Source organism: Bicyclus anynana, chromosome 6, assembly GCF_947172395.1.
Source record: "Bicyclus anynana chromosome 6, ilBicAnyn1.1, whole genome shotgun sequence".
NCBI lineage: Eukaryota > Metazoa > Arthropoda > Insecta > Lepidoptera > Nymphalidae > Bicyclus > Bicyclus anynana.
In genome coordinates, this window is record NC_069088.1 from 16,578,092 (window position 1) to 16,688,094 (window position 110,003).

Genomic DNA, 110,003 nt, shown 5'->3' on the forward strand with positions numbered 1-110,003 from the left:
AGGCGGGCTATGCTCGGAGTTTCTCTGTGTGTTCGAATCAGAAATTAGGAGATCCGCAGAAAATAGCTCAACGAGTCGCGAAGGGCAATGGGTGGGGCACATAGTCCGAAGAGTCGATGGACGTTGGGGTCCCAAGATGCTGGAATGACAACCCCGCACTAGAAAACGCAGTGTTTATTTATTTATTTATTTGTAATCAACAGCGTTACAGTACATGATGGTTGGTTGACCCTCCGCCATATGGACTGACGACATCAAGCGAGTCGCAGGGATTCGGCGCTGAATGCAAATGTGTAAAATCTATTTTTTGCATGGTACTATATCTCTGCAAAAAATACATTTTACACACAAAATAGACACTAACGTAGGTAGTATTAGATAGAGACTTCGTAGAGATGATAAACTGTTGGCACGTACGTGGTACCTTGAAGATTTTCGAATGTGAACGAAGATTAGGCAGGCTGCTACTTTCATAATCTGTAAAAACTCCTAATAATAATGTCTGCACGTGCTCCACATTTAAAACGAATATTATCTAACAGTCTAAGAACGTTACTTACAAACGTTTCATAACTGGGGCATGTAGTATGACCTGACTGATGTTTCGCAGGTTTATCTTTCTAGAAAATTGGTAAAAGCAATATTTTTACACGCGCACAATGATTTACTTCGACATACAAACAAAGAGCCTGCTCATTACTACCGAACGCTGTCCAATTGCTAAACTTGAGCTGAAAGCATATGCGTCAACGTGAACGCAACTCGTTTTACGCCTGTATACTTATAAAGCCGGCGGCCAGGTCGACGTGAGCCCTTTCAGGCGAGTTACAGCGTGTGGACATTGGGTTAGTGCTTCGGTGGTGCGGCTCAGGGTAAAGTGGTGGTGTAAATATCACGGCAACACACGCCAGGTGGACGGAGAGTGTCGCGAGAGCAAAAGTGACCGCAGTCGCTATTCGCGCACCGACCGTTCCTCGCGTACGGGGCCGCAGCAACGCACGCTCGACGTACGCACCTTCCCGCCGCATTTCAAACTTGCGTTCGAAAACCGATCAAATAATTTATCGCGATGCAATGGCTGTGCAACGGAGCGTGAAACGCCGAATTTCAGAGACACTTTGTACGACAGTGTTGCGTCGCGATCGTTGACATTCGGTCGAACTGAAAATCGGTTTTCGAACGCAAGTTTGGAAAATGCCGTTTCCCGGCGGGTGCGTGTGACGTGTTTTTGTAAACTGTTAGTGACACAGGTGTTTCTACATAGTGCAAGGAACGATGGTGAATTTCACTTGAAAAAAAAAACCAGTGCATGTTTGTTGTTTTTTCTGAATTACACTCGAACATTACAAAGGTAAGTTTCAGAGCGTGGAGTGGTTTTGCATAATTTTATTTGTAAGCACTAAGTAGCCTCTAGCTATTACTCAATAAGAGTTAAAATCGTATCTTACGCTTTCTAAATTGCCGACCATGAGTGTGCCCACAGTCACGACTAAGTAACTGATTTAATTTTGTTGCAAGATAAAATTATAACAAGCGTCGATATTTCCGCTCCTTTTCCATAAAGTTTAGCGGCAAAAACTTACTACGATCTGGGTATATGTTTCAATTATTTGTAGGAAAGAAAATACAATTTTCCAAGAGAACATCTCAATATCTATATCTAGCAGTTTTCGAAAGTTTCTATCTCAAGAAAAATTCAATTATTTATGCAAGTAAGCATTCGTAAGCAAAAATAACTTGTTAGTTTTTTGATTCAGCTACGTTAATCGCAATTTCTAAGAAGCATTACTTAGTCGAGTCTACAAAAGAAATCAATAACAAAATAGCAATCGATTTCAATATTATGAAAAACATTTTAACTTTGAAAAAAGTTCCGCGTGGACAGACTGAGCAATTAACTCGCCGTCCTCGCTTTATTAAATGCGCCATGTTTATTGAAATACTTAGCTAATAAACTAACAGGTAAAAATATTTTCCTATATAAAAAAATACTCTGTTCAACTCATGACTTAAATAATCTGGATATTCTTTGCTTGTACTCGTATGTAGGCTCGATCTCCTACATCTAATTACTTTGATGTCACCAACTGACAAAACAATTTAACATTAACAGTATATTTTTAGCAGTGTCAGACCACCCACTTTATAGGAGTCGGGATATGAAATTTAGACCTACCACGCACCCCCAATGCGGGTTGATAGGCTTAGGGTGTTAAGTTTAACGACCACTATCAGATGTTAATGATAATTACCAGGATGGACGGCATAACGTACTCTTCGAGGCACGGGGGTTGAAAAATTAACATTCTCAAAACTCCGGGCTAAGAATTTTTACTGAAACTGAAGCAGTAGGTTTTCATAGACCGATCAGGACTCGAACCCAGGATCTAAAGCCACGTAGGTCCGACGAGGCAGATACTCAGTCAAAAGACAGAGGAATTACGAGTTAATAATATCATCAAAGTTACTTAATTTTCGTTTTGTTTTCTTAAAACATCTATTTTAAATGTTTTCTTTTATTTACTTTTAATAAAGATATTCATAATATTTCTGCTTTATTGTTTATAAAATTTACTCAAATAAAACTAGGTAATCTTTAATAGTTTCTTGCCCAGGATTAAAACATAATAAATATCTTTTTCTTAACATATATATGTGCGTAAATATTACCAGTTTTATAAATGTAGAGATTTATTTTAATAATTTAAGACTGATAAGTTTGAAGGCAATTAAATGACGTTTAAAGTGTATAAACACTTTCGTTTATACGCCATTATTATACTCGGGCCTACAGCCGCGACCACGTTTGCTACATCCGGTTCCAGATGACTGAAAACTGGTCAAAAAACTAGAGCGATAAAGTGGGGAAAAGTTACTAAACAAACTTGATATCGCATTAAATTGCAACAGCAATTTTTACGCCGCATTTTCTGTTTCGATAGTTCGTTACTAATGGACCTAAACTGATGAGTGAATTAATCTCTATTTAATTTATAGGAATTACTAATAAATATATTTTTTTAATGTCGATAAAAATATTTTTTTTGAACACTATTATAGACAGTGTTACTTAATTTGTCAAAGCGTATGTCTAAAATATTGTTAAATATCGTTAAGAAAAAAAAAAATATTAATAATAATTTTTTAATGAAATATAATTTATTATTAATCATTTTAGTTATAATATTTATCTTAAATCTGTGTACATTTTAGTACATAGGGTTTTCAGAAAAAATATCTACTGGTGTCAATAATGGAAACTATTTTTTCGGTGTTGATTTTAATTCAAAATTTTACTAAGTTTTTTTTTAGCTTTTACTGTGAAGACGTTTCTTTTTTAAACAGTCATGCGTTCTAGAAAAAGAAATGTTGGTTGAAAAATTCTAACAATACTTATTATAATATTTTTATTAAATTATAACAATAATAATTATATTTCAGTATTTATAATTAGTCTCTAGAAATCCTTATTCCAATGTTATATTTTTTGTACTTTCATAAAATTACATGAAAGCTTATCTCAAGAAAATATAAAACGTGTAATGTGTAAAATTGTGATGTTGCAAGTGATGTTATGAATTATATCACATGAACATCGCTTTAAAATGATGAAAGCGGTGATTTTCATCGCTCTCTTGTGGTAATCTTTCCACTTGTTTTATTTAACTACTCCATATTTATGTTTGACGGGTAGAGAATCTGATCAAATTGTTACCTATAATTTTATTTTTTTTGAGATTGCGCACGTAGTATGTGCCGAAGTATTTTGCCATAAGGTAGATTTCGGTCGTAGACGTATCGCCAAGCATTTAGCGTTCTGTAGAAACTCATCAGGGGCAATCGTTTGAATAAAGAGTCAATGTTCTTTTAGTAATAATAAAACAATTCACTTAACATCTATTTCTAGGACAAAAAAGGAAATACTCTATGTAGGTAGGTTTCAAAATGCTGACGAACTAACTATATATAACAAGAAACGCACAACAGACTTTTACCGGATATGACAATGATTCCATTTTTATTAACTAAGTTACATGAGTTATGGGCATTTAAATAAGCTATAGTTTTACAAGTAAACATACTCAACATTTTAAGAAAAAAATATCATGTGTCTCAAACGGTGATGGAAAACATCGTGAGGAAACCTGCATACCAGTGAATTTTCTTTATTCTCTGCATGTGTGAAGTTTGCCAATCCGCATTGGGCCAGCCTGGTGGACTATTGGCCTAACCCCTCTCATTATGAGAGGATACTAGAGCTCAGCAGTGAGCCAAATATGGGTTGATAACGAATAACGAACGAAATACTCAATATTATTTGTTTTAAGACGAATGAAAAGTCTGATTTTAGACACAGTTCTATAAATAATGATAACGTAAATGGATTCTTAAAGACCTGAAGACAATAGCTGAATAGTTGATGAACTAAAAAAGTTGTTGTTTTGCTTTGCTGCAGCTGGAGGAACCCATCGCATTTTTCACAGTTAAAATAACAAAACGGTTATTTGTTTTTGCGAAAGAAATCTTCATTCAAATTTGAATAAAAATTTGCCGGTAAGTTAAAGTTAAACGGACTTGAATTGAAACAAATTATTACTGTTACATTTTAACCTTGTTTCTACATTTGTCTGATTGCGTCTATTATTTGCTCATTTAAAGTTTTTAACGTTCTATAATGTAGAATGAAATATTAGGAGCTTTACAGACGTAGTCACTAGATTTATAGAACTTTATATTCACTCGCTGAAACTTAAATCAAAATGTATGAAAAATTATACATGTAGGTACCTGATACCTAATTGATTAAATTATTATGAATATTGGCACCAACTAGATTCCAGATCGTGTATCGTTGGTATCGATACTACAAACGTCGACTTTTTTTTTAAAAGAATATTTGCCATATCTTTTAAATATGACCAATATTCCCATTCCCCTCCAACTAATTGGGAAAGACTATATTAGGAGTGGGTACGACAATAAAAGTGTTTTGTTATTGCTTATAAAATAAGTATGTGTATGTAGCGCCACAGTTATAATGTGCTTTTGTAAATAAATTTCTGCTCTTGAAAATAATACAACATTATCGCAAGTTGTACCTATTATTTATTTTTGCACATGATTGATTTTTTTTCTCTCATTTATTTATTACTTCTTTTTTTTTAATTTTTAACAATATAAGTATAAAATACAAAACATTATTAAAAATTTATAAAAAAAATTCACCCTCCCGCTGTGGGACATTTGAGTGCCCAAGCAACCGGTGGTCAGGGCTCCAGAGTGAGGAACCTCCTCACAATACGCGCCGTCTCAAGAATCACTGCCTTTTGTATCCGACTCTTGATCCAACAGTTAAGCGAAAGCTTCTTAAGGTGTTGGTCGAAGCTTTTCGCTATAAGACCATTGACTGAAACAACTATCGGAACAATAATAGTTGACTCAACATTCCACATGGCGGTAATCTCGTGAGCAAGGTCCAAGTATTTTGATACTTTTTCCTTTTCGGCTTTAACCAGATTATCGTCATGTGGAACTGTAATATCAACAATTATTGCACGACGCGCTGACCGATCGACTAGCACTATATCAGGTCTATTGGCTACAATATACCTGTCAGTGATAATCGTTCGGTCCTAGTAGAGCAATGCACTGCTATTTTCAAGAACTGACTTTTTGCACATGATTGATTATTATTATAACGTTGATTTATTGGTTATTTTAATAACCATATTTATTTCAATATACTAAAAACACAAAACATTTCCGCAATTCATTTTGATAAAATTATACTAAGGATATACACCAGGTATAAGACTGTTTCAAAAGACCTCCAAAAAGTCTATTTACCTGCGTCTTGAAACAGTGATCTTTATAATCAGTCAAACTTGACGTTTCATAAGTGCTTGTAAGCTAAGTGAATGCACACTTATAAGTCAATGATTGAATCGAATAATGTATTGCATTCAATTGTATTCTATAATATATTTTTTATTTATTGATTTTTATTTTAATATACAGAATGGCGTCGTTAATAATTAGAATATAATATATTTATTTTCCTTGAAGATATCTATCAAAATATTATTAACAGTACATAAATACTACCCTTTGTCCTTCAACCAAACGAAAAGTCTGTACTAGGTAGGTGGTGTGAGTAATAAGTACAATTGCTGGGGATCGAACCAGCTTCTCATAATTCTCCGACCCTTTTTCCATAGTAGACCATTCTTTTAAGTAATTTTTTCAACAACAAATAAAATATTACCTAACAAAACAAGACTGTTTGGAGTGCTCACGATTTTCCTATTACTTCGCGTATGAACCGAAGACCATACATTATGTATGCACACAAAATAGACTTAACTTTTAAAGTTCTAATGGACTTCAATACCAACTTAGTAGAAACGATATTTGTATCTTGAATATTATATATGCACAGGAGCCTACTCCGGATATTTTTGTGTTTATATAATAGCAATAATAATAAGTTGACTTTTTATCGCGATACATACATAGTAATTATTAGAGAGAGAAATAGAAAGGCTTCGTACACCGATTTACCAATTTTTTTGTGCTACGTTAAGAACTGCTTTTAACAAAACAACTAGTTAAACCTAGTCCTTGTCCTTTTACAAACTACAAGGTCGATTCTTCAAGAAAAATAGTTTTAGTCCACCAAACCAAAACTTAAAATGTCATCCGAAAACACCAATATATTTTCGTTAATTTATTGAAACTCCTGCCTTTTAAGGATTTCATTGTCAATAAGTGTTTAATTAAATAAATGTTATCTCTTTTAATGACTTCATTGGTACCTATTATAGGCTTTGACATTATATTTAAGGCAAAGCAATTAATAATTCGTTTTTACGTTTCCTTTTTCATGTAGGTATTAATATTGGTTGTAATATATTAAAATTATAGGAACAACAACAACAACTTGTTAAAACTGCACTTTCAACTGATCAAAAATTAAGATTTTATAATGTAAAGTTTATAAATAAATGTACAAATTAAGTATACATTTAGTATGTTAATTACTTAAAACAGAATGTCATGTATCAGTTTTCATCTTAATACACAACATTTATTAAATATAGAGACATAATCAATACATTTATCATCAGACGATGGACGTCCACTGCTGGACATAGGCCTCTTGCATGGACTGCAAAACACGGTCTCGAGCCGCCAGCATCCAGCTGCTCCCGGCAACCCGATTGATGTCCTCGGTCCATCTAGGGGGGGGGGGGGGGGAGTCGACCAACATTGTGCTTTCCAGTGTGGGGTCGCTATCCCAGCACTTGGGACATTCATTCCATTAGCTCTTCGAACTTTGTGTCCTATTGCGACTTTAGCAAGGCGACTCGTTGAGTTGTGTCAGATACTTTGGTTCGTCTGCGGATCTCCTCATTTCTGATTCGATCACGCAGAGAAATTCCAAGCATAGCTCGCTTCATCGCCCGCTGAGTGACTTTGATCCTTCTAATAAGGTCTATAGTTAGCTCGAATTTATCTAATACTCTATAATAACAACCCACTGCTTGAAGTGCAGCAGTAGCTCAGATCTTCCATTGAAGGTTATTAAATATTAAGTACGTAAAAATCATGATTTTAAATTTCATGACTATTTTAATACTAGTAAAAAGAATTGCTTTTTTCAAGTTTGAAGTTCAAGCCAAATACAGCCGTTGACACGCCGGAATGCAATAGAAAGCGAATTCACGTCACACTGAACATTTTTATTCACTGCATAATATTACGATCTGTTATATAATTCATTCTAATAATCGCTATTTTACTATAACTATTCGTTATAAATTAAAATACGAAATAGATTTACGATAGATATTTGAATAATTCGTATAAAAATTCTATTCAGATTTTCGTTCAAGAAAAATAACAAAATAAAATTGTGTAACATGGTCTAATTACATTTATTAAGTAAAAATATAATCCTTTTAAAAACATCAACAGTTTAGGAGCCGTTACCGTAAGGTCTAAGGTTCGATTATCATTAACGACTGATAGTCAACAAGAAACAAAAGTTACCACTTTCTGACAAACTACATTATTGGGTCCAAGTCCAAGCACCTAAAACCCTCCCTTATTGAAGAGAAGAGGAGCCCTGTAGACTTTAGGTGTACTAAGCATTCAACCGTAAAAATGGGTCAATAATGTTGATTAATGATGAAAAATATTTTTTTTATGTATGAAACACTAAAAATAACCTTGCCTTATCTCAGCTGAAATGTGTGATGACGTGGTATTCCAAAATTAAAAAAAATCTATATTTTATTATTTTCTACTAAAAAGTCGAATAATGAACTTTCAAGAGATTTTCCTTCGACGTCACTCAACTCTTGTGTTGTGTATGCAGTCCAAAAATGGCGTCCAAACTAAAGAAAGTCCTAAACTGTTCGAGAAACCAGTGAAAGTATCTGTGTCCTTGTAGGGGCGGTAAAGGAATCCCAGCCTTATAATTATGTATATAGTGTTTATTTTTCTGTAACATAATATATTTAATATGCATTATAAAAATAATGTTGCTTTATATACAGCGCTTTTTATTTTGTGCACGTATATAATAAGTGAAAACTGTATATAAACTGAATGTTTGAAAAACTCTTGAAAATATAATTCAAATTATGCATACAAGCATTCATAAGTCAAATGTGTCTGTCTTCTGTTTGTACAACTCTATTACCAATTCGGGAAGTAGATTGTAGAAAGAAGAACTAGCAAGAAATTCTGTAGTAAATATTATTTAAAATTCTAAATTTGACTAATTGTGCAAATGATAGCAGAACTTCTTTTATTAGCAGGTCTAGTTACTTCAACTTGATATGAAAATCGTTTTTAACACTATGAGTTATATATTGCCAGGTCCGAAATTGCAGCAGTATTTACCCTACTAACGGTTCTGAATTCTTTTATTTAATCGCTTGTTTTTATTTGACCTACACACGCGATAACGCAAGACTTAATGCATAGAGTTTATAGAGCGCGTTGAAGTCTTTTCCACAGCGCTACCTTACAATGTCTAGATTATAAATTACTATGTAGGATTTTAGGAAATTTAAATTTATATTAATACGTATAGTATAATTTGCATATTACTTAAGGTTTTCAAAATTAATTTTTGTTTTCTCTGGATAAAAAAAAATCACATTACAGAATCCATTTATGGAATATATAAGATCTTATTTATTCTCTTTTATTTTTCGTCAGTTATTTAGTATCGAGGTTATGATAGAGTGATTTGTTTTGTTATGTAATCAAATTATAATGACAAAGCTTTATTTTTCCGTTATTGGGTAATAAAATATTCATTATGTATTCATGTGACTGAGGTGTTAGCGGGAAATATACATTATTCTACATTATCTCCGATATACCCCATCTTACCCGCGGAAATAAGAACTACAAGTGTAAAACCGCGAGCGTCTGCTAGTTAGTAAATAATATAAAAATAAGTATCTAATGTGCGTTAGTGTGATTTGCAGCCAAGTTCTATTGAGTCGAGTTTTTTACTATATTATCAAAAAACTGTCTTTTCTTGTCTTACGCTTTTCACAAGTGGCCTTAACCTTTATTTGTGAGTGTTTTGTATAGTTGTCTAAACTAAACAAATATCGCATTGTAAATATGGAGGGGGTTTTAATTTAGATACCGATGTGGGTCAAGTACCATTTAGAAAGTGGACCGTTAATACATGTTTCTGGTTTTTGTCTTACGGGAAGTACGAAATCAACCCTTCGGAAATTCGACAGGATGTGTCCTACTTGATCGTCAGGTTATTTTAATATGCCACAATGCTCCCTTTTTGAAAGGAGGCCATTTCGTGATTACAACCACACGATGTTCAAAAGTGGGATGGTGGGTAAAATAATTGCATTGTTGCAGAAATGGGGCTTTAACTACATATATATACACTTTACTTCTCAACTGTGTACTGCTACTGAGAGTTTTTTGGAAGGAAGATAACTCAATATTTATAGCCTAACTAAAACCGAGGATCTCTTGATCTAAACCCTCATATGCTACTTAATCAATGAGACTTGTCATAATTGTACGAGTAACAATATACTAAACTAGCGGATCCCCGCGATATCGTCCGTTCTTAGACCTCCTTATTCCGGCTCTCTCGCAAAATCTGTTCCTAGCGGATGTCTATTAACTATGAACTACCCCTCTGCTAAATTTTGCATTTATATATTACTAACTGACGCCGCGCGGTTTCACCCGCGTGGTTCATATTCCCCTAGGAATACGGGGATAATATATAGCATATAGCCTATCATGATAAATGGACTATCTAACACTGAAAGTATTGTTCGAATCGGACCAGTAGTTCCTGAGATTAGCACGTTCAAGCAAACAAACAAACTCTTCAGCTTTATAATATTAGTATAGATGATTACAATTCTAGGTTTCCTAGCAATTTTACACGTTGGTTACATAGGGACTATTTTTCTTAATCAAACCTCTAAAATATGGGAAAGATATGAATTAAGATGGTGATGTAGGTCAAGTATATACATTGCGTTGACAATATCGTTTAGAAAGTGGACCATTATAACCTGTTCTGATCTGGATAGCTGAAATCGCGCCGGTCTAGATATTAGATAGTGCTATCGAATTATAACACTGGGAAAGCGTGCTATAAACTGTAATCATAATCGCTTACTGTGGAATTATAAGACCGGATGTTATTACACTATATTGTAAATACATCTTGATTTTCCAGCTGTTAATTACGTCGTTGATCTATCGATTGTCACTTATTGAACTTGTATCCGAATGCTGCAGATCACTAAAAAAAACTTACCTCTTCTCGAAATATGTTGCTATTTAAAATTATTCGTAATATACCAAAAAGGTCCGGCTAATATCTCATATGGTCGATATATGTTCGTTTTACTAGCAGCCATTCGTAGTTTCAATCGCGTAGTTCCCGTTGGAATATGGAGATTAAATATAGCCTATATTACTGGCATAAAATGTAGCTGTTAGAAAACCGTTTAGTGGCTTAGGTGTGTAAGCAAGATAAACGAACACACTAACACGATTAATCAGGTCACATAGATTAAGAAGATCTAACTACGAAATGCTAATTACTTTTTATTGAATGAGATTTTCATCAGTATTCTTATGACTACCATCTAAATTGAAATGTAAAATTGAGTATAGTAATGTGTAATGTACGTTAGACAACATTCAGGAATGGAATCTATAATGGATTATGGATTCTATAATGTCATCTAAGTTACTCATAAAATAAGATCATAAGATACATTAGCAGAAATATAACATCATATATTCGCGCTGTTGCGTCGATTACGTCGGAATTACGAGCGAAAGTGTCATTGATACGTCGGAGCGAAGCGGTCAGACTCAGAGCAGAGAAAGTAATCTACGAATTCCTCGGACCTTGCTGCGATATTTTACCAGTAACAGCCCCTACGCACTTGCGTAGTATTCGTCGAATGACGTCATGTCTAGTATTTATTACTAACTTAGTATTTTTAAATTACCTACTACTAAACTAATACTAAAATAGTCCAACGGGTGATCGAACCCAGAACATCTTTAGTTTAGTTACCCAGATTAGTTAGTAGTTGTGTGATTATTATGCATCAGAGGATTGGTTTAGGAACGCGAAGAGGACAAGTAGATATACAAATATATTTTCTTGGGAAATGACCAAAAGATCAAAACAGGTTCTTATAAATAAATCTCCATAAAAAAAGGCAAAATCACCTCGTAGAGGCTTAAAGAATCATTAATATTCATAGGACATACCCTAGGTCTCAACTAATAATCACATTTTGTAAAACTTTTTTTCTAACCCAAATGTTTCAAATCTAAACACAAAACAATACGAGTACCTATACAAATGCGACAGGTAAATATATATTAGGCGACAGTAGACCTAATATGATATACATAAAGATAACTTAATTCCATTGTAATATTTTATCTCAAAGATTACATTACATTGTAATCCTCTTAAACTAGTAAAACTAAAAAAGTAGCTGTCACAATAAAAGTATTCAACGTGAAAAGAAAATTATGTAATTGTCGGATACTGACTAAAGAATAGCTCTTATTTTGTTGACCGTAAGAAGCCTGAACAGTGAAAGTATAAACACTTTGAATTCTTTAACAGTTGTGATAAAAAATATGGCCTTTTGGCTGGACAGTGCAGTGTCTTCTTTCGTAATGCTTTGGATAAATTTATCTGCGTAGTATTATGTGTTTAAAAATTTTATTTATATAAAAAAAGTTTTTTTTTTATATACAGAGAATATCTAAATTTTCAAGTAAGTTTAAAAACGTTAGTCTACATTACTTAAATTTTGTTTACGTAGGTACTCGTACTGATAAGTACGATCTGAAATGTGTATGAAAGTCTGGATGTAAAAAAAAATAGAGCACTCTGTTCAAAAAATTAATGCCTTAAATTTAATTTAAATTTTAGTTTATTTTGTAAATGGTAAAGTGTTGAGAGACATGTAAAGCAGTGAGTAGGTACGTCAGCTTTATCGTGACCAAATTAATAAAAAACAATGACCAATTAAAAAGAAAACTTATTTAGAGATTTCATAGAATACTTACTCGTAAGTCAAGTAAACAACTGATTCGGAAGTTATTTCTACTTTTATAGAAGGAACATTTCTTGTCTTACAAATCAAGACAAGATGGACCTTGTAATAAAAGTTCACACGCATCTGTTAACATAACACAGAGTACATAACACCGAATTGATTGTATAACAATTACCATGTCGTTGCTTATTCCGTCCGCTTGACCTTAGCACGTGGACGCTAAACGCTTTCAAATAACTAACAATAGTCTTAGGGTTCTGTAGTCAATAAGGAAAAGCTTGGGCTATAAAAAATCCTCCAGATAATAGATCGCGTACTTTAGGAAGTTTTTTTTTTTAAATAGTAATGTTGACGAAACAAATAGATGACACAAGTTAAAAAAATAGAACAACACTTCACAGAGGATACAATAACACTCTGTAATGATATGTCCTCCGCCAGTAATTTAGGAATATGTTTTAAGCTTCATATGTATGTAATTTTACTGGTAACCATATCCTTGATCAAATCACGGCTACAATGAAGCTTGCAATAATGATTTGCAGTGTCTATTTATTATTTTGTGGTAGGTACAATGCGATCGATTCAAATACAAAGCAAACAAATATTCGTATTATTGCCCGATAACCACAATTAATCCCGTATAAGGTTATACCTTACAGTTAATTTCCTCGTCTTAAAAGTCGGCACTCCTACTTTATTGCGTATTTTCATTAAACCAATGCTATACGTTAAAATACCTGCAGACCTGAGGATATAAAAAAGCAAAATGAAAAATTATAAAAAAAAGTCATGATGGAAATTGTTTATTATTGAATTTGTTAAACTATATTATGCTAAATGAAGTTAAGCGTGAAACTCTAACTACTGAGAGCTTTAGCAACAATAGCGATAGTTATCAACGTGCGAAAAATAGCACAACGCCCATCGCGAAAGTAAATATAAGCTTACTATTTTTGCCTTAAAATAAACTTACTAGTGTATCGTCTTTTTTTTAACGTGGGGAAATCCTCATGGATACCTTTTCGCCATGGAGAGGCAAGAAGGTTATGTCGGACTTCAACTGACTAAAATCTTACTTTGTTCAGACTCGCCGCTTGATAACTGAGCCACGGGAACATGTCGTTAACTACCGCAACCCAGCCAGTACTTGTGTTTCGTCTGCCTGAACTACCTACACGTGTTTCAAGCATACTCTGAGAAGTATTGCTCTATTACAGGTGATGGTTTTCTAGTTATCATCGGGTGAACCATTTGTTTGTTTCTTTAATGATGTTAACCCTTTCCTCAATAGTTGATTTGTGAAATCAAAAATATTTTTTCAAACCCGATTAGTAGTTTTACAGCACGGTAAACATTACATTTATACAATACAGCTCGGTATTAAGTTTAAAACTAAATAATACTTTATATTATTTAAATTATTAAGCACATTATGTATTAAAATGCAATATTAAGTCCCCAAGCCACGGCCAGCGGTCGGTAAACATGTTCAGAGCGAAAGTGAAGGTTATAATAAGAAAAAAAGTGTTCCTTATGCAAAAGAGTCGAATAAAACTGTATTCGTAGCAGCGGTAAAAGTCATTTCCGTTATTCTTACTACGCGACAGGCCTGTTTATATGGTTTTCGTATGATGCAGCCAAATTTTGCCACTAAATGAGTATTTTTCAAAATTTTTGCTTATAGGAGAAGGGTTGTTTAAGGTTATGCGGAACTTTATCTTTAGAGGCTGACCAGGATTTTTTTTCGTAAGTAATGCAAAAATAATATTTTGTATTTTAACATTGTATCAAAGATAGTTATCTACTATGTAGTTTCTAAAACCAAGGTGGGTTTCGTTAGGGTCTTCTTTTATTTATGCAAACCTCATGTCTATACACGTATCAACAATGTTATCTTGCGGGCTATAATTCTTTGTTGGCTAATGGAATATATTCTAACACAATGCAACAGGAAGAGATACAATTGCCGCGCGATAATCGCCCGTATTGACCTCAGAGTGGAATTAACACTCCATTTATTGTTCAACAATCAAACTCAGATCCTATTCAATGTGTAGATACTATGTAAATGTAATGTAAACTAGGAATGCCCAAGCCTACTTCGATTTGTATAAATATATAGTGTAACTTGAAAACTTTGGTTTAGGCAGCAGTCTCAGATCTACGACTTTTTTTCAAAAAAGGCATAAACTTGATTAGTGGCACTTATAAACTTTTACAATATATAAAATATGTATAACTCACAAAAAGATAGCTTGTCTATTAAGATTGACGCCTCTTTGCCGTAAAGTAAGCCTCGTAAGCTGTCCCGAAGTTTCTTACATGTTACATTTTTAATAATGTTTCATATTATGGAAAAAAAATTCTCTCCAGGCTTGAAGTTTGACCTGGACACTCTCTTCATGAAGTTTATTTTAGAGGTGGACTCTTATGCGTTTATTTTTTTTAGTTTTGGATGAACACTAAAACCAGGGATTATTAATATTTCCCTTGCCCCTCGATCTAAACAAAAAAATCCATGCCAGAAGTGGGCACTTGGGTGGGGGATCAAATCTCCCGCCCTTGGTGTTAGATCCATAAACTGTAAAACTATTGAAGTTTCAACTGTTTACCTAAGAGTAACTATTTAATATAATGATAGTGTTTATAAATTTACACAAAGTTACGAAACGAAAAGTGTAACATCTATCCGTTTGTTTTCTAATTTCATAAGAACGTTACAAGTTTCCTGTCTCGAAGATTTATAACATCAAGGCAAGATCGAATAGGCATCTTCAAGGCAAACATGTTCCATATTAGATCGACATCAACACTTTCTATCAAGTGCGACAGTGATTACGTGATTAGGTATTAATCATAAAAAGCTATATTGCTATTTTAAGTCCGCCTGCCGGTGGTGAATGTTGATAATTCTCCACAACACAGCTATAATTAGGTACCACTGGTTACTAGCGCTTTTAAGTAAACATTATGTGTAATTTATCATATAACCTTCATTATAATGTGGTTTTTATACTCATACATAGTTTAATATCATAAATGTATTGGAGTGTAGGTGTTCTAGCCTTTGACAACTCTGTCAACGTCACATCGATTCGGAAAGAGCATGTACCCATGAGATAGCCCAGTGGATATGACCTCTGCCTCCGATTCCGGAGGGTGTGGGTTCAAATCCGGTTCGGGGCATGCACCTCCAACTTTTCAGTTGTGTGCATTTTAAGAAATTAAATATCACGTGTCTCAATCGGTGAAGGAAAACATCGTGAGGAAACCATACCAGAGAATTATCTTCATTCTCTGCGTGTGTGAAGTCTGCCAATCCGCATTGGGCCAGCGTGGTGGACTATTGGCCTAACCCCTCTCATTCTGAGAGGAGACTCGAGCTCAGCAGTGAGCCGAATATGGGTTGATGACGATGTACCCATGAGACACGTTGATTCTCTTTCTACAAACGCTAACGCTTCGAAAATTAAAACATGTATGGGAATAACATTTGCTATCGACAGGTCAAGTGATCAAGTTGTTGATCAGATCAGTCATTTCCAGTTTTTGAAGCGTAAGCGTTTGTAGAAATAGAATCGACGTGCCACATGGCTGCAGTTCCAGGTGTCGGCCTGGTTACGGTTAGGTGACGACGGGCTCACTATTCGCCGTCGCTCACGTCTTTTCACGTCCAAGAGCTGGTGGACATATTTGGGTTGGTATTTGAGGCAAGTTGAAAACTTGTCCTTTACTATATGTTTATGTCCTCTTCGACCTTTTCCATTAGACATTCGTAATGAGTCCTTAGAGCAAAGAGTGCATTTTTGAATCTATTAAGTGGAAGACACTGACACAGTCACAGGCAGAATAACACTAAAATATTTATTAAAATAATAATTCTACAACTCAACACCTGATTGAATTTGCAAATTCACAAATCAACCCGAAATAGGAATCAAAACTTGAACTTCCGCTAGAATCAACCGTCAAAGTAGGTTAATGATTTAATGATATGAAATAATTTCAAGCAATATTAATTATTACAAACCGTTTTGATTTTATAAGATAAATACTAAAGCAATTTTAACCAACGTTTAAGATACAAAGTCATTTAGCTCAAGGGTAGATACCGCGCTAACCTTAATGCCTCACTAACTGCACCTTGTTATAACAAACCCAAGAGAAGTAACCCATTACTAGACTCAAGTGCGCATAACATAGATAAGAAATGCTATGATTACCGATATGTTCTATCATTAAGTTATTGTTGTAGAGGATTTGCATAATTGCCGAATTCATGATCAATGTCAGTCATTGATGTTCACTTAACGGATAAAGAAGATTTTAATTATAAGGCAATTTTCAAACTACTACTGAAACAGTTTATAATCAAGGTGTTTGAACAGAAATAAATAAGAACTTAAGATTATTATGTAATTTATTAGTTTATGATTAGATACAGAACAAAAAACCATTATGCTTTATTTTTTTTCATGTGCGCCATACTAAATAATTAATAATGTCTCTGTAAATGTTTTAGTTAACTCAAAATAAAATATTTAATATCTAGCTTACCTGCGTGTTCCGTCAACTATTGCATATAAAAAAAAATAACAGGGTTGTAACGCTTACATTGGTTCGGGTGAGCTTTGAAGTTCGAATAAAATATAAACTTTGTGCAATTCTGGATAATTTTATCTAAACATAGAACAGTCAATATTCATGATTTGTGGGCTCTTTAGTAATAGATTAAAAAATACATTTTTCCCTAAAAAAAAATTGTCAGGGTTCGCTTACATTGGTTTGGGTGAACTTTGTAGTTCGAATAAAATATACATTTTGTGCAATTCTGGATAATTTTATCTATACATAGAACAATCAATATTCATGATTTTGTGGGCTCTTTGGAAATAGATTAAAAAATACAATTTTCCCTAGTGCTAAATGTGCTTTTTTCACTCTCGTATCCCACGATGACGGATGTTTTAAAGAATAGAAGTAAAAAATAAGGTACAGAAAATCGGAAATTCTACGCGAACAAAATCGCTGGCATCCTCTAGTCTTCGTTACCTTAAATGTATATTGAAAGGAACATTTGTAAATAATACGTGGATGTGAAAGATTGTTAAAATATTGACTATGCATGCTGAAGCTAATGTAATGCGGTTATTACGAACGTCCGCCGCCTTGGCAGTAATTGTTGAATCTGTTATTAAATTTCTGCGCTATTGTAGATCCTTCCTATCACATCCGCGCGGATGTTGTTACTGTTGTACTTCATGTAATGATAGTTTTAATACATCAATCAATTTATATAAGAAAACTGAAGTGCGGTCAAAATTCAATTCAAATGATGATCGGCTCAACACTCTCATGGGAACGGAGCAGTCGCTCCAGGTGCCAAATCCTAGAGGGCGCCTGAATGGTAAAGAACGTTATCACTCCAGAGACCAGAGTATGGTCGAGACCTGCACTCAGAATTGGTATTATTAGGAGCAAACAGGAGAGGCGTCATAATTGGATCTCGCTCGATTCTAAAATTTACTTCGGTTCGGCGCTCCTCTCCTGACTGAGATTTGGCAAATTTGTTGCAATTATCTATTCTGTGTACTATGAACAAACTAATTTGAATCTTATGTAGTTCTTTCCTCACTATTTTAGATTTATTTTAGTCCTACTAATACGACAGGTACAATATCGATATTTATCGCAGGGCAAGCAAAACTGGATGAAATACAAGCTTTGCTGTAATAGAAATACCAATTACAAATTACATTTTTATGAAGTAATTGAAATACTAATACAAAATACGTACGTATTTCAATTACGTATCTTAATTGAAAGTATTTCCAATACTGCCCAACCCTGCCTACACGCTGACGCTCTGGTACATGGATCAGTTTGAAGACACCATATTTCATATTCTAACAGAATGGAATGTTAGTCATTACATCAAAACATACAACAATACATTCCATACATTGTATTTATGTTTCCCAAATTCAAACAAAAGATTCCCACAGTTAACAACACGATCCGCAGTGTCAATCATTGAGACGAGATGACTGTCGTTCGTCGCAGATCAGCGATTAGGTCCAAGGCGGCGTGTGTCGACAATAAACGCGAATCATTAATTTCGGTGTCAACGTCTTCGACGCTCGCATGTACGGAACCCGGCCAAGGTGTGTGGTGGCATTTATCTACAATCATAGGGTATACGGTGTATCATTTTTATACCCACAACAGTACGTCCTATGGAGAGGGTGTATGTTTTTGACGGCCTCCGTGACGCAGTGCTATGCGCGATGAATATACAAGACGGAGGTCCGACGGACGGTTGGATCCTGGCTTATTTGGTCCAGGTCTGGCTGGTGGGGTACTTCGGCCGTGGTTAGTTACCACCCGGCAAGGACGTTCCGCGAAGCGATTTAGCGTTCCGGTACAATGTCGTGTGGAAATCAAAAGGGGTGCGGATTTTCATCCTACTTCTTACAAGTTACCCCGCTTCCATTTTAGATTGAATCATTACTTACTATTTTTCTCAAATTTGTATAGAATAAAAAAATATATGAGTTTGGAGTGAGAAGATTATACTTATCTTGAAATCGCAGAACTTTACATGCATTTCTTAAGAATCGAAGATTTTATATTGTGAATGCAATGTTTATGGTTTAAAACAGATTAAGAGTGATCTGAAATCGTGTGTAATGTACCTACAAACATTTGGAGATATTTCTAATAAAGCATAATTGGCCATGTTTGTAAATATTTATACAGTTATTTCGACACATATTTTGAATTTTGGCAATGTTATTAAGCAAATTATGCGTGATGAATATGTTAAATAAAAATAAGAAAAAGCGATATATACAAATATACGTGTAATAAATACATATACCTAAATCATATTCAACAATATAACAACAGAGTACGCAAATTGCAATCATTAATGCAAAAACAATTGCCGTAACTCGTAATTAAGTAGTTACAATGACAGAAGGAGGATTGTCCCGCGAACGATCTTCGCATCGCGTGTCTGTGTGTCACGATCCCGCTTCTGAATCGCTTGTGTAATGTTCACGGACAATTAACTGGTAGATATGTTTTTTGAACGCTCCAAGATTGGGGAGTTGGTATTCTAGTAGTAGAGCTTTTTGTGACAGAGCTCATCTCAGGAAGTACTACACACACTTATTTCTGCCACCAAGCAGTACTCTGAATGATTATGATTATGTCCTAAAACACGGCCTCATCTTATAAAGCAACATGTTTGATATCGACAATACAATTTAACATTAAATACTTAATTCAATCAGTCACGAAAAAACTTCGTTGAAATGAATTTAATGAAAATGAAAAATTATAAAATTAAGTAGTTACAATAGGCTACCTTATCAAGAAGCAATCTCTCCCAGGTAAATTTAAAGTTTCTTTTCCAATATCAACGTGTATCAATACATCATACATACGAGTATAAAAATAAATTTGAATGGAACTTTTACTGGAAGATAAAGTAGCGTATAGAACTACATAGTATTACTATTTATCTACATTTTATCAAGAAAAAATACATGGTTTTCGCGAGATTTGTGAAAAACAGAATTTCACGTGAACGAAGTCACGGGCGTCCATTAGTCATCAATATAAATATTTGTAAATCGTGCGAATTCCACCACCAAATAATTTTCGTAAAGCTTCCGTCACAGCTTTAGTGACAAATAAATTAAAAAAACTAAATAAACTAAAAAAAAATTTCGAAAAACTAGGATTTCCGTCACAGCTTTAGTGATAAATAAATAGGTAAAAAAAATTTCAATGTTTGGTTTCACCTAAAATGAATATTGTTCGATTGTTATCTCACATTTCGTAACTTTATTAGCATTTACTCTTAATAACTACATTCAGTACGAGACATTAATTTCGTAACGCATTGTTCAGCTTTCTTTACTTTCGTCCACAGTTTACCCACATTAATATTAGGCAACTTATGTAACAAATAAAGTATTGTATGGGCGTGGGTAAAAAAATTCAATGTCTCGCCGCTTGAGAGGTATTAGATGTTTGTTGTTATACGGTATTGTTTCAATCTTGGACTCTTCGGGCGTCTTCTTCTGAAAATCTCCGAATGTCATTAATTTAGCTAATATCACGACTTTTATGCCAGAAATTCTTTCAATAATAATAGAAAAATGCCGATATCTTCAGATAGTCTTATCGAATGTTATGAATAAACCGCAATAGAATCTGCTTTTCCAGAAATAACGACGCTGCAGATAGACAAACAGATACACCGACAGACATATCACACTTATAACACCTCTCATTTTAACAGTAAGTTACGAGTAAGATGGTTATCCTGCAACCAAAGTAAAACTTTGCCGTAGTTCCATTCCACAAGGAGGCGACAAAGTTAAAAGCTAATAAACTATAACATTTGATGGCGTCGAGAGATTGTGAAACACACTTTCTCTAGTTTACCAGGTTCTCGATGACGTATTTAATGTGACTCAGACGGGCTTTTAAAATATATTTTGTTTATAATAAACATTAAACAATATTTTAGGCGATAGTTTTTCCCTATTAATTCGCAATTATAACTCTTTCAGCGTCAAACTGCATGCCAGCTGTAACAGAAAACATCAAAGCACTATGAATATTAAAAATAATTAAGCGCAAATAGTATCTAAGTAATAATTTTTATAATTAATTGAATTATTAATAAAAATTTTACTCAATTAATCAGACAAGCCTATAAGAAAATTAAACGAATTTTACCAAAAAATCAATGCGGCAATTACAATCAATTCAGTGCGGCTTGCACTGAAAATAATACAAATTATTACGACAAATTGCATCAAGTGAAAATTGTTATTACATGATTAATATCATCGTTCCGATTGTATATAATTAAAGAAACAATAACGAAGTGTTTTGTTACGGCGGTAAACAACTAATTACAAGACGTGTCATTACAACACAACGTCGAAGTTAAAAAAGTATACTTCCATCAAATAGACCGCGGTTTCACCCGCCTAAGGATAAAGTATAATAGGGTACTTAAAAATAACGTGATTTCTATTGGTAAAACAATTTTTGAAACAATGTCCACTTATTCGCAACATTCGTACATGATACGCTGCGGGTAGATAGACATACATAGTATAAACCCTGGTGCACTTGAATTTTAAGTTTTCGCCCAATGATTATCACCATAACCTAATAATATTATTACCTGACGTTTCGAAAGTGTTTGTAGGTAACTAAGCCTAATTGAAATGACTGAATGAATTTTGACTTTCACTTTATATTTTCTTAACTTGGACTTTATGTCGTCATGATAATTGTAATCAGTTGTTTACAACGAAGTTATTTATTTATTTAGAGCTGCGAACGCGAATGACGGAATAAACACTCGTTGACCTCCAAAAAAATCCCCAAAGGAAATGCGGATATATACATCCATTAAACTAGTTACGCTTGTATAAATATATTAAATAAATACAATTATCCAAAAATAAACTGTTGAAATTGAGGTGAAATTTATTACCCGATTAATGTAATTCTATTTCACTTGACGCAACATTATCGAAGGAATAAGGACGATGCGTTGCGTCAAAAACAATGAAGCGCATTACATCAAGTGCGTCACCGCTCTACATGGCATCGGGGCTGCATGCGCCATGCGCCGGTCAGCGGCCGCGCGAAAGTGATGCAAGTGATGCATGCATTCACGCGTGCACGTCGCGTGCCTGACTTTTATCTGCGTTTTTGTGCATACTGCCGTGATTAGGAGACAGTCATGTAATTAATGTTTTATTCATTAGTACATACATTAAATCTGATTTACGACTAGTTAATTAAATGACAGTTTGGATGTTTTTATAACTGTCACTTGCAAGTAATTTGTTGTAAGATTTTAGCTATTCGTCGTAATTTTACCGGGTAAAATGCATACCAAATTACATATGATTATTTTTAAAAAGTGTATTGAGCTATTTGACTAATTTTATGATTCAGTAAAAAAGATAAGCTATTTCTGTACGCTTATCTCTGTAATAGTTTTATGTAAATATCGCGATTTAGCTTTTAGAAAAAATTATAAAAAACGAGGCACAGGGGCAATGAAGCACCACCAATTTCTCCATTCCAGTCTGCTTCTGAAAATATCTTCGAAGAATTAAATTGTATTTCATATTTTGAATCAGGACTCGAATCTGGGATTTCGCGAGCTATATCAAGAACTTGAGTGATTTGAGATTCTAGGACCTCACGAGTGGTAGACGTAGCGTACTGATGGTATTTATAAATAAGTTAAGTTTCTAATAGAGAAACACAAGAAATGAGACAATCACACTAATTTTCTTCTTTTACAGTGTAAGTGTAAATTGTTGTTATTGTAAAATTGTTGTTATTGTAAAATTGTTGTTAGTGTTAAAATTGTTTCCTCAATCGCACCGATCCACATGTCATAATACAACTATTATTCAACTATGAATGACAGATGTAACGTAATTTTATCACTTTACCGGAGACGAAACGAAAGTTCGTTTCGTATATTTTGATAGTGAAAGTTAACCAATGGGACGAGTTACCGGCTGATTTATTAATACGAGTCGAATGTAAAATAGAGGCTCTAACTGTTTACGCATTATTAACTGGTAGCCGTTAATTAAACAATTATAATTAGTTAGACATTTTTTTTTATTTTTGATTTGTGAACGTATAAAAAAATAGAAGCAGCAGTATGTTAAGGTTAACAATGTTTCTACAGTTTACAATCTCGCGAGATAGATTATAATCTAACAGTATTTACAAATAGTCTAACTTTCAAAAGTGCTTGTAAACCTAGCCTATTTGAAGTAAATTATATAATGATTTATTCATTTTGCTATTATCCGCGAAAAGCTCACGAACCCAAGCGACAGCGTCACCCAGGTCACGTGCATTTTTAAAACGTTGTAGAGTCAACATATTTTTTTTTTATTTTTTTTTTATTCTTTACAAGTTAGCCCTTGACTACAATCTCACCTGATGGTATGTGATGATGCAGTCGTCTAAGATGGTAGCGGGCTAACTTGTTAGGAGGAGGATGGAAATCCACACCCCTTTCGGTTTCTACACGACATTGTACCGGGACGCTAAATCGCTTGACGATACGTCTTTGCCGGTAGGGTGGTAACTAGCCACGGCCGTAGCCTCCCACCAGCCAGACCTGGACCAATTAAGAAAATCTCAATCTGCCCAGCCGGGGATCGAACCCAGGACCTCCGTTTTGTAAATCCACCGCGCATACCACTGCGCCACGGAGGTCGTCGTCGTCTCCTGAGGATGTCGGGGTGAAACGTACGTAGAGAGTATTTTGTCGGACCTGGGTGACGTTGTCGCATGGGTTCGTCGACTTTTCGCGGATGATAGCAAAATAAATAAATCATTATATCATCATGATGAACTTCCGCAAAGTAACGCCTGCTTCTATCCAATATTTAAAGTAAAAGCAAGTTTTTAAAAAGAGCAACTATTGAGTTTCTTGCCGGTTTCTTCTCAGCAGAATCTGCCTTCCGAACCGGTGGTAGAATCTTTACAAATAGTCAACTGACGTATCAAAAGTGCTTGTATACTGTGAATTTTTGATTTTTTTTTGATTTAACTAATTTAGATTTTTTTTTGGTTGCAGTGAGCGAGGATGCGAGGCGTGTGGTGGAGCGCGTTGGCGCTGCTGCTACTGGCAGTGGCCACGGACGCCATCAGAGCTGCACAGGTAAGCCTTTATAACTCAGTAGTAGAACCATCGTCAGACTTATCGATCATCATCGTCAGACTTGTCGATCATCATCGTCAGACTTATCGATCATCATCGTCAGACTTATCGATCATCATTGTCAGACTTATCGATCATCATCGTCAGACTTATCGATCATCATCGTCAGACTTATCGATCATCATCGTCAGAATTATCAATCATCATCGATAACTTATTGATTTATTTATTTACTAGCGGACGCCCGCAACGTCCTCCGCGTCTTGTCCAATTTTTCACAAATCGGGAACCATGGATTCTTCTGGTATGTGTTTTGGTATCGTGTTAGTAACTTTAAAGCGCTTGATAAAACACAGTATTTTAAAATCATAGAAAGACGGTTAATTTTATTTATATGTATTGTTAGGTTTCCGTAGAATTATATGTCTACTAAATAACTGTTATATGTACTTTCAATTCTAAAAGTGTTATTTTTGATTCTTATTTAATAAAAAGATGGTCAATTGATGTCGACCAATCAGTGAGCACGAACAATCGCAGACGTCGACCAATCACGGCCGACCAACTGTAGGAAAAGGTCGGTAGGGGGGTACGACGACTGCGGTCGAGTCGGGCATTCAGTCTTGAGATTTTGCAGTGATTACTAAAAAGTGTTACTAAGTTAAGATAAGTGAATAAATAGTAAATTTGTTATTGTGCACTACGACGTTTTACTTCCACACTGGCCTGAACCTTACAGTTCAGAAGTGGGATAATCAAGAAAATTTACATTTTCTTGCTACGTCCACGCGCTCGGAAAAACGTAAGTACTTGCATTCTAACTTAAAAATAAAAGCATTGTCTACCTAAGCAAAATAATAAACTAAGTGTAACTCGAAGGTAATAAATCCAATACAATTTACTAACGCATGAAAAATAAGGCTTTCAAAAGAGGAAATTTATAGTCAATTCAATGTTAGATGTGGTCAACAATGAACGATTAGTTAAACCAATTATACTTAAATATCGTCTAAATACGTACAATGTCGAGTTGTCTGTTCAGAAAGTGTAAAAACTATAGATATACATACGTATATAATGGAAGTAAAGACAAGATTGTGCATGTGTTCAGTCAGTGTTGTAGCCTATTATTCGGATCACCTTTTGCGGTGATTTTGTAGGGTCAATAGTATAAAATTATCATTGAATGAATCACAAAAATAAATTCAACTCGATTTGGTGTTAATATGAGATTCTTTTTTTTTATTATTTATATTTATATATTTTAATTCTTCTGGATACTTTAGTTTTTTTTTTTATATACACTTTTTTTTTATTTTTTATTTATTGGATATTTTTTTTTGTTTACATTTTTAAAATCTAAGAAAGATTACCACGTGTTAAAAAAAAAAAATATATTACTAACCGTATTTATTCAAACTTATAGATAATCGAAAATAGGTATCAGAACTTTTAAAATAGTACGAATTTTTTATTTTTATATATATAAAATTCTAAGCTGGGTTCTTGAAAGTTTCAGATAATGGAAAATGATACCGAGTATACCCAAGGTAAAGGGCCTAAAAGAAAAAAAAAACTCCAGGTGGGGAGTTAAGGCAAAGGACAGAATCCCTAGGTGGAGGGATGATGTCAAGGAAGGATACCCTAGGTGATATATGCAATGGGTGAGACCCCAGGTGGGGGGGTCTCATCTAAAGAGGGGTGAGGCTCCAGGTGGGGAGTCTCATCTAAGGAGGGGTGAGGCCTCAGGTGGGGGGTCTCATCTAAGGAGGGGTGAGGCTCCAGGTGGGGAGTCTCATCTAAGGAGGGGTGAGGCCCCAGGTGGGGGGTCTCATCTAAGGAGGTTGTGAGGCTCCAGGTGGGGAGTCTCACCTAACGAGGGGTGAGGCCCCAGGTGGGGGGTCTCATCTAAGGAACTCAATCCCAGGTGGGGGGTTGAGGTTACAGTTTAGAAAAGAACCGGAACATGTAAATGGAGGAGGAAATATGTCTGATATGGATGGTTGTACAGGAGAGTCAAGGAAAGAATCTAGTAGAAGGAACAGAAAATCACGGTCAAAGCGACGTCACGCTGAAACTGAAAACAATGAAACAAGCGATTCTTCGAGTTCAGTCGGCAAGTCGCCGCCTCCAAAAAGGTCGAAAACGTTAAGACGTAAGGATGAATATATGATGGATAAATTTTTAGCTATTTTAGAAAAAGTTAAGAGTTCGGATAAACCTAAAATAACGTTTAATACGAATGTGGTACCGGAGTTCGACCCTTGGTCTAACGACCAATCTATTTTAACTTGGATCAATAAAGTGGAGGAGTGTGCCGAAATATATGGTTGGGAATAAAGAAAATCGAACGAAAATCATACACTACTCATTGCCTAAATTAACCGTCGTAGCCAGAACATGGTATCAGGGTTTAACTTCGATACTACATACGTGGCTGGAATGGAAAAAGAAATTAATAGAATCTTTCCCATGTAAAGAGGATTATGCCGAACTCTTAACCGAAATGTTGTCTAAAAGGGTAAAATATGGTGAGTCATTAGAACATTAATACTACGCAAAGGTCAATTTGCTAAATAGGTGCAAAATATCCAGAAAACAGGCAACATGTCTGTTACATGGTGTAGAGGATCGAGCTATAAAAGTAGGCGCACAAGCAGCTCAATGTCGGGAACCAGAACAGGTACTTAAATATTTTAAAACTGTTAATTTAGGTATATGCAGGGATCTTGACAATATGCGGAAAGGTAGATACGCAGTCAACACAAATAAAGCAGATTCTTCTAAATCAGGTAATTATTTTAATCAGTTAATTCGGTGTTCATCATCGGGTAAATGCCATAATTGCGACGAGGTAGGTCACCGCAGCTTTAAGTGCGAAAAACCTCCCTCCAGGTGCACGGCGTGCAATCGATTCGGTCACCTTACTTCGAACTGTTACAAGAACGTGGGAAGATCTACAATTGAGACTAAGACTACGGCTACTTCGGGTAACGATCTTAATCACAAGCAGATCTCAGAAGTAATGACTGAAGATGTTGGAATTAATAAATATGTCATGGACATCACTGTCAACGGATTAACGGCCATTCCTTCACTGAAAGACCAGACATCTTGATAATTAAAACCCCAGAGGAAATTAAATTTCAAAGGATCGTCCCAAATATGCGCGCAGTGCAAATTTCCACTGGTTATCCTATGCTAGATTGTGTAGTATATTTAAAAGAGGACCATAAATAAAATACTATTGGAAGCTAAAATTAAGTATGCCATCGTTTACATGGACGATATATTATTGATCAAATCAAAGAACTTGGAAGGTTTACAGAGACTGGAAGCAGTATTACAGGTACTAAAGCAAGGTGAGTTAACTTTAAAGCTTAGTAAGTGACATTTCTTTCTTGATACTATAGACTTCCTGGGATTTGGCCTGGTAGTAGAAAAATAGAAGCTGTCGACAATTTCTCGGACTTTCAGGTTTTTTTAGACGCTTTATTAAAGGATATGCAATCCTTACTGCACTATTAACAGATTTGTTGCAGAAAAATGTAGCATGGTCGTGGAACAATGATGCTCAACAAGCATTCGAAAAAGTCAAAGAGTTGCTAACAGTTCGACCTATTCTTGCGCTGTGTGACCCCAAGGCAGATGTAGAACTACACACAGATGCATGTAAGGTAGGTCTAGCAGGTACATTGCTTCAACGGAACTCCAATAGTGTATTGCAACCTGTGTCGTACTTTAGCCGAAAGACGACAAGCGACGAACGTAAGCTACACTCTTATGAGTTGGAGACGTTAGCGGTTATCGCCTCGTTAAACAGGTTCAGGGTGTATCTTATAGGAATACCTTTTAAAATTTACACGGACTGTAACGCGCTTAGAACAACGTTAACCAAAAGGGACTTGATACCCCGGATATCTCGCTGGTGGATCCAGCTACAGGAGTACGACTGCACTATAGAATATCGTCCCGGAACTCGCATGATGCACGCAGACGCCCTTAGCAGAAACCCGATAAATAACACAGTGAGTGAAGAGCATGTTCTAGATGTCTTAGCAATCGAAAAATCGAACTATGATTGGATATCAACGGTGCCGTCTGCTGATGATCCATCTATTGAAAAAGCCACGGATGTTTACAAAAATTATAAACTCAAACGACAGAGTTTATCGTATAGTAGGAGAAGAGATAAAATGGTTACCTCGAGGCGTGAGATGGCAGGTTTTGAAGATGAATCATGTTGATGACCTAGGTCATTGGGGGTTCAAGAAAACTTTGCACCGCATTAAAGAACATTTTTGGTTCCCAAAAATGCGCAGGTTCGTAAAAAAATATGTCGCCTCCTGTTTAGAGTACGCCCATCATAAAGCTCCTGGTGGTAAACACGAAGGGATGTATATATAAAAAGTAACCAAACCTTTTCATACTGTGCATGCAGATCATTTGGGACCCTTCATCAGAAGTAAGAAAGGGAACTGCTACTTGCTAGTAATTATCGATGGCTTCACAAAATACGTTATCATTAATGCAGTCAAAAATACTAAATCTATCACTTCAATACGGGTGATGAAGCAATATATAAGTTATTTTGGAGTTCAGTCACGTTTAATTACAGATAGGGGAACGGGCTTTACCAGCAAAACATTCCAAGACTTCGTTAAATCATACGGCATTAATCATATTAAAAATGCTGTTGCGACTCCTAGAGCAAACGGTCAAGTCGAAAGGTTTAACAGGACAATTTTAGACGCGCTAGCTACATGCAGTCATGGCGAATACGAGAAGTTCTGGGATGATCATGTTGAAGATATACAGGTACAACTAAAAACAAAACTATACAAAAGAACCCCTCTGAATTATTATCTGGCTTTAATGTAACCAGCAAGACAGAAGGTAAGTTACGTAATTTAATTAGCGATACAATTAATAGGATTCCGGTAGAAGAATTAGATGTGATTAGGAAAGAGACACGAGAGAAAATAAGAGCAACAGGTAAGAGACGCAGTTAACTACTATAAACATAGAAAGGCGGCAACACAATATAAAGAAGGTGATTTAGTTAGAGTGGCAAGGCAAGTACCTCACAAAAACTGGTATCAAAATATCAAGGTCCCTACCGCGTGGTAGAAATAACGACAGATTTCTGATTGAAGACACACCTTTGACACAAAAACATGGCCGGAAATACGAATCCGTGGTGTCTGTTGATAAAATCCAGCCATGAATGAATTACAGTAGAAATTATGAATCTGAATCTGAATCTAATACTGAAAAAGAAGATTAATGTAAATGTCTGGTTGTGTCTTCGAACAGAAATTACTTAATATTATAAACCATTATACATTATGTTAAACTTAACAAGTGTAATTATAAGTATTTATTTTTCTCGTTAATTTTATTTGCTTATTCATTTTTGATACTTATAAAAGATTTATTAAGAAATGTATTTATTCACTTAATTAATATTTTTTTAGTAGCTATATTATTCATTAATTAGGACTTATAAGATGATAAATGTAATTTCAAAACTTTATTCTACGGATGCATTAATTTTATTCACTAAGTTTCATTTCTTTATTGTTAAAAATCACCTATGAATGAAATAAAAAAATAAATTAAAAAAAAAATGTTATATGTACACTTTATTTTTTAACTTAAGTGTAACTTACAAATAAGTTTAGTGATTATATTGAAATTAATGTATTAAAAACAAGCGAAGGGACTCGCTTAGGGTAGGATGGCCGAGCTGTTAGGTTTCCGTAGAATTATATGTCTACTAAATAACTGTTATATGTACTTTCAATTCTAAAAGTGTTATTTTTGATTCTTATTTAATAAAAAGATGGTCAATTGATGTCGACCAATCAGTGAGCACGAACAATCGCAGACGTCGACCAATCACGGCCGACCAACTGTAGGAAAAGGTCGGTAGGGGGGTACGACGACTGCGGTCGAGTCGGGCATTCAGTCTTGAGATTTTGCAGTGATTACTAAAAAGTGTTACTAAGTTAAGATAAGTGAATAAATAGTAAATTTGTTATTGTGCACTACGACGTTTTACTTCCACACTGGCCTGAACCTTACAGTATACTTTATTTGTACACGTTATACAAGGAAACAAACAAAAAAAAAATATTATACAAAATGGCCATTTTGTATCCGAGCCCTTCCAGGCAACTTTAAGTTGATCGATCGATCGAGTTGTCAATGGAAGCTGCTGTAGACTTATTTTGTAGATTAAGTGTTTATGAATAAAAGTTTACCATAAATACATATAACTATTAGATATTCTTAATAAAAAAACAGTAGGTATTCGCAATAAAATAGTTAGTCCATAGTTTAGTTATAACTACTCAAAATATACGACCAAATCTCCTCTATAGTCAAAAATAATTAAAAAAAATTGTTAATTGAAATATCACAACAATACGACCAAATCTACAGATTACTCAAAAATAATCGATTGTTAATTAAAATAAGCAAGCAAACAATCGTATAATTGGCTCGCACTAAGCACAGTTAGCATTAAGCGACTCGAATCGTATCAACCAGTATTGCTTAAGTAAACGGTTCACTTTCTAAGAGTCCAGCGGCCGGCGACAACGTAACGCTACGTAACGCTGGACCACTTCACTGCACTTCACTCGGACACGCTACCGTTTTGCTTTCATTGATTATTCTTTTACTATCAATTCTGTTTAGATAGTAGCGGTTGTATGGTACAATATTGTTCTTTTTTTTTAATAAATAAAGGCGCATTTTCAATGGTCATACTGCTGAGTTTGTTGCTGGTTTGCCACTTTACATTTTAGTTAAATTTTACGTTTCAAAGGTGCTTGTAAACTATAGCTTGGCCGCCAAGGAACGGGCCGGTGGGCGTGTAGCGATGAATGAAAATTTATTAAATAAAATATATTTTTTTCTAAATATGACTAGTGTTTCGTTCTCCTCCAATCAGTTATGCGGGGATCGGCGTTGAGTCCGGTACATTAATCATGCAGCTTTTGACACTTTTGAAGTTGTTTTGGGTACTCATAAGTTTTATGCGAGCTGTATATGCTCTATGACACTTGCAGGCTATTTCGAACTCTATTTTGCTACCATTTTATATGCTACTATTATGTATAAACATTTTACATTCGCCACAGAACAGATTCGGTGTATTTGGTATTATTCAAACTAAGCTCTAGTGCAGGCTAAATGATTTGCAAATTCCGTCCACAATACTTCCAACCATTAATTTTATCTCAATCTTTGCCAGCTCCAGACTTTCATTTTTCAAGGACACTTTATAATTTCATTGTGACTAAGATAATCTATTATCAATTGATTAAAAATTGTGGTTATGCAAATAAATTATTAGCTTTCTATATACCGTAGCTATTGAGGTTACTGGTAAATGCTGATTTTGAAATTATAAAAATAGAAACATTGTAGGTAAAGGTATTTATCTAATTTTAAAATTCCTTATCCTAAGATCTACCGCGTGATAAATCTTTGAGACGTTTGAATGCATATAATTAAAGTACATGATGAAACTAGTGGTTCATTTGATAAATTTCATGCTTGTTTAGTCAATTTATCTATTTCTTAACATTATTCAAGCAGCCCGCGCCTTGTTTTATGGTTATGTAGGTTTTGGCAATAAATTTAAAGTCGACGACCTTTGTTCTTTATTATACCTCTGAGAATATGTATGCTCATGATCATAATAATCGGTTAAGTAGTAGGGCATGACCAGTGGCGTCCATAAGGTTGTCGATCAGGGTATAACTAGTAATAAAATTAAGCAAACTGGAAAACTCTATATTTAATAAGCACTAAGAAGACATATCTTAGGGTATGCAATGATTTAATGCATATATGAAGTGACAGCGTAACAAACACAGGACATTGAATAATTTCTATTTCTAAGGTAACAAACAAGCAAAGAAACTTAGTTTGGTATTTACTAGTATAATATTAGTCCGAATTTATACAAAAAATATATTCGTAATTCCTTATGCAATATTTTCATTAACTGAATATATGTTCAGTTAAAGGAACTGTTTATATAAAAGCTAAGGTCAACGACCTTTTATCTCAGTAAATAATAATACACACGAGTATCACTGTACACCGGATGCACTTTCCCGTGTTGTCGTTTACCGGCGCAGCGTTGACTGGTAATTCTATTTTTACCGGGAAAATAGTAAAAATAACTCGACCGACTGGAAAATGACAGCAAGTCATTCGTAAGACTTGGTTAGTACCTAATGTAAATTGTTTTACCCGCCATCTTCAACACCTTGTTAATGTGTTATGCAATAAATGTTTCACATCTAAACCATATTAAAATCCGCACAGTAGATCTTAGCATATTTCTTAATATTGTACTTAGTAGGGCTACTTCTTGATATGAAAAAAATAAGATTTAACGATAAAGAAAATGCTATGCAGTTGCTTAGCATTTTCTTTAACGATCGAGTTCGATTAAACTGTTTTTTGAACTGTGTAGGCTACGCCAATGTGAGACTCGCTAACTGATCAGAATACCCATTAAAACCCAGAGGAGCCAGCTTGCTCCTATTTGGGATACAAGCAGTTTCACATCCCGAATGCCTTGATAGATAGAACAATATGCGAGTAAATTTTAATTAAAATATTTATAATCACATATAAGTTATCAGTTTAATTAGCACCAAGGTAACACGCACATACCAGTAAAATAACACGTTATTATATGACTACAATAAAATGTACAACACACTGTATCTAAATAAGAGATCGAAATATAATAAAACATCAACACTTAACATTGTTCATATTATATAATTCTATTGTATACAACCGTCCAATTATAAGATTATCATTGAGTGTAATTACATTAAATAATTTTGTGATTGTTTACTGGATATCGAGTAGAAATATTTAAACTAATGTGATTTATTTCATAGAATTTACTGAATATATTATTTAGGTATAGTTATATCTTAATTATAAATAGTGTTAAGAAGTAAAAGTCAAAAAAAGTCAAAATTCATTTATTTCAAATAGGCTTAGTTTACAAGCTCTTTCGAAACGTCAGGTAATAATTAAACTTTAGATAATGGTGATAATAATTATTCGAAAACTTAAAATTAAAGTTACGAGGGTTCCAAACGCGCCTTGGTCTGAGAAGAGCGCACAACAAACTCAACCAGGTTTATCCTTTTTTAGTTTATCACCATTATACAATAGGTATATAAGTAGCCTGTCATGTAATACATTTCATTTCCAAGCAATTTTGTCATTTACGTAATCATTGACACTATAATATTACTTTTCTATAAGCTTACGTTTAATATAAACTTTGAACTTATTGAGAGACATGCCAGTGATTTCATGTGGCAGTTTATTATAAAAACATAGTAGGTGTTACAATCAATTTAAATATAATTATTCCATTCTAATTCCTTTATTCTAAGAAGGCTTAGTTAATAAGCATAGTACAACAATAATTACTCGATGATTACCTATACATATTATAAAGAAGAAAGATTTGATTGTTTGTATGTTTGTTTGCTCCCTGAACCAATTTTAAAAAATTCTTAAGGCTATATTTTATCCCCGTATTTCTACTGGAACGAGAACCACGTGGGTGAAACCACGTGGTGTGTGTTAGTTATTACTACTTCTACTTCGCAGCGTTCTTGTCATTAAGAAATCCATCGATCGTATAGTAATATATGAATGAATTTTCTTAACATCTAAATCGGTCTTAAGGTACTTTAGAGTGTCGGGCCTATATCACGTTTGTGATTTATGTGCAACATGCTATTATCGAAAGTGCGGTAAATATAACGCATGTGTGAAATATTTAGCGTTTGATAAGTCAACGACGTTTGGTTGTAAAACGGAGAGGGTGAAATAAATGTAACATGATAAAACAGTAGATAAACGATCGTAGACTATGGTAATAATTAAGTAAGTGTGTAAATAAATGCTAGTAATTAAAGTAAAGTAAGTAAGTGCTAGTAACTAAGTAGCAATTAAAGTAAAGTTTTTACTAGACGATGGGAGATCGCGGGTTTGTACTATAACAGAATAGAGACCGGTCGTGGAGTTAGCAAAATAATTATTATATGAGAATGAAAGGTTAAGTAAACAATATAATTGACACATCCAACTACTTTTGTCTGGAAGCAGGTTTGGCCATTTTATTATCAGGTGAGAAACCAGCGCCAATGCACAATACAGCTACACTTCGAAACACTCGTTAAGAATACATCTTTTTTTTTTTTAATTCTTTACAAGTTAGCCCTTGACTACAATCTCACCTGATGGTAAGTGAAGTGAAGTCTAAGATAGGTTAGATAGGATAGAGAAGATAGGATAAGGAAGCGGGCTAACTTGTTAGGAGGAGGATGACAATCCTCACCCCTTTCGATTTCTACACGGCATCGTACCGGAACGGTAAATCGCTTGGCGATACGTATTTGCCGGTAGGGTGGTAACTAGCCACGGCCGAAGCCTCCCACCAGCCAGATCTGAACAAATTAAGAAAATCTTAAGCTGCCCAGCCGGGGATCGAACCCAGGACCTCCGTCTTTTAAGTCCACCGCGCATACCACTGCTTCACGGAGGCCGTCATCCTACAATATGCAGGCTTACTCCTATCAAGATATTTTTCTTTTCATTGTGATATTTTCATCGGCAACCACACGTTTCAGACCGACATAGTGACAATAATTGGCTACAGAAATAAACATTTTCCAAATGAGGTCTGACACTTATAGTTCCACCTACCACTATTATTATTTTCTGTCTCATTTTATTATGTTCTGTCTCTTTGACGACCTCCGTGGCGCAGTGGTACGCGTGGTGGATTTACAAGACGGAGGTCCTGGGTCCGATCCCCGGCTGGGCAGATTGAGATTTTCTTAATTGGTCCAGGTCTGGCTGGTGGGAGGCTTCGACCGTGGCTAGTTAGTTAGTACCCTACCAGCAAAGACGTACCGCCGAGCAATTTAGCGCTCCGGTACGATGTCGTGTAGAAACCGAAAAGGGGTGTGGATTTTCACCCTCCTCCTAACAAGTTAGCCTGGTTCCATCTTAGACTGCATCATCCCTTACCATCAGGTGAGACTGTAGTCAAGGGCTAATTTTTAAAGAATAAAAAAAAAATCCAAAACTACCAAAAACAGATTTCCACAGTCTTCATTTGGTAGCATGAATATTGTAATTGATTTTTAAAATGATAGATTAAAGCGATACTCATCACTATAATAGCGATAAATCGCATCTACAAGCGATTATTTCTATTCTCACGTTTCGTCTTGAATAATACCTGTAATGTGTTATATCATTGTTCTTAGTTGCAAATGGGCAAGCTTCTAAGCGTCGCGCTATATTGTAACTATTCGTATGTTGTTGTAAAAGTTTAAAGTATCGTCGTTTTGTAATTAGACTAGAATAGTTTATTGTAAAATTAACATTGTAGTGTAAGCGTTTTACTTAACTAGAGTATTATTTATAACTTTGCAAGTGTTAGGTACCGTAGTACGGTAGATATAAAATTACTTGAAAATTTTAATATTGACGTGGTTATACTTGTTATCATGACATTGAAGATTTCAGTTACTTAGCTGTGACAGTATTTATCAGAAACTAAATAGATTTTTGACTTTTCAGAGGAAGAGCATATAAAAATGAAATAAAAGATTTAAAAAAAAAATAACAGCTAGATAAAATCTCGCTTTGACCAAATTTGTTTTATTATTTCCTTATTTCTATGAATGCTTAAATATAGAAAAACTTCAATATATGTATTTAGAGGATAGACAGATAGATTTTTTCTTTAATTTAATATTATTAAATTAAATTTAATATTATTCCTCAGAGCAATTTCTTTCAAGTAACAGTACACAGTTTAAGATATAATTTTACATAATTCATATAAAAAAATATATCAATTCGTGTTTATAAATCCTTAAAAGTAAATCGTATATCAGTTTTACAGTAACAAACTGGTAGACCGATTTACAACCGACAATTTGCTATTCGCTGATTGCATCTTGAATCTTCGTGGCAATTTGTGCCTTCATTCAGACACGTTTTCACATATATATTAGTAACGTGAAATATTTCTGACAAGTTTTACTGTCTGAAATGGTAAATGGTAATTTATTTTAAAGGTTGTATTCGGACATTTTTGATATATGTAATACAGTCATGACAAATTTAATATATTTTACTAGATATTTAAACAAGCATAAAATACTCAAAACGACTTTATTAAAAAGATTTGTCGGATTTGGATGTTTCATTTCAATTAATGCGTAAGGTTGATAGTGTTAGCTGCTAGGTCAATCATAAATGAAGTAACTATATCTAGCTCATAAGAATTCAAAGGTAAACTTGTTGTATGATATATTATGATTTGTACGGACGTAACACAACATTGTATTCAGTTTAATTTAAATCTACTTTATAAAAATAGGAGCTGCAAATGCAAGATCAAGTTTTTTATTCAATATCTTTTGACAGTGACGATATTCTAATAAGCCTTTTTTGTGTTGGTACATTTTAACATCCATATATCGTCTATTATAATATAACTATCTTACCCGGTCAAGTATCGCTTTGACTAATGTGCGTTTCTTCCCTACTCCCACCATACCCTTACTCTACCCCTACCCTACTCTACACCTACCCTACCCTAGCCTATGACACTCTCCATCCTTTCAACTATGTCCACTTAAAAAATCACGTAAATTAGTCGCTCCGTTTTGCCGTGAAAGACGGACAAACAAACAGACACACACACTTTCACTTTTATAATATTGGTAGGTATAGACACAGAAAACATATGTTGGTATGGATAAGTACCTAATTTATCATGCAAATAATACCTAGAGCTCCTTCATGGTAAAAGTTATCAATCTTAGATTGCATCGCCACCATCAGGTGAGATCGTAGTTAAAGAGTAACTTTTCAATCAATAAAAAATGCACAAAGGTAAACTCATAAACTAAGCCTTATGCATGTACCCTCAACAAGTAACTCTATTTACATTGTATGGACTAGCGCTTGGATGCAGTCAAGCTTGATGGTAAGCAATTATGTTTTGGTGTTTATGTTTGTTTAAGTTTATGATGGATCGCGCTTAAAAAATTAAAAATTCATTTATTTCAATCTGGCTTACGGCCGTTTTCAATAACCTACCCAAGAATACGGATAGCTATCCTCGATTACCAGTAACAGTTAAACTATCTTTACATAGTCAAACTATCTGTCAGTAGGTTATTGAAAAGCAGATGAGATAGATTTTCTTAACTTTAGTACGCTAAATAGTTAGTAGCAAGCATTTTTCAATGCATTGCAAGTCAAGTTATGATATATAATTAAATTAAAATTAATGGTGGTAATTATAGTCGAAAACTTAAAAGTAAAGTTAAGAGGGTTCCAAAGCGGTCTGAGAAGAGCCCACAACAAACTCAGCCAAAGTTTACCTACCTACTAGCCTTTCCAAGTGACACACAATTATTTTTTCCGAAATGTACGTGCCTAGTGGAAAAAAACTGTAAACATTTCGTGAAAATTACCGGTTTTTCATATTCCTTCCAAGACCGTCTGCTATCTTTCCGCTCCGTTTAAGCGAAGTTATTACGTGGTTATTAATAATAATTAGTTAACGATATGTTTAATGCTTCAGATCTAAATTGTAGGCCGCACGGGGAAAACTCGACCTACATACTTATGTTTTAATCTAGTATAGTGAACGAAATTTATAATTTAATATTTAAGTCACGTAAACATAAACGTTCGATTGAAATTAAACATTTAAGTTTAATAAATATTGTCACAGTTTTTTCGTTCAACTAAGAAAATTTTTAGTTATAAAAATCAAGATTTGAAGTCTCGTTGGTTTTTGGTAGAGCTCTTTGAAGGAGATCCCCTTAATTACTACTATAGTGGTAGTAATTCTCCGGGTTTAATTCGTTTTGTTTCGTTTGCTTTATCATCGTCATCATATCAGCCGATGGAGGTCCACTGCAGGAAATAGGCCCTCTGTAAGGACTTCAAAACATTAGGATCCTGCGCCGTGTGAATGACTGCTCCTGCGACTCGTTTGATGTCGTCAGTCCACCTGGTGGGGGGTCGACCAACACTACGCTTTCTAATGCGGTGCGGGGAGCACCATTTTAGTACCTTGGAACACCAACGTCTATGGACTCTTCGAACTATGTGCCCATTTCCACTTCAGCTTCGCGACTTTTGTTTGATTACTGGCACATACGAGTATCGATATATACGAGGGCTCAAAGGCTCAAAGGCGAGGTGTTACTCGAGTTGATAATTATGGGAGTTAACACAAGTTGGGCGATATGCTTGATCCATAATTCTGAGGAATTAATTAAGATAATGATGATTATGTTAACGGAATATTATAAAATAAGTCATTATGTCGGGTACAAGGAAACATCTCAAACCGCGGCGCATTGCGTAAGTTTAATTAGAAAGTAAATTAATTATTATATACCGTTGTGTCCGGTAGAGCTCATTAAAGGCAAAAAAATCATTTATTTTCTTTTCATGAATATTGTTATATTACTTTACTCAAAAATATATTATTTTACAGTTAAAAAATTTTCAGTCAAATAGCAGTATAGCGGAGATTGTCACACTTCTGAGTTGTTATCATTACTATTTGCTATCACTGGGTCCTGTAAACCAAACCAATTATAATGGATCGATATTTAGCAATTGAAAACACTCTTCAATTATGTCCAAAATTTAATCTAATGAAGATTTTCAATCGAAAAGCTAACTTTGTGAACCTATTTGGATCTTCCTTTTAAGATCTCTACGTGCATATAAAGATGAATAAATGGTACAATAACGAACGATTTAATTTCCGTATGACTAGTATGGAGATAGTATTTTATGGGACATACATGTTTACAATTTTAATATTAACAAATAATATAACACAGATATAGAATGTCTAGAACTTTCTATATATGCTTGGCACTAAGTTAATATTTTTTTTTTAGAACAACGTATAGGTTTGTATAAAATATACCCTTACATCCTCAAATCATTAAAAAAATAAATCAACTACTGAAACAATTGGATGGCTCCAGTGCCACAGCTGATCCAGATATAATGGATCAATGAAAACCAACTTATAGGACGTCATTTCATTGACTTTTAAATAAAAAAATATTAATGAACACCCAAAAAAATGTAGGAGAAGGCGGTTAACTAGTAAATCTGACATTGACCAGTTGTTCTCAACCTAGATGTTTCGAGTAAAAACGTAAATAGTGCCGGTGTGCAATCGAATTCGTTCCGGCTGTTATAGAATCGTGTCGATATGAAATATTGGTGATATAACAAGCGATAGATATTAATTTTAATCGTTTTTAAAATCTGAACTGTTTATGATAAATGTTTGCAGTAAACAGTTTGTGATACCATATTATTATTTATTAGATTTATTTTCTGTTAGCAAGCTTTTGCCGTTTCATCCTACATAATGTTAGCATACATAAATAAATCCATACGACTTTTTGGGTCGGCTAAGCTACACTAAACTAATGAAATAGACGACTAATTACTAACCCCTCTAATTCTAGGAGGAGACCCGAGCTCAGCACTGAGTAGCAACCAAATATGGGTTGATAATGAACTAATTACTATCACTGTATAATAATGTATATTGCTAATATATTGCAAAATTAATAGTTTCTTTCAAATTTAAGTTTCTTTTCTATTATTCACCGGTAGATTTGCTACAGATATGACAGTATTGTTCTGTCAGATCAGATATTAGTGCAATATATCAAGGTCAACACTAGAGCTGGCGAAGGAAATAAGATTTGACAATGCAACTTTACAACAATGGTTTAACGTGATATATTAAATATGAAATATTGCTTGCTGAACGAAGGTAATTAACAAGTCTTTATTATCAACCTATTAAATTATACATCAAATGAATCGTGAAATGTCATCTACCTACTGTATGATATCCACCAGTAGGCACCGGATAACTTTTGTTTTTGGTTACGATTTCACATCCTAAACTTTCAATACACTTAGCATGGAAGCTTATACGTAGCTTCGACATAGGCTACCTTAACAACATAATAGGAACAACTACTACATCAGGTTTCTTGAAAGAAAGAAAAATGAAACACCGTCATTCATTGTATGACAAAAGCTATACCTAATCATGCAATCGAAGCCGCGTAGAAAATCTAGTTATATGTGAAAAATCATATTTATAGAACAGAGCTAATTTCTATGAACTCGCCGGATAATCGCCTTTAAATAATATTTTAATCAACAGCCACGTTATTAAACTTTCTTGAATTTATGATTAGTAAGTTACAAGTACCTACAGCTAAGTTCACTAACCAGTATTGGAGCGGAGTTATTAATCTAATCCAACTAACTGGTGCCTATTTTCCATGCATAGGCTTTCATTTCTGCACGTACTAAGATCCGTTAACCTCGGCTCATAGATGTCTGTCAGAATTTTAATAAACTTGCTGCAATCGTTGGCAAGGAACGCCTGCAATTCTGTAACACTTGGCAATACGCAACAGTAATATATAAAAGCAATCACATAAGTATGTGATATAATAACTATAATGTCTTTTTCAAGCAGGCTTCGCTCACGGTAGCTAAAGATTAGACATCTATTCATTATATATGATGGATATATCACAGAAATATATGTGTGTGCGAAACCAGAGGTGATCTCAGAGTCCATTTTCGCTTTCAAAGTCAACAGTTTCCCTCAGGAACAAAACGTCTTAAAATGCAACTAATGAAAAGAAAAAAAAACCCAGATCAAGAGCCTCCTCCAACAATTACCTCTAATGTACCTATAAGTGTGCCAACATAATCTATAATCCAGCTCCAGGCTTTAAGAAAATTCCATCTCCATTTCGTATAATGTCAACTAATATACATCAAAGTTAGTGAATTAGCCATTCAACTGACTCATTTGTCCAAATATAAAATTGTTTATACATAACCAGCTATGAACCAAAACTAATGGTAAAATATAAGCTTTTTTTCTTTCAGAGTTTACTTTTTAAAGCTGCAAATGTTTAAATTAATTGTGTCCGAACTATTTAAATTCAAAAAAAAAGTCCTGTCTGCCACTTGTCTTATGAAAGACTATTCTTTGAAGTTAGAAGTGTCCACGCGGGAGAAGTCTCGGACATCTGCTCACTAACAATGTAATTCGTGACGTTGTAAGAAAATTCCCCAGGGGATCGTTTACACGCTGAGTGTCGAATTTAAACTCTATGATTCGACACTCAGCGGGTGAATGGTCCCCTAGAGGTACCAATGTGAATGAATTCCACTGTTAATCTGAAAAAAGATTTAGGTCGATGATGAAGCAACTAATAACTAAAAACAAGGTATTTTAGTAGGAAAGATGATTGTGTGATTATTTTGTGATTTATCTCATTGACAAGTTCTTTAGATACTCGTACCAATTACAAATTGCAATATTAATTTTGACATCCATTACTCAATGTACGGTTTGTAAACAGGGGATTGTAACTTCTATTTTCGTTTCTATAGAGTATATTTTGCATTGTCAACGCATATCGAACATCTGCTAATCTCGAAGCACTTGAAATTGAATACTCACTATCACTTGGACTGGAGTGAATTGCGTAAATGCCAAGTGAATGCACTTCCACATTCACAGACATAATCTGTACCGGTTAGATATTGAGGGCTGATTGGACTATATTAGGATATTATGAATTCAGTTTTATTTAAATTTATTGAAACCTATTGATTATAACTATTAGAACCAGTGCCATACACCTATTATAACTATAAAAGGCTAGAAGTTATTGTTATTTAAATAGTAGAAAAAAAATAACTTAACCCTAATCCTAATAGAAAAAAATCAACACTAGGTATTATTACTTACTTTAGTTTTTAAGTAAGAGTTGGTTTTAAAAAAAATTTCACACAACGTTTTGAGGTGTTTAGCATAAAAAAAATATGCGCAAGTGAATCCGGCAAGGTCGTGAGTAAGCGCAGCAAAGGCAACTTTTCTCACAGTTAGCTCATTAGACTATCACGACTCAGAGATTGCATATAAACGGCTACTTCAGAGACATAGTGGTCACTTTAAAATACTAGTAGATTGCGACTTTGTTAACATGTTACGGTGCTGAATTATCCATTAAACGCACGTACTCAGCTTTGCTGTGCTGTTAATATCTGAAAAGCTCTCAGCTTTTTTACAATCATTTACGATGAGGGAAATTTCAATGCGTGTATCATATCATATAGTGTCCTCATCGTTATTTTCATCAGTCTATGTTTCATTGCACGTACTTGTATCTCCTGCAATAGCGTATAACAGAGAGAGGTCTCTTAAATACGCTATTGGAGTTTAAACCCACCACGCTGCTTAATGTAGCTGAGCTATGTTTTTTTTCTTTCAAGTAGTCGGGGAAGATTGTGCTACGAGTGGGTACGACAATAGACCGACGGAGCGGGGATCGAACCGCCACCCCTCAGTGATGAGTCCGCAACAGCTCTCACCGTTAAGCTATCGAGGTTTTTTAATGTTTGACAGTGATTTTCACTATCAGATAATACTGATCGATGCGTCCACTTAAGTGCTATTCGAGGTACTGAGATGTAATAGCCACTACCCAACTGCGGACTGCTACTAAAAAAATCATATCCAATCCAGGACATGAACCGAGGACCTTACTATTTATAGACACGGGCCTCCCGAATGGCCCTCTAAGTCGAGGCCTGAGTCTCATAGGAGACACCCTTAGAGAGCCGTTCCGTCCACTGTTTTTATTTCAGCCTTCGTGCACAGGCGATGCTACTACGCTCGCCCACCCCCCCACCAGTGACGTCGTATTAGTTCCACAGGGAGCTAAACGGCATTTACTCAACAGGAAAAAAAAAAAATATCAATGAAGCAGTTGACATGGCCTAATCGTTGTACAAACTTCAAGTACAACATTGCCACGAAATAAGTTGTGGTTATATGAATAAATCACCCGTATCCATGCTACGCGCGTAGACGAGTTACGAATACGATTACGATATACATCATAATGCCGCAGTATGGATGCATCTCACCACGGGCAGACCGCATACAATCACACATCTTTTGACACTTGCTTGCGAAATAATGCTTTTAAATATCGCAATATTGCGTCTATCTTCGACGTAATAAGCCGCATTAAGTACTTAAGTAATATCACGCCAAAAAGCTTTACACGTTAAACGTTTTCATACGTAAATGACTGAATAAGACTATTGGAATAGAATTGACTTTATTAATAATAGAGCAACACTACAATGCAACAAGCGCATCTTCAAACTTTAACTTAGAAGTAGATACAGTTGAATGTGAATCCTTAAAATATTTTACAACTAGCGGTCGCCCGTGTCTTAGTCCACAAGAAAATCGGTGTAAATTGTCATTGTACGTAACCCTTTATTATCTATTCTATCATAAAAAAGCTATCCTTAAATTTTAAAATATTGAAAGTTTTCGTAGATATGTAAAAGATTGTCTTCTTGTATATCACGAAAGGATGAGCTATGTAGCGTTTTCATGAAAACGATTAATTGTCCCCAATATTGAAAACGGCGGAAAAAAGTACTCTTAATATGAATGATTCAGATTGTAATGAAAGTAAATACTCCGACGTAATATCACGTGAGTTTTAGCCGTGTTTCATAATCAATTAAAGTAAATACATACTGTAACACCGAAACTCATTAATACATTAGCAAAAACTGACCTCTACAAGTATCCAGTTAGATACAGGTTGAACGTTCGTTGAGATGTTTCATAACAGATAAGACCTCGAGGTCAAAGGTGCTTAGTCGACTTGCCGATCTGACAGTTAGTGCTACCACGTTGCTAAAAGCTTTTATTACTGATATGATTTAATATCTAGACGAAACAAAGGACTATTAATTGTTATGTAGATTATCGGATCAATTTTGAGGTTGTACCCTATATATATATAAAGTATAATGTCTTATAGCAATATTTTAAAATTTATCAGAGCGACCTTGAAAAGGCTACTTCATGGCTGTTAATTTGGGATATAAAAGTGTGTATGTTTTTCAAGTTATGGCATATTAGGTAGACCAATTATTTCTGAATAAATAATGCGGGCTACAGACCTGCAGTTTAACTGAGCACTTCTAACTAAAACTGTACAGTTCAAACTGTAAAGTCGAACTGTTAAAACGTCCATGTATAGGCAAAACTTGAGAACTGTGAATAATATTGATTGAAACTACGATTAGATAAAACTGTATAGTTAAAGTTAAAGTAGCCCAAGTAACATAACTTAAATTTGCATATTTTCAAAAAATGTTATTTAATCAAAAGAAGTCATGTATTAGTAGATATTAGTAGAATGTAGATATTTGAAACAAACGGATATGCATGAATTGACATGATACGTTAATTAAATAGATCCTTTCATGCGTGTCGCATTGTTTCGGGTTTGTTCAACCGAAATGTCGCGTGTCATATGAACGCATTCAATATCGATATGCGACTTATATGCGATATTCTAAATTGACCATTTTAACAATGCGTGTATGATTTAAATTCCAGTATTGAAAGCAAAATGCTATGTTGTTGGTATAGCATAGCATAGCAAATATTATATTGGCTTAAGTTGTCAATAATTCACTTAAAAACACAAATAGTTTTATGTATTGCTACAAGGGACCCGTCCTACAAAGTGATGTAGCAAGTTAAACCTCTTTTGGCCTTTGACATTGCAAATATAAAGTGGCTAAACGAAGGTACAATACCGTCTATTGGTACGGGATATCTAGAAATTAGTTCCAGCAGCATACCTCAGACGAATTATACAAAGACCTGACTCGCTAGACGTTACCCCTCTGTCAGAGTATAAGATCAATGATCTAGCGCAGTTGCAGGAGATTTATTCTCTGGATCTACTAAACTGATTTTCAAAATTCTTTTATCAATACTACTACTTATTCACCGGGAAACAAAGAGCATTCCCACGCAAAAGGTAAGTAACCTGGTGAAACTGCCGGGCGCCTAATAGTCTTTCGTGAACAAGGATAACAAACTGATATCTACTACCTGATACGTCATACGGCAAATGGTTTTTGCTCAGCTCGCAAGACATTAAGGAGCACATTCAACAAAGTGCTACCCAGTGTTAACCTACTTATTTATTATATTATGTATGGGAAAGCGCAGTGTTGGTTGACTCCCCACTAGGACATCAATCAGGTTGCAGGGAGCCGCTGGCTGCTGGCGGCTCGAGACCGTTGTGTTTGGATGCCCACGCAAGAGGCCTATGTCCAGCAGTGGACGTCCATTGGCTGGTAATGAATGATGAAAATGAATTTCTCATTCCCGTGGCCAAACGAAGATAAAATATGTATAGCTAATGTTCATCAGAGATAATCTAAGTTTCTAATAGTGAAAGTATTTTTCAAATCGGTCCAGTAATTTCAGAACCCATTTAGTTCAAACAATCAAACAGTTACATTTTTCCCCTTTATAATATTAGTATAGTTGATACAAATACAGTACTAACATTTGATTGCTTTACATATTATGGTTACGCTCTATTTACGTTAACGAATGTTAAATTATTTTCCAATTTTGGCAATAGCATTGTTTGAGAGAGTTCTATTATTTCAGTCAAACAATAAGGTAAATTGTGTAATATTCATTCTACTTTCAGTATAACAGGACAACGATACCCTTTCAAACCAAACCTCAACGACTTCTTGGCAGCAGAAATATGCATTGTGGTAGTACCTCCCAGTCGAGCTTTGTCACAATGAGTTATGTCTTGAAGTTAGCAGTAGTACTAATAATCATAATAATCAGCTCATTTTTAATGACCTAGTGCAGGCTTCTCACCTCACTTCTTGAATACACAACTGGACATTGTAAATAATATTAAAAATCTGCAGTAGGTAATACGTACTTAATCCCGTCCAACCTTGGTTAGTTCTAAAGGTCAGAAACGGCAATTGCTTTGGATATTTACGTAAAAACAAGTAATCTATTAATAATTACAAAGCCGGCAAAGTACGAGTTGGATCACGCGCAGAGAAGGTATCCGTAGTTACTCTTCACTATAGTAGATGGAAGAGCCGTGATAGCCCAGTGGATATGACCTCTGCCTCCGATTCCGGAGGGTGTGGGTTCGAATCCGGTCCGGGGCATGCACCTCCAACTTTTCAGTTGTGTGCATTTTAAGAAATTAAATATCACGTGTCTCAATCGGTGAAGGAAAACATCGTGAGGAAACCTGCATACCAGAGAATTACCTTAATTCTCTGCGTGTGTGAAGTCTGCCAATCCGCATTGGGCCAGCGTGGTGGACTATTGGCCTAACCCCTCTCATTCTGAGAGGAGACTCGAGCTCAGCAGTGAGCCGAATATGGGTTGATGACGATAGTAGATGTAATTTATTTAGATCACTGTTAATATTTAATAACTTATATACATAAGTGATTTCCTTTTTTTATATAAATCCTGAATAGTTTTAATTCATCCTATCTAAAATAACTGTAACATAGTAGGAACGAATGAGATGTGAAGGTAACAAATTAGATCCCTTCAATTCATAAATTGCAAATTCAAATGCAACAAGCAGTAAACATTTTAAACAAAAAATATTAATAAAACTGAATAAATGTGAAAAATAATTAATTATCTCAGTGACAGACAGACCGTACTTAAAGAACTTATAAGGTTTTTGATTGATTTTATAAGGAACTCTAAAACCTCAGATTAGATTAAACTCTGATAGTAGGTAATAGATTGTCAGAGTTACTACCTACTTATTACAGTGTAGCGTACTTATTTAATTAATAAGTAACTTGTACTAATCGTTTCATAAGTATTAAATTTCTGAATTTATTTGCAGGTAGGTATATGCATTGTAATTTAACTGATGGATGTAAATGAAATTAAAATAAAGGAAATTAAATACTTACATTATATTTTACATACATCTGTATCTTTAATTGCTTGTTCTGCAAAAATAAATAAAACCAAAACAAGGGAAATCCAATACTTTATCATATAATTTATATCGTTGTTTGTTACTTTAACAAAACTATTCAAGGCGACGGTTTTTCTTAAAACATCCGTTATTAGTACTTAATTACTGTTGTAAAAAGTGATAATATAGTTTCTCAAAAAAATACTTATTTAAGTACCAAACTCTTGTATATCTTAAACTCTTAACTACGTTCATTTAAAATTAAAATATGCCTACCGTATGACCATAGAAAGGTGTTGACACTGTTTTTATAGACTTTTGCTCAAGGTCGTTTTAGTTGCAATCGCACAATACTATAAAGTGTACCTATTAAGAAACATAATAGGTACTGTTTTAGGAGACTACAAGTAAGTCCTATCTTAGCCCACCAACACTCATTAGATTAGTATAGCGGGTATAAGCTTTCGATACTATTTGCCTTATAGCAGGACTCGTGTACTTCATAGGACTCAAAATTTCACGAGGCAAAGTCAAACCAATTATATTTTAGATCCGGATTTGTTTCCTTCTAAAATTGATTTAGTCATTTTTGAATGTACAAATAACTTATTACAATTACTTTGACAACAATAGTACGTACGCTGTCAGAACAATATAAATATTAACTGATTTCGTACATTTTTATTGTTACAAGTCGATCTTTTGTTTTGATGTCAATTTGTTAATGGCTTTTAGCTGCTACTTTGGTTCAGTTACTCTATTTGGCATTGTAATATAGTCGTGGGTTCAAGTAATGGTTTGAGTTATAAAATACTCATCTGTGTTTCAGCTTCATAATCAGATCAACTCCAAAATTTATTACATTTTAGTGCTTTAAAATACTTAATGCAAAAATTATCGATTTTTGAAAGTTTCTGTTGATTTCTCCAGGATCCTAGATTCTGATATGAAAACAATAGGACAATCACAGGAGTATACCTTTTCAAATAAAAAAAGAATTACACAATTCAGAATAATATTCTTCAAAATATATATAAATGTCAGCCATGGGAATTTAAGCTGCATAACACTTTCTTTAGTAACCTTTCTCACCTGGTACCTGTCCAGGTGTCACAGAGCAAGTCTCCACAATGATGCAGATGTTCAAAGCACGTGAGACCCTACTGAAAACCCGAGGTTGTGAAAATAAGCTGTCAGGTCGCTTTGGGATCTTGATCTATTGCAAACGTTATAACACTATGTCCGCTAACCAGCAATAAGGCAGCTAAGCTCTAAAATCCTCTTTCCAAGTTGGCTTGGCCAGGCCATGTAGTAGCCATTCTGTCATTCCTATGTACAAGTAAAGTCCTCCTTAATGAAGTGCAAAACGAAGCCAGTAAATGTGATTTAGGCCTTTCGAAACCCCAATATTATATTGTACCGAGCAAACGTTGATCAGATTAGGAAAAGGACCTTGAGGGCGCGGACCGGACACCGGCAGCCCGCTCACAATCAATACCTTTTTTAATGACGTCTGTCAAACAAAAACACTTGAGTAGGTCCAAGATATAGACATTTCTATGTGAATTTAAATTAAACACGTTTAGATCTTTGCTGTATTTAGTTTTAACTAGCAAGAAATATAATTACTACTACTACTACTATTATTATGTTCAAATAGAAGCACAAAGTAATTATATTTTGGGTTTTATGTGGTATAGTACGTTTAGTAGGTAGTGTGTGCATCCCCAGCTGGATGTATAAGGCAGCGCCACACCTCTCTATTGTTTGCCTTTAATATGCCTTTAGTAGAGCTTTAGTATGTCTTAGCCTACATACCCCGTCAAATCCAACCTCTGACAACAACTTATTTGCAAACCTCAGTGTTCGGTCCTAATAAGAAGCGCTCCGTATGCGGCGCGATTCTCACGTCTCTGAACAGCAAACGGCAGTAGCCACGCGGCATACTATACAAGTCATATACGCAGTGACTAACACACGATCAATTATAGTCGTGGGTGCTACAGAAACGTGAGACTAATTGATCGTTTGTGGCTAGCATAACACTCGAACGTTAGCAAATATTGCTTTATAATTGGGTTTTCTGAATTACTGCCAATAGCCAAGTACTAATTCATTTACTTCCTAGTTAGTTGAACCGGTTGTATAGTACAGAGGATACTTGATATAAAAACACAGTGGGCGAAATCTAAGGTGACAACATCTTGAGTTATGACTTCCGTTATGCCTTATTTCGGATTTCATTTAATTACCCATGTTTATCTTATGAATTTGTGTTATGGGCTATAAATTATTTCTATAAAATGTTGTACAATTATTTTAAAATTAGTAAGGAAATCGCAACGTTTATTACGCTAATATGCCAAATCACTGTTCTATAAATAATATCAAATTATTTTATTCCGACTTAGGTTAATAAAATACAGTACATAATGCGTTAGTCTGTATTTAGTAATTCACTGCATTCTTTTCCTAACTAAAATTCTACAGGTTAGACGGTCAATTGGTTTGTGTGTCTGTGTATTTATTACACTTTTTACAAAATCGATTATTATAAATTTTTTTATACAGAAAAGAATACCATTCAGAAAATATCTGTTATGATTTCGATCATCAGGATTCCATCCATTGATTGTCAAATTAATTTTACTTTGAACAAAAATATGAATTTAGATTTGAATGTTATCAAAATAATTTATTTAATTTCTTTTTTCTTTTCTTTCAGGTAACTATTCGCAGTTAATTTGTAATTTTTGGATAATGGTTTGTTGAAGTTTTTATTTTTAATTATGAATGTAAAGTGTCAATACTCAATTAGGAAAACGAAAATTAAAGATTATTTAGTCAAATCCCTAAAAGATCATTTTAATAACTAACGTATAATATTGAATCGTCAGTTAAAGTTCACTTGCTTCAAAGTTATAAATTAAATTGATTTAACAATTAAATTTGCCACTACAGCATGCTAGCATTAAATTAAGTCACAATAATGGTTTGAAAAGATAATAATATCTGATAAGTTTTATATTCAATAACCGCCAGTTGAATTATTATGACACTTCTAAAATAAGTATTTATAATAACCACGATTTATTGGACAAGAAATATACTCTCCATATTAGATATTTTTAAAGAATATAACAATACAAATAAAGCATTTTAAAGTTACTTAATTAATACAATAAATTAAATTCATTATGCATTATTCCAAGCGTAGGGAAATCATTGTTTTACTGAGTTCTTAAGTCAGTGACCGAAATTCCACATAATCCTCTGACCGTATCAAGTAATCTATGAATTTCTCTGCGCACACAATGCAGGCATAGTCACGGTATGTGATCATGTCACAGTGCTAAAATCGCTCTCGGATACAATGGACTAAAAGTCTGCTGTAGCTAGACCTACTTATTTAATGAAGGCTGATAATAATTTATAAGCCTATGCTTCCACTACTTATAGGTAAATTATGGAGTTTGGAACGCGGTGGCTTTGAAAGGTTTTAGGACACAGACCATCAACCATTTAAGTTTATACCGTATATTTTTATCGGTATATTAATCTGTTCGAGATAATATGACGTCAGTCACTTAGCCTTAGGGGAACTAGTAGAAAATGCCGTTAAATTTTAAACTTTTAAGGGGTCTCTAGCGAAGGGTTGCCACGATACTAAGACTCGGGCTACTGGAGACATAATTCCTCATCATATTCCGTAGAAAATACCAAAAACTTAGTTTTATACTAGCAAAATTAAGGATTCAGATCCTTCGAAACCTGCTATCTTCCAAAGCCTCCATAAATCGCTACAAAGCGATAAGGCTGTCTTTTGTATATTTTTATATATTTCTGTTCTATGGATTATATTCTTTATTGTGGTGTATAAATGGTTTTAAATAAATAAATCCAAGCTCTGTTTAGCTACCGTTCTTGCCTATGGTAAGAGAACAGGCTGACAAACAAATAATCTCCATAAAAAGAGATAGGTCTGGCACCGCCGGCTCTTGTTCCACAAAGGCGCATGCTATGTTCTGAAAATGTCAAATCTTAATTGGTATTTCAATTTGTAACGACCGGTGAGGAATGACGATGTTATTTATAATGTGGGCGACAAAAACTTGCCTCACTTGATTGACTTCTCCTATACTCCTTATTTATAAACATGGATTAAGATTTAAGCATCAATTTACTTCACAGTAAAGTGAACTTTAAGTAGTAGTAATTATGCGTTATGCTCTGGTTTTTATATGCGGTATCGTACCGGAACGTTAAATTACTTGGTTGTACATAGTTTTGGTAGAGTAATGTGCCCTACACATAAACTAGACCCTACTCCTATACACCTAGACATAAAATAAATTTAGAAAATGTAATCCAAATTGGCTGGCATTAGGAATCAAACCTAGTACATCGTAGTTATAAAGCAACAGTTATCAACAGAGAGCTCGTTAAAACAGTATTATAAATAGTACTATAGATAACTAAATTTTCCAATTGCGTAGTGGTTATCCGCGTAAAATCCACCTTCATGCCATTACTTACTTCAAGTTTAGTAAGTACGTTTTACGAAAGATCAATCGGGTAAATCAAGAGAGTTGGGTAAGATTAACTTTGGAAATAATATACCAAATACTTAGTAATGTAATTTAAACGATGAGCAGTTGACTCCAAAACATCTCTAGAATTTAATTTTGAACATGCTGTTTTGTTGCATGCACCTTTTATAAACTTATATTTTATGGACTATATGAATAATGACCAGTACTTACGCGAATCGATATCGTCAAATTTATGAAAATTTTACATAATATGTTATGAATGTTAAAAAAATATTTCACCCGGTAGAGGAGATTAAAAATTATTATAAAATAGTATTTACCGCTGTAAAATTTCATTAGTAAGTAAATTTAAGTCGCTCGAAAAGCAACCTATTAAAAAATAACAAACACAAACGATTTTAAGACGGTCACAGATTTACAGGCCTATTAATTAAATCAACTGATGAAATGATAACGAAATCCTCAGCAGTTATGTTCATTATCAACCCATATTTGGCTCACTGCTGGGCTCGAGTCTAAGAATGAGAGGGATTAGGCAAATAGTCCACCACGCTGGCCTAATGCGGATTCGCGGATCTCACACACGCAGAGAATTAAGAAAAATCTCTGGTTTGCAGATTTCCTCGCGACGTTTTTCTTTCACCGTTTGAGACACGTGATATTTATTTCTTAAAATGCACACAACATAAAGAATCGGAGGCAGAGGTCATATCCACTGGGCTATCACGGTTCAGTCATATTTACAGTCAGTCATATTTACTATTAATAAATTATAATCAAAGGATGATGTAAATAGAGAATCTTGCTGAATAATAAATTATAATCAAACAATGATGTAAATAGTGATCCATAACAAATTAGTACAAAATAAACAGGCTTTACCGTTTGCGATAGACGCAATCGGTTCCTGGTTTTACATGCACCGTTCTACTCTAGTGACTGACGCGGACGTATGATGACAGAAAATGATCTCGTTCCTTTGAACGCGCTTAGGAAGTGACATGAATAGCAATACAATATCTTGTTCGAAGTAGGTTCAGTGTATGCAGTCGTTTTGTGATTTATTACAATACTCAAACTACAGCGTAAGATATTTGACGTGACAACGTCTTATAATTCGATGGTTCCGGATGCACAATCGAAAAAAGATGACGGGCGTCGTTCCCTCACTCTAGGGTTGCCAACTTTTTTTTACAATAAATAAAGTATATTCTGATCTATGAAGATTATTAAACAGTATTTTAGAAAAACGATCATTTTCTTTTGAAAAATGCAACCATTCTGTCAGTATTTTCTTATGACGTTGTAACGTTCTAAACCGTAAACCGACTTTACAGACACCCGATTTTTTGCATAAAAGTGTTTTAATCTAAGTTTAAATTTACTTGTCTACAATATTTCATGATGTTTACTTACTCTGGAAATTCGTAACCCTCCTTCGGTAGTCAAGTAGCTTCGCTTTTGAACAACAAAAACTTGTAAGACAGGACATAAGGTAATAAAAAAATAATTACTCAATTAAAAAATATATAAAAAAATAAAAAGGACTAAACACGTCACTTGGGACTGTCCAAGGCGGGCTTTATGTCATTTTTTTATTGTATCTTGAGCAACTGTTACTAAATGCCAGCTCAATGTATGACATATAACGTACATAATGAACTTCTTTTTATTATTTTTTTGATGCTGGGTAAACCACTTGTATTGTAATATATTTTATAATAAGTGGCGATGAAGGAAACAGGTGTTTTAACTGGTGCAATGTGGAGCAGTTGGAAGCCATATGTAGAGGATTACTGAGAAAACCTTAAATATATTCTACACTAGCTGACGCCGCGCGGTTTCTCCTGCGTGTTTTCCGTTCCCTTAATACGGAGATAATATATAGCTTATAGTCTTCTCTATAAATGGGCTTAAGCTTTACAACATTAGTATAGATATATTTCTAATTTTTATTTTCTCGCGATTTTTCTAAAAAAACTAAGCTGATTATTATGAGTAGGGCACTCTGAACTTGAAGGCAGTTTAAGGCATTTTAACTTGAAATAAATTATTATTTAATAGTATTTTAATAGTACCAAGCTAACACACTGTTAAATTTTCATCGGTTAAAGGATAAAGCAATTTAAATAAAGCAAGCAATAATTTGTAAATGTCATACGTGTGACATATAAAGTTCTTCAGATTCACTGTAAAGATTAAACCGATTCGCCTCACTTTTCCTGTTAGCATAAAAACTAGTACAAGGTGGTCTAGACCACAGTCGTATACAATGGAAAGGCCTATCGACTTGTATACCGCTGTATGGTAAATCCATTAAATTCCCATCAATCATTAACAGGCTAATTGAATGGCATGCCATGAATAAATACCATGTTTATTTCTACTACAAAATTAACAGCAACGGATTTACGATTTTTTGAACCAGAAAAAACTAAAACTAAAACTCACAATTATACCATCATCAAAATTAAGAGCCTATTTAATTTAGGCGTTTATTACACAGCATTCATTAGGCTCACTACCAGGCCTTTATCTATGGGGGATGAAAGTATATGGATGTTGGTCTAACATTCATATGCTCTCATCCCTCACCCTGCTCCAAAGTGTGCTAAAAAGTAAAGCACGTTAAACGGCGTCCAAATATCCGCATCGTACGTATCGGACGTATCATATCAAACGGATTTTTAAATTTTACGGTAGATACAATCCGTTCGATTCGATCCGTACGAAGCAGATCAGTGGACACAGTTGTATGACTTTCCATATATAGTATTACAGAGGCAAAAATCGTCCCCCAGCCCAGTGACCGACTCTGGACAAGCGTAGTGGGTTTAAGCTTCAAATCCAGTCTTCTATAGAAGGGACAAATGGTTCAGTAGTGGTTAACTGATGATTATTAGTCAATTCCTTGTTCATTTGTTTAACATAAAATTTAATTTTAATTCTCGATTGACATTTCTTAGTCTGACTGACTTGCTCTATCACAACGGTATCTAGAGAATTTAGACCTTTCTTAAAGTGCCTATATTCCACACTTTGTTACTGACATTTACATTGTTTCATGTTAAATAACAAGTTACTATACAGACTAGATTATGTTACCTTCTAGGTACCGACTGACCAGGAGCTTTCAACACATATTTGTGACGAAGGGAGTCTCTACAAAAATACGTTACCAATTTTGATTGTGGGTTTATTCGATGGCAATAGTTATTTCCCAAATTTCAAGTCACATCTTTTCAATGATGATATATGAAGTTGAGTTTGAAATTAAATACTTTTTTTTTTGGAAAAATATTTTTTTTACGTGTTTGTGCGTATTTTTCTTAACAGTTTCGTTAAAAATATTTGTCTGTAGCGACTCCATCAATTTGGACATTAAATAATAATAAATAAATTTGAGAACAAGTTGTTTTTTTTAATAATTATTTATTATTTCTCATAAGCAGATTATACTGAAATCGATAACCTCAATGTATATTGCGTATTGCGCGTAAACAATGAATACCAACTATAAAATACACGTCCTGTATATTGTTGTTTTACTCGTAATAGTTAAAAAGCACATGTATACTATATAAATGTACATTGCAAGTATAAACAAATTAGGTTAAAGATAATTCATTTATTTTGAAAAACAAATAAGGTCAAAGATAATTATTATTAAAATTTTATGTGTTGCGTACTTAATTCGTAAATTTAAAAAATACGTACGGAAGAGCAAATATTATTACTGCGTACATTTGTGAAGATACCCAATTCAAGCTTTCAAGTACAAAGTAGCTGGTGGTGTGATATGATCTGGTTTATTTTCATCGGATTCAAATTCCCTTGACATTTTGATAATTGATACTTTTAACGCTCATTCGCATTCACTAGTAAATATGTTTTGATTTAATCTCAAATGGGTATTATAAGTAATTTAATGCTATTTTATAGGTTTTTTTATTAAATTACATGTTAGGTAACGATCTCGTCTAATGGCAATATTCAGATAAATAATACATAATAGTTATAGATACATCAAAATTGTGGTAAAAAATAGTGTAAAAAGTGCTAAGAAAAATCATATTTTTAGGTATACATATAATGTTATGTTATAAAATTAATCAAACCAACACCCTCTTATAATAAGCTCCTTGCGTATACCCTATAATTAGAACCCCCATACTCCATAGTAAGAAATTACATATCACGTATCTAAAACGGTGAAGGAAAAACATCGTGAGGAAACCAGCATAACTGAGAATTGTCTCAATTCTCTGAGTGTGTGAAGTCTGCCAATCCTAACTGAGTAAGAACCTCTCTGTTGAGAATACATCAGTAATAACTACGTCAGAGAGGTAACAAGAATGTTACCAATAATAGTAATAGAGCTTTTATAGTCTTGAAAGTAATTGTAACAGTTTTACTCAGCAGTTGACCTAAGCTTAGCCCGTCGTGAGAACTTTAGTAATAGCTCCGTAGAGACCCCGCTTGGCGACCGGTAACCTAAATAACACGTGGCTTATGACTCGCACATACGATTGCATAGAGCTTTCGATATACGACATTGTAATGGACACTAAATTATAGTGTGAGTCTTGAATTCGTCTCTATCTGTCTTTCTTTTACGCGAGACTGTAAAGATAGAGGAGAATTCGAAACTTTTACTCTCGAGGATTAATTTGATATCCATAGATGGAGCTTATGGAATTGTGTCTTTCATTAGTAGTTAATTGTAATGGTTTATTAGTTCATACCACGCTTCTACAATCCGGTTTAGTTATCTTTAGGGTGACAATGTCATAATAAGAAAAACTTTCAAATGTTGATAACAATGTCAGAAATTTATGGTTCAACATGAAAAGGAATTGACAGTTTTAGACTGCTATTGGGAATTACTTAGAAGAAAGAAAACGAACCGAAACTTGATACTTTTAACCTCATGAAACTGTTATTGTAAATATGTACTTTCAATATGCTATACTCTTAAAATGCACATATCCTTTCAGTAGAATTGAAAACTAGCAAAAACCGACAGACGGACAAAAAAAATTTGATCATCATTTATAACAACCCTAAATTGAGTAAAACTAGAGACACTAGTAAATCAACAGTAAAATGATCTTGTGATAATAAAAGCGATAAAAATCTATTAAAAAAACATCACACTAATTTAAATTTCAATTAATTTCATTTGTCGTAACAACTCGCAGTATAATTACTGTCGTAATACACAGTGCGTGTAACTAGCGACATAACGTGCTGGAACTCGTATACATCCAGTGATCTTTACCGAGGACAACCTCTTTTTGCTGCCATCGGCGCCTTTTCAGAAGCGTTGACATTGATATAATTTGCGAGCTAACAGCTTCGATTGGATGTGTATGTGAGAATGTTCACGTTCGAGAATGAGGACATAAATACGCACGTACGTAGAGGGTTTTTGGCAGGTCTGTGTGCATTGGTTTTTAGATGATCAGCGTAGTAAATCGTTTATTTATTGTTTTGTTAATTTTACTCAATGAAGCCGATGGCTGTTGGGGTCCTAAGGCGCTGGAATGGCGACTCCGCACTAGAAAGCGCAATGTTGCTCGACCCCCCATCAGGTGGACTGACGACATCAAGCGTGTCGCAGGTATTTGCTGGATGCAGATGGCTCAGTATCCTGATGTTTGGAAGTCCCTACAAAAGGCCTATGTCCTGCAGTGGACGTCCATCGGCTGACATGACGATGATGATCATGATGATGATGATGATGACTCAATCTATAGATACGACACTCAATTTTTATTCTCTTATAGCGCACGTATGTAAATGTGAAAAAACAGCACTGTACCTATATATAAACTAGTAATTCAGCGATTATACTCATAAATAATGGAAAAAGTAATCTATAGCTTTGTAAGCGAACTATAAAATAAGCACAATGACTTTACAATTAAGCGTTACTTTGTTATGCATCGCTTCACTTTCCTCGGTAGCGGATAAAATGGACTTTTTCACTGATTTCGTCTTACAAAGAAAACTTTTTCAAGCAATAAACATGCGCTTTCTGCGCCAAACACTGTTAAGTCAGTGTATTTACTTCAGGACCTGCATTTAATTGCAAAGTTAAGTTTCATATTGTCTAGATAATATCTCCGAAAAAAGCTAAAATATTGGAGTGAGTAGTGAGCATTAAATATATATAATGTATTTTATCAGATCTATTCGTATGTGTTGTTGCCTCAAGCATAATTTGTCAAGTTATTACCTTCACATCAAGTGTGGTTGTAGTCAATAAAAAATTCGAATATAGTCAAAAGTAGGATAGGCACTTATTCACTTGTAATTGCCTATTAAGATCACATGGTTGTTAATATACAAATAAGTCGTAAGATCTTAAATGCTAATATCTGGTAATCATTACATCGGGAAGTACCCAGCGCTAGTGATTATTACCACGAATGTCTGAGCAAGTGATCTTTAACGAGGACAACAGCCTTCTTTTTGCCATCTAAATACCACCTTCTCCGATCGATTGATCCAAATCTTAATGACTCGAATGATTTACTGCTGACTTCCTAAGGTTATTAAGTGGATTTTTTGGTAATTTAATATGTAACTAGCTTTAAGGATATTTATTGTAGGATAATTACAGCCACAGGATTCATCAGTTGATTTAATTTGTACAACCATTTGCTGTAACAAAAATATAAATTTTCAGCTTACGCACTTTAAGCATAAGTAACCCCATAAACGGAATTAACACTTATCAACCCTTCAAACAGGTAGCTGCTCGGTGGATATACAATATGAATTATCTGGGAAAGCTCTGCCTTTTAAGTAAACTTTTCTACTTTTAAAACTTATTTGTCTTCACTGTTCCGTAGTGTTGTTTTTGTATACAGCTCAACTAGTTTAGCTATTAATCTGTGCAGAATTATTTTATCCTTTAAAACAAGGCTTTATATTACTCTACTTGCTTTATATTACCCTAAAGCTAAGTTAGTGCGCCAAGCGCTTTTTTAAACTATTATTTTATCTTACAGTTCTAGGTTTACAGTTCCATACACCAAATATACGGTTACTGAATAGTAATGGCGTAGCGTGCCTTGGGGCCCTGTGTCAAAATTAGTTGGGGGGCCCAAATAATGAAGGGTAAAGATTTCTCATAGTAAAACCAAAAATGCGTGCTTAAAATAAATATTACAGTGACTTAACCTAAGTAGAATGTTTCCTACATAGGTTAAGTCACTGTAACATTGGAATTAAGTGAATTGTGTGAGTATTCTACTATTTTTTTTGCTTTTACACGTAAGGGCCCCCTGTAGGCTGTGGGCCCTTACGTGTAAAAGCAAAAAAAATAGTAGAATAGCGATAGCTACGCTCCTATAGTACGAGTACTAGCTGTAAAACTGTAACTCTAAAAATGAAAGACTTTCCATACAAACTTTCAACCCCTTTTTCACTCCTTTCTCATTTTATTTTCGCAATAAAAAGTATCCTATAACCTTCTCCGTATTATGGTCTTAAACTGTGCCAAGGTTTATTTGAATTCATTCAGTAGTTTCAGCGTGATGCCCGAATAATAAAAAAACACAGACAGACAGACAGCCAAAAAATCGAAAAAAAATATTTTTAGCTTCAGTATCGATTATATAATGCCCCCTAACAAAAATTTTCAAAATATCTTCAATGTACAGAATGTACAAAATGTACAGAATTCATGTTATAAGTATAGATTCTAGATGGCGCTGGCCTCCTTATGCCACGGTAACGTTTGGTGTTACAAATGGTATAAGAAAAATCTCAAATTGCGAATAAATGTACAGAATTCGACCAGTTTTATCATAAGTATAGAATAAAGAAATACTCTTCTGTGTCATTATATTTATTCACCGACAAATTAGCCTTTGTCTTGTAAGGAGTTGCGGTGATTACCGAAGCATAAGAAATCTTCAATAACTATGTGTGCTTGTATTGAAATGAATATGTTAAACTGACAGCATTGAATTACTTTTATATCAAGTGTCAAGACGACACCCAATGTCATTGTAACATCTCAATGGTAATAATATAACAATGACAAAAATAAGGTCGCCTTTGCGGCGTCATAAATGTATGATATTGTCGTAGCTGTGGTCGGTGTTGAGTTACTTGTGACATACTAAGCTAGCCTTACGGATAATTTACTTTAATTGAGATAATTGGAGCATAAACTATGTAATCAATCGTATATTTTATGGCCACATGAACAGCTTGCATACGGCTTGCTATCAAAATGCTTTGAAATTATTTTGCAGAACAAACATAATATGGCCTAACTCATTTCCCATAACAGATTATTACCTTGCGAGGCATTACATGCTAGAAATCTATAAAGCAGTATTAGAGGTTTTCGTGACAAAACTTGTCCGGGAAGTAATTGGTTATCTTCCGCAAAGCTACATTTAAACTGACTTAAAAAAGGAGGAGGTTCCCAAGGCGCTTTCGTTACTTATGCTAGGACACAATTCAACCGACTTCAAAATCACAAAAATAAACTAAATTTTTTTAAGAACAAAACAAGTACAGATCTTACTCTATTAGGAGTTTTGAGCTCTGCTTCGATTATAAATTGCTAAAACCCGCTAGTAGGTATAAATCATATAATTGCAAACCATTGTAAGTGTTTAAATGACCTTTAATATGAAATATTGGGATCATCAAGTGAACTTTAAGCCAACCTAGATTTTTAAACGAGTGCAGAACTCGCTTTTCTTTCATCTCATACCTTTATATGGCCCTTTACCTTATTCGTCTTGTAATTATTTATTGCCGAGATGAGATGTGGTATGTAATTATCCACCTTTTTTGCTCGATAACACATCATCATATCTGTGGGAGTATTTGTGTAGTTCATTTAAAATTATTTAACCTTTTAAAGGGCTTTCTACGGTATTATAAAAGGTAATGGCTTTGTTACGTGGTAAACATATGCAGACTATGTAGGTGATTCGATTTTTTTATATGCAAGTTTTATTGAATATGTAAAAATCATAGAAAAGGTCTTTAATGTTTTGTAATAAATCTACACTCTTTGTAAGCGGTAATGTTCCCGGAGCAATTTAAAACTGTAATTGTAAGTTATAGTCTGGTGAACGGGGAAGGAATCGTGAGGAAACCTGCAACCAGAGAATTTTCGTAATTTTCTGCGAATGTGTCTGCCAAACCGCATTGGGCCAGCGTGGTGGACTATTGGCCTAACCCCTCTGAAACATTCTGAGAGGAGACTCGCTCAGCGGAGCTCAGCAGGTCCAAGTGATTTGTGACTTGTCATGTATAATGTTGTTACTATGTAAAGCTTACTAGTTAAGTACTTAACTATTGACCTCATCCTTATTATTATCTTTCCAAATCTAGATGACATCTGCAACGAACACACCAACATTAGATAAGATAAACACGTACTAACTTTTTGTAGAAATAAAAATAACATCAATAAACCACAGTATTAGCTCTCGTGACATAAACATACAAATTGTATAATTATGATCGAGTATTTATAACCACATAAAATTTAATCCTTACCTACATTTCGCAATAAACCATATTACAGTAATAACAAATGACCATGAGACAGCTGTTGCTTTGAAAGAGCTCCTAATTGCATGCAATTACGACTGTAAAGTAGCCGGAAAAGATTCAATAGTTTCAAGTATAATGTAGAACCAATCTATATTTAGCTTTCAACAATTCAAGAACTAATGAAATGAATGATTAGTCATTGATTTGCTGAAAGCTTGTACGAAATCTAATTATAATTGTAATGTTTCGTAGCTAGAAATCTAACTTGAAATTTAAGCGATTTTACAATACACAAATGTTACGATAGCGATAAACGTTTATTTGATATTCATTTCTATAACTAGCCTAGTGGATATGACCTCTGCCTCCGATTCCGGAGGACGTAGGTCATCCGATCCGGGGCATGCACCTCCAACTTTTCTGATGTGTCGATTTTAAGAAATTAAATATCCCGTGTCTCAAATGGTGAAGGAAAACATCGTGAGGAAACCTGCACACCAACGAATTAAGAAAATTCTCTGCGTGTGTGAAGTCTGCCAATCCGCATTGGGCCAGCGTGGTGGACTATTGGCCTAACCCCTCTCATTCTGAGAGGAGACTTGACCTCAGAAGTGAGGGTTGATAATGATGAATCATACAGGTAGTTTTTATAAAAATATGTAGTGCGTTCTGCCATCTTATCCAGATTTTGAAAAATAGTTCATTAAATTAATTGTTCATTGTATTATGCTGCGAGTCTATAGATGTCTGCTCAACCGATCATTTAATGTATGAAATAAGAAGCATAACCACTTTAAAGTTTCAAGTAATTAAAATTAGTTATAGTTTCTCACGCATCTTTGCATTTGAAGACACTACCTTGTTCCAAATACGCACATCTCCTTTCTACCATCCGAGGCTGAACACCTCCGGGCTATTTGTTAATTGGATTCGTTGATACTCGGACCTCGTATACAATCTAAGTGACCACACCGATGTGTTTGTAACCTTTAATATGGATTGGCGTAACTAATAAATCTAAAGATCAATGAGAATCATTGGTCTCAATTCTCAAAAATAAATAATTTAGTGACTGACACACTGAGTACCTACTTATCAGACTTGTATTATTTATGCCAGAGCTCGCCTAGATAAGAGAACCTATTTCTGACGCCAATTTTACTGTATGCCGATATAAAAGGCATGATAACTAAAGTGGACAGGTACAGGCTTCTGAAGGCCTCCGTGGCCTCCGTTGCGCAGTGGTGTGCGCGGTGGATTTACAAGACGGAGGTCTTGGGTTTGATCCCCGGCTAGGCTGATTGAGGATTTCTTAATTGGTCCAGATCTGGCTTGTGGGAGGCTTCGCCCATGGCTAGTTACCACCATACCGCCAAGTGATTTAGCGTTCCGGTACGATGTCGTGTAGAAATCCATCCATCTTCTCAGGATCAGATGATCACGATCACTTAGGATCAGGTGAGATTGTAGTCAAGGGCTAACTTGTAAAGAATAACAAAAAACAACATGCTTGGAACACAATCCTACAATACCCTGTATCGTAGGGTTGTGTTCCAAGCATACCCATTAACAATAAAAAGAGGTGAACATTGTGAGGTTGTAGGGGGTAATCTCTGAATCTGATTTGTCCTTGTAACTACGAGGGTGAAAGCACAGGGCGTTGGCTAATATATTATATCTACTTAACATTGTGTCACCCATCTGCTTATCCTGTCAAACTACTAAGTGTCAAACTGTCAAAGTATATGTGCAAAAAAAACTTTATTTCCTTAATCTTCTAATTAATGTATATTTAAATTTTGTGGCATCAGTGAAAAGTTTTATTCATGTTGCCATTCCTATTACCGAATAATATTTTATTTTTTAATTGCGATTGCCCTATAGGAGGCTGCATCTTTGTCTTTTACTCCCATTACCAAATCGAAGTTACGGAACCGACATTTTTTTGCAAAACTTATCGTGTATTTAGATTAGCATCTACAGGTAAGTTTCAATTGTCTTTACAAACCTTATTAAATTACTATCGATTGTATCTATTCGTTATTTAACAACATTTCAAAACCTTTTAAACCAACATTATAAACCTAACCGCCTTGGTAATTGCATTTCCTAAATCATACCAGCTCGGAAATCAATTTAATTAAAGAACTACCGCGAAGACAAAATTGTATTCAAAGGATAATTGTATAATAAATACCTACTGTAAGAAAAAAATTAATATCGTTGTGATGTTTTTTTACTGGTTACCTTTAGAATTTTTTTGTTATATGTTTATATATTTTTTTATTCTTTACAAATAAGCCCTTGATTACAATCGCAGCTGTAAATGATAATTCTATATAAGATAGAGGCGGGCTATTAGGATGAAAATGTACACCCCTTTCGGTTTCTACACGACATCGTACCGTAACGCTAAATGGCTTGGCGGATCTTTGCCGGTAAACATTCTTAATTGTTTTTGTGGGTTTATCTTTTTATTGGTTTACCACTTAAAATAAATAGTAGTTCAAATAATTAATTAATTAAAAAGTTTATATATTACTAGCAGAATCTCGCGGTTTCACGCCCGCTGTTTCTATTAAAATATAGCCCATGTTACTCTCTAATAATGAAGCTTTCTATTGGTGGAAGAATTTTTCAAATCAGTCAATGCAACATGTTTCTTAATACTTCGTTTTCGATTATACAATGGCATGTGCATAGATGCCATTTAAGTTATTCTAATTTCAAAATAAGTACTTAACGCAATGGGTCCTCAGACGATGCTATCACTTGATAATATTACAAATTACATAATGCTCTAAACTAAAGTAATGATCATTATAACCAGGTCAAATTCGGAAGGTCACGACTTCCTCATAGAATGTCTTTTATATAACACAGTTGCATATGTACGATTACACAGTGCAACATCTTTTTTTTTCTAATCTACTAGTAGCTGTTTATTTTAATGAACACCCATTTCCTGTTCCTAATTTATAAGTGTTTTTTATATTACTGCCCGTGCCTATGATGTTAACACATTTGATATATGCCATTGGTCTTTCTACAGAGTAAATTGTTTTATTAGATAAAACGTCACATTCTGTAAAATTGCCTTTAATTTCAAGGGTCTATTTAACTACCTTCTTATAAGTGTCGTATTTAATCACAAGTTTACTCTGTCATTTAACATACAGTAAAAAAGTGACCAACTTACGTTTAGAATATCCAACACTTATAAGAAGTAGTAAAGCCCTTTTTACCGTTTCTGTGACATGACTTACAATGCGCTGACTAGCACCAGTCAACCAAAGCATAGGTGTTAAGTCTAAGTCTCGAGTGCCTATAATTCGCCATCAACCACCATATTTTTCAAATCGAGACAAAACAGAGCCGTAAGGCTATTAGGAGTTGATGTTTTTATAACTCGACAGTGTGAATCTTGAATCGTCGTCGTCAAGTCATCGTCCCTATCTGTATAATACGCGAACTATAGATAGAGTTCGAGTCTCATACGAGTACTGTCGAGTAATAGTAATATCAGAATAACACTGTACGATGTCTGTGTACATAGTGGCAGTTTTCAATGTTTTCATACTGTGACTCTCGCGTAACCGTAAACGCGATTTTTAAGAAATTGAAACAGTTGTGCCGTAGTGCCACTAGATGGCACTGTTTCAATTCCTTAGAAATTCGCTTTTACGGTTACACGATCGTCACAGTATGAAAACTTTGAAAACTCCCACTAGGCACTCTGATATATAAGTGATTTGTTGGTCTGGGGAAGCTGTAATGCACAACCCTTCTATTTTATTTTATGTGCTTTCTGTTTCTACTCTATTGTTAAAAGATTTACAATACTTATTATATTTCACAACTACAAGCCTCTAAATGTATTTACTTAATTAACATAGAATGAGTCACTTTACTCAAGTTACACATTTCTGAACTAGTATTAAGTTAAATGTAATATAATTACCAGTAAACTTATTACACAGTAGAACAGAAAATATCATTTAATCATTTGTTTCCTCTCGCGTAATATTATGACAAGATTTTGCATTACATACGAAATTGTCATAACATTTTGTAGTTTGAACTTTAAACTTGCTTTACTTAGTAAAATAATCTTATTGACTGTACTATACACAAACGGCACCCGGCATTGAAGCAGTGTGGTGGGTCTAAGCTATCCCATCTCCTATAATGAGTAATGATGATATATACATATCATTAGCCTATTTTAACGGCCTGCTAGACAGTCGGGCCAGTCAAGGAGCTTCAACCAAAGCGAAAATTGAGCCCACTATGTTGCAGGTTTTAGGGCTTTTTTATTCTTTACAAGTTAGCCCTTGATTACAATCTCACGTGATGGTAAGTGATTATGCAATTTAAGGCGGAAGCGGGCTAACTTGTTGGGAGAAGGATGAAAATCCACACGACATCGTACCGGAACGCTAAATGGCTAGGCTTAAAGTAATAATGTTTGATTCTGTAACAGTCAATATCAGATGTTAATGATAATGACTGGGATCAACTGCTTAACGTGAATACCTCAGAAAAGTACATTAAGCCGTTGTAACACTACCGATTTGGAAGGGCAGAGAGTTGTATTGAGAATTTCTTGGATGAAGGAAAAAGCTCTTAATTACATACGTAGGTCGATATTACAGAAATCGAACCTAGTATTTCGTGATCAAAAGCCACATAGATTAACCACTGATACAACGAGCTACGTGTACACAAATATTCTATTCTATTAGTAAAAGGGCCTTGTAGAAAAAGAAAAGACATAAGCTCGTAAGCTCTTTATGAATTTTCCATATTAGTTGAGATGACCAATACTTATGATGGTTAGGTCATTCCATATGAGATAATATAATTTTGGCTTTATAGTGTAGGTGGCTGTGAGTAAGTCTGTTTACATCCAAAGTTATGCTGTATGAGAATTTAGCTCAAAAATCCTTACCAGTGTGATTGGATATGGTAAGACGTGGGAGATCACGATTCATATTAAAATGTCATAATAACAAGGTCGGTAGTTCATCTATATATATAACCACTTTTATGATGTACCTTGAGAATCTTCTAATTTAGTTTATTAGAAGGTGTTATTATTGTTATTACTTTTGACTGATCACGATCCTACTAATTTATGTTGTTTCACTGATCATCATCATCATCATCTCCTTACCCTTATCCCACTTAAGTGGGGTCGGAAAAATATGTCAATCTTTTCCATTCGTCTCTATTACTCGTCAACTCATCATCCAATCCTTTTACACACATGTCCTCTTTCACACAATCCAACCATCTCTTCTTTGGCCTCCCTCTCCTCTTATGACCTTCACTTTTCACTGATCAATGGTTTGTAAAATACAATTGCATATCATTAGATAGTTTACCAGTAATTCTCTTTTAACATATGGGGTTATGAAGTATGGAAGGGCATGAAAAGGTCAACTATTGCAAATAGCAGTCAATAACCAATCAAGTATTTATTCTTAAGTGTAGCAGAGCTCTTAGTAATACACATTTGTTCAAAGAAGACTATTTCTAATTGTTTCTCTTGCCTTCGATTTTAAAGGTATATTACTAGAGAAATTAAAGGTATAGAAAATGATTTTTACACTTATATCAGATTCTCAAGCGTTGAACTAGTAACTTAATGTAGATAAACCGTAGGCATACTGTGCCTTAAACGTCTTGCATTACAACTTGTAACCAATAGTTTTGGTATGAAAAGAAAGTGATTTTCGAAAATTCCACTTTTTTAAGCAATTTTTATCGATTGTAGCGTTCAACTTAACTGTGGCAGCTATTAGTAATAATCAATCTTAGTTACCTATGTTACTAAGGGCGTATCTTTATTTCCACACTTCAAATTCTAGTGATGTTACTAAATATCATTAGGTCATAATATAAGACAACCTTACATAATTGCAGTACATTCACTTTCGCCCAGCAAAGGTTGAACCGTAGGATGACCAGCTCCAAACAGCTTACACGTAACATAATAAATGGTGACGTAAAGAGACATACGGTATTAGTCTTAGATTATCCACTAAATTCTTAAGCTCCTTGCGACTTTTTGCTTAATATTTAATGATGTTGACCGGATTTATGGAATAACCAGAATTAGCGACATAGTTCAATTATAATGCGATGTTAAATGGGCAATTGCTACGTTGCGGTTTTCGTAGCGATTGTCCGTTTGGTTGCTATAAGTGTGGTTTGCCGAACTGACACGAAGTAAGACCCGTAATGGACTATACTATAGTCCATTACAATCTTAGTAGATATACGAGTAGGTACATGTAGAATTTTTTAAATAAATCCACATTTAATTTTACAATTGAAGCTAGAAGTATTACAAAAAAGGTATTCTTTTTTTTAACAACTGTGTATCACAGTCATCAATTTAGTTTTCCATGTTTTTATTTTAATTTTATTGACATACTAGCTGACGCCGCGTGGTTTTACCCGCGTGGTTCCCGTTCCCGTAGGAATACGGGAATAATATATAGCCTATAGCCTTCTTCGATAAATGGGCTATCTTACACTGAAATAATTTTTCAAATTGGACCAGTAGTTCCTGAAATTAGCGCGTTCAAGCAACCAAACAAACAAACTCTTCAGCTTTATAATATTAGTACAGATTTCACTATCAAGTTATATTATAGTAGGTATTCGTAAACTTGTCATGAAGAACCTTTGGACTTGAATCTAATGTGTAATGGATACTTAGAAATCAAACACTGGAAAACAAAAATAGCGTCGTTACAGTTATAATATTTCAGTTTTTCTTATTCTTCTACAATTACGATCAAGGGCTAATACAATAAGAAACTAAATAAGCTAACAAAACTTAGAAACTTTTGTACGTAAAAACTTTTAATTAATTATTTAACTTTAAAACGACAACTCTACGTAAGAGGCAAAAATTTTGAAATCATAGAAATGCTGAACAAAAAAGACGAGAAATGTCTTCAGCTCTCTTTTTGCGTGTCGCTTGTTATACCTATGCGACTGGTTGTTAACCCACATTAGATGTAAAGGACCTGTTACATTAGAGCGGTCCGGTTTCAACATCACACGCTTTTAAGTGTAGCTTAAAGCTAACGATCGAAACTTGTGCATTAAATTAATTTGATCTGGTAATTTTATTTATCTTTTTATAGTTCTAATCTATTAGCTAATGAAAATTTATAAAACGAAACGGCCTTTGGTATAAAATTTCTATTTAATACTGATTCAGTCGTTTCATATAAAAGACATCAACGAGTGGCTGTTTATCTTTCTGATTGAATGCTACTTACTTTGTGCTCTACTGCACTTTACGAAGCTTCGATATTTTGTTGATTTTATAGGTTCCAAAAGCTTCGTAGCTCAGTGGTTGGACTCACGGAGGTTCTCAGTTCAATTCCCATTTTTTTAACTTTAGTCGTTAGAACTTAACTTTTATTCTATCAACTTTTTATGAACTGCCAATTGTTCTTCTTCTTTCTAGTTCTTTTATCGATTTAGAAACAAATAATATTCTATATAACTATACATTTATGTATTAAAATATGTAAGCAAAAGATACACAACTAAGTAAAGCCTTAAATATACAATGCAACTCTTCGCACTCTATTGAAATCCAGAACAATATAGCAAAATTGCATATTGATGATACTACGTGAATAGTAATTACAACCCCGTTATTGCTCAATTTGTATTGTAGAATACACAAAAGATGTTTCGTCTGACCCAGTTCAGCTAACACAGCTCGGTACATATATTTTAAAATCTCGCTCATCAACACATACCTATCTTACTCAATACAATTGTTTTAAATAAGTTAGGAAAACGTAAATTATTTACTTAAATTAACAAAATATAATACGTATTTAGCGCAGTTACTTTTTAAATATACATAACTAGCGGACGCCCGCGACTTCGTGAGCGTGAAACCCTACCACTAACCTAAGTATCCTTCCGTCTCCTGGTTCTAAGCTACATCCCCACCAATTTTCAGCAAAATTGGTCCAGCCGTTCTTGAGTAATAAATAGTGTAACTAACACGACTTTCCTTTATACACAGGGGGTCCCGTAAATATTACGACATACTTTACAAGGCGATAACTGACAACAAGGCCTTTTATATTGTATATTTTTTGTCTATGACTTCCAAGTTGGGTTAGATCTAGCCTGGCAGTATCCTTCTGCCATGGCTTGTTATTTTCCTGCCTTAAATATAACGCAAAGCTACTATACTCCTATCCTAATGTATTTTTTTTGCATTTCTTTACATGTTGCTTTTTAAGCCAACAGAAGTAGATGACAGGCATAAAACATACCTTTGCGTTTAATTAAAATACGTTTAATAGAAGCTAAACACAGCGATTATCTTCATCTCGGCAAAGCGTGACGAGAGTCTGAGATATAATCGGAGGTACTTTAGACATTTTCCCCAGAATCATAATAAATATGACACGCTCTGCGACGCACGCTCTCTTAAATGTACCATAATCTTCTTGTGTTGGGCAATCGATATGTTACGACTTAGCCTTTGGCTTATTCCGCCTTTTACCTTCTAAACTTATTAATAATATAATTGCCGAATTGTGTACCTAAATAAAATTAAATAGAGTTTATGTATGCCTAGTAATAAGTATGGTAATAAAGATTATTTATTATTATTATTATTACTAAATATGTCCTATCTTAGGTTTATCTTTGTTTCAAGGAATTGTTACTAGCAGCCCGCAATTGGAAAATTGTGCCGTTACCGTTCTTTGTAGAGCAAGTTAATCCACCATTAGTTTCTTAGTAATTGTTAAGGTATCGTTAAATTGTAGCCGACCAGCCTGTTGGGCCTAGGCTTCAAATCACTTCCCCAGTAAAGAGAGAGATCCTAAATCCTGTAATGGCTCATTAAAAGTTGATTAAGATAACTAAAGCTGAATTAACCACAAAAACAAGTTAGTTTAATTCTACGAGTATGTTCTGAATTCGTTTTCAGAGTAGGCCCTTCCCTTATTTACCCCTTCCAAAGTAGCGCTGCATTTTAGACTGCAACATCATAAAAAGGGGTTATTTTTAATTATTATTACTCATTTCAATTATTATATCCGGTTCTAGTTATATTATAAGCCCAATATTTACTTATTTGCATGATAATTCAAGTTTTTATTTTGAAATACTCGATATATTACATTGCTCGACTTGATTTATAATTTATGTTGTAAGTGTTTGTAGCGACATAATATTCACGAATTGTTATTAAACATACCCTTTGTGGGAATTTAAAAGTTGCAGCGTGCATTGCTTTGACATGGGCAAGGTTCCTACACTTTCGGTGGACAACCTTGAATGTTTTGATATGAGGGTTTGGTGTAAGTTATCACATGGGGCGATTTGAAACACGATTTACTCCTTATTTATTTATTACCATACCATTACCATATAAAATTAGAATGCGTTTACATAAAAATTACAATTGTTTTTCTTTTAGCGGTTTGTAAAAATCAATGATTTTGATCATGTTGGTAATGCGGAGCTATGTAATATGGATCTATATGCGAAGCATCACATCACTCATCCACAGCGTATGGATCGCATTGAACGAATTTTATCTCCCGTAAAATTAAAAATATGTTAGATGCAATGCGTCCGGTACCTGACATTATATGACGTAATGTTTATATTGTTTTTTTAAAAAAACTGTTTTTTTCAAGTCACAGAGTGCTACTTGATACTCTCCTAAGCAATATCATTGAATTTTATAAGCCCCCTCAAAAATCACATTTCCAATGGATTTAACAAACTAAAGCATTTATAAAAACCATTTACTTTATTTTTTTTATTGGCATCACTTTTTATCATTTAATTGTACACGATGTCTGAAGTGGCAGTAATTCACTCAACAAGATCCTTTTGTTAGGCTATAGTACCTACTTATACACCGTAGTTAAACCGAATTGTCACTAATTAATAGTTTTGCACCACTGGATCATGATTCATACAATAATTATCAAGCTATTATAATTAGCTCGTAAGTTAAATTAAAGTTAGTCACGAGGTTACTGTCCAGAGAGTTATGTAACACCGGAGTCTCTCTGACCTTGTCGCTTGAACCAAACGCTTTGTGAGGAAAGCCGACAGGTTCGCTACGAAAGCGATCTGAAACCGGTACACTTTCGCCGCCACCATCAGAATCCCTATAAAACTTAAAATATGCCTCATAGTATGCTAATTATGTGGCCATTTCCACTAATGTATCATGGTGAAAATACCATTAAGGTTATACAATTTCTCTTCTGTTTTAATAAGTGTAATATTAATTGACATGGTCATTATAGTCACAGGTGTCATGAAAATATTCTAATATTAGTTGATTGGTTGGAAAATCTAAAATAATATGTTAATCTCAATAATTTTTCAATCGTCAAAATCTATATTTTAGTAGTTTGCATGCTCATTTACTAGCTGTAGGAATATCACAGATTTGTCATAATTCGGAAAATTGCAAATTATTTTTTGTTTTTCTTATAAAGTAAAATTTGTAAATTATTTTATTATTTTATAGCCACGTTATATGTGAGTGTCATAAGATATTTTTATCCCGGCATTTCCACGGAAACGGGAACAACTGCGGATCGTTGGTTGGTTAATTTTATAAAATGTTTGGTATAAATTGAAACTGATTGTTTGGTCCTCCAATTCTATCATGTCACGAGAATAACACGATTTGCTGACTGCTTGCCACGTAATAGCGGAAGCATATTGCCTGTACTTGTTACACTTGTTTGTGTTTTATAGCTCGTTCATAGTGTGTCAGATTATAATGATGAAAAGTAAATATTTTTAGAAAATATTAATAGAAAATAATTCATTTGTTAGCGCAGTCCAAATCCCACGCTAGCCATGATTTAAAATTACTGAATAATTCTTAATACAAAAAATGCCAAGTACATCATAGCCTGACTAAGGACTTGAACACAGGACCTTGTGATCAACAGGCAGGCTGTACTCATACTCATCATCTTCATCATCATTATTAGCCGGTGGACGCCCACTGCTAGGCCTTTTGCATGGACTTCCAAACTGATCTCGATCCGCCAGCAGACAGCGGCTCCCTCCAACCCGCTTGATGTCCTCGGTCCAGGTCTAGTGGGCTGCCTATTGCCACTTCAGCCTCGCGACTCGCTGAGCTATGTCAGTCTAATACTCATACAGTCTGTTAAATCGTACAAGTACCAACTAACAACATAGTATTAGAATACGAATACAATTAACCACGCAATGTAGAGTAACACTATTTGTTAACGGCTCCGTTCAAACAAGTCACGCGCTACGAATAATTCACTTAAGTTCATAGGACAAGAGAATGAGATTAATTTGACTAATTAAACCTTAGTTAATTAACTGCATAGGCTTCTAATGGCTTGTTTCTTTATATAAAATTGTTTTTAACGACGTTTGTTTTATATGAATGAAATGATAGGAGTTTAAAACTTACTTGTGCGTAGATTACGCGAGATTAATTTTGACAACTTATTTGTTAGTGTAGTGGTTAAGTTTGACTGCAGGTTAATTGTTTAACTCAGATTTAATTTATGCTAGACTAGCGGACACCCACTGGAATTTTCATCATCAAAGGAATATTCTATCTGTGTACCATTTTTGCCAAATCGATTAAGTAGTTTTGGCGTAAAGAGTAACACAAATACACATAAAGTTTCGCCTTTAAAATATTAGTGTGATTGAATATTTGAGTAGGTCGTCAAATATTAGGTATCTAAAATATTCATTTGGTCACGTTGAATACAGCTAACCTTGTTTTGAAGTCTTTAACTACAATTTGGTTGCTGCCTGTGACTGGGCAGAATAAAACCAGACATTTATGAAACATTTTTTGTATCTCTAAACTTTGCTGTAACGAATTTACTTTATTGAAGAATTTTAAACACCTTTGTTGTGTTACACTTTTAAAATGATATAACAAGCATAACGTTGAGGTTTTGTCAAGTTATCTAAATTGATATTTAGAATATTACACAAAATTGCTTATAATATTTTGTTTCTTTGCCAAACAATATTGAAAAAATATATGATTACTAGCTGAAACCGCGCGGTCTCACCCGCGTGGTTCCCATTTCCATAGAAATACGGGGATAATATAGCCTATAGCCTCTCTCGATAAATGAGCTTTCTAATACTGAAAGAATTTTTCGAATCGGACCAGTAGTTCCTGAGATTAGTGCGTTCAACCAAATAAACAAACAAACTCTTCATCTTTATAATATTAGTATAGATAGTATTAGAGTCATCTTTAATGTCTGTTTTTCGTGCTCGTAATTTCCGAAATTCCTCGCCAACTATTTTTCAATATAGTTCACGGTTGAGTGTTAAAGATTTTTTGTGTCTTAATCACATCGTAGGAAGATGGCCACCATGAGATATTGTGTGAAGACATACTATCGTCCAATAGCGGTGACCTTCAAAATATTGAACTCTTTTGTCCCATCGCAACGTAAGAGAGAGCGATATTTTCGATTACGTCGCTATTGGTCGACAATATGTCTTTCTCTTGACCAGATATGTTATCAAGGCGTCCATTGGAAATCCCTGAAACCTAGTTATTACTTATGAGCAAGTTGTTTCAATACTTGTGATAATGTACTTATAAATACTAACCTATTGATTAACATAACTAGTCTATAAAACTCTGCCCAGAAGCATTACATTTGATATTGCGTCCAACAGTGTTCATAAAATTATTGCAAATCTTATGAGTTTGATCCCACTGGCCTTTTAAGCAAGTATGTATTACTCCAATGCTTAAATACTGTTAGCACAAATGGAATACCAGGAATACCCAATAATAATTTTATTCTATAGATAGGCTATGTCCCTACAAAATCACCGCAAAAAGTGATCAGAATTTACCGATTCCACTGAGCGCACACATGCAAAATTTGGTCTTTAATTTCATTATATATTTATTAACATATAGTTTTTACACTTCCTGAACACACAACTCGATATTGTAGACGATAATTTGGTATTATTTGTTTAAATAACGTTCGTTGTTTAATAAAGGGCTAAATGAAATTAAATCAATTTACCACATTTGTCCACCTCAGTTTTGATGCGCTATTGCTTTATCTATAGTATAAGATATCATTGTGAATACCCAAATGTAAAGTAAAGGATAACTGATCAATACTGTAATTTGTATTATTCCAAGTCATTAAAATATTTATGTAGTGAAGGAAATGCACACATAGGTGAATTTAGACAAAATCTGTACTTATGTTAAATTACTACAGAAGAAAATGAAAAAAGAAGATAACCTTTATTCTTTTTGTCTTTCCTATTACTAAAGCTTAGAGAGTAGTTAATTTAATATGGTATTCATTTACAAACGACTAATGATTAAGAAATGATCATCCATCCAATGAAATTCAACTTTAGCCTGCATAATCATTAAACATGATGTGCATAATTTGTTCTCTAAATATACCATTAAATTGCAGATTCATTGTAAGTTAGCTTAGCTTGCTCTTCTATCATACTAATTCATATATTTTATATAATGGTCTGGTTACGCAATATTAATCTCCAGATACTGTATGATTGGTAACATTAGAAGTCTTGATTGATTTCTCAACACTTCTAGCGTGTGCTCAAAATGTTCAAACGCAGTCACGAAGTAGAGCGGTGATATTATCTCTAAGCATTATCATGCACTAGCATTTTCCTACAAATAACTCTCATTTGAAATTTGTTCGGACACCATAGGTATAGTTCTAGTGAAAAATGTTTTAAGCTTTGATTTATTTTCAAAAACTCTTAAAATTTTAACATCGTAAATATTTTTTAATGAATTCTAAATCGCATTCTTTCATTCATTCATTCATATATCATTCATTCATAAATTCTAATTCGCTTCTGTATCGCATACAAAAAATTAAAAATAAAAGAAAATGTGAAGTTATGGCTATTGACTTAAAAACCATAATGGGTCATTAGTAAGCAACCAACTTCCCTAAATACCTTAAAATTAATTTATTATTAATTAATTATTCATTTATCCATAATTTCTTTTTAAAACTGTGGTTTTACCGATTTGGAGAAACGAGTAGATACTACCGAATCTAAAACCACCGTCTAACTGATTATTAATTTGAAGGAACATGTGATTTGATATACGAGTAACGTTAGTTTTTTGGATTAAATAATGCACAAGAAATATGCTTAAGGTAGGTTCAAGATCTTTCAAGATATCTCAGTATCTATACTAATATTATAAAGCTGAAGAGTTTGTTTGTTTGTTTGTTTGTTTGATTGAACGCGCTAATCTCAGGAACTACTGGTCCGATTTGAAAAATTCTTTCAGTGTTAGATAGCCCATTTAATGAGGAAGGCCCGTATTATATATTATCCCCGTATTCCTACGGGAACGGCAACCACGCGGGTGAAACCGCGTGGCGTCAGCTAGTTAACTATAAAATCGTGCACCAATCAAAACCTAAATAATTCCTAGAACAAGTTTCAACGATAAGCTTGGTACGAATAGGTTTAGTTGTCACATTGGTAGGCTCGTAGTAACAGTTTTCGGCGTAGGCGTGTATTAATATTGTTTAACCTTGATCCTATTAGCGAACTGTACCGTACTGCTGAACTGGTTAAATTAGCATTACTTTTATTACACTATTAGCTACTATAGCTAATCTAATGACGTTGCTTCTCTTTCAAGTATAGTGGTTTATTTTAAGGATTTTAGTTCATGAATTTTCCGGTTCCGGTTGTCTATGACACCAGACGCACAATTAAATCTCTCGTGATAATTAATTTCATAAAATCGAAAAATCGCTACAAACACTGTTTTTGGGAATTCACAAGCACGGCAAACGGAAGAACACAAGTGCAAATTAAGAAAATACACCTCGAAACACTTCATAACAAGTAATCCTTGAAGTAAGTGGATTCTATTTGGCCGGTGTAAAAATATCAAAAATAGACAGTCATTGTCCAGCAACCGTATGTACTTGTATTTCGAACTGTAAACAAACACGAAGTCAGCTGCGCGTGAGTTGACATTTGAACGTACTACCAACTTAACAAAGAAAATTTACATACGTTTCATTTCACGTACTGGCGGCATTCGATAAAACTTTTTGTTACTGATTCAAAAATAAAAACCCAATTTACGAAGAAAACCACTTTATTTGTTTGTCCGTCTTTTTTTTAATACGAGTACAAATTTCAACGTTTTGATATTGCTCTGAAAACATGTCAACAAAAATATCCGAAGAAATGTCGACATTGTTCAATATGATGAAACTCGAACTACAAAAACAAACTATCCTTATCACTGATACAGTAAAAAAAGATATCATGCAAACTATCGATGAAAAACTCAAGCCATTGGTGGAAGAAAATAAAAACTTAAAAATAGAAATAGAAATTTTGAATAACAAAATAATGAATTTAGAAAACATTAATCGAAAAAATAACATCATACTGCATGGTATAAAGGAAGTCGAGGAGAACCATACCAGCCTCATAGAAATGGTCATAGATTTGTTTGACAATATACAGGTAAAATTAGAAAGATTTGATATAAATAAACTTCATAGAGTAGGAAAACTTAATGATAGTAAGACGAGACCAATACTTATATCTCTAACCACCTATAACAAAAAAGTTGAAATCTTGAAAAATAAGAAAAAAATGTCTAATAATATCTACATCACCGAGGATTTTTCAAAGGAAATGCTACAAAAACGCAAAGAACTACAAAATGAACTTAAAAATGAAAGGGAAAGGGGAAATTACGCATATATACGTAACAATAAGATCGTAATTAAACCGAAAGAGAATGAAAAACGAAAACGAGATAGTTCACAGTCCCCTGGAACAAGTTCGCAAGATAAAGAAGCTGGAAAACCTGCTCCTGCAAAACTACATAGAAAGGACCCATTTGCGTATATGAGATCTAGATCCCAATCCTTAACAGAAAACAAATCAAGTAAGGCATAGGAAATAGTAGACACCGGTAATCATAAAAACAGTAATAATAAAAATAAAAAACAAATAATAACAAAGAAACATATCCCCAATCCGGCTGGTCCCCGTGGGGATTTAGACCATAACCCCCCGCGTTCACTCTTTGAAATTAATAAGAATAAAAACAATAAAGAAAACTCACATGACAACAACATATACATAGGAACATTTAATACTAGAACACTACGGACTCAGGAATCGCTTCTAGAATTAGAACACGCCCTAAAACACATTAAATGGGATATAATAGGATTGAGCGAAATCCGTAGATCTGAAGAAAAAATTGAAGAATATAAAGAATACGTATTTTATTACAAAAATGAAACACCAGGGTTATATGGCGTAGGGTTTTTAGTAAAGAAATATCTTAAAAATAAAATTCAAGAATTCATAGGAATTTCAGATAGAATAGCAGTAATGAATATTAATTTACCCATCTACAAACATCCCATATCGATAGTCCAAGTATATGCACCGACAGACGATACAGATGAAATTATAAAAGACGATTTTTATAACCAATTAAACTTAATAATGGATACTGTACAAAACACAACTATTGTAATGGGTGACTTTAATAGTACAATAGGAAAAAGAATGAAGACTGAAGATAAACTAATAGGACCTTATACGACCGGAAAGCGAAATAACAATGGACAAAGATTTGTAGAGTTTGCTCTGGAGCATAATTTAAGCGTTATGAACACTTTTTATAAGCAAAAATTTAATAGGAAATGGACATGGATTTCGCCAAATGGTAAAATACGAAAAGAAATTGATTTTATTATGACAAACAAGCCCAAACTATTTATGGATGTCCGCGTTATAAATCAGCTTAATTTCTATTCAGACCATCGAATGGTACGTGGAAAAATCCATGGTACAACGTTAAAACCGACTAGAAGAAACATAAATAATAATAAAAACCAAGTGAACCTACCAATACCAGAAATTATTTTAAACAACTTGGAATACACCTTACGCTTACACACTGAAGAAGTAGAAAGTAATGATATGCAGAAAAAATACGATACTTTAGAAAAACTATTAAATAAAACAGAATATGAACAGAAACAGAATAGACCAATCAAAGATAATATAGGAACACAAGCAAAAGATCTTTTACTGAAACGGAAAACTCTTTTTCTGGAAAAACCAAAAAATAGAAAAGAAATCTCAAGCATAAGCAAACAAATTAATGAAAGTATTAGAAAACATAGACAAAAAACAAGGCTAGATAGAATTTTATTTCACATAGAAAGTACAGGTGGTGTTAAGAAAGCGTTTAAGGAGTTAGAAGAAAACACTTACTGGATTCCAAAAATAAAAAGTAAAAAACAAAGTAAAGCTTATACAGATAGAATAAGTATACTAGAATCAGCAACAAACTTTTACCGCGATCTATATAGTGACCAAATTCACCAAAAATCTTGTCACGTGAATTTAAAACGCACAGAAGATGAAGATGACATACATCCAATAATGAGAAATGAAGTAATCAAGGCTGTCGATTCTCAGAAAAATAGGAAAGCTCCGGGTGAAGATGGCATTTCAAACGAACTTATAAAAGGTACATCTCATATTATACTTCAATATCTGTTAGATTTATTCAATAAGATCTTAGAAAAAGAAGAAGTGCCAACACAATGGGCAACATCAACTATTACATTATTGTATAAGAAAGGAAACAAAGATGATATCAGCAATTATAGACCTATTAGTTTGATGTCTAACCTTTATAAAATATTTTCGAAAATTTTACTTAATAGATTAACAAAAATATTGGACGAAAACCAACCGAAGGAACAGGCTGGATTCCGTAGTGGATTCTCAACAATCGACCATATCCATACGATAAAACAAGTAATAGAAAGATGCAACGAATATAATATGCCTTATTATCTAGCTTTTGTTGACTACAATAAGGCTTTTGACACGCTAAAACATGGAAAAATTTGGGAAGCACTACATAATCAAGGAGTACACAAGAAATACATTCGAATAATTAAGAATATTTACAAAAATATGACGGCAAGGGTAAGAACTGAAAGAATGGGTGATAAGTTTGAAATCCAAAAGGGTGTAAGGCAGGGGGACCCTTTATCGCCAAAACTTTTTTCTGCAACTCTTGAACATGTATTCAGAAACATAGATTGGGCAGATTATGGAATTAAAGTAAATGGGGTATTGCTCAATCACCTCAGATTTGCTGATGATCTCATACTTATAACAAACAACCCAAATCATTTACAAGAAATGCTAAACCAACTAGTAGCGGAGAGTCTCAACGTAGGATTGCTTATTAATACATTAAAAACAAAGCTAATGACAAACCGCACTAAACAGCCCATACAAGTGAATGATAGAGATCTTGATTACGTGGATGAATATACGTATCTTGGCCAAATAATTTCTCCTAAAAATATAGCATGCAAAGAAATACAGAACAGGATTAATAAAACGTGGGGAAAGTATTGGTCGTTAAAGGATATCACTAAGAACCCAAAAATACCACTAAAACTAAAATCTCGAACATTTAACTCATGTATACTTCCTTGTATGACATACGGTTGCCAGACATGGGCCCTAACGCAAAAACACTATAAAAAACTAGAAACATGCCAGCACAATATAGAACGAAGTATGTTATGTATAAGGAGAAAGGATAAGATAAATCTTAAATGTATCAGAAAAAAAACAAAGGTCACAGATGTGACGTATACAATCAGAAACCTTAAATGGAAATGGGCTGGTCATTTAATGCGGAACAAAAACGCAAATTGGGCTAAGGACGTAACTGTTTGGTACCCTAGAGACAACAAAAGGAAACGCGGCAGGCCATTAAGAAGATGGGAAGATGATTTGAAGATGACAGCAGGAACACTTTGGAAAAGGAAAGTTCATGATCGCAAGGCATGGAAGATCTTGGGGGAGGCCTATGCCGAAAGGCAAGACGATTTACCGGTGTCGTAATTTTTTTATATTGTATAGTTTTTATATTAAGGTAAATTGTTAATAAAGGCTATTATTATTATTATTATTATTAGTTCATGAATAACAAAATTTTATTACCATGTTTCACAGTCATCAAATCAAAGCAAGTGTCCGATTTTCGTCATATCATCTTTATCAACCCATACTCAGCTCACTGTCTTCTCTCAGAATAAGAGTGGTTAGGCCAATAGTCTACTACACTAGCCCAATGCGGATTGACAGACTTAACACACGTATAGAGAATTAAGAAAATTCTCAGGTTTGCAAACTTAGTTCCTTCACCGTTTGAGACACGTGATATTAATTTCTTAAAATACACATAACTGAAAAGTTCGACTTGCATGCCCCAGACCAGATTTGAACCTTTGCTCTCTAGAATCGGAGGAAGAATAGGTATACTTATCACGGCTCTTCGTCATATAACTCAATTAAATTATGGAACATACAAGTTCTAATATTTCGGTTAGGCTTGGTTGAATGTACGAGTACGAGTATCTTACAAAAGACACTGACTTATAAAATAATCTAGCTGATAATTCTTAGGCGGTCAATTTCTAAATTTATTTCCACATTTACATATTTATCATGAATAATCTCGGACACAGGGAATACTGGCGAAAATACAGAATATATTATAGTCGATTGTGGAAAAACTATACGAGTAATATAACTTCTCTCTGGTTTTAGAAGAAAATTTCCTTTTTCAAAATGTATATTTAAAAAGCTGCCAGAATTGTGTAGCTAATAACAAAGAGATCTATATAAAGAAAATCCGTGCTACTTTTTTCTGAATCCGCGTCTCAAAATAGTATCAATGGTCGGCGCGCGCAGTTACATAAAGCCTGTCACGCCATCGGACTCTTTACACTTCGAATAAGATGTAAACTTTTCGCGGGAATTATTTTAGGATTTTTTTTTTTATTAGTTCTATTTTTTATAAGGATATTTGAAGGAGGAGGAAGATGGTTGTTTGATATCAGGTGGAATACTATTATCTCCGAATATAACAGAAAATCAGAAGTGGCCCACATTCGCCTGGAAAATATTGCCTGTTTATCTGACCCTTAAGGTGTTAAGCCTCATACGAAAAAGGGGACTGATGTAAATTGTAATATTTTTTTGTATGAATAATATTTGACTTACAGCTCTTTCGTTTATATCTCAGACCAATTATTGTATAGGACCTGCCTCACTTGAACTTACTTTTCTGTCAAAGTATATGATCAACGATCTAAAGCGATTATAAAAACTGTCTCTATAGAATCGATGTTAAATAGTTGTAATAGTGTTCGTCGGTTAAAGAGCTCCGTAAAAATAACTTTTTGTTTAATTGAATTGTGTAAAAAACGGGCAGAAACTTCTAGTTTAGTATAAGATATATACAAAATCTAAGCTCATTTTCTTTAGAAAATGACAGACAATTTTGTTCGTGACTATGAGTGCGATACAGGTCCTTCTATAATTGGTCTGAGGTTAATATATACTAAGCATATTTTAAGCACGACTAATATTTCTCTACTTAGCAAAACTTATATAAAAAGGTAATTATGGACCTTTCATTGACACTATTCTCGCTTTTCAATTGTACCACACCACAACCTGTAATATTAACAACCTTACTCAACTCAGGCCATTGCTGAAACACATATAATCGCCCATATTGCAAATATTATTTGGTGATATCGTGCTTTTAAGTGAATTTAATATGAATCACATCTTCTGCAATGCCACTGAATTATGAAACTGAGGCAAATGCACCTGTGTTTGCGTACACAATTGTGCACTATCATAATTAGTACGTAGTTACTCAAATATCAAGATGAGATTGGCCACCGTGGCTGAAATTAAGTAAAGAAGCCGTTATTATTATTATATAACTTTACTCACAGTCAGTAAAAAACTCGCTATGCTCTGCAGTTTTATCGGCATTGATTCCATCCCTGTGAGAATATCAGTATAAAAGCTACCTAGTAGCGTGTATTAGATTTTTAACTAGAGTAGGCATACTTCTCATAAAACAAAATCGACACTGTCCGCTTGTAAAACTTGCGGACAGTTTCAATTTTTAGTCGTCGAGAAGAATATATAAGAATAGTTAAATAGAAAATTCCTTAACCAATACACGTTTGTAATGAGTACTTAGGGTAGGCAGTATATTTTTGCACCTATGGAGTGCTTGCCACTATCAGTGATAGATAAGATAAATTAAATTAAAAAGCCTTTTATTGACAGTTAAAATTTACATATACATACATTACATAACCTATACAAGACTATAATAATTCTTGTGTAAAATTCTATTATAACACGTTGAATAACAAACATCCATAAAATTGTTGTTAAGTTTTTCTGATATTTCCAATCTTCTGCGCATTATATGGTTAGAAAACATTTAACATTATGTTCTTCTGCATTATAATATAAAAAACGAAAAAAGAATAATTCATATCGCCTTTTTACCCCTTGATTGAATTCTCAACGCATTTCATAACGTCCGGATGAATGATGGTGTATGGTGATCTTAAACCGTACCAAATGAAGTCTCATGCTGCAGAAATTGACCCTAGGACCGCTCAGTTATATAGCTACTCATATACATCTGTGCCAGAGTGTTGCTCTCAATTTTACAACTCACTCAAGTAGGATATTAACCACTCAATTCTATTGTGCTGATATAATCAATCATTACTTCTACTAATTGATATATCTAGAGGTTATATCGATTCATGTCGGATATGGGTATAATACTTCCTAATAAGGACTAATTCGGATTATTGTAATATCTACTATTAAATATGAATAATGAATCATAAAACGATTATTAATTATTATAACTTTATAAATTTGAATTCGTTTTGATGTCAAAAAGATAGTTGGCATATTTACTCTAGATTTTTTTAAATAATCAAAAAACTGTTACTTTTTCCTTTAGTGATACTTTTCTATCCCTTTTAGTTTTTTAGTTATGCTATGAATCGTTATATGATTAATATTGAAAATCTATTTAAGTTTAAGTGTATTTATTTTATTTTTCAGTTTTATCAATTTTGATAAGTTATGCTTTTAAAAAAAAATTCAAAATTCATTGTTCAAATCATTGTTCGAAGCAGATTTCGAACTCAAGTCTTCATGATACAGATTGGCTTATCACTATACAATACTATATAAATTCAGGTCGGAAAGGTTTTATAAGAATATCCAATAAGTAAGTACTCTATTAAGAGATAATATTGTTTAGTTGTCAAGAACAAAGGTTAATAACAGCTGCGTTTGTCGCCGGGTGAAAGGCGAGCAAGGACGTGTGAGTAGTGTGACCACGCTGACTCGTTAAAATTCGTCGATGAACATTGTCATTTATTATACGTCATAAACATTGGTAACTATTTGTTGCAATATCTCGCTTGCCAACCAACTTTGGAACATCGTGTCCTAATACCTTCTATTGAGAGAGAGCAAGGAGACCTGGTCCTAGTAGGCTATTTAATGAACGACTTGAACATCACATCACATCTTGTAATGATCATGCAAATACCAAATTGTCATTCATACCAAAAAGTCATTAAAAATCTATGATGCTGTATGCCATTGATAGAATATCAAAAACCATAAGCTAGTTTTACGTGTAATAACAACAAAGATTAATTAAAATACATCAAACAAATTAATTGTACCTAAGTCGAAATTTTGTTTTAGTCGTACGATCATTTTAAACTTTTTTGTTTATTTTTTGATTCAGTTATGAAATAGTTGTGTTCATCATTATCAACCCATATTCGGCTGAGTTCGAGTCTCCTCTCAGAATGAGAGGGGTTAGGCCAATAGTCCAATACGCTGGCTGGCCCAATGCGGACTGGTAGACTTCACACACGCAGAGAATTAAGAAAATATCAGGTATGCAGGTTTCCTCACGATGTTTTTCTTTCATCGATTGTGTTACGTTACTTTTAATTTCTTAAAATTCACACAACTGAAAAGTTGGAGGTGCATGCCCCGGACCGGATTCGAACCCACACCCTCGGGAGGCGGAGGCAGAGGTCATATCCACTGGGCTGTCACGGCTCACGGCTACAGTTGTGTTAGTTATTATTATTTATTTGAGAAATCTAATTATTATTTATCAGTCATCATGAAATTCAAGTCTGTACATCATAACAGAACAAACGTGTCCACCCTACATTTCTTATAAAGGCCCGCGGTCAAGCAAGCAAGGCAACAAGTGGTATTGCGGATTTACCCACAGCGAAACAACTGCTATATCGTTAAGAACACTTATGCTATGTTTATTGCAGATTTGTACTAATAAATAATATTTGCAGGCTAAAATCCTTTTTTCTCTATAGTGTCTTTTTTGTGATTATCTGGCGGGTGACCATGCCCATGAGGCGAAATGATGTCTGAATCGGAGCACACTTGTCAAAAAGATGCCTAGCTATTCTTGCATTGAAGATGTCCATATAATAAAAATAGTCTTATGCTTTCTTTCTTGCGAAAAAGGTTATAACTTTGAGCCACGACTTGTGCGAAACGAAAAACATTGGGTTTCATTTTGTACTATAAAATAATATAAGTCATAAAAAATGTAAAAAATATTGCAATTTTGAAAGAATCGATCACTTAATCGGGACAGGATATTTCGTAACATTAAATATTATCGTGATTAAGAATTACAAGTAATAAAAAATGTTACCTACAATTCATGTCACATTAAACAGTATAAACTGTTGGGCAAGGATTTAAAAATACCCAAATTCTTTAAAGATTTGCGGTCAAAATCGAGGGCGGCGGCCTGAGGTATTACAGGTTATTACAATTTCTGTGAATTGCAAATTATTTCTGATTCATTGATATGATTTATTTTGCCCCCAGACCCAGCTTTTAATTTAAATTATTTTTGACTAGCTGATGCCACGTGGTTTTACCCACGTGGTTCCCGTTCCCGTAGAAATATGGAGATAATAAACCTTTAGCCTTCCTCGATAAATGGGCTATCTAACACTGAAATAATTTTTCAAATCAGACCAGTAGTTCCTGAGATTAGCGCGTTCAAACAAACAAACTTTTCAGCTTTATATATTAGTATAGTTAGGTACCGAAGTTAATATTATTTGTATCGATATGATTTGTATGAGATTTTACATTAAATAAAACTTTGTTGGTGTTGCGACACGAAAGATACCGTTTGCTTCAAACCACCATGATAGGCAAGATTGCAGGCAAAAGAGGTGTAGGAAGAAGAAAGAAGTCCTGGCTGCGAAATATAAGGGAGTGGACTGGCATAAAGACAGTCGAAGAACTTTTCCGCTTAGCCATGGACAAGGAAAAGTTTAGAAAACTGATCGCCAACCTTCAGTAATGGAAAGGCACTCTAAGAAGAAGGTGTTGCTGGTATTCACGTCTATTTCCAGAACTATATTAAGCTCATTATTAACGTTCTCATCGTTAATAATGAGCTTACATAATAATGAAACGACAATCTTTTCTTCCTTCGGGTCACATCAGGCGAAGTTTCTGCGCTCGCCGATAACCGCGGTTAAGGCCTACGGCACCTACCCATCAGAAAAAAATGCCTATTTCGCGTGAACTTACGGGCTTTATGGAGCTACTTAATGAAGGGCACATCATCAAAATCATCTTGAAAAATCATCTTTCATTTTATTGAAATGAAAGATGATTTTTCATTGAATTAATAGAAAAAAAATCTAGCAAAAATTATATACCTTCTTTCTTGTTAAAAGAACGTCTATTTATGGAGTGCAACGGTTTGAACTATACAAATATAGAAATAAAATATTTCTTTCGCATGTGACACCTAGCTTGAACAATTAGTAATTATGAAATAATGGTGATAATTAAATGTTACAATAATTATTGTCCTGTTATAGAAGTAACATTATTCGCTATTATATTTTAAACATAATGAAATCCTTCTTGTATCCGTGTTTAGTTTTCTCACGAACCAGGGGTGAAGACTGCGTTCCTACGGTAGTTTTTGTCCGAGGAATGGATGAAAATGTATATATTTTTTTAAATAAAAACATATTATGTCAATTTTCAATGACAAATATACTTTGCGATCTCATCTGATATTAAATAACTTTGCAATCTAAGAGCGGGGACACAGGATACGTTGCGGCGCCGCATCGCAAAGATTTCACCGTTTCACAGAAACTGAGCGGTGCCGCTCCGACGTCGCAACGTCACCCATCCCCGCCTCGTTTCGGTGGTTGCAAGTCCGGAGCGGCGCCGCTCCGCCGCCGCAACGCATCGTGGGCTCCCGCTCTAAATTCACTGAAAGACTTTATCAAATTGGACCAGTAGTTCCTGAGATTAGCGCGTTCAACCAAACAAACAAACCTCAGCTTTATATTTTAGTACTACACAGTACAGTTAATAGCCCGGAGGCTAGCGGATTAGGATGTTTTAACCATACATTAGTAAGGTCTAGCTGTTTTTGTAACTGTCTACTTGCTCGAGTTGCATTTTTACTGCAGGATAGGAAGGCAGCACCGTCTGCAAAGGTTGCAACCGTAATATCCGATGATAGAGGCAAATCACATGTGAAAAATTTTAGTATAGATTTAATTAACGTGTGTCTAACGACCGTAAAATAAATACATATGCGAAATTAAATTTCACGGCCGTTTCATTAATCAAACTGTAACAATGTTCACGATTTATTTAGTCGTGTCTTTTACAAATAATGTAACGACAAAAAAAACAATCTTTATAATTTTGCGTTTATACATCTTAATAATTTGAACCGACTGTAAAAAAGGAAGTACCGATCTAAATGCGAACGTGTGTATCTATACAGTATACATACATAAGTATTGTATGACTGATATTACGTCAATGTCTATTGATTTGATTTGGATATGGTTTACGTTAAATATTTTTCATTCAACATTTTAGTAAGAATTTAAAAAAGATTTGTTTATTTATTAGACATGATTGAGTAGCAAGTACAAGATAGCTAGAAAATTGTTCAATAATACTTATCAAAAACTGAGGCAAAAATGTAAACATATCAAAGGATAGCGAGGGCTTTTATATTACCAAATCTGCTTTTTAGTAGACATTTATTTATTTTAAGGTTAACCGATTGCTTTGATTTATTTTATTGTTCTTACTAAATCTTAATATATATGCGAAATGCGAAATTCATCACAAAATCTCGAAAACCGCTTGATGTACAAAGCTGAAATTTGGCAGGGATGTAGTTTATAGTAAGTAGATATCCATTAAGAACGGATTTTGCGATAGGGCCGGATTAAAGAGGTCTAAGGGCGGATGAAGTCGCGGGTGTCCGCTAGTTCCGTATAAGCCGTGATAGCCCAAGATAACCTAAATAACCTACAAGTAGATTCGAATCCGGTCCGGGGCATGCAGCTCCAACTTTTCAGTTATATGCATTTTAAGAAATTAAATATCACGTGTCTCAAGCGGTGACGAAAAACATCGTGAGGTAACCCGCATACCTGAGAATTTGTTTGATCGCCGATCCGCATTGGGCCAGCGTGGTGGGCTAAGGCTTAAACCCTCTTAATCTGAGAGGAGACTCGAGCTCGGCAATAAGGCGAATATGGGTTGATAATGATGATTAATCATCGCGTATGGCACACGTGTCCACGTATTCAAAGCGCAGTCTGCAGGTAATCTAGAGCAGCGCATAATAACCTGTCATAGTTTTGACCTTTGGTTTCGAGAGGGATAATATTGTCTGCACAATCACTTTTACTCTTTAGTTTTAGAAAACGGATTTTTTAATAATATAATCTGTTAATACAAAAATGCTATTATAAAATATTCTTTTTTTCTCTTCTCTTCCCTACTACAAAACTATAAAGATTACTGTTTCATCATCAAATAAGTATCTATAAGATATTTATTGCTTTCCTTGCAAGCTTTCTGTGTATATTTTTTATTTTATTAGTGAAAACTTGCAATAATATTATTCATTTTCTATTTTGTTTAGTTACTTTTTCTGTTAAACCTTAGCTTTCCGCCAAAATAAATTTTATTGTCACCAATACGATTGCGATTAGGACATTACACCAATGCTATTGCGATTAGGACATTACACGTTACACGCCTGTTAACTATACAACTGTCAAATCTAGTATTACGTGGTGTATTTGTTACAATAAGTCGAGCTACGAATTTAGCGTATACGTTAAATAAACAGATTAAAGCCCGCATTTTAAATAAATTAAAAATTAACTCACATCACCTTATTCATTTTTGATTAATAAAGAATAAGATAAAGATAAGATAAATATACTTTATTTGCACACCACAAAGACAAAAACAAGTGAAATAAAAAACAAATTAAGAAGAGATCAGCATACAAAAGGCGGCCTTATCGCTAAGTAGCGATTTCTTCCAGGCAACCTTCGGTTTAGGAAAACTTGAGGACATCAGCAGGTGGCGTAAAACAAAAATAACCATAGTATTAGTAATACACATACATACAAATAATTTACATCCTAATACATAAACAATATTACACAAATACCTACAATAATGAATAAAATACATATCAAAATATACTAATAAATACCTTATATTGAAAAGAAATAATATATACAGATCGTCTTTACTGCACCAGATAATGAGTCTTTACGGCATTTTTAAAAATGTCCAGTGTCTTTGATTGCCGTATGTTTAAAGGGAGAGCATTCCATAACTTAACGGCTTGCACAACGAAAGAATGTTTATAAAATTTCGTCTTATGCACGGGTAAACATAGAGTTAGTAATCGACACTGTCTCAGTTCAGACTGCACTCCCTGAAACGTAAATTTCTCCTTCAGATACACAGGAGATTTTGGATTAAACAACATACAGTACAAAAGTGAAAGTACATGCAGATCCCGGCGACGACGAATAGGGAGCCACTTGAGCTTCTGACGGAATTCAGAAATATGGTCATATTTGCGTAGGCTAAATATGAACCGAATAGCAAGATTTTGAAGTCGCTCAAGTTTATTGAGTTGGTCCTCAGTTATATTTAGATAGCTCGCGTCCGCATAATCTAAAACCGAAAGAAGAAGAGAATGTGCTAACATAACTTTAGTAGGAATTGGTAAAAATGATCTTAAACGTCTCAGTGAGCCAAAAGTAGCAAACATCTTTTTACTCAACTCTTTGACATGCACGCACCACGACAACTGGTTATCAAGATGAACCCCAAGATCTTTAACTGTGTCACAAAAAGGAATAGTGGTACCATTATACAAAACTGGCCGGAGATCTACCCAATCAACTCTTGAGATGAGGGCAGGACTACCAATAATAATGGCCTTAGATTTTAGGGGATTTACCTTAAGCCCATACTGTCTGCTCCAGATATCAATTGCGCTAAGGTCACAGTTTATAGCAGAGACAGTTGAGTTTAGGTTCTCAAGAGATGAAGAACAATACAATAATTGAAAAAAGAATTAATAATTGAGAGAAGAAGAATACAATTATTCTCAAAATGTATTGAAGCACAGAAGATCACTTTATTGAACAACTGTATTTTTGGTGTTCATAAAATAAAAGCAAATATAATCCAAATATCTAAATAGAAATTATTTGAGTTAAAAGATCACAAGATCACAAGAGATGCTAAATACATAATACATAAATGAAAAAAATTTAAACTATTCAAAACTCTTAATTGTTATCATAATATGATAACAATGTACTTACTTATATGAATTCATATTTTTTACATAAGAATTATACTGTTGTGTAAAACATACGATATTGTTGAATGTGAGCTAGAAAAGTTCATGGTAATTATTATTTTATTATTTAAATATTGTGGACATTTACCCAAATTCAGGCTGGCATGGCAAAAACTTTTATAGAGCTAAAATTATTCATTGAAATTCTAATTTCTGATGTATTTTAAATAATAACATGATTAAAGTACGCAAGTTTCGTGGCCTGATAATATTACACCGTTGTATACTATTGACTCGCTACATTGATCTCTTTATAAGCTTTCATGTGTGAAATTGTTGCGCACGAAACGAAATTTAATCAACATGCAATATGGGCAATAAGTGTTCAATAGGTTAAAAGGGGTATATAAAAAGATAAAAAAGTATATTAGGCCGTTGTAAATATTTTTTTAATGTACAGTATACCAAACCTTTTAAATTCAAACCATACTTTTCAAAGAAATTAAGCACAATCAGAACTTTCTTACATAGATTGTTTGATAAAACTCACTGTATTTCAATTTTTACCGCCAATAAGTATGCTGGTTGAATAGTGGATATACTTAATTTTATACAATAAATTAAAAAAAAAGATTTTAATCATAAGAAATTCTATAAAAATTACAGACTTAATACATAAAATTTGTAATTAATGTTCATCTGTTATTATGTTAGAAAGATTACTTGAAAACCTTCCTTCGCAACAACATAGAGTTCCGAGCATTGTTATAAGTTAACCATAATGCACTTGCATTGTTTTCGTCGCGGCTTTCGAGATTAAATTAAAGATTACATAACCAAGCATTGTTGAAAATTTACTGGCAGTCTTTGTTTAAATTGTAACTCCTTTACCACTTTCTTTACATATCTATTATTCGATACAGAATAATTAAAAATAAATGTTTAAAACAAAAAATGATTTTTGTTATCTTTATTTCAGGAAGAAGGCGCTTCACGTATCAACAGACGACATCCAAGTTCCAGTAGAAGTCCTACTAGTACAAACAAACCAGAAGATGTACAATCCACACCTAGGCCGAGAGCCTCAAGAAGAGGTGACCGACATGAAGAAATTTTACCGCGTGATGTTTCCCGAACTAGACAAAGAAGTAAGTCGCCTGAAACCACTTCCTCAGTTGCACCAGACTTATCTATCAATCAGTCTGAAAAAAGCGAGCGCTTCGATTCAAGAAGAACAAACGTTCGATCACGCAATAAGCCGGTAATAAAAGAACAAAATTTTGATGCTACAGTTAACAGGGAAACTTCAGTAAAAAGTAGATCACGCCAGCTTACTAGGCATTCTACTACAACAACCACGCCGACTCCTATTCCTGATACTTCGAATGTTAATCTTAGATCTCAAATGAAAGTGGCGGATTCAACCACTGTTGAATTATCCAAAACTGTACAAAAAGAAACAACTGCACCTGGTAGCACTAGTAAAGAGTTTAGAAGAAGAAGTTCAATAGCACAAGAAATCGAATTGGTTACTCCAACACCTGCACGAGCACGAGGTCGTATTAACACACGAACTAACATAAGAACACTCGATTTGGATGTTTCAGGCACCGCAAATGCACTAACAACTGCTCCTAAAGAGCCAACTACAGCAAGGAGTAACGATCTAAGAAATTCTAGGAAATTAAGATACAGGACACGACCATCAGAAACTGACACAAACTTAACAGGGGAAGGAATTATACTAAATGAAGTAAAATCTAGTCAAACTAGGGAAAACGTTACTAGTCAGCCCGAATTAAAGTCGGTTGCTTCATCAAGCACAACAACAGAAAAGAATATCAAGCTAAGTACTGAGAAGTTAACTACAAAAACAACTACTGGGAGGCCAACTAAAGTTGTCAAACGTCCGTTATCCCGGGGAAAAGCAAAAGGAATTGTAAAGGAGGCAAAATCAAAAGTTTCGGATGAAATAGGTGAGGATGATAACTATCCTCCAAACTTTAAAGCATTGATTCAAGCTAAGAATGCATCGGTGAGTAGAATCATCTGAATCATCAATGGTCAGTTTAGTTATTAAAATAGGTAATAGGTATCTCATATACTCATATCACTGTATAACATGTTCGAGTTAATAAAGAATGCACTGAAAACAGAACTTCTGTTTGTTTAATATAACTAACATTGTTCCATACTAACATTGAATGAATCATGTCTTTGCAAACATTCATTGAAAACTTTGTACATTGTTCACATAATTGGCATTCATAAATAATAATAAAAATTTCAGACACAAGCGAGCTCTCCACCCAGCGAGAGTTTGTCAGTGAAAGCATCACAAAAAGTATTTAAAACCCATCCTACTTCTTCACAATTAATTATCACTGCTCCTGACACAGAAAAGCATTCTCGGGTAATATATAACAGGTCTATTTTTTCTATACATAAACATTTAACTGAATCCCACATTTCATAAATCAATAATACATTTAAAGACTTTAACACTATATTAAAAGAGTCACCCGCCACATCGTCATCTTCATAAATGTATGTCATCGTCATTACATAATAGGTACTATAATTTTGTTCAAGTCATATTATTAATACATATGAATATGTTTTTAAATGATAACTAAAACTTACATTTCAGCTACGCAATAAAAAAAAACTAGAAGACGATAACGAGATTAAAAGTGATGAGACTACTCAAGTTGAAACGACACCACTGCCTGATCAGCCTAAAGTAAAATCTGCAGAATATAGACTACGAGGATCTTACACACCAAGAAATAAAAAGTCTAGCACTTTTGCATCCTCTACCAGTTCTTCTAGAAGTTTTAATCCAGTACCACAGAGTAGTTACAAATTTACCAGAAAGTTTAAGCCTTCGTCTACTGAAGTTCCAAAGACCGAAGTTTCATCTAAAAGTAATCGTTCTGAAAATAACTCGGCTAAGAAATCCGTTGCGCGGTCTTCATTTTTTCCTAGGAGAAATATAACGAGAAATTTTAACGTTAGCACAGAAGCTCCTAAGCCCAGTGACCCCATTAAAAACATTAATGACAAATCGGCTAATATTTTTAAGGCTAAGCAAACATTGCCCAGAACTTCTTATTATTCTAGATTAAGAAGTACCAGTTCGACGTTGTCAACAATATCGAATATACAAGAAGTAACAGAAGCTATAACAGTAGCAGAGAAATCAGAAAATACTGCAGATACACCTTTAATTTTTACAAACTCGAATAACCCAACAAAATCTTCTAAAGATGAAGATAGAGTTACCAATGAAAGTCAAAAATTTATAATTACTGTTAATAGCAAAGAATCATCAGAAAATAGCACTGATAATGAAATTGTTAGTAAGATGGAGGAAAGTCAAAGTAAACCAATTATAAATGTGATTAGTACTACCCAAAAGTATCACGCAACGTATAAAGAGAAAAACAATGACGTGGGTTTGGAGGAACAAGGAAAAAGCACAATTACAATTCCCCCTATAAGAAATATACAAACGAGAAAATATAGCCGTAAACCGTATAAAAATGTGCACACGACCCCAAGATCCAAAGAACGCAATTTAAAAAAATATAGCGATACCTTCTCAAAAACGACTGAGGCTTCATCGAATGGCGTAAGTATAGTGAGATTTATACACATTAGGTCAAAAATTAGTCAGTGTAAGAATTTTAATACTTTTAAAAAGAATATTTGCCATATCTTTTAAGTAATATGATCAATTCACTTCTAATTAGTCGGAAAATACTGTTTTAGGAGTTAGTACGACAAGTAAGATTTAATTAAATTTTAGTATTGTTATTTTGTTACAACTAGAATTATAGAGAATCCTGGCTGAAACCAAATAAAACAATATATATATCTATATATAAAAAAAAGTCATACATAAATGACGAATGATCTCAAGGTGCCAAATCTAAACTGAGCGTAAACTAAATGTGCACACCTGAACACCCGTGGTACAAATATTCGGTTATAACTACGCAGTTTTATCTAATCGAAACTTCAATCAAAATCACTGTACAGTTAAAACTCACGGGCACTTCATACGTACGATTTAACTTAACCGTTCGACTGTTCAGTAAAATCATTGTGCAGTTAAAGCTGCACTTCCATAGCACGGGTTTTTATTTGTCACTTTTCGCTCCTTTACTTACCTATGACGCCTTGTTAAGGTGTTCTTTAATTGTGTCGTTTATGATTACCAAATCTATTGTAGATAGTAAAATATCGCTAGGTACAAAAGTGAACATAATATGATATGATTTATACAATCAATCAATGAACATAATCAACTCAATCATTCGAGCGTTATATTTGACACATAAATACTTATTTTTTAACACATTAAAACTTACTAATATACTCATGTACATTTGGTTTTTTAACCTACATTTTACAGATATACGCAGAACCTGAAAAAAATAAAAACAAATTTAGCTCTAAATATCGTGCCTCATATCTTGATAAACCGTTTTACAAACCTACCGTACCCTCAATCACATCATCTACTGTAAGTAACAACACAAATTAACCTCAATTAATTTGTCATCTTTTTTAATATATAGTATAGTACCAATTATTGTTTCGGTAAATTTTACAGTATAGTATTAAAGTAAGATATATAGAAAAAGTAAGAAATTATAATAAAACAACACAAAGCCGCTTTATGAAATTGGAATAATTCCTTTAGAAGTCATAATTTAAGTGTAATAATTTCATCAAAACTATTTGATGTTTCAGTATCAGGGAACATTTTTCTAAGACTCATATTATAACCTAATAATGTAGATAATATAACATAATCATAATTAATAAATTAATTCATTTCATCAATTCATTTCTCATTGCTAAAGGCATGGCTGAAATTCTTCGTGACAGACCATCTTTTGACAAAGTCTGTCGAGGAGCCAAACTGGTTTGAAGAAGATTTTTTGGATGTTACGACTGAACAGATGCCGAGACCAAATGATACATCTCCGATTTGCGTGCATGAACCCGCCTTAGTACCGGTTAATGACATCTATTAGTCTAACAACACTATCCAAGAACATTGTGGCATTTTCATTTGCACTACTACATAATATAATAAGTAACACTAGGTTAATGTAGATGTTAATAAATTAGCTTAAACAGGAGTTGAAAATTGCATTTAAGATTTTTTGATTATTAACAATAAGCATTTATTATTTAACCGTTAAAATTACCAAGTTATTATTTAACGGTGCGCAGCACATGTTTATAATATTGTTATTAAATTTTTTTATATTAAATTAACGTAATATTATACATTAAATTAACGTAACAATAGGCATATCGTTTTTGTAAGTTTAAAAAATTAAAGTACTTAATTAATTTTAAAATATTGTTTCAATACTCATCAATGAACGCTTTTCTCTAATTTGCAACTACTTTCTGTCTAATTTTCATAAATCCAAAAGTAATAAAGAGGCTTTGGTCTGCGCACATTTTCTTTGGGCTCTCGTTATCTATGTCACATTTTTTATTTTCTTTGCTGTAATTTTTACAAACCTTTTCTCCATATTTATGGGTGAGATGAACTCTTATTTCAGGTAGAGGGCGAAGAATCACAATTAGGGCCAGACATGAACGTAATTTCTTTCACTAAGACTGCAAGGCCACCTATGTCAGCTGACCTTAGACTTTCTGAGAACATGGAAAAACCATTACAAGTCATGAATGTTGAGGCATCGAATCATTCACCTTCAGTTACTGTATCGATTTTCGATGCTCTAGCTGAAATACTTACATCCACACCTAAACCTCGTATTTCCTCTACGACTACAACACCGAAAAATCAAAACATTAATAATGATGTTAAAGTGACTCTCAACGGCGTGAGTAACAATATTAATGTAAATAATGTCGAAGGCTTAAAAAGTCAAGACACTTCAACAGTTGTTATAAACACCATTGCTAATTCTGTACAAAGTGAACAGACTACACCAAATGTGTTTAACCGTGTGCCGGTTGCGGATACTACTACACCATCACAAATTGAAGATAAAAAAATTGCTTTTGTGAATACACCAACGACACTTCCCTTTCCTATTCCTTTTTCCACTACACCTTTCACTTCAAGGAGACCATTCGCTATTAAAGTGCTGTATGCAGATACTGAACCAACTACCGACAGAACGACTGCCATTGTTACTTCAACTCAGCCATCAATTGACCGCCCAACAACGGTATATAACAAAGTGTCTGATCTTCTTTTATCTAATGATAAGTTAGTTTCTTCTGGACTAACAAGCATGCTATCGGACAATATCAAAAATATTATTCAGAATATGGACGATGATAGTAAAGCTAGACTTTCTGTGGATATGGTAAAGTTACTTGATAAAATTATTCCAAAATTATCAAGCAGAAGTAGGAGCTTACAAGATGATATAGACTCTATTCCTAACACGACACCTTACAGTTTGGAGGATATTAAAGATACTGAAAATGTTCAATTTGATGTAAACGATAGTTTAAACTTTGTTAACCAAAATAACCTCCAAAATGTAGGAAGTGAAAATATTGTAAATAGCACATTTGAACAATCAGTAGCTGTTACAAGCGTAACAACTATTGCTGTAAATGGCTTTTCTTCACTCGAAAATTCGGATATCAGATTTCCTACTTCTGAAAATCAGCCGATTCCGACTGAACCAACACTAAATGATGATAGAATGCGTAGTTCAACTTTATCTAGAACTTTTTTAACCTCCAGTACATCAGGCTTAGAAGCTTTTATTGCTGATAGCAGTCCGAGTTTGAGTGTGAATGATGTTACTAACAAACCTGATCCCGTACCGTTCCTAACAAATTTTGAATTAAATGACTTTGATTCCCAGAGGACCCTAGATAATTTTACACTAAATACAAACAATGCTTCCTCTAAGTCTTTGCAATTAGAAGAATTAGAAAATATTGATAATATACAAGACCCAAGTCAATTATCGCGGCTTCAGTTATGGATATTATCGAAAAAATCTCGTGTTTTAAAAATGATCGAAGACTTAATACGGAACCATAATGATGAAATTGCAAATGCCTCATTGACAGAACTAATAAGTGACTCGAATCAAAATAAAATATCTCTGTCTAATCGTTTGACTGAAATTGCAAATACTATGAGACCAGATACTACAACAATCATTTCTGACAGTAATACTGTTACAACTACAACGATGACTACGACTTCTTCCTTAAACTCATCCCCAATTTCCTTTCAAAATACTGTATCTACAACTGCACCAACATCTGAGGCAAATCTTGTAATAACAACGACGTCAGTTCCAACTACAACTGCTTCATCTAGTTTTATACAAAATGAAACAACAGCTTCACAAAACGCTGCTGAAACAGCTGATGCTATTTCTACTACCACTCCTATGGCTATTGCTGAATCAACTACAGTTCAAAGTAGCCTTAAGAATTTAAATATAGTAGAAACAACAACAGATGCTGAAACAATGCAAACAACTGCACTGAGTATTCCAGAAACAACTACATCTGAAGCCACAACAGAGCCAAGTGTAACAGACAGTTTAGAAACAACAACCACAACAGGTATAGAAACTACTACAAACGCACTTCCAAATATGACAAACTCAACCGATGTTAATAAAGTAAGCAATCAACTCAACGTCGCAACTTCATCATCTATTCCGAAAAAAGATTATGTCATTTTTGGAATACTACCTAATAATACAGTGGTACGTAAAGATCCTAACGACGATGCACTGGAAACATTAACAGAAGCGAGTCCATATATCATTTACGGCGTACTACCAAATAACACAGTAATACGCAAATTCCCTAATGGAACTAGAGTACCACGAATCATGCAAAAAATTGACATACTACCAATCAGTCCATGGAGTTTAAGAAATCCATACAGCCCCATCCATAACATTCCGGCCATTGTCAGACCGCGGTCTAACCTTATCCGAGTTTCCACTAATACTGTGACTTCCACAGACACCTCAAATAACGGAACGGAAAATAAATTAACCACCGACACTGTAAATAACCTACAAAATACGGTATTAATTTTTGTTGTTTAGCTTGAAAGCTGTGCTTGGTGCTTAATTTTCATCTGCATATTATGTAGTGCACATAGCAGGGGAAAAATGGTGATGGTGGTGTTCTGGTAGGCGGAGCGTGCCTTATGCACCTTAATTGCATCCCTAAATAACCTCGCAAAGCTTAACCTTCTATTTCATAATTGCAGATTTCTTCATCGGCACTTAATATAAAAGATAGCAGTTCATTGGGTTTAACTACTCCCACAAATACGCCGCCTGCTGAAATAAGCACTGCCTCGCATGTTTTAAGTTTACGCACAACTACAATGCTACCTTCTGTCGATGAGATTCTGCTTAATAGCATATCTTCGGCCACTAAAGAGGAGATGGTCATATCCTCAATGACAAGTTCTACTCGCGAACCAAGAATATTAACACTGGATATCGATCCGGAGGTATAATCATTACTTAAATCCTGAAAATACATTCTTACACTTTCATAACTCTTAATATCATACGCTTAAAGTTTACAACCAATTTTTAGTAATTAACATCTTTTACATTTAGATTACGATTAAATTAATAAGTACATTATTAATATGCTGCATGTTTTAACTCCAAAATGATTTTTTAAGGTAAGTGATGGTGAGGGCTTATTTGTATCTTAACGCAATTTTCATTGTTCTTTACCTTGCCTAAACTGAATATTGTGATTATTATATATAATAAAATACGGTATTTATGCATTACTCTGTTACAGACAAAACAAATTCGTACTGAGAAGCCAGATGGCGAAAATGGAAATGCAGTGTTTAAATTTATACCTATAGATGAAGTTACTGTACCTACTCAAGAATCAAATGTATTGAAATTAGCTTCTACAAAAATGCCTAAAGTAACTACATCTGATATGCAAACGAGTACAACAACATTTGCTACTGAATCAAATACACCAACATTGCAAAAGCAAAATTATGTAAATAGTAATGATTTTACGGCAATGACACAAAATTCACAAGCAGTTCAGACCACTACAATAAATGCTGAAACTTCTATTGCTGCTGCAAATACGGTAACACCAACTACTATCACTACAACGTTAGCGCCGGATACAACAGAAATAATAGTAGCTTCAATATCAACAACTGAAAGTTCCCTAACAACATCATTTTCATGGCTACCAATAACAACCGTTGTACCAACACTGACTACACCTGTATTAACCACTGTGATGCCGACAACAGATGGATCACTAAGTACCACGGTACAGACTACAGCAAGTGTTTCACAATCTGCGAATCAAAGAGACGCAGAACTATTACAATCTATACTAGAACAGCTTGATCGCAGACCAAAAAAAATAAACAGCTTTGGTGAGACAAATCAAGCTCAAGATAATCAACTAAGAGATAATACAAAACTATTACAAGCCATTTTGTCAGGTACAGGAAATACTAAAAGCAAGCAAATACAGAGTACAACACGATCTATCGAAGATGATATTAGGCAATTCGAAGAGGACACGAGATTATTAAAAGCTCTTTTGATAGCTACGGGTCGTAATCCTGCTGACCTCAATTTGCCAACTTTGAACAATATAAGGACCAGTACAACACCTATTACAACAGCACAACCATTAATCACTACAACAATACCACCACCGACAACAACATCAACAACGACTACCACTTCTACTACTACAATGGCACCAACAACTACGACTACTACTACAACAATGGCTCCTACAACAACAACAACTACTACTACCACAACAATAGCTCCTACAACAACAACGCCTACTAGCACAACAATGGCTCCTGCAACAGCTCCACCGACAACTGAAAACCCATTTACATTAAACGACGATCTTAGGAGATTACAGGAAGATACAAAACTCTTGCAAGCTTTATTACAAGCTACCAAAAAACAGAATACTGGTAATTTACCAGTAATATCGGGAATCACTTCGAATGTTAGAATAGCATCAAATCCTTTAACTACGTCTTTAGGATCAAATCCAACAACTCCTGTTAATGTCCGTCCTATATATACTACTCGTCCTTTGCCAGAATTGACAAATAGGCTCAATCCTGGAACTATCACCGTTTCTACGTTACAGCCTCAACAGTCAAGTACAGAAGAAATTGGAATATCTACCACATTTCGACCCTTTAACGAAAGAGCGACTACAACTATACGTAGTGTAGGTAACTTAGGCAGTACTCCACGACGCGTCCAGCCGGCAGGATTTACTATGACTACTGAGATACCAAGTACGTCTACGTTTTCCGATGAAGAAGATTTGCTTTTCTTACAAAATTTGGTAAGTTGACACTGACTTTGATTTTTTCTCGTAAATACTTTTTACGTCATCTTTTATTCGATTATTTTTTTTAAGATCAATAATTTGCTATTCATGTTTATATACTGAATTGTTTTTGTACATTTATATCATTTCAGAAATCTGTGTTAAGCTCACAAAACGGCGACGTAGACCCAGAAACAGCGCTCGCTAATAGAGTCATTGCGCTTGCTGTCGAAAGAAGTTTAAATGATATACAGGGTGGAACAACAGCTACTTCTACAACTAGCAGACTGACTACGACTAGACCAACAACTACGAGACCTACAACAACGAGAAGAACGACAACTACCCAACGAACGACTACGACTCCACAAATACCGCCTTCATTACAAGCGGATATCAAACAATTCGAAGAGGACACTAAACTATTGCAGGCATTATTGAAGGCAACCGGACAGGATCCAACCAAATTTAATATACCGACCCTTCCAAATACTAATGTAAGTTTTCTCATGTATAAACTACTAGCGGACGCCCGCGACTTCGTCCGTGTGGAATTCAGTTTGTTACAAATCCCACGGGAACCATGGATTTTTCGGGATGAAAGTAGCATATGTGTTAATCCAGAGTGAAAGGTATTTCCATTCAAAATTTCAGCCAAATCGCTTCAATAGCCACACTTACACACATACTTTAGCCTTTTATAATATTAGTGTGATAATTTAGATAGTAATATCTGTGTGAAAAGCACGCTCGGGAGTTTTCTATCACCATAGCTGTTGCATTTACCAAACAGTGCTGCCGTTTACCGGTCTGAAGAGAATATTTGTCAGTAAAATCTCATCATCATCAATAATTTGTGAGTGCATAAGACCTAACGTAACCAAAGACACCTAAGCTTAACGCTAATGGAAACAGCCCCCACATTCTGTAATGTTACAGCGCTGTGACATTATTGGTTTCCATGGAAACTTCGTTGTTAGTGATGTTTTATTTTTAGCATCCAATAGAAATAAAGTTCAAATTCTAATAAATCTTGTTATAGGCGAATATTACATCGACGAGAACGAAATAGCTGAATCACACAACAGCGCTTTACATGATGTGATTTTTATGTGCTCTACGACGCAATGCTTGTAGATTATTCACTTTTCCGTAAATAATAATAATTACTGTAAAACCTACATGTAAAATACATTTTTATTAAATTTTTAACTTAACCCTACATCCAGTAGTCACAAGTCCTGGACTTTGCATGGTGTTTTTCTCTCTACCACGCGATGGACCCGGCACCTGCACGGTGAATCCATGGAATGCTTAGATATTCGTCTCTCATTTGAAATGTAAACTTTTCAGAAGGTGGCAAATGGAAGACCTTCAGATAATGCAATTATCACGACAACCAATAAGCCGTATGGGGCGAAAATAGCTGTTAAGGATGATCTCAGGAATGAACAAGATGATGCTAAGTTACTACAGACATTGATTAAACTCCAAGACGCGCAAGAAACTACTACACAAAAAGGAAAAATTGCTCTCACTGGTAATATAATTGAGTGTTTAGTATAGTTTTATGGCGAATATCGTCGGGCACCCTTAATTTATTTATTTTTAATTTGATAATTGAGTGTATATCTGTAACGATATCTAGCGAGAGGTTGAAATATATTCAATTGCATTACATTAAACATTATGAATTTATTTTATAGGTCAAACAAGCGATGAAGCGTTAAATAAATTAATAAATGCTCAACCCGCTGGAATGGTGCCCGAAGCAACAAAATCATCAATTTCGTTGAGTACTGAGTACGGAAATAGCAATGATGCTCTGCTGGCGGCACTGTTGAAAGAGCAAGGATTTGGACCAACAACGGCAAGTTCTTTGGATGAACAACTTCGACTCTCTGTGAGTCATCACTTTCAATCTTTACTCTAGAATTTAATCATCTATAATACTGCTAAATTAGCCTAATAATGCTTCCAAGCTTATTTTTCATTTCGTTTTACCTTCATTATTTTCTTAAGTAAAAATCTTGAGAATAATCCATATAGATATTTGAAATTGGCCGATAACCTCTGAATCACATTATAAACAAACTCTTCAATTTTTAAAGTAACCACTTCTAGTCCGGTCAATTTTACACCTAAAATATACCGGATCGATGAGGACTTTTAAAATTTATTTCTAATTATGTTTTCAACGATTATATACTAATTACCAATTTTGAGTTTTATGGGATCAACGTAGCCTGGGATGTCTAAATTAATTTAAAATCAGCCCTCATATTCCATTTTTAATCCAATAATCTCCTAATCGAACTATAACCTCATAGGCTTTACTCAACCAAGTGGTAGTTACGCCGAAGACTAGGCGAACGACGACACCACCGCCACCACCAGCACCGAGGCGGCCAATATTAGATGGCCTCGCGTGGCTATGGCAGCAATGGAGAGAGACAGCTCCTGGATCTGGAGAGCCAAGACCTAGCAGAAGGCCAGCATCTTCAGCCAGACCTTCAGTGACACCTTCCGAAGCGACAAGCTCTAGAGTCAACTGGTTTGGCTCTGGGCCTTTCGTTGGCAATGCCGACGAAAGGCCGTCGTCAAATAGAGTGGGTTTCACATCTCTTTTGCTTAAACTATGTGATTGGGGATGAGGTGGTGGTTCCTAGCCTTAGATTAATTGTAATAAATTAAATAAACTCGCCTTAATTTTTTTATATTTATATTTTACTTTTAAATTTACGTTTTGTACATAATTTACTAGTAGATTTATTTGTAAATATGTAAAAAAACTATTTCGGAACGCATCACGTGCGTCTATATAAAACTTAAAATTTCCTTTCACTTGTATTTACATTGTATAGCAAATTAACATCATACAAACTAAGAATTATTAGAAAAAAATGTATCCTATTGTTTAGTTAGATTAACTACTTATTTAAGAAAGTTATTTATTATTCTAAATGATGCTTATTGGCTAAATTAAGTGATCACGCGTTATTATGCTACAATGTTTTCAAAAAATTAGTAATCTCTATTATAGGTATCAATACTTTGCGAAATCAAAATTTCCTTTTCATTACTTAGTTTATAATTCATGTGTAAATATTGTTACATATAGGTATATGCGCTAAATATAAAATATATATTTCAAAATTCTAATAAATTTAGAAGAATTTTTCCTCGTGTCTTATTGTTACTAACTCACCATCTAAAATGTCACGAATTTATGAATTGGATTGCACTGAATCGCACCTTTTAACATTATCATTTAGTTAATGTTTACACACTAGAAATCAGTGATGTACATGATAATTGTCAATAACAAAACAAAAGCACCAAACAAGACAACGCGCAACAATACCTGAATAGCTCCATTATGATCCGTATTTTTATAATATACAAACTAATACCATAGTCCAATGGACCAACTATATACAATAAAGGTTATGGGAGTAATTACGGGACGAATATTGTAAATAATTTTGTATATTTTGTATAAATTTAAACGCTTCAAATTCCCCGTAGAGTGACAAATGTAAATAACGTGAGTGTTTGTGTTGTAAAAAGAATCCTTCGGTGAGTAAGTGTAAAATAATATACAAAAATATAACACAGCACATCTAAATCAAGGCACTCCTTCTAATGTCATAACTCAATTAACTAAACTGCTGTTGACTAATCTATGTCTAATTATACAATTGTTTGTACATTTAAATTACGGGCTTACAAGAAAATTGTAAATAATTATAATTAAAAACATTTTCAAATAACTTTTATTTTCGTTAGCACTTGCACACATTTAAATCATTCTTGCATGTTTGTATATATTTATACATATATTACTTTTAGTGTTTCGAGTTTTCCAAATTGTATTGTAATTCACTTTTAAATTTATTATCCGTAACTAATTTAACTTGATTATTTTCTATTTTATCTTATTAGTCTAATCTAGTCATATTCGTCTATTGTGAATGAATGTAAATAAATAACTAATTTGGCTGTGGTTGATAAAATATTTCTTTAAATATTTACTCAAATTTCTTTAAATACTAATTATTAATATATTCTTACTTTGTATATATTTTTTCTTTTTATAAACATTATCTTAATCGTAATAGATACCTTTGGAGCCTCCTAGTGCAGTGACTTCGGAACAGGGACCCGGTAGAGGTCAACTCGTGTCGGCAGCTATTAATGTGACGAGAGCTTTCTCACAGTTCCTAGGAGCTGCTATACAGGTAACATCAGCTTATAAATAATATGGATTCTGTCATCATTGTCAGATGATGCCTGCTGGACATCTCTCTTTTGAGGACTTTCCAATACCACAGTCCTGAGTCCTGACCCACATGCATCCAGCAGCTTCCTGTAAGCTGCTTGTTGTCGTTGATCAACCTGTATGTCAATATATTTTATTGACTTGATAAAAATTACAATGGTTTATAGTTTTCAAGCTAAATATGCATTCACCACTATCACCACCAGCACCATTTAAAAGTACTTCAATTTGTTATAAAATAATAAATTAATGAAGTTGAAAGATCTTGAGAAGGTAATTTTGTAAAGGAGCCATTTATGTCATAGGTGGTATCCTATTTAAAAATGCTCAAGCAGAATGTTCCATAAATCGTCAATGTTATTATTATACAACACTTTAAAAGAAGATGTAATGTTTATACTATACTGATTGGCTTTTCATTATAATATTTATTTTTCTAAATTTTAGCAGATTTTTTTCAAGGTGCCACAATATTGATCAGTAAGTTTTAAAGGTAATCAATGTTAATATCAGCTTTTGTAACAAGCATCATCTACTAAATTATAACTTTTACTTCTTAAATCTATACCATATTTTTTATTTTATTAGCGTCAATAAATTTTCGATATTGTAACCTTTTTTTTGATATTTATGTTAATTATACTGCTTTTGAATTTTAAAAATACCAATAATAAATACCAATAACCAATTCCCAAAATAAACTGTTCATCAAAAATGTATAGTAACTTTATAGATTGTGGTTTTGCATTGTACAAACATGTCAATCTTTGTCTTTTTCTTAGCTATTAAAAAATCTCCGATATCTAATGTTTCTACGCAAGAATCTTTTTAAAAGCTTAGAGTATATTGGATACTTTTCTTTTATCTTTCTATTATACTATCTTTATCTATCTTTATCTTAGATACTTATCTTTTACGTCTGTCATTCCAGGGTGCTGCACAGACTGTGCAGAGCGTCATCCGAGCTGGTCAGAGAGCGGCGACGGATGCTTACACCAATGGTTCTGGTTAAGACTGAGGACTGAATGTTGGACGGAACTGCCATGGACTTGAAACTTTTCCGAAAGTGTCATAGTACGCACTATGTGTTGGAGTGCTCAATGTTGTAAATATTCGCTTTAATTTAGGAGCCTCGAGTATAATTTAGGTATGAAGCAATATTGGTTGTTAGCACCTTTGGTTAGTGGCTGAAGTAATGGCCTGTGTGAGATTTGTTCTGGGTAGTCATTAGTTAGAAATAAATCAAACCATATTATCGTAAAATGTGTTAGGTAATGGTTATTAGATTGTATAAACCAAGTTAGTTTTGAGCTTTATCTGAAGTAACTTTTATTCTATGAGAGCTTAAGGTCATGAGTGGTGGACTCTTCAGTAGTCAACTTAAATAGAGCAAGTAGTTTTCATTTGACAAAATAAAATAAAGAACAAGTTTAAATTTAAAATTTAAAATTCTGACAATCCCTCGACGCGCACGAATTTACTTAATTAACGACTCTTTAGTCGAATTTAAAACTCGAACGAAAAAACGTCATCCTTGATTTTTGTTATGCACATTTTTTTTAATACTTATGAGATTATGAACTATTATAAATATCTTCGATTTATAATATCAGAATACCTACTCGTTATTTTTAATGTTTGCGTATTTGTATACTCTACGCAATAAACTAACATTAATCATTCAATAAATTATTGTAATTTATTAATAATTTATTTTCCAAAATCAGAATATCACTTGATAATAACATATTGTAATCGTAATTTATAAGCTTTGTATTAGAATTTAAATACACAATGTAACTCTGTGTTATAAGCTAATTTATATAATTTATTTTTTGTTCTCGTATTTTGTACCTTTTCTGACAGTTATTGTTCTATCACCATTCTATCATTGTCATCTCTGTTTTTAAAATTAGTTTTCTGCTTAAATTTTGGTTTAGGCAACTGTTAGAAAAAATACACAATGCGACAGCAGTACCTACATACCTAATTACTGTAATTATTTCTAAACCTTTCCAATTTCAAGCAAATACATTTAGTTTGTATAAAGTATCTGAAATGTCTACTCATCACTAGATTTTTGATTAAGTCAAATACTCTTTGTGGTTCCTTAAATTTAATTCCTTATCTTGTCTTCTTATTTGTTTGTAGAAGTATTATACTTATTTTTCAAAAGATAAAGATTCTCTTTAAATCGCTTCAACTGAATTTATTCTTATCAATTAATTTTAAGTTATTTTAATGAAATAATGTACAGACGCGTTATATCATAAGTTTTCAATTAATTAATTTATTTTAAGTCTTAAACATGTGCCATTTATGCACGTGCTTGGTTTATTTCTCCATTTTCCCTGCTCTTATTTATTTAGTCATACATTTTGTTTAAATTTTGTAAAATTGTTTACATACGCAGAGCTTTTGTATTTATGCCGACATTTTGTTGGGCATTTAACGTGCAGCGATTTTGGTTAACAGAACGTTATAACGACATACAAGTAGTATGTTAACACATTCTTAAGGCTAAATTATACAAAGAGAGTTTCTGAAATGCCACTGACAATATCATGCAGGGTAATATACGTTAGGTTATATGTAAACAAAGTAGAGAGAATAATCTCGAAACTATAATTTCAAACGAATTTGAAGAAACTCTCATTGATTACATTTCAGCACTTAATTGTTTTATTTTGCGTAATCATTTACATTACAAAATCCAACCTAGGCGTAGCGACAATTAGGGAAACCAATTATATCTCTTTAATTATGGTCCAAGTTGGGACGCGCTTTCTAAGTGTTAGTCTATATTCTTGCCAGAGTCATTTGGAAAATGGTTGCGGGAAGGTTCAACTCTTTGCGTCGGCTTAAATATTTGTCTTCTGCTTAAGCTTACTCAGTGGTCAGCCACGGATCTAGGTTCAATTTTGATAAACCGGGCAGGAAATAAATTATGGCAACCAATCGCAGAGTATAATTTTGTTTAAAAACTCATTATGTAGAGAACTATTTTGTGATAGAAAAAACAAGTATCCTTTAATTTAGCATTGTTTATTACCGATTATTATTAAAGGAAATTAGTCAATAACATTTTTTAATTTTATGATTTGGGCGCAGGGCGCCCACTAGTACCCTCTGCTCCGATTTGAAAGATACGGGCTGAAACAAAATGAATATTATAGGTTAATAATAAAATAAAACGTGCTAGTCTCCTGTAAGTCCCAACGCAAAATTAGGGAATAGAGGTTCATGTTTTATTTACACGTCGAATAAACCAAACTATCTGCTTAAAAAATAGGCTACAATATAAAATTACATAGGTTAAGGTGATACTATTAATGTATATAATATTAGTCGATAATGTAAAAAGTTATAATAAATTAATTTATATTTAATAACTATGTTGTATTTTTTATTATTAACCTTCCACTAATGAGTCTGAGATTTATAAAAACTAAATAATTAGGTACATGTTTACAGCAAAATAATTTAATTGTATGTTTGCTATCAAAAACCTGCAGGTATTCAACATGACCAATTTTATTGCAAGTTGCCATGAAATACCTGGAGGCGTATTTCTTAATGTATACCTGACAATTTTCTTAATTGTCTTTGTGTGTCAAGTTTACCAATTTCGCATGAGCCTAACTCCTCTCATTATGAGAAGAGACTCGTGCTCAACAGTGAGTCATATATGGGTGTTAATGATGATTATGACGATGTAGTTACTATTACGTCTAACTACTAACATGAACTTGATGTTTTATCTATATAAACCAAATTATTTTATTTTATTATTTTTGTGTATACGAGTAAGTAGTAAAGATACTCTCTTTTTAGAATTTAAACTATCGTGAGTGTTATTCATATTAATTGATTATGAAACACAGCTAAAACTCACATGATATTACGTCGGAGTATGCCCGACTAGTTTCGAACCCATACGGGGCCCTTAGTCATGAGCTGGTTCTGGCGCGGCACGATCCAAACTCACTGACCAAAGATACTCTCTGACCGAGTTAATCATTATTTATTTCGATAAACTTAGTTAATCGAAATAAATAAAGATTACCTAATTATTGAAGTAAATGTCAACTAAACTATTTTTTGACAAGTTTTTAAAGTAGCTAGGTACTAAAAGTTATCGAAAGTTATTAAAAAGCAACTTTGACTTCTAACCGCAGACAGGAATTTTAATACTTTCAAATGCACCGAACGGGGAATGAATATTCATGCTTAAAAGCTTGTTTTGATTAAATTAGATTTATTTTTTGCTAGATGACCTTGTAGCGACGACTTTGCCAGGACAAACAGTTTTTTGCTAACTCACAAGTTTCACAAATGCCTTTTTTCTTTTACTAGTCTACGATATTTTATAAATTTAGTATCAAACAGGTTAGTTGTTGCAACCTTGCAATAAGAACTTAGTTTTATTTTATTAGTATCTAAGTGATAAAAAGGTAGGAGCATGTAGAGCAACAGAGAACACGGTAAAGTGGTGTTCCCATTAAAGCCCATAAATTCAATTTAATTGAAATTAAGTCAGTGGGCGAAGATTTTTTGTATAAAGATTTCGGCTCTTTGACGGCCTCCGTGGCGGAGTGGTGTGCGTGGTGGATTTACAAGACGGAGGTCCTGGGTTAGATCCCCGGCTAAGCCGATTGAGGTTTTTTTAATTGGTCCAGGTCTGGTTGGTTGGAGGCGTCGGCCGTGGGTAGCTCAAGTTAGCCCACTTTCATTTTAGATTGTATCATAATTTACCATCAGGTGAGATTGCAGTCAAGGGCTTAACTTGCATAAAATAAAAAAAGGCAATATTCATTAAATGATGACATAAAAAAAACCTGACAAAATCACAGAATCATGATTATTTTACCTTTCTCTATAAAGGAAAGGAGAAATTGAATGGAGCTTAGAACCATCTCGCTGCTTCATGCGGGTTTGCGGGTAAACTTTTTAATTTTTCACTTCTAATGGGCATCAAGCCCATCATCATCATTATATCAGCTGATGGACGTCCACTGCAGGACATAGGCCTTTTGTAGAGACTTCCAAACATCACGATCCTGAGCTGCCTGCATCCAGCGAATCCCTGCGACTCGCTTGATGTCGTCAGTCCATCTGGTGGGGGGCCAAAGCTACAAGTCAAAAACCACATTATTAATAGGTTTAATAATAATAATATTTTCTTTTATAAA

At 34.0% G+C, this 110,003-nt stretch overlaps 1 protein-coding gene across 14 annotated transcripts; it reads left to right on the top strand.

Moving 5' to 3' along the window:
- The first annotated feature begins 849 nt into the window (after nucleotides 1–849).
- On the top strand, nucleotides 850–108,203 carry LOC112047618 (mucin-17). Of its 14 annotated transcripts, XM_052882076.1 has the most exons (18): nucleotides 850–1,007; nucleotides 1,243–1,351; nucleotides 24,271–24,354; nucleotides 91,144–91,312; nucleotides 91,772–92,199; nucleotides 92,455–92,577; nucleotides 92,815–93,798; nucleotides 94,585–94,695; nucleotides 95,039–95,194; nucleotides 95,756–98,239; nucleotides 98,428–98,676; nucleotides 98,982–100,544; nucleotides 100,682–101,026; nucleotides 101,883–102,069; nucleotides 102,236–102,432; nucleotides 102,860–103,138; nucleotides 104,651–104,770; nucleotides 105,743–108,203. In XM_052882076.1, the coding sequence occupies exons 3-18, from the start codon at nucleotides 24,280–24,282 to the stop codon at nucleotides 105,821–105,823; spliced, it is 7,551 nt and encodes a 2,516-aa protein (XP_052738036.1). In that variant the 5' UTR covers nucleotides 850–1,007; nucleotides 1,243–1,351; nucleotides 24,271–24,279; the 3' UTR covers nucleotides 105,824–108,203. The 14 variants fall into 14 exon arrangements, with proteins under 14 accessions (XP_052738036.1, XP_052738029.1, XP_052738028.1 ...); XM_052882069.1 differs by having other exon boundaries at nucleotides 91,144–92,199; XM_052882068.1 differs by having other exon boundaries at nucleotides 860–1,007; nucleotides 1,251–1,351; nucleotides 91,144–92,199.
- The last annotated feature ends 1,800 nt before the right edge of the window (nucleotides 108,204–110,003 follow it).

Bases quoted from the DNA above. Each gene is read 5' to 3' on its own strand.
- LOC112047618 (XM_052882069.1), top strand. From the start codon at position 24,280: ATGCGAGGCGTGTGGTGGAGCGCGTTGGCGCTGCTGCTACTGGCAGTG. The intron at 101,027-101,882 runs GTAAGTTTTCTC...TAAACTTTTCAG, and splicing joins CGACCCTTCCAAATACTAAT to AAGGTGGCAAATGGAAGACC. The intron at 102,433-102,859 runs GTGAGTCATCAC...ATAACCTCATAG, and splicing joins ATGAACAACTTCGACTCTCT to GCTTTACTCAACCAAGTGGT.